Source organism: Lissotriton vulgaris, chromosome 1_1, assembly GCF_964263255.1.
Source record: "Lissotriton vulgaris chromosome 1_1, aLisVul1.2, whole genome shotgun sequence".
In the NCBI taxonomy this organism is placed as follows: domain Eukaryota; kingdom Metazoa; phylum Chordata; class Amphibia; order Caudata; family Salamandridae; genus Lissotriton; species Lissotriton vulgaris.
In genome coordinates, this window is record NC_141685.1 from 956,413,778 (window position 1) to 956,557,956 (window position 144,179).

Consider the following 144,179-nt stretch of genomic DNA (forward strand, 5'->3'; position numbering starts at 1 on the left):
AGTGTATCATGTATTAGTGACCTTGCCTCCTCAATAATGAAGCTGTGAGGCTGGTCACACCCGGGGCATCCACAGCCTGCATTTATGGTGTTTTAAACATGCAGTGCAGGAGGTCCACTCCTGCGTAGCCTGCATTTTTCTTTAAACTGGGTGCCCCGGTAGCAGGCAGGGCACCCACAACATATGCCAAAGTACAGGACGCTGGGGAGGACCATGGACCCTGTAGCTCCTCCGACTCCCCTCCCAGTAGCCGTCCTGGGTGTGGCTGCAGCCGGCCCTGTTGTTTTGCTTCAGCCCAGCCAGAGGAGATTTTTTCTCTGTTTCCGCTGAGCAGCAGCAAAGCTGTTTTCTCTTCCTGCACTGTCCCGGCAGGGAATAAGTCAGTGTCCTTGGTGATGGGGTTCCCCAGGACACTGGCCCACTTTGGCCCCAGGGGATGGGGTTACTAGGCCACTCCTATGGCTCGGGGAGATTGGCTGCACTCCTCCTCCCCTAAATAAGTACATTGGCCCTGGGGGATGGGGTCCCAGAGACCTTTCCATGGCTCGGGGAGAAGGGGTTCAACCCTGCTTTCCCAAAATCAATATATTGGGCTAAGGGGATGGGGTCATTTAATGGTTCTGGGGGGGGGCATGACTCTCCCACAAATAAGCAGTTTGTCCCCTGAAGTTGGGTCCCTGGGGCCTTCTAATGGCTAGGTAGGAAGGCAGCGCAACCCCTCCCTAAATATTAAGCTTGCGCCAACCCTCCAGGCACTGGCCCACCCCAGGGGGCTTAAAATTTAAAAGGGAGGGAGACTCCCTTTTTTTAGGTCGAGGTACTATCCGGTTCGGCAGAACCGGAAGTAGCGAGATCTTTTGTTTCTTAGAGGGGCTCTTTATCCCGCCTCTAATTTTGGCTCTCTCCCATTGGCTGGCTTCCTAAATGGAGGCCAGCCATTGGAGGAGAGAGCCATCACTCCAAATAGGCTCCGTCCTTTTCGGATTTGGAGGTGTGTTCGGTGTTCTTCTTTCCACTTTTTAGGCACGCCTACTTTTGAACACCGAACACGCCCCCAAATCCGAAAAAATCTCGGAGCTTGTGTCCGCCATTTTGTTGATCGAGCAGATCGAGCAGCGTCGACATGAGGTAAGTCTCTGTTCCTGCCCCCTGTTTGTGCTGTTGTTTCTTGCCTTTAAATTCGGGGGCAGCCTTGTTTGTTTGTTGTTGTTTTGAATTCGGGGGCAGCCTTGTTTGTTGTTATGGAGGACAGAATTCTTGATTAAACAATACTTTGCTTCAGATTCTTGTTTCGAATACGCTGTTCTGTGCACTTCGTGTTACTGGGGCACCGGCAGATAACTAGGCCCTGCAAGGGGTTAACCACCAGCAGTGATTTCACCAGGGGCGGACCTTCGGGTCTGTGATGTGCGCACTAGATCCCACACTGAACAGTACCTTGATTCGTGGTTGCCGCGGACAATGCGGGGCACAGCTGTGGACCGGGTCGAGTCTCAGCAGGGCGCCTTAGGTGGGTCCGGCTCGTGGCGGCGTGTGACGCTGGAGCGGGGCCTCGAGGGGCTCTGCGGGTTGTCCGGGGCGCTGTAGATGTCCGGGCGTAGGCGTCCCTTCGACGCGAAGCTTGGGGGCGGAAGACTCCGGAAAATGCCACTCAGAGCGGCCCGTACTCGGCATACAGGGCAGCTCCTCTGACGGTGGCGCAGCCTCGGGGGTGTCTTCTGGTGCGGTGCGGGTCAACGCAGTGTACCGGCGTTGAGGCCCTGGCCGGGTACCGGAGTGAGCAGGCAAGAAGGGAAGCGGCGCAGCGGCACCCAGCAGCGGGTACAACTTGTACCAGTAGGTCAGCTGGTGCGGCGCGACCTCAGCAGCAGAGTACGGTGCGGAGCAAACGCTCAAGGGCACGCACCGTACAATTGAGTCACTCGGGTCCCGGGGGTTCGGGGCGGCTGATAGGCAGGCGGTGCAATTTTGGCCTCGCAGATGGGTGGAAGCAGGGTGCGGGGCGGCCCCTGGAGACACGGTGTGGCAGCGGCTGGGATCAGCGGCCACAGCACTTTAAGGCGGACAATCTTCACGGGGTGCACTCAAATGACGGCCTTCAGCGTGGCCAGAACTCAGTAAGCCCAGCAGCTTTGGTCGAAGGAGGGGAAAGAGCCCAATGGTCCTGGCCTGCTCAAACAAAAGAAACGCAGTATAAAGATAGGAGCTCTGCCTAGTCTTGCATTCTGCCCCGCTGTCCGTGTGTGTTTCCCGCCCCCCTCTCGCTCTCCGTGGCTTTTTCCCGCCCCCTCCCGCTGATGAGGTCGCCGCTCTCGCTGTCCTCTTGCCTCCCCGGTGATCTTGGAAGCGGGCATCGGGGGGCAAAATTCCTCCTTTGAAAAAAACTCCCGAATCCTAGGGGCACATATCGTGTGCTGTGCTGACTGCAGCTGGGCGCCCTGCTGGTGTCACTGCGAGGCTCAACACCAAATTGACTGGGCACCCGCAGGGGCGGTCGGTCCAGCCAGAAATGCCCCTAACCAGCCCTGCAAGCTGCTGCTCAGGTAACGCCGGCTCCAGCGGACGTCTGGAGGTTACATTGGAGGCCGGGAGCGTGAGTAGACTGCGGCCATAGGAGGATCCGGCCTGGAGGCACTGATTCAGCCTGATGAGGTGAGTGTGTGGCTGGTCGGGATGAGCGGAAGCCTGTGTGTGTTGCTGCCATCTCGTTAAATATTCCCCGCTTTCTTCACTTTAATCAATTTTGGGTGCGTTGTTGTGGATGGCGTGGGAACTAAATGGCACACGTCTGGGCGTTCATTCGAGAATGAAGCTTACAACCACGGGGTTAAAACTCAATGCCCTCTAGCAATAATGCAGTGCCAGCGGTGTTCAAATTATACCGCATGCTATACAAATGTGAATCCTGACAATGGAGCTGTTCCTAAGAAACTGGGCTCCGCCGTTTGTCAGTAATGGAGAGTGACAGCGAGGGGTGCCTGAGAAGGATTAGACTTGACTGCAACTCAAATTATAGGTGTCACCATAAAGGATGCTATACCAGTAGTGTTGCGTAACTTGTGAAGGGGCACGAGTCTGCTTCACTCATTTTGAGAAATGTGACCCTGCCACTTTACTAGGCGCGTGCTTTTCAATGCTAAATTAGCAGGGGAGAAGCACACACACACACGTCTTATCTTTGCTCTGTTTTAAATCGTAGCTGAATTTGCACGTGCGCCTCCGTTTAATTTGTAATTCAATAGCCAAGTAATCGATATATGCGGATTAGTTTGTTCATATACCATTTATATGGAGTATCTGTGTTGTTTTGTTAGTCGTTTTCATATTCGCTCAAACAAACTAGGAGCTCAGAGGGAATACAGAAAGGGTCGCCCTCCACTCACAGTCGACAATGCAAAATAAGACCCAATCCAATGGCGTACGCATATATCAGTGACTCGAGGGGGGTCAAGAAAGTCCTACTCCCCACTACTCTCTTATCCACATTATAAGGAGGTAATGCACTGTATTCTGCCCATATTTAAAAGACCTGTTCTCCTGGGCACCACCACAGAACATCCACTTAAAGTGAACCAAACTATAATAGGTCACACAAGTCCACACCAAACATTGGACCTAACTCTTAATAGAGGAAAAAATGTGCGAGAAGCAAATGACCCCTCACGGAAACACCGCCATCGGGGTAACTGGTATGCAATTTCCAGACAGGCCCCTGTCTCATCATCGGTGGTCACTTGCTTCTCAAAGGAAAATAAGAGGAAAGGAAAGAAGTGTCCAAAACAAACAACATATAAAGTGACAAAAAGTGAAGTGCAGACAAATCTGCTGGTGACAAACACACAAAAAGATAACTGAGTGCCTAAAAACACACACACAGCACACCAGTCCCTTAACCAATTTTATTTATAGGGCGGTGATTGTGTGCTGTTGATAATTAAAAAGGCTGGTAGCTAATCATGCATACCATTACCTACTGCCAGTGCCGACATGTTTCACTGCTATATTGCGTGGAGCAGTTTCATCAGGGCTGCACTCAAGTGCTGCCACTTCACTTTTTTGGACACTAGTTCTGTACCATGCTGCCAAGAGAGAACAGGTAAGAAAGCAAAATTTAAAAACATGTAGACCTCAGGGTGGCCAGAAAACGCACTTAGGGGATAATAAGTGTGGTAATGTGTGGAATATTACCCGGAAGCAGCCAAGCAATGCATACCCGCCGCTCCGGTATCAACAAGGTCACTGGGTACTTCTAACGTAAGTGTGACCCTTGTTCCTTGATAACAATGTTATATCTGCAGAAAGAGGAAAATACATGAGCTTGTAAACTGTATTGTATAGGGCGCTATTCTGCTGACTTTCAAAGTGCCCAATCGTACAATCTGTTTGATTCAAATGTACCCTGTATAGAGCACACAGTGACATGCTCACTCAGCGCCGCCATCGCCAAGAAATTCCGGGAGTGCTGCCCCCTCGCAAGGTCAACAAACGTTGCGCTATTGCACATATCACAATACTGCACACCTTTCTTCTGTCCCCTCCGATTGCTAGATAGTAAAACAAAAGAGGTACTGCCCCCCTCGCACAGATCGATCGTGCCAGGCTTTGCTTTAAAATTGTAACACTACGCGGAGACTATGGCCACAGCATTGAGCATTCTCCACTTAACGCATAGAAATAAAAATCAATTCGGTACTTCCCTGGCGAGTGACCCACGAGCACCTCCTCACCGTGACAGGCCCGGAAGACGCCTTTCCTCAGCCGTGCCGGTAGCCTGTCCATGGAGCATTCAAATGTGAGGCACCGGCGAGGCCACGCCCATAGCGTAGCAACGCGTGATCACGCCATCGGGCGCGGCGGCCATCTTAGCCTGGTCAAAGGAACGACTATTCCGGTATGACTAGAGGCGTTTTAACATACTTGTCCCCCACATTGGTCCCAAGGTGCCATACTGCTGAGACTATACCAACAAAGGGTCATAGGTGATTAAATTAAAGTTTGCAAAAGGTGGAAAAAAGGTTGGAAAAAACGGGCAATGAGCTGTAAGTTACCGGCAATGGAAAACCAGGCATTCAGAGGAAACACAAACATGACTCTTGTGTGCCACATGGACAGAAAGCATTATGCCATGTCAGAACATAAAAGTAAAGGGGCATATACTACTGCCACTAAGAAGTCTGAATACTTATGCCTAGCTATAGCTAGAGATGTAACGCCCTCACATAGCCAGGGTGATATAGGTTAATGTGGCAACCTGGCAGCTGGTTCAGGGATTAAAGGGGTTCCCTATGAAGACTTCAAACGGCATGCTATTTGTGTTTTTCAAGATGAGAGACTCTAATGGAGCAGAATGACAATCACAGTTTAATCCTGTTCCATTCTATGATCTCGTTGAGCCCAGTCCTGTCCGTTTTCTCATTATAAATCCAGTGTGCTTCCTTGGCTAATAGGATCTCATCAATATTCTGAGGGGAGCCCTTGATCTTCTCAAGCACTGTCCACTGGAAAGTATGTTTCTCAGTAGAACAGTGTTGGACCAGCTTAGTTGTCAATTTGCCCGCTCTGATAGTGCTCAGATGTTCCTGTATACGCACTTTAATCTTTCGGGAAGTGAGTCCTATATAGTGTAACCCACACTGGCACGTTAACCTGTATACAGCTTGTGTGGAGTTGCAGTTGCTAAACTGATTTTGAAACCACTCCTTACCCGATGTGAGAGTCACACTTTTGCTCTTCTTAGTAAGTGGACATACCGAGCATGTTCCACATGGAAAATGGCCATTGGGTATGGTGGAATTATGATCGATTTGTGCTAAGGGGGCCTTTGAATGTACAAGTTTATCTTTCAAGTTAGTCGCCCTCTTGAAAGCAAATCTCGGAGGTGGCATGCGGAAGTCGCTGTTGGACAGAATTGACCAATGCTAAGCATTGGTCAATTCTGTCCAACAGCGACTTCCGCATGCCACCTCCGAGATTTGCTTTCAAGAGGGCGACTAACTTGAAAGATAAACTTGTACTCCACACAAGTTGTATACAGGTTAACGTGCCAGTGTGGGTTACACTATATAGGACTCACTTCCCGAAAAGATTAAAGTGCGTATATAGGAACATCTGAGCACTATCAGAGCGGGCAAATTGACAACTAAGCTGGTCCAACACTGTTCTACTGAGAAACATACTTTCCAGTGGACAGTGCTTGAGAAGATCAAGGGCTCCCCTCAGAATATTGATGAGATCCTATTAGCCAAGGAAGCACGCTGGATTTATAATGAGAAAACGGACAGGACTGGGCTCAACGAGATCATAGAATGGAACAGGATTAAACTGTGATTGTCATTCTGCTCCATTAGAGTCTCTCATCTTGAAAAACACAAATAGTATGCCGTTTGAAGTCTTCATAGGGAACCCCTTTAATCCCTGAACCAGCTGCCAGGTTGCCACATTAACCTATATCACCCTGGCTATGTGAGGGCGTTACATCTCTAGCTATAGCTAGGCATAAGTATTCAGACTTCTTAGTGGCAGTAGTATATGCCCCTTTACTTTTATGTTCTGACATGGCATAATGCTTTCTGTCCATGTGGCACACAAGAGTCATGTTTGTGTTTCCTCTGAATGCCTGGTTTTCCATTGCCGGTAACTTACAGCTCATTGCCCGTTTTTTCCAACCTTTTTTCCACCTTTTGCAAACTTTAATTTAATCACCTATGACCCTTTGTTGGTATAGTCTCAGCAGTATGGCACCTTGGGACCAATGTGGGGGACAAGTATGTTAAAACGCCTCTAGTCATACCGGAATAGTCGTTCCTTTGACCAGGCTAAGATGGCCGCCGCGCCCGATGGCGTGATCACGTGTTCCTACGCTATGGGCGTGGCCTCGCCGGTGCCTTACATTTGAATGCTCCATGGACAGGCTACCGGCACGGCTGAGGAAAGGCGTCTTCCGGGCCTGTCACGGTGAGGAGGTGCTCGTGGGTCACTCGCCAGGGAAGTACCGAATTGATTTTTATTTCTATGCGTTAAGTGGAGAATGCTCAATGCTGTGGCCATAGTCTCCGCGTAGTGTTACAATTTTAAAGCAAAGTCTAGCACGATCGATCTGTGCGAGGGGGGCAGTACCTCTTTTGTTTTACTATCTAGCAATCGGAGGGGACAGAAGAAAGGTGTGCAGTATTGTGATATGTGCAATAGCGCAACGTTTGTTGACCTTGCGAGGGGGCAGCACTCCTGGAATTTCTTGACGATGGCGGCGCTGAGTGGGCATGTCACTGTGTGCTCTATACAGGGTACATTTGAATCAAACAGATTGTACGATTGGGCACTTTGAAAGTCAGCAGAATAGCGCCCTATACAATACAGATTACAAGCTCATGTATTTTCCTCTTTCTGCAGATATAACATTGTTATCAAGGAACAAGGGTCACACTTACGTTAGAAGTACCCAGTGACCTTGTTGATACCGGAGCGGCGTGTATGCATTGCTTTGCTGCTTCCGGGTAATATTCCACACATTACCACACTTATTATCCCCTAAGTGCGTTTTCTGGCCACCCTGAGGTCTACATGTTTTTAAATTTTGCTTTCCTACCTGTTCTCTCTTGGCAGCACGGTACAGAACTAGTGTCCAAAAAAGTGAAGTGGCAGCACTTGAGTGCAGCCCTGATGAAACTGCTCAACGCAATATAGCAGTGAAACATGTCGGCACTGGCAGTAGGTAATGGTATGCATGATTAGCTACCAGCCTTTTTAATTATCAACAGCACACAATCACCGCCCTATAAATAAAATTGGTTAAGGGACTGGTGTGCTGTGTGTGTGTTTTTAGGCACTCAGTTATCTTTTTGTGTGTTTGTCACCAGCAGATTTGTCTGCACTTCACTTTTTGTCACTTTATATGTTGTTTGTTTTGGACACTTCTTTCCTTTCCTCTTATTTTCCTTTGAGAAGCAAGTGACCACCGATGATGAGACAGGGGCCTGTCTGGAAATTGCATACCAGTTACCCCGATGGTGGTGTTTCCGTGAGGGGTCATTTGCTTCTCGCACATTTTTTCCTCTATTAAGAGTTAGGTCCAATGTTTGGTGTGGACTTGTGTGACCTATTATAGTTTGGTTCACTTTAAGTGGATGTTCTGTGGTGGTGCCCAGGAGAACAGGTCTTTTAAATATGGGCAGAATACAGTGCATTACCTCCTTATAATGTGGATAAGAGAGTAGTGGGGAGTAGGACTTTCTTGACCCCCCTCGAGTCACTGATATATGCGTACGCCATTGGATTGGGTCTTATTTTGCATTGTAGTCGTTTTCATATGCCTTTGCTTTAAGGACGGTGGTTGTCTGTCACTGTGCTTGCAATCTTGCCCCCTGTTCCGGTGTGCTTGCATTCCTGCCCCCTGTTCCGGTGTGCTTGCATCCCGTCCCCCTGTTTGTGCTCGCTTTTTCTTGCCTCTGCCCCCTTTTTGTGCCTGTTCCCTTGATGTGCTTGCTTTCCTGCCCCCTGTTCCCTCGTTGTGCTTGCTGCACCCTGTTACGTTGTGCTTGCTGCCCCCTGTTACGTTGTGCTTGCATTCCTGCCCCCTGTTCCGGTGTTCTTGCATTCCTGCCCCCTGTTCCGGTGTGCTTGCCTTCCTGCCCCTGGTGTGCTTGCATTCCTGCCCCCTGTTCCGGTGTACTTACATTCCTGCCCCCTGTGCCTCTGCCCCCTGTTTGTGCCTGTTCCCTTGATGTGCCTGCTTTCCTGCCCCCTGTTTCCTCGTTGTGCTTGCTGCCCCCTGTTCCGGTGTGCTTGCATTCCTGCCCCCTGTTGTGAGAGCTGTGTGGGCTGTGAGAGCTGTGTGAGCTGTGAGGGCTGTGTGGGCTGTGAGGGCTGTGTGGGCTGTGAGGGCTGTGTGGGCTGTGAGAGCTGCGTGGGCTGTGAGAGCTGTGAGAGTCCACATTTGGTGCAACTTAAAAGTGACCTGTCAGTATTTGGGAAGGGCTTTCCGTTGCGTGGAGACAAACGTTGCTGCCTTTGTAGTATATCTTGATCCTTTTAAGATAGAAACAATTTTTTGTCAAAAAACTTCAGATTATGTATCAGATGATGGAATACATGGCAAATGCAGCTCATCTATAAATATGGACAATAGCTGCAGCAGCACAATCTCTTAATTTCATTGGCCCCTGGCCCTATCATTAGTGCAGCAGGTGCAGTGAGAACAGGGCACTCTGTTAAGAGGGACATACTGCATCTTAATAATGGCTTTATTTTACTACTCAACTGGGAGGTAGTAAGTTTGTATGTGAGCCCTTTGCACCCTTGAAACACCACTAGTGGCATGCACCATATTCTATAGGGGAGAAGGTGTTGGTGTGCTTTCAGGATAGGTGATGTGGGGGCTATCTATTCCTGTTGAATAAGGGTTGGACAGCATCCCTGTCCTTTTTTGTCTACTTATATTCACATTAGCATTTATCTTAGCTAAACGTTGGCTGGTGACATTTGAAAATAGTAGGGCTAAAAGTTGGGTATGACTTTTATGTAGCAAGTGAACTGAGCAAGCTTAATTTACAAATGTTGAATCTGGGTGGGGGGTCCTCCTCCTTAGCAAAAACTGAAAAATGATTGGCAAATGGCGCATTTTATAGCAAAAGATTTAATGAGAAAGCAAGATTTATAAAGCAGTGGGAAGCTACAGTCTTGCAATATTAAACACGCAAAAAACTGGCCTTTATCTTTCTGCATTAATATGTTCAATAGTTACTTTAATGTTCAATTTGTACTACCTCACTCTCTATCTCACTACATCACAACTTCACTCTTTCTCTCTAACTCACTACCTCACTCACTCTCTATCTCACTACCTCACTCGATCTCTTTCTATCACACTAACTCACTTTCTCTCTTTCACTACCTCACTCGCTCTCTCACTACCTCACAACATCACTCTCTGTTTATATCTCACTACTTCACAACATCCCTCTCCCTCACTACCTCACTCTTTCACTTCCTCACTCTCTCTCTCACTACCTCACTCTCTCTCAATTTCAATACCTCTCTCTCTCTCTCTCTCTCTCTATCTCACTACCTCACTCTCTCTCTGCTAATGCAATAGGTCTCACATATGCAAACAATTCAGCTATTGCCAATAGAAATGACAATGCCATTTATTTAGGGATTAAAAAAAATGCAAAAATTATGAGCAATGCCAATAGCTCTACCTATAATATTGCTGAGACCATTGCATTGTAAATGCTTGTGTTTTAATGTATTTGCGGTACAGTTAAAACATTTGTGTTTTCCCCCACCAGGCCAACGGGTCTTCGGTATCCCTACCTGGCACCCCCTATATGTTTTTCAGTTTTGCTGCAACATCTTTCTTAATATTTTGGCTGCCAATCAGGTCCTAAATAAACATACATTTTGATCTTAATTTCTAAAAAACTACTGATTCTACTTACACCAAATCACAAAAAGCAACCTTTCTGGATTAAGATCTCGCTTTTTGCCAAATTTGGTTTACTTTCATTCAGCTGTTATTACTATCGAAAAGTGTATGGGGAAAACACACTTTGAGACCTCCCTTTTCCTTGGCCCCCACTTGAGAGATCACCCCAAAGCTTTCCCGGAAGGAGCTGAGATGGATAAGACTTTTTTTGTTAAAGTTTCATGAAGATTCATGAAATGGTGCCAAACTTACAAGCAAACCAAAAAATCTATTTCCTATGGAAACGTGGCCCTAATTATAACTACCCAGTGGCAATTGCCAATGGATAATATATAATGTTTTCAACAAAGGAAAAAAAGACCAGCACTACAAGCTTATCAGATTGCCACAGTGTTTAACACTGTGTCCATTTTGACACACATTGTTATTTCACCTTGCTCACGACATTGTCAGTTGGCCATGTTCACTTCTTAAAACCAGTTTGTGGTAATCAATAGCTGAAAAAAAATACTTATCACAGCACAAAATACAAGGGCTCTATGAACAGCATTAATCTATTCATAATAGTTTTCATTTGTATATAATCACATATAAAAATTACTAGGCCCATTTGGACTATCACATAATTAGCATTGACATGTCCTTTGATTTCAATAATAATTAATAATGCGGAGAGACTTCCCTAGTTAAGAAGCATTATTTGCATTACATCAAAAACAAAAGATTTCTTCTCTGAAGCCATATTTAAGTCTTTCACCATTTCTGTCGACATCGATTCTATCATCATAATCTTTTGCAATTATATATAGTCATGCATACACACCCTTCATGCCACAATGGGCTGTCAAGTTCAGATATTCACTCAGTCATAAACAGTAAAGAAAGACTTTTAGAAATTGTAAACAATTTTATGGTTTACATGCTTTTAAACTAACACATGAATTCTCATTTCGGCCATATTTAAGTCAAAGTCTAAAGTTTTACAATAGTTCATGCCCCACTTGGTGAATATAAAGAATTACATTTTATTGCTATGCTTTTCTCACGTCATTCCATGGCATACCGCATGCTCAGACGAGGCAACAAATCACTCATTCCATTTATAAAAAAAATGCGTAGACATCTACAACATAATTAAAAAATAAAGTTAACATGTGCCAATTCCTAATTAAATACATTAAACTCCAGACAATTGAAAAGGAAATTCATAACTGCACTGCTGATTCCCCTCTATAACATTTAACCCGGTGGGTATAGATGGTTCCAAATCTATAGTGTATTCTGACACTCTCAATAATGTTTCCCTCTCTCTTCCTCTAATGCCATTGGGAACCAGCTCCATCTCAAAAAACAACAGAGCTTCTCATTAGTCTCATGTTTTTGAGTGAAGGGACGAGTAACAGGATATGCTCTATCGTTATTACAAATTGCCTGCAGGTGCTCTAACAGCTTTTTACTGGAAATAATTGTAGACCCTCATACATGCAACATTTTAGAAGAGATTTAAAAAAAATCGAGGGAACGTATTTTCCCCATTGATCTATATTGAACCAGAGGCAATTGCAGGCAGGAGACAGCCAAAATAAAGCCACTGTTTTGCTTCAAAAACCAGTAGTCTCCCGTCTGAATCTGGTGCATTGGCGTGTATGGAACATATGTATCTCATTGGGTAGGACATTCTGTTGTATACCACATTTGCATATTCCTTTCTGCTTGGCTAACCAAGTAACTTGCAATATATCTCTAGGTAAATAACTATATATAAAATAGTCCCTGAGGGAGCAGGACCATTTATTCTTCACCTGTCAAGAGTCTTGGCCCCTGCCCATACTTAACAATGGTAATAAATAGCATACTACACTCTGCTCCTCTACATATATATACCATTTAGGTCATGGCAGTTAAATAAATGTCACCCAATAACATGTTATGTGGAGGCACTTTACTAATAAACACATATCTATACACTTATTCCTATATCCCAAGGGCAAATGTAAATTTATTACCAAATTCCAGCAAAATTAACATGAGACAAATAATTTTTTACTGCCTCACAGATTGCACTATGCAACATTTACTTCACACATGAAAGCAGCACTCTTTTCATAAGGTCTCTGCGATGTGATTGTACCTTACAAATGAACCCCTATATTTTTGTTTTGGTTAAATATCTCTTTTTAAACAAATACACATGAAATACAGTGTATTATTCTATTGGATGTATGTCACTACAACGCATACTTTTACAACGCATACCATTACAACGAAGCTTTTACAATGCAACATCCATTACAACGTATTCCATTACAAAGCATGCACTTACAACGCATTCCATTACAATGCATACTACATAAAACTACCATTACAACGCATTCCATTACAACGCATACCATTACAACGCATACCATTACATAGCATATATGGTAAGTATTGGATAGTGTAGGGGTAACATTTACTATTCTAACTCCAGGGGGTGCAACAGTAGGGTAAGTGTTGGATAGTGTAGGGGTAAAAATGACTATTCTAACTCCAGGGGGTGCAACAGTAGGGTAAGTGTTGCATAGTGTAAGGGTACTATGCGTTGTAATGGTATGCGTTGTAATGACATGCGTTGTAGTGGTATGCGTTGTAGTGTCATGCGTTGCGTTGTAATGGCATGCGTTGTAATGGATGTTGCGTTGTAAAAGTTTCATTGTAATGGCAGTGTGTTGTAAAAGTTGCGTTGTAAAGGTTGCTTCCCATTCTATTTATTACCATAGCTGAGGGAGGCGAGGGATATCAAGACCCACTCGAGGCTTCGCCTCCTGTCATTGGTGAAACACAGGCACCCGAAGCCCCCGCTTTGCGGGGGGTCCCCAAGCTCCAGGGGACCTCTCAGCACAGTACTCTGGCCAGAGAGCTCCTGATTGAGTCCGGAGGGGGGCCCTCTACGTACCTTGCAGGGGGGCGCCCCAAGTTTTTTTACGCCAGTGCCTCTTGTGAGTCTTGGGCCACACATTCAACAATGTAATAAATAGCATATTACAGTCTGTATATCTGCCCAGGCGCGCAAGGCCCATAGGGCTAAAAGGGCTTAAGCCCCCCAATCCCCACCTTGTGTGTCAAAGGCATTTTCATTGAGCAACAGCATGCATTGATCGCACAAATTTGCAGGTTTTGGGAAAGCCTGTCCTGTTGTTATACTTTTTCATCATGTTTGAATATACTTCTTGTTTTTCATCATATTTGAATATACTTATTATCTGTCATTTATAGAGTTCAGCTGACAAAGGGATTCCACAAAATGCATTGGGAACACGGCCTTGGACACACAACAATGATTATATTATTGTAATGTAATGCAATGTGAAGATTGTAACATGACCATTACATGAGACATATAAAAAATATTGAGGCTCTATTGTTTTCTTATATGCTATGATTTAGGATAATTTTTGTGTACTAAAAAAATGAAAGAAATTTCAACAAATCACAATTGAGAACTGGTAATAAGAAATTGACTTTATTTGTTGAACCTTAGGGGCATGAGTTGTGCACCTTGAAGTGTGTGACAAGGGTTGCGCACACAATCTTGGAATTTGTTATCCTGACAGGAGCGAGTCAGGTTTCAAGGTAGCACACAACAGAAATATATTGTTTACATATAGATTAATGTGATCAAACAGAATACGCAGGTGTGTAGGCCATATCCATTGATAGATGTAACAGATACAGCTGTTCTCAATTTGGCCTTTCCACCCGGGTACTCTGTCCATACGCTCAATCGCTCCTCTAGAGGCGGGGGTATAGCGCTCGCTGTTAAATCTTGCTACCCTTGCGACTGGAGAGTTCAAAAAATTGCGGGCTGCGAAAGCGCCTTGTTCAAGGTTTCTGTCACACCCCATTTTACCTTTTCAGGTTTGTTAATTTATCGTCCCCCGGGCAGCGACGTGGCATTTAGGGAGGCCCTCCCTGATGCCATTAGTTCGCTGGCAGTAGGTTGTGCCAATTTTTCTATCCTAGGAGACTTGAATCTCCATTTTGACACCTTGGCTCTGCCTGCAGTGAGCGGCATCGTGGCTAATCTTGAGGCTCTTCAACTGCTTCAATTGGTCTCGTATCCCACCCATGTAGGTGGACATATTCTGGACCCCTTCTTTTCAAACCTAGCAGAGGTAAGGGTTGCTTCCCCTCTCCCCATGTCCTGGACGGACCACTCGCTGGTGACAATTCAGTGTCCATTGTATGAGTCTCCTTTTAAGTCCACTTCGCGTGTTTTTCTCAGACGTCGTTGGAATAAATTAAAACTGGAAGACCTCCATCGTCTTCTTTCCGAGGACCCTTTGGGCCCGGTGGAGAATGTGGAATCTGGGTACGACCGTTTTTGCGAATGGGTTACCAGAGCCCTTGACTCTTATTCCAATGACCTCGAGCAAGTGCGGATCGCGGGACCCTAGTCCTTGGTACGATAGTTCTCTGCGTGCGTTGAAAAGCTCCTGTAGACGCGCAGAGAGAGACTGGCGGAAAACCTACGACATCAGTAAAAAAGCCATGTATTTGGCTACCGTCAAATCTTATCATCGTGCTGTTTGCAGAGCTCGGGCAGCGTTTTATGCTCTCGAATTTCGCAACAGCACGAACCCATCAAAAACTATTTTTAAAGCTCTCAAGGACCTTATGGCTAAAAAGGCCTCTGCGGATACCATTGGTTCCAACGCACAGTGCGAAACGGTGGCGGCCTTTTTTCTGGAGAAGGTTCATACTATCTATAGAGCATTTCCTACGGCTACGCCCACTGGTGAAGGTCTGCATAGCCTTCCTAGGCAGGTTGTTTTAGACTCTCTCCCCTGCCTTACACCGGAAACTTTTAAGACACTGGCCCTTCAAGTTAAGTCGGGGTCGCCGGTAGATCCGTTAAAGCCAGCAGTGTTTAGAGATCTGGCACCCTCTAATCTTCTGCCAGTTTGCGACCTGATTAACATTTCGCTTTCATCTGGTCAGGTACCTCTGAAGTGGAAACAGGCAGTAGTAATGCCCATACTGAAGAAGCCATCTCTCGATACCAGCAAACCGGAGAACTATCGGCCGATATCGCTCCTCCCGTGGCCGGCTAAAGTCGCGGAGGCGCATGTTAACATCGCCCTCACAGACCATCTCTCGTGCACTAACATTCTGGATGATACGCAGAATGGATTCCGAGCTGGCCACAGCACGGAGACAGCCCTCTTATTCATGGTGGAGCATCTTCGGACGGTGCTTGATGCGGGTCAAACGGCGGCGCTTGTTTTATTAGATCTGAGCGCCGCCTTTGACACCGTCTCGCACGGGATCCTTCTGCAGCGCCTCGAGGATGCGGGCGTGAATGGCGTCGCTCTTCAGTGGTTCCGCTCGTTCCTGGCTGACCGTTCTTTCTGCGTGGCTGTTCCGCCCCATCAGTCCAAATCTCATCCCCTGACTCTTGGGGTCCCGCAGGGATCCTCGCTGAGCCCCACGTTGTTCAACCTTTACGTGAGGCCGCTGGCTGAGGTCGTAAAGCAGTGGGGTATGACCATGGTGTCATACGCTGACGACACTCAGCTAGCGGTCATGATCAGCGGGGATTCTGGGGTGGAGGCCCCAAGATTCCGGGATGGACTAAGGGCGGTGGCCAGTTGGATGACGTCCAACTGTCCCCAACTTAACGCTAAAAAGACAGAAATTATGGTCTTCGGCAAACAAGCGGAACTTTGGGGCGATGCATGGTGGCCCTCAGAGCTGGGTCCCACCCCTACTCCGGTTTCGGAGATAAAAAACTTAGGGGTGTGGTTGGACCCCACCCTTAGCTTTGTATGCCACACCAAACATATTGCGGCCTGCTGCTTTGGCATCCTGCGCAACTTGAGACCTGCACTTAAATTCTTCGATGCCTCGACCAGACAGCTCGTGGTACAGGCGACGGTGATGTCTCGGCTCGATTATGCCAGCTCCCTTTTAATAGGGATAAATCAGGCCGAACTCACCTGTCTCCAACGCGTGCAAAATGCAGCTGCCAGAGCAGTTGTAGGCTTACCTAGGTTTTGTTCTATCTCCAACACCTTGCGCTCTCTTCATTGGTTACCAATTAGGCAGAGGATCCATTTCAAAGTGCTTTGTATATCCTACAAGATCCTTAAAGGTTCCCCTGCCCAGATTCTTCAGAACCTTCTGTCTCCTTATATTCCAGGTCGCTCTCTACGTTCATCAGACCGCGAACTGGCAGTAGTTCCACGTTTTAAACATAGTCGGGCTGGGGGATGCTCTTTTCGTGTACGTGCTGCTGCCCTGTGGAATGCGTTACCATTCGAAATTCGGACCCTTGCTGATCTGCTCTCATTTTGCAGGGCTGTTAAGACTTTTCTGTTCCCTTAGTCTTTTCCCTTTTATATGTCCATTTTTCTAGTTGTGTTATGTGGCCTCCTTGTCAGGCGCCGGGACGCTCCTTTGCTGGAGCAGCTGTGCGCATAATAAATGCTCGTAACATAACATAACATAACATTCTTTTTCTGCTGACATCGTTGTGTGCCTTGCCTACCACCCACTGCCTAAGGCCTAGGTAAGTCAACCCTCTAGCAGGGTGCACTAGCTGTCAGGTGAGGGCACAGTGGCATGAGCCCTGTGCCCCTACAGTGTTTGTATCTAAGTTCATTCTCAGATACTGTATGTAAGTGTTTTAAAACCACAAAGAGTATATGGTCTGGGAGTTGGTCATTACGAACTCCATAGCTCTATAATTGCTTTACTAAAAACTGGTAAGTTTGGTAGCAAACCTCTCAGCACATTAAACCCACATTGATGCCAGTTTAGGATTTAATGTAAAATGCACTCAGAGGGGATCTTAGAGATGCTGCCTAAAAATTGACCAGCCCTGTTGCGGTTCCTGAATACCTGCCCGCCATTTGCCACCACCATACAAGTTGCTGGGCCCCTGGGTAGAGACCCTCTGCTTTCTCTGTCCAGAAACAAAGCCCATCCTAGGCAGATGTGTCATGCCGCCTCGCCCAGGATGGGGAAGCTTTAATCGCCTGCCGCCTTTTGGAGCTGTCCCTGCCTTTTGCTTTCCCCAGCAACTGGCTCCCACCAGTTCGGCCCCCACTTTGGGCAGGAGAATCGGCGGGAAAACCAAGCTAGGAAGAGAGCTGTTCCCACATTTGCCAACTCCACCCCTCAGGTGGGGAGGTAAGGTGAAGCACACATTTCAGACCCCTCCATCTTCAAGATGAGGGGACCCAGACAGTCAGGCAGAGGCTCATGCCCCCCTCCCACTGGAGGGGGGGTATGCCCACCCCAAGGGAGTGACCCATTGGTCTTGACCTGCACACCCCTTTAAACGTCCCTAAATCTAGTATTAGGGGCACCCTGAACCTTGCCTTCTCAGATTTGAGAAAAGAAGGACCGAAGAGCTGTGCTAACCCAGGAAGAAGAGGACATCTACTGCTTTGGCCCTAGATCTACCAGCCTGTCCCAGCCCCGACCTGCCTACAGCGACAAATCGTGTGTAGCCAGCAGCCCCCTGAGCCCAGAGGACCGGCTCTGCTCTCCCCTTACAGACTCAGTCTCCTGTGAGTACTGTATTTGCTCAAAAAAGACTCTAAGACCAGAATCCAGAATCAGGTGATTACACGATTCTGCACTACTCTGCACTGGATGCCCACGGCCCGAGTTTGAGTGTCCCAACACCAAAAGGTCTTCCCAGCGATCCTGACCTGTAATCTGGTGAACACTGACCTCCCTCAAGCTTCAAGAAGCTGCCCGTAGCCTCAGCCTGAAGGGTCTCCCTGACCACTACCGGAGCTGGTAAGAATACCCAACCCCAGAAGACACCCCTGCACTGAGCGACCACCTGCCCTGGGTGGCCCAAACAATGGTGTCCAGGCAACCACCAAGATCCCAGCTTACCTCTTCAGCCAGTGGTCACCTTCAGGAAGCCTCCCTGACCGAGCCTGCAGCAATGTCACTGAACTGAAGGTTTCCCTTGAAAAGCACAGGGTCCACGATGTCTTTTTGGCACCTTGCACCAGGCCACCTCAGTGCCATGGTGGTGCAGCTCCTGTGCTGATTGTTGGCCCCTGCAGTGCTGACCTTAACCTAAGGAGCTTTGCTCCCGCACCTGATTTGCCTGCTCGTAAGCTGTCCCTAACCGAAGGCCCCCTTTGCCCCATTGGCTCACATTGGGCCCCTGCACGCTGCACCTAGCCGCCCGATGCCATTGGTGGTGCAACTCAAGTGCCCATCTAGACCTTCGGCAACCTTGATCCTAACCCCCAAACTCCCACTCTTAAGTTGTGGACTTGCCTGAGAAACCGCTAACACTTTTTCTCCCTTAGGAACCCATGTTATTAGATTTTGGGTCTAAAATGTTCAAAGTGTTGAACTGATGTTTGTATGGAGTAAAGAGAACTACACTGCAAAGTATAAAGTCTTACTTACAGTGTATTGTGAGAACCTTAGGTGTGGTATCTAGGCATACCACCTCCAGTTCTCAAAGTAAACCAAAAGTAACTAAAAAGTATTCTGAAAGCAATTACTGTGTAATTCAAACTGCTTTTTAGGTCGAGGGACCTATAAGCTGCGCAAAGCGCAGCTTCCGGTCCGGAGATTTAATGTTACTTAGTAGGGCTTTAGAACCTGCCTCCCTGCCCTGTCTCTCCTCCATTGGCTGGCTTCCTAAACAGAGGCCAGCCATTGGAGGAGAGAGCCGTCCCTCCAAAGAAGCTCCATCTTTTTCGGATTCGGGGGCGTGATATTTTGCGTTCTTTAGCCCTGTGACGTCGTCTGTCACTCAGAGCGCAAAAAACACGCCCCCGAATCTGAAAATGGCGGCGCTTTTCTTTAGGCCATTTCACAACGACCGCCGCCCCAAGAAGTCGCTGAGTCCTCGCCCCTGCTGCTGCATTACTGCAACAGAGCTCGCAATGGCCGGGGAAAACCAGAAAAGGCGCAAATCGGCTGACATTATGCCCCCACGGATCTACAAGAGGCCCCGTCATGCCGCAGGACCCTGCCGCCGCCTCTTCTACCCAGCGCACAACGCGCTGCAGATGTCTCGTTGGGCAGCGTAGGGCACCCTGGGACCCAGCCTCCTCCACCTAGCAGTCTCTGTGTGCCCAAGAGTACACATCGCGCCGTCTCGTTTTCTGTGGGCAGACAGGCGTTTAGAAGCCTGACCGTAGCACACAGCCCTGGATGCTCGGTCCGATTCCGGATCTCCATGGACTCCGACCCTCGCTTCCCCGGACCTGCGCGTCCTTCAGCCTCAGGAGCACACATTGCGCTGCAGCAGTCTCGTTGGGCAGCGTAGGGCACCCTGGCACCCAGCCTCCTCCACCTAGCAGTCTCTGTGTGCCCAGGAGCACACTTCACGCCGTCCCGCTCTCTGTGGGCAGCGCAGGGCACCCAGCCACCTCCACCTGCCAGTCTCTATGAGCCCAGGAGCTCACATCGCGCTGCGGCAGTCTCGTTGGGCAGCGTAGGGCACCCTGGCACCCAGCCTCCTCCACCTAGCAGTCTCTGTGTGCCCAAGAGTACACATTGCGCCGTCTCATTTTCTGTGGGCAGACAGGCGTTTAGAAGCTTGACCGTAGCACACAGCGCTGGATGCTCGGTCCGATTCCAGATCTCCATGGACTCCGACCCTCGCTGCCCCGGACCTGCGCATCCTTCAGCCTCAGAGGGACCCCCGCGGGCAGCTGTGCTGCGGGATGTGAGGAGGGGGGGAGCCGTGAGTATCAACAGTGTTAGGTCCTGAGATGTCCCACTGCATGTGTGTGTCTGTATTTACATGTACCTGTGCTACACGGGTATGCTGAATGTGTGCGCGTGGTTGTACCAGTCTCTGCATGTTTGCCAGTATCTGTGCCCATACGTGCGTGTAACAGCGCATCTGCGTGTGCACTTGTGTGTGCAGCTGCGCCAGTCCATCCATAAGTGTGCCCCTGTGCGCGTGCCTGCGGCGTGGTGTGCCAGTATCTGTGCCCATGCCTCCGTGCCTGTCTGCTGTGAGAACACTCCTGTAGCTGTGTGCCTGCGCGTGCTCGTCTGAGTGTGCATGTCTGTTTGTGTGTGAATATTTGTGTCTTCATGTACGTCAGCATGCTGGAAGGTACGGGGGCGACGGGGGCCACAGGGAGGGCGGGGGAATAATGAAGTGAGAGTGGACAGCGGGTCCGTTTAGCATTACGGGTATTCTAGAATGTTATTTAAACATAATGTACTGAGTTTGATCTGTCTTAAATGGGCAACCATAGTAAATCCATACGTCACTGTTTGTTCTTAAAACGAAATGCAAGCCGGGGCCAGTATGGGAAGCAAGTGTTAAAGGGGGTGGTCAAGACTTGTTTCATCCGGTGCTCAGCTTTGGTCTGATACGTTGCATGTCCTGAAACCTGGACCACATGCATTTAAATCATATTGTTTATGTTGCCTGTGCGCCAGTGAAATAATACAGACCAGGTGTAACACTACAGACACCAGCCAAGGGCTACTTTGAAAATATATATGGGCATGTTACATTTACAATGCATCCCGTAAATTAAAAGAACATTCTCTAGTCATTGTTTTAAACGTGGTCATATGTATAACTATACATGTGGAACAATCAGATTTGGGAAGTTACCGATAATGTAATCTAGAATATGTTTCAACTGTTCCTAACTTCTTGTGTAGCAGTCTGCATCACATGGTAGCCGTATTGTCCTTGCCAGAGGAGTCAGTTGAGCCCGCCTTGCCAAACTGGTTAACCAGATGAGCCAGCAGCCTGTGAGTGGAAACACAGATCCAGTCATGGAAAGGAGCTGGAAAATTGACATTCGTGTCAGATTGTTCGAAAGTGATGCTTACTTGGCGGATTCTACGCTGAGATAAATCGAGGCTGGCCTTGAGACCTGCAGTTGGAGCTGCTATGATCAAAGCTGCTGACCGTGCTTTCAGCTACTGATGAAGAAGCTCAGGAATTTCGGTAAAATGGCTCAAACACGTTTGCTGCATGGAAAACATTTTTAATGTAGAGAGTGGATGTTCCACAAACTTCAGCACTGCCTCCAGGAAAAAAACATCTGCTGTAGCAGCTCGGGTGTGGATCCATCTCCTGGGTCTCTTTCTGGGAACAATGCTACTACCGCCCCTTCTGGGAAAGGGACGGGTTGGAGGGTGCTTTTGGTTAGGTGACCTGGGAGTGGTAAGACTGCGCTCATCACGGAGTTGTTGTGGCCTAGCTCACCAGCTGGCTTCCATTTCTGCAGGGCCCAAGACTCTGATACACTGTGCCTTGGAGGCTTCATTTGAGGACTGGTAGCTGTGGTCAGCAAAAGCGGGCTCATGTCTGGTTATGAGGAGAAGCTAAAAGACCCAGCCGTTCAAAGTCTCCTGCAACCTGGGGAATGTGAAAGGAATGCATCAGAGGCATTTAAAAGGTGCAGTATGGCTTTCCTGTTATAATAGTGCAAGATTTGCCTTGCATGCAGCGTTCAACCTTTTAACCTGAAAGCTTTTTTGCCATTACCTACTAATATGGATGAATACAGGTGTTTCAGCGCTCTCAATTATTGGTCTGTTCAAGTGTCTTTCATATTTCACTTTGCCCGCCTCATCGTACCCATGTTGCAGTGGGTCAGTACATTTCACCCATTTGCTCTCTTGCACTGCGAGTGGCAGCATTTTGCTTGCTCACATGGCAGAGCTCCCTTAAAGTAGTGCACTTCAGGTCACTCCTTTTTTTAATGTTATGCTATATGCAAAATTAAGTCCCAATGTTTGCTATACAGTTAAATGCATAAACAAAATAAAATGTTGCTTGCTTGCCAAGGCCAGACCATTAGACATCGCCAATGCAGGTTTTCTTATCCAGTTTCTACATAATTAAATAGGCTAAATTGGCTGCCAAGACATCTTAATGGCTTAAGTCGTATGTAATTGGTTTGGATGGTGATTTTATGAAACATTTCCCATGATGTATGTCGTAATGCATAGCCGTGGGTGAATATAACTATTTACACTATTAATATGTGTGTGTGGCTCTGTGTGTCTGTGTGGGGCTCGGTGTGGATAGCTTTTTTTGTAGGTGGCTCTATGTGTGATTAACTTTTTTTGTAGGTGGCTCTATGTGTGGGTGGCTCTGTCTGTGTGAGGGTGGCTCTGTGTAGGAGGCTCTATGTGAATGACTCTGTGTGAATGATTGTGTGAATGACTGTGTGAATGACTGTGTGGGTGGCTCTGTGTGGGTGGCTTTGTGTGTGTGGCTCTGTGTGGGTGTAAATGCAATAGGTCCTGCATTTGCGAGTGATTAAGCTATTGGCATTGTAAATGACAATGCCATTTATTTAACGATTAAGCTATTGGCAATGTAAATGACAATGCCATTTATTTATGATTTAAAACAAATAAATAAAAATAATGAGCAATGCCAATTGTTCTACCTTTAATAATGCTGAGACCATTGCATTGTAAATGCGTGTTAAAGTGATACAACCCTGTAACAACTGCAAATCCATCCTCAATTGCATTTCTGGGTAAAGGTTTACCAATTTATAGTATGTTTTACCTACCTGTACCAATAACTGCTTGGTTCTACAAACAAAACTCCAGTTTACCTTTTTATACTTACCCAGTTGGTTTGGATTCAGTCTGTGATAGTGTGTATCAGTCTTGATTGAGTGAATACAATAAATGCTTAAACACACCCTCTGGATAAGCACATCTGCTCGCCCACACTACCACAAAGCGAGCTGTTATTACTTACCTAATTTAGCCTCTGCTATACGTCTGGGGATTCCCTGGACTCTGTGCGCACTATACCTTACTTTAGTATAGTATATACAGAGTCACCTTCCTACATCTTTGTTTAGTCAAAGATTCTTAGAGAATGGTGATCCTGTCTGGCAAGGTGTTGGGCATCTTTAAGATACTTTAAGACATTTATCTGTAAGGGACCTGAGGTGCACTGCTGGAGAGTGGTAATGAGGGAATTTATGAAGAAGAAAGTTATGCGGAGGAGAGCGCCCAAAAAGACTGTCGTAACCGCCGCCTCCATTGTTCGAGCCAACCCTGGATGGGAGTCCTGGCCCCCTCTAAAGTTCGGGTCTAGTTGCACCCCTGTATCTGCCTCTATACCATATATCCGATACAAATAGTTTAAAACTCAATATACGTTATCAAACACACTCACGTTTAATATAGCCTTATAGCCCGCCCTAGAAGGCTATACCGGCTATTAAAGGCCCTCTCTAGCGTTAAAGGCCCCGAGTTGAAGGCGAGGGCCTTTAACAAGGGAGAGGGACTTTAATAGCGGTATAGCCCATCTACGAAGGGCTATAAGGCTATTAGAACATTCTGTCACTAGAGGGCAGAATGTTCTAACAAAAAGAACAAAGCCTTTTGGGAGCGTGAGGGGATTGGAATCCCCTCAGGCTCCCGGAAGCCTTTGTTCACAGCCAGAGCTGTCAACAAAGAAACATTGGAATGTTGGAGCTCTAGGCTTATACCAGCCATTATAAGCCCAGAGCACTCCATTGTTTTCAATGGAGCTCCCAACATTCCAATGTTCTAATTGATTTTAGAATGAATGGAAATACATTTCTCAGTGTGTACACAAGATTATGGGAGCAATACTGACACGTGGGTTGAATGGGGAACAGTAAGAAAGGAAGTGTAGTGACTTCGTTCAGCAGCCCCGTTCTGTACATTTCTCATCTCGTCTTGCTGCAGGGTTGTGTACAGGCTATAATTAGCTTCATCCACGCTGTGTAAACGATTAACCAACTCCGGGATATTTACGATGATGTAACGCAATGTCACGTCAGTACATTTTTCATTCTGCCTGTTGCACTCGCGTGCCGTATTAATTCATGCATTTTCAATTTTTTAACTGTTTTGGGGAATAGAGGCGGAAGTGCTCGTACTTTCTGCACTTCCACCTAGCACCTGCCTTAATCTGGTTTTATTTGCCAATATTTCACTGCACTCTCCCCAGACGTCATTTCCTCTGCCCTTGTTTCCCGGTGCATATTTCCCCTCTCTAATAAATCTGAGCTGCTCTTCCTGCTCTGGCATTCCGTTATTCCCTAAATATTGTAGCATGTATGATGCGCACCTGTACACCGGTGAGCGCAATCCCGGGCTGTCCACCAGGAACATATCACAACATTTAGAGTATTTGTAAACGGTAATTATGTGTTTATAAATAAATAATAATGAAAATATCACAGTGCACAACGCGGATTCTGTGGCGTAGGATATTTCCTTTCTGTCCACGTCCTGCTTTCAATCGTGGGAACCCTCCCCCCGTCTCAACCTCCGAATCCACACAAACAGCTGCGCGGCGGAATAATACCACATGCAGTGGCACTCTGGTCTTTATTTAAATATTTTATGAAAAATCCACATCTTTCATATTGGATCCTAATCTATAGTGGCGCCAAGGACCTCCATTGTCAATTGTGTGTGTTTTTTATCTGCAGACAGTGACGCATTTTTTACAGTGTTGGGATGGAAAATGTCTACAGGCTGGCACTGAAGAGTTGGCACCCCGCCCTACAAGTTCCAGAGCGAGTCAGATGGGTTGGGGATTTTTGACCACAGGGCACACAGCAATATGATGTGTGCGCTGAAGGCACAGTGTTACACTGATTCCGACCTGGAGTTGGGCTCTGGGGCTGAAGGGGCACACTGTGTGTGCCCTCGACTGACTGAAAATCGCCAGCTCACCAGGCTGTGGAAGACTGGCAGCAGTGGCAGAGCAGAAGCACACAAAGGGCAGGACGGGGATTTTGTATGTCCTCTTCCAGGGAGAGTGGCCTTCTAGCAGGCCTTTAAATGGGCCGGGTCTCACCGGTGCTGAGCAGCGGCAGTTTTCTTAAGGGGGCCTTGAAACGGGTCTCTATCGGGCTCTGTTTTGTGCCCTGGCACAGGCGGTCAGTTTTTTTCCCCGGACCGCAGTGACAACAGGCACATCATGTGTGCCCTGCTCACACACACTGCTCACTTCTCACTAGTGGAGAAGTTACATCATGCCAGGTGAGCGTTGTAGGGAAGGGGAATCCTTTAAAGAGAGTATTTTTCTCTGGATTTCCCTTCTCTTTTTGAAACTCGAGAGCAGCATCATTGTCGTGGCATCACCAGGGCTTTAAGTGGAAGCTTTTTCAATATTATATACAAGCCATAGTTGCTGCCTATTTATCTTATGCAACTAACAACCATTGACAAAGCCTATAGTACTGACTTGTAGGTATGATGTTACTTGTTGTATCATATATCTGGCTGCAATGACAGAAACAGCAAAATACAAGTCGAGCGGCACACTATGCTTAGCACAGATTTTTAGCTTACGTGTTTTCAAGCCACGCCCCTAATTACATTGGCCACGCCCCTTTCAGAGATCCCACCCACAGTTTTTTCATCCCACTTAAGCCCTGCCTACTAGACTGATTCTCTTATTTTTTAAACTGTTCTGTGAGTCTTCCTAGGATCCTCAGTCCTTCCATGTGGGACATGGGTGATGCATAAGTGCGTATGTTTGGAGGATGTGCTTGGAGTGTGGGTGCGCCACTTGATTCTTTGGCAACCTAGGAATCCATTTTGATTTCTTGCACCATAGTAATACATAACATTGAGGTTACAGAGAGCCCAGACAACAATGTGAATTTCAGGGCTTCCTTGAAATATTCCTGAGGTACCGCGTGGCAGACTCTAGGGTGTGCAGGGTAGGAGATAGTAGGTCCCTTTGTAGAGTAAGGAAAATCATCCCCTATTACTTATCCAATCGTCCTTGAGATGCTATGCACAACAGTTTGAGGGGTAGTTAAGTAGGGAGGTGTCTCACTCTATTGTGCCTTAGTTCTTGGTCTCCCAGCTCCACCCCACTTTCCTGCTGAGAGTAGAGGACAAAGACTGTGGATTGATCAGTCGAGGAGGAATACTAAAACATCAGGAAATGCCCAAAACTAGTCCTAGAACTGGACATGTAAAGTCTTTGTCTTCAAAATGAGCATAAGTATAGGGCTAAACCCCCTAGTCATTGTACCAAGGAAAACCTGAACCCAGCCGCGGGCCGTGCAGGTAAGAGTGGTTTGGCCGAGTTGCGGAGGGGATTCGACAGATGACCACAAGGGAAAATTAAATAAATTTCCCCTCATTTTCGTTTGTCGAAATCCCCACCAAACCGACCCCATTGCTCTTACCTGCATGGGCCGTGGCTGCTTGAACCTGAAGAATTTTGCAACCTGCTAGTCAGAGCTGCATTGAGACCCCTTTGAGGGAAGTAGCTGACTGCTCCTGCGTACCTTGCACAAAGAAAAAGTTCCTTGGAAAAGGAGGACTGAGAGGAACTGGGACAGGAAGAACTAAAGCAACCTGCTGCGGCCAATGTAAGGATTTGTACCTCTAGGCCTTGAGATGAGGCCTTAAGACTGTGGCGCTTTTGTGACATGCTGAAAAGCCTAAGTGGCTGTATTCATAATTTTTAGGAACCCTTGGGGACATCGAGCTCAGCCTTTGCAATCAGAACCTTTTTGCCCCCAGAGTTCATCAGCTTTACCTTACTATTGACCCAAAGACTGAGCAGCACCAAGTATGCAGCACTTGACCCTCAGGGTAGTGAAGCCGAGCAGTCCAAGGTTTAATCAGGGATTTGGTGTGGGGGTAAAGTCTCAGCATTCAATAGAATACCTAATACCAATCAATAAATAAACATCCAGCCAGTAATTTTACAGAGAAAAGAAAAAAAGTAATTTAAAACATAATGCTGTCCAACATCGTATCATCATTAGGTCCTTCAATTCTACACTTACACCTCCTAACTAATAATTATGATGACTTGGGAGACTGTGTAGGTTGCTCCCGAAGGCAGGTATCAAGTTTGAGCTCAGTGCAAAGCACCCATATGCCCTTCTAGAGGAGTTTGTGTGCATTGTTTGCAGAAATGACCCCTTTCCAGAAGTTGTTGAATTCTTAATCACCAAAGTGAGTGGTTCCCTCTTTCTCTCAGTGTTGCACTTGCTAAGTACCTTTTTCTTCTTCTCTGTTGGTTTGGGCGGGCTAGGCCTGCAGTTTCCGACTAACAGTGGGGACGGTGGTGCTCTGTGTAGTTTGCATCCATGCACAAACCTCAGAGCGGGGATTACCTTGACATTGTGTTTGTTGTGGCCTGCATTGAGAACGCTTTTGCCCGCCCAGTCAAGTGACAATGAGATACTCTAATACTGGGGTTGAGGATACCGCACTGAGGTTGCGCTACTCATGGTCCAGTGGATCTCTTCTCCGTAAGATCTTCCTCAGGCCCACACACACACGCTCACCAATCAGACAAACTAGGAGCCCAATTAACCCCTTCCACACTCATGACGAGCTGGGCTCGTCATGGTGTAGCCTCCTCAAACACTGATGACGAGCCCAGCTCGTCATAAAACAATGTAAAACAACAATTTGCAGCACAGATGGGGAAAACGCATAGCAGCCATGGAGTTAAGGGGCAGCGATTACATTGAGTCACTTATTGATGTATCCTTCTATTGGTGGGGAGGAAGGGGAGGGGGTTACTTCCTCTGGCAGTCAGGTAGGATCACCAAATGTGGTCATAATGTTAGCGCCTTGCACTTCTAGATGCTCAGCTTCTTTAGGAAAAAAGTCCACAGAGCATGCAGTTGATTTTTTGAGTGCCTTGCAGTCACAGGCACTCCACCTTCAGTGTACACTGCAGGGATCATTGAGTCTCCCAGATCACACCTTCTGCATGAGCAATGCATGTCTCCCTGGATCACAGCAGCAGCTACAGGGTGTTCTCCCATATCTCCTTCCCTGTCCCCTCTTCTAAGTAGTGTCTTCTTTTTGCAAGACTATTGACCCCCGCCCTCCCCTTGAGATGTCAATCAGTTCCTTCCTTCAAGGCAGGACCCAAGACAGCTTCTAATGTCAGGCTTGTATAGCTTTCCAGTTTCTGGACCCAAACCTGGCACAGGGGAGTTGGCTTTCAGCACCCGGCCAGGGGCCCAGATCAGTTTCCCGATTGCCACTGGTTCTGGAACTCGGATTCTGGTAGAGAACTCGTAGTACCCTGGCTGGAAGTTTATGTTCCATCTTTATACTATAGTTATAAGGTTTTTCTTGTACCTCTCTAGCTGGTCCAGACACAGTATTTGTCTTCAGGTATTAGCAGGAAGGTGGGTGGAGTTGGGAGTCTTATGTCAAAGGGGACACAAAACAAGGGAGAGGCTTCCTCACTTAATGACTCTGTTAACTTCAGGTTGGGGGTAGCCCTTCCAAGAAACAATGGCACAGGAATGGATGGGGGACCTCCCTATGCTTCAGAAGGAATCCCTGGCTCCTCTCGTCTACACCCTAGAGTCTGCCCCACTACAAATGATGCCAAGAATGTCCTGGAGGAGCTCCTCAGCAATTAACGCTGCTGTAAATATCCACCTTAGGTACCAGTGGAATTTAAGCAAATCAGAATGGATTCTTGTGTAGCCACACACACAACCACCACACACACAAGTTAAACATACACAAGCTGTACACATGTCCCAGATGGCTACAAGGATCTGGTAGAAATTAACAAAGGAGGGAGGTAGAGTAAAGAGGTAGGATTCTTACTCCACAGGCATAGATACATAAACAAGGGGAATCCTACTTACAGTGACTGGGAGGAGTGTTACCCACAAGGGTGTGGGAGCACTTAGTGTTTTGTAAAATACCCCTCACACACCAAAAGGCCCATTGGTGTCATGCTTCATCATAGGGGTCTTCGCACCCCTCTAACGGGATGCGGCGTGCTGCGACCTACGACTACGCGGGAGCACTGATAGTAATGACTATGTGTGGTGCGTGTGGTGTAAGTGATAGGGATATTTATGTGACTGGTGGGATTTAGTGAAGGGTTAAAAAGTACCTGGCTCGTGGGTGTATAGGAAAAAACTTTATTCACAACCCCAGGCTGGTACTACTAAAAGAAGTGAAGTCCGAGGTTGTTATCTGTCGTGTATATGGACAGTACCTCATGTGTGCGTCGACATGTTTTGGAGCATGTGCTATTTCTTCAGGACGGGGGCACAACTTCCCACCTTACTCACGTTTCACTACCTTGTTTTGTGTAAATAACAAAAAGTGAAACATTATTTTAAGTGTTTTAAAAATTATAGGCTATAGTGTGCCTACAGCGTTTTTTTGGCTCAGGATACATGCATTTGCATGACCTGAAAAAAGAGGAAAAGAAAAATGGATATGGTTACCCTAGTTATGGGTAGCTCAAACAGGTGCAGTCACCTGGAACAGACCATTTGCGCAATTGGCCCTGTGAAAGAAAACAACTGACAAGACATTCAACATAGAGAACACACATATTGTTTTTAAAAAAAAGAAGTATTGGTCATACTCATTGGATGTAGCTTGCTTGCTTCATGAGCACTCTAGAACGTCTGGGGGTTGATTGCTATTTGTGCAATCTAAATGGATAAACAGATTGGGTTTTAAAAACCTGTTTTACTTACTTTGTCAGAAGGAATGCTTCTTTTTGCCAACCCTATACTCACAAACTCGGGATGAGTTGTCCTCCGTACTGCCCCACACGCTGCTCCGCTGGAATGATTGTGGTACCGATGGGGTGGGTGGCTCGATCTCCAGGGGCCCCCTCTGGCACTGTGCACAGGTAGCCCTGAGAGCTCCTGACTGGGTCCGCAGCTTGGGGTCCCCTCCATGCCTTTGGCATGGGGTCCCCTCAAGTTTTGTTACGCCACTGTCTCACACCATTGGGAGCAATGCAGGAAGTGGCATGGGGTCCTGTTCTCCGAACATTAAAACACAGGTACAGTGCAAGAGTGTGGAATTGCGGTGAGGGCTGTGACCTTTGGGACAATTCACTTGCCAACAAGAACGTAGCCAAAATTAACTTTGGGAGGGGCAGACCAGATCAGGAGATCCATTATCCTTATCATTTCCCCATAGGAGGGCAGTGTTCCCTGGCTTGTACTTACTGTATTTTTGTACAATTCGCTGCCATTGGATCCAACCTAAGGCATCTAATATTGGTTGCCTCCTCACAAAGGGATTAGTCCATTGATATCTGTTGACTGTACCTCTGCCCTCTGATGTTTTAGGTTAGTATTGCATTTTATTTGGAAGGTAAATGACTTTTTCTTGCGTAAAAGCAATGACTCAACAATGATTTATTGACTACTATTAGAACAATGGAATGTTGGGAGCTCCATTGAAAACAATGGAGTGCTCTGGGCTTATAATGGCTGGTGTAAGCCTGGAGCTCCAACATTCCAATGTTTCTTTGTTCACAGCTCTGGCTGTGAACAAAGGCTTCAGGGAACCTGAGGGGATTCCAATCCCCTCACGCTCCCAAAAGGCTTTGTTTTTTTGTTAGAACATTCTGTCCTCTAGTGACAGAATGTTCTAATAGCCTTATAGCCCTTCGTAGATGGGCTATACCGCTATTAAAGTCCCTCTCCCTTGTTAACATCTTTGTTAAAGGGAAGTTATGTTTTTTTTAGCCACATCATAAGAATAACAACTTCATTTCAAGGGAAGTCATCTTTGTGGGCCCAAATGTAAAAATATTGGGAATTTGCATGTTTCTCCTCAGTATCTTACACAATGACACAAATAACATCACACATATTATCATTACTGAAATGAAAGGTTAAGTAAAATATCACATCACTTCTAGCACCATCGGTGACACCGCAAAAGTCCTCAAACCTTTGGGTCCAAGGCATGCCATTCAGCTGTGCCCTGCATACTTTGGATGAAAGGCCTGGCTTCCCACTGGGCCCTGCATTGTATGACAACATCAAAGGACTCCACTGTGCGCAGATTTCCACATTGCAGAGCAGTTCTTCCTTCAATGCCTAGTGGCTTGAGTGGCAGTAATGCCTGGATGTCTGTGGGCGGGACGCCATGTGCAACACTCAGCATTATTTCCCCAGAGCCAGCTCTGCAGACCTTAGTCAGTGCCCAGAAGGTTTCAGCCTGTCTCTACTGTCAGCACCAACTCCCTTCCAGCCGACTGGGTGAAACCTTTGCCTTTAAAAACTCAGACCTCCTTTCAAATAATTAATGTAAAACAGGCTGCTCTTCAGCTTCCAGTTAGCAAACGTGTTAAAGAGCGATCATTTGTGCCATCTTTGCCATTGTAAGGAATCGGATCATTATTTGGGGGTGGCTGACTACCCATGCCTAAGAATATTTACAACCCTTGTCGGGGTGAACCTTCAAAGTCACTAAATTAATCTGTGCTCGACCCTTCTGGTAGACATGGCACAGAGCAGACAGGCTTCACTTAACCCGTTCGCTATGGGTGTCGGGCAACGGCCGTTGCAAGCACTACCTCCATAGTGCTGCGCACGTCCGTAGACCGACGCGGCCTGCCCGCTCAATGGAACGCTCTGCACTGGCGCGGAACATTCGAAGCAGCAAACGGGTTAAGGCAATTTGTAAAAAGTATTTATGTAGCGTCAAAACAGCAATAAAGCCAAAATGCAAAATAATAAAATCCAAAACTGAATTAGAACAATAGAGTTAAATGTAATAAACAAAATTAAACTTAAATGACATAAATTCATAAAGGGCAACCAGAGATATGAGTTTTTAAGGTTTTAAGAAAAAGTAGCGCCAAAAAGCACAGTGCCTTTGATAGTCAAAGGTCGAAGTAGACCGGGACCTAGGTATATTTGAGGCTGACTGCAATAGAGTGCTGGTTGAATACACTAACCAGGTTTGTCCTGGTCAAAGATTTTACTTTTCAACGTCATTTACATCCAATTATTAATATTTAAAACTGAGGTTTTTACTTGTCGAAAAGGTTTATTTTGACAGGTCGAATTGCGGTTTTTACACTGCTACAGTCAAGCTACAGAAGTAGGTATCAAGCCATGTTCGTACTACTGCTGTAGCGGATGGTACAGTAGGTGCTGCGGTTCTTTAGTGGCATTTAACATCCAGGCCCTGGATACACTTTGTACCATATACTAAAGACTTATAGGTAAGTTAAATATATCAGTTAGGAATATGCCAATTTGAACAGGCTTTAAGAGGAAGCACAGGCACTTTACTATTGGCTATCAGGAGTAAAGTGTAAAGAGTTTGAAAACCAGCAAAAAGATAAGGTACAACTATCAGCGAAAAATCCAGGGAAACCAAGCCGAAAAGGAGGATTTCCCACAGTCATCATATGTGCAGTCCTGGGAAATATCTGGGAATGTTTTGTTCTGTAGCAAACTGTCTAAAATCTGAATCGTTTTTAGGTTTGCTTCTCCTACATGTTGGGAGCCAAGAGTACATGTCATGATTGGGCAGAAGTTGGGAGCTCCCTCAAAAAAGTGCTTGCCCTCCACCAGCTGTGATCATTTAGTTTATTTATCCATTTGGCTTAGCTTGAACTTTCAGAAGCACAAACATGACATGGTAATGCTGTAAAAGTGCCTTAGATAACTATATAGTTTATAGTGTTTGTCTTTCTCTGACAGCAACAGATATGGGAGGAAGGAAGTTGTTAACTGCATGGATATTTAGGTCTGGCTAGACAGTGCAAGTGTCCCCTGATCTTTTTACCTACACCAATAATATTATCCAGTTCTTTGTTTCCACACAAATACATATTCATATCCATGCTATTTACTTGTAATGCTTCACATTACCATATAACATTACTGTAAAGCCAGACCTATAGGCACTGCCAATGCTTATTTAATTTCATAAGACTGAAATACATAGGAAGGCAGATAAGAACTTACAAGGCATGTTGTGTTAAGGATGGTAAGCAAATGCACAAAATACAGTGTGAGATAAATATAAGGTAACTGGCACAGTGACTGCACATGTCAGAGAATAGGAATACCATGCACAGTTCTCATAGTGAACTTACAAAAACGTAAACAAAAATACAATAAGTAGGCATGGACTCTTCGTGAATGGTGAGTATCAAGGTCATCAATCATAAGTGTCATATAGTTGTCAAATGTTATATGCAGTTATTTTCCCTGTTATGATATACATTGAGACAGGTTAGCCTACTGAAGGGCAGATAGAGGGAAACATCAGGTCCTACTGTTCTAATGAACTGTAGGTAAGAATCCACCGTATTCCATAATTGTTCTGGGCATGGGATCTTTCTTGGTTATTGTTTAAAGTGTTATCTGCCCCTCATGTGAGGCAGACCCAGAACTCCAAGTATGGATTGAGAGTTGTTTGGAATTTTTCCTTTTCAACTGAATGGATTTTGCACCCATGGCCATCATCAGGTTGAAAAGTAGGCGGTCCTCTTGGCTTGGTTGCAAGAATAGCCGCTAAAGGCAAGCAAACAGAAGTCAGGTTCCCGATCTGTACTCAGAACTTTCTTAACATATGTTTTCAGTAATTTCATTTCATTACAAAAAATGTTATAGCAAGCCATTATTTTGTTGAAGATCACCCATCTCACCTAGGCAATTCCAACAAACATTACAGTTTATGAATCTTGGTTGATGCCATTTCATAACTGTCCAGAGAGCTCTGTGGACAGTCCAGAACCAGCATTGCTATAGGGACAGAAACATGTTTGCTTGAAGGAAGGTCTGCGTTCTGCCATTTTGTTTCCCAGTTATAGCTGGACATTTGAGCAATTATATGGACTCTTAACATCTGGTTTGTGTTTTAAAGTTGGTTTTGATGAGTTAGAGGTTGGTAATTTGAAAGTCTTAGCTACAGAATGACCCTTGCTAAGGACTTTCTCTCCTAAGGCAGGGAGATCTGGTTCATGAAAATCTCCACACAAATAGTGTATTGCTTTTAGCTTAAGGAATTTCTAGCAATCAAGTATTTAGAAGGTGTTTATATTCAGCTTGGCAAACAGAAGATGATACATTTAGATCCTAGTTCATTTACCTTTGGTAATTCCTTTTAGTGCCCAGTCCTCACATTATAAAGTTTTTCCTTCCATTTTCAACCTTTGGCTATACCATATTGAAGCAGCAATTCATTACCCATGAATGCCATTATTGTCCTACTAAAAATAATGACAGCATGGTCAACCTTAACATTCTTTATTGTGATGGGTAAACAAGTGGAGGGGCATTCTAAATTGTATTCGATTTTAAGCTGGCCTGGATTTTTGTAATGGCATTAGCTTAAGTAAACCAAGGAATACCTTGTCTAACCAGGAAGATTGTCTGATGTCAACGGAAGTCAGGTAGATTAAGTCTGCCCAGATTTTTAGGAAATCTTAAGTAAGAATTTCTCCTTTTTGGATTTCCGTAAGAATTTGAGATGAGTTTGTCCCATATTCAGTGGCCCAGAGGATATTCAAGCTCTTGACTCTCAATGGAAGCGATGGCAAGCAGTCGTCACAGGCAGCTCAGGGAGTCTCTGAGAGGTGCTTCAAGTTTAGAGCTCAACAATGATGCCGCAGCACAATAATGAACTATCTATCTCAGTCTTTTACTGTGGAACAGAATAGTATTTTATCACACACATTAAAAAGAAAATACTACACATGAAATACTAACAGGAACAACTAAAGAAACTGGTACTAGGGCTATTTATTGTGCCTTGGGTTGGGATTTATTTATTTATAAAGTTTTATATAGCGCGAACAAGATCCCGAAGGATATCAGAGCATAGCGCGCGAACAAGATCCCGAAGGATATCAGAGCGCTTTACAAAAGGATGGAAGGACAAATGCAATATCGACATCAAGTAAGAATACAAAACAGGAATAATCACATAATTGCAGGACAACTGGTTTAAGGAGAGTAATACAATAAACAGGTACATAGCGGGCTATAAAGGAGGGCACACAATGAGGTAAAGAAGATCAGCATCAAATGATGGTACAATGGTTGTATACCGTGTAAAAACATATATGCTGCCCACCCTTCCGTTTTCCCTCATGACCCTCCCCTGTCATGCCTGTGCAGGTACTCCCTAGGATTAGAGTTTCCATGCAGCACAAATCAAGGCTCAGATGTAGATTATAAGTTTCAGTGTAAGCAGCAGTTCAGTGCAATCTTCTTTAACGTCTTACCAATTGCAGGTCTCCTTGTTCAAATAGCGGCCAATGGGGAACTGGCAATACATCTTCACTCACTCCCACTTCTCACCGGACATGTATTCTTCATGGAAGCAACCTCTGTCAGTCCAGAAAGGCTGCGGTCAGAGACAACAGTGGGGGCCGCTGTCTCAGGCCCTCTATCACAAACGCAGGTATTTGGTGTTAAAGGGCCCCGCCAAGCAGGGCAGGTCTGCCTGCTTTCACTCCACGTCTGGTTCACATGGTAAAATGTTGCAGGTGGGCCACACCATCTCAAAGTGAGGGCTTACTTCTTGATCATGGTGGCAAGGACTGCTGCGGCCACACTTCTGGGTGATGGCAGATAGGCCTGGTGCAGGTCAATTTCTTGTCAAAGCGGCATAGTCCTATGTAGTCCTACTCATTTGCCACAGTCACACTTTGTGGGACAGCAGCAAGGCCGGCTACAGAGACACGACTCAGACCTGGACCCGCAATACCAAAGCGACATCGTCCATCATTCCAGGAACTCAGAGATTACTCTCCTCCATCTTCCTTCTTCTGGCAACCCTTAGGCAACACCGGGATATTGAGGCTTTTCGCTCTTCCTGGACATTCACACTTTCTGCATGGTCGTCAGGCGCTTTAACTCTCTCAGCACAACATTCTAACTTTTAGGCATTTCTGGTAAGAGGAATAGCTTCTTCTAGCAAGGCAACACTCTGGTGATGTCTCCTCACCCCTGGGTAGCTAGCTATCAAGCACACACCAGCTCCGGTTGCACAGAAAAACTCTGAGTCCTCTCCAGAAAACTTCCTTCTTGGTCAAAGAGAACTTGGAACTGGAACAATAAGTGGGTCAAAGGCTCCCACTTTTATACAGCGAGAGGAAACAGGAGATCTGGATCCACTGTCTGAACTTTCCGAACTAGTATGGCATAGTTCTTCCTTCACATATCCTATACAGGTTGCTTACAAGACACAGCCTTTATGTAGAGTGATGCTTCTCAAAGCAGAGTAATCCCCAGCCTGGAGCACCTAAGCAGAGGCACAAAGATGTTTGAGCTTTATTCACCTGCTATCTTCAGCCACACTAAGCAGTAATTAGAGGAAACACAAACGGCTGGACGCACCTAATGGGTCCCTTTCATCCTGAACAACAGAGGCTGCCGTCTGACCCTTCACCCCACTATCTACCAAAGGAAAGTGCTACAGGAAGACTAGACAGAAGCTCCTCTCAGCAAAAAGGCCTCATGGAATATGTTAAGGAGCCATGTCTCCTTCCATCCCACTTCAGTGCTTTGATCTTCTTTCTCCAGTTTCAGAAATGTTAGCAATACACTTCTTTTTGAAAAACAATCTCACCTCCATCTTATGCACAAGAACAGGCCAGGGCTATCGAAAGTGGATCCAGCACAACTCCATTACTCTACATCACTGCATGTACCATATAGTCTACATACACATACATGCACAACCATACACTTGAGTGCTAGGATCTGGGTTCTCACAGAAACTGAACTTCACACGAGTGAGCCAGTAGGTCTCCACTCTAGTGACACACATAAAAAAGGTCTGATCTCAACTATTGATTCACAGAACACGACTCACTGCTGCCACCACCCCTGCATATTAAACTCATGAGATGTATAGTGCTCCACTATCAGCAAAATTAGGGTGCACTGATCACAAGGCAGGTCCAGGACTTCACTTACTTCAAGGGACAGGCCGAAGCCTTTGTGCACACTCTAGATTAATGTGAGGGCAATACCTAAGACCAGGATACCCGATTCTCGCAATCGAGCACTCGGGAAAACATGACTGCGCCATGCTGGTGACATTCCCATCCCAATAGGGCACATCCAATAGATGAAGCACAGAGAAAAGAGAGCTGCAGTGAAAAGGAATGCAGGAGTTGTGAGATTAAGCAGCAGAGTGCAGATGTTTCTTAAGGAGTAGGTTCTTTAAGAGTAATTTAAAGGAATGAGCATTCTTGACATGAAGAGGGAGGGTTTTTCAGATTCTGGGACAAATTGATGAAGAAAGTCTATGACGTTTGGTCTTCTTAAAGTGGGTGATGGCGAGTGATGTTTTGCCTTTGCAATGGGATATGCATGTGCCTTCTGGTATAGTTTCTGAGATCCCTTCTGTATCAATGTGAGTTAAAATGTCAAAATATGAAGATGGTAATGCTGTAGTGAGTGTTTTATGATGTTACGTAATTTGCCTTTCTTTGCCAAATAATTTATTTAACCGTGCTAGATAATTTGGTACTCCATTACTGCATAAATGATGTGGGCCTGGCTATTGGATATGATAAAGATTTTTTAAGTCTATCCTAGAGGCAGCTTTATGTGTATTTTGTTTGTTTCATAATTTCCCCAAAAACATAATAAATATACGTACATATGATATGCACATACGTGACAGTGATTTTTTTTCTCTCTGCTCCACAGTAAGCAGTGAAAGAGCATCGACCATGCCTGAACCAGCCAAGTCCGCGCCGGCTCCCAAGAGGGGCTCCAAGACAGCGCTCTCCAAGCCGCCCAAGAAGGACGGGAAGAAGCGCAAGAGGAGCAGGAAGGAGAGCTATGCCATCTAACACAAGAGACTGTGACTCCTTCCCCCTTGCTGAACTTTTACCTTCTCATCCCTTCCTGGACTATGCCTGACCTCAAGAGGACTTCTAGATCTCTTTTTGACCATGGCCTCCCTCCCCCACCCGCCCGCACTACTCTGACATTCCCTGAGGACACATGACCTCTTTCTTGACTGCGGAGTGCGAGGATTATGTCCGACGCCCAGTGCAGCTGCTCTGTTCAGCTAATGAGGAGATCGGACTTGGTTCACCCCCTGACCATCCCCTCTTCAACCGGACCGTGGGCATAGTTTTTCTCCCCTTCTCCCTCTCTCGCCCACCCTCCCTCTCTACTGATCTCTCCTCTCCTGTTATTGTCTCATATATTTTGATGTTACGTAAATTGTTATTATTGTTGTAACTTTGCTGACCTTATGTAAAGCGCTCTGATACCTACGGGTCTAGCCAGCGCTATATAAAACTCTTTAAATAACAGTGGCTTTTAGTCAGCCCTCTTCATCCATAGGCCTGTTCAACTATCATTCTCATTTTGCCTTCACCCATCACAACATACAGCAGAAGACACTGAGCCAGCCCGCTTTATCCTTTCAGATGTCTTGCACTGCGAATGATGGCATTTTGCCTGATCGCGCGCACACGGTCATCTGAAAAGGGGTACACTTCACAGCCAGGGCTGGTGCGCATGAGTGCTGTCACTCCTTTATTTTTAGGTCTGGCTTGACACCACATCTGTCACCTCACTTTGTGTGATAAACCTAAACAAGAGCTTTCAGGAGTTCTACAGAGAGGGACTTTGGATCCACCGGCATGTTGGTGACCAGGAGGACATGTTTTAGTTGGGCAGGAGATGTGTGCATCTGTGTGACTACACGATTGCAGCGCCCCTGGTGGTTGTGAAGAGGTAGAATAGCATTTAAGTGGCCTTTAACACCTCCATCACCTTTTTGTGTCTGTGAGGCTTTCTAATCCGCAGGAGAACAAGAGTCTTACTCCACAAAAGGCAACATGTAAATACTTGAAAAGGAACTCTACATTGAAAGGAACCTTAGTTGTTCATAACCCGCGTTACACAGTGAGCAGGGCGATTTGCCACACTCCTGACCATGTGGGGTAGCAGGATGATGTGATAGAGTTGATCTGGTGGTCCATTTTGAGTTCGGAGTCTAGGATGATTCCGAGGTTGCGTGTGTGATCTGTGGGGTAGAGAGGATTCTTGAGGGCGGGGGGCCACCAGGTGCCGTTCTAGGTGTCGGGGTGTGGGACCATGATGAGCACCTCGTTTTGTCCGTGATGAGTTGTAGGCAGCTGTTCTTCATCCACCTAGTGACTGCTTCCATTCCTTCTTGAAAGATGTGTTTGGAGATGTGGGGTTCGTTGGATATTGAGAGGATGGGTTGGGTGTCATCTGCTTACAATACAATGTTGAGTCAGTGTGATCTGACGATGAATGCAAGCAGGGCCATGTGGACATTGAACAGGGTGTGGCTGAGGGAGGATCCTTGGGGGACTCAGCAGGTGGTCGGTGTGGGTTTCGGGAGGAAAGGAGGGAGTCTGATCCGCTGAGTTCTGCCGGAGAGGAATGAGCAGATCCAGTCGAGGGCCTTGTTCCAGATTCCTGCTTTGTGGAGTCTGTGCTAGGGTACGGTGTGAGACTATGTCGAAGGCAGCGAAGGGGTCCAGGAGGATGAGGGCCACAGTCTCTCCTCTGTCGGAGAGGGAGTGGATGTCATCTGTCGCAGCAAGAAGGGCAGTTTTGGTGCTGTGGTTCTTCCTGAGACCAGGAGGTTCTTTCTCCTCATCTGCTGCTGAGATCATGCTCTGACCTTTTATAAACAAGAGGCATGTGAACTTGCCTAGAAGCCCGTCCATTTGGACCCACCCCACAAACACTAGCAGTATGCAACTTCTTCCCGCCCTTTTCCCAGAATGATGGACAGCTTACTCAAAGGACACCGGTGCCTCTCCGACGCGGTGGCAAAGTTAGACACACAAGGTCACTGGAGACGATTCTGGCCATTTACGCAGCATGTGTACCCATAGAGGCGCTTTGTGATAGTCCTGTTCTGCCATTGCTTTGCTTCCATCTATGACAGCATAAAGCATGGGGCAGTGGCTGAGCCCACTTCATTGCTCTCTGTAGAACTGTGGTTTTCTTGGTTACATGTGTACATCCTCCAAATGAATGCTCTTCAGTGCTAGGGTGGTTGGATTTGGTCTGTTGTTCTCTAATTAATTAATTAATTAATTAATTACTTTATTTATTTAGTGTTCTATAGAGCGCGAACCAGACCCGTGAGGGTATCAGAGCTCTTTACGGTAGTATCAGGTGGGATACAGAACAAAGGGGGGAGGAGAGCCCAGGGATAGGGAAACAAATAGAAACAGTACATGGTAAAAGAAACAGTCATAATATCCAACTACTGTAAGGGATAGGAGCAAAAACGATGCAATAAACTAGAAAAGCAGTCTCATCACCCTGAAGGATTGTCAGAAGTGCAGGGTGGGTAACATAGGGGGAGGCAGCCAAGGAATAGTGCAGTGAACGATAGGTAAAGTCAGGTTGAGGGGGTGATTGTAGCGTGAGCTTTAGGAGAGGAATTTGACAATTAGGAAAGTTATGGTCTCCTTTTGGAAGTGATCTAGAGACGGTATTCTTTTAATGGCGGGTGGGAGTGAGTTTCATATTCTTGGGGTGGCCCCAAAGCAAGCCTGATTGTATGTTCTTTTTTTCTTGAAGCGTGCAGGTTGGAGCAAAAGGGCTCTGGCGGACCGGGAGTTTCTGAGTCCTCCGGATAACACAAGTTTCTGTGCGAGAAAAGCACGAGACTTTGAATAGAGAGCCTCGTGGGTGATGCAAGCCAGTTTGAATTGGATTCTGGCCTCAAGAGGAAGACAGTTCAGAGCTTTAAGGTGGGGCGAGATGTGGTCGAACTTCTTAGAGCCAGTTAGAAGTCTGGCGGCGCCGTTGAGGCAGGCTTTCAAGGGTGCCAGAGAGATCTTGGGTAGGCCTGCGAGGGCGGAGCAACCATATTCTAGTAGAGAGATGACTAAGGCCTGGATAGCTGATTTTAGATCAGGGGGGTCGAGGAAAAGTTTGAAGTTTCGTAGGTAGTTCAGGTGAAATCTGGCGGTTTTGGCCATCGCGTTGATATGGCCCGCATGTTCAGGTTGCCGTCTAAGGTAATTCCCAGGAATTCAGCAGAGTCCACAATTCTGTTTCAAATCAGCCACACACATTTTTAATGTAAGAATGCTCTTGATTCTTCTAAGCAACATGTTTTCTTTTTTCTACTTTTAATATTTTATTTGATGTTACATTTTCTTGTTGAATGTATGTGTGTCTTTTTAAGGATGAATAAGTGGGTGAATACAAGAATGAGTCAATGGGATGATGAATGGCTACAGCAATGCATAGATTAGTGGTAGAGTGCATGTGTGATGCTTGCTGGATACATGCACTTTAATGTATAAGTCAGACCTATTGACATTGCCAATACTTGTTTAGATGTTTACCCTATTTTTTGCAGACAGTGTTTGTTTACGCATAAAAACCTGGGAACCATGGCAGGGGCAGATATACTGGATTTGTGAATGCTTTCTTAAATCTCGATTATTTGCATGCTATGCACAAATGGTCAGTAGACTTTCTGCCACCAAACTTCATCGTTGTGCTTTACATTTTCAGCTAGTTTTACAAATGGCTGCTCTTCAGTGCCACCTTTTGGTACAGTCTGTATTTAACATCTAGCGCCATATATGTATAATTCAAAATTTCCAACAAAAGAAACGATTAGCAATCGGACAGCATTTAAAAACACAGATTACGCTCTTGGGGCGAGGTGTATTAACATTAGGAATACTGATTTCCTAAGTGTGATTTTCTCCGAATTGTAATTAGGAAATCAGTATTCCTAATGTTTGAAACTCTTTTTAGATTAGTTAGCGATTCCTCGTTGGTCGCAAATAGGCCTACCTCATGCATAATAATGAGGTAGGTCGCAATTTGCGAACCAGTAGACCTTACAACCATCCGAGGGATTGTGGCCTGCTGAGGTCAGCAGGCCACCATGTCTGTAATTGCTTTTTAATAAAGCAATATTTTTTAAAATGCAGCCCATTTTCCTTAAAGACAAACTAGATGGGGACGTGGCCAAGATGGCGACCTGAGAGGACGCAACCACACGGAGCTCCTCGTCCCAATCCCCCATAGCCAGAGCCTGCCGCGCAGAAAATACCCCCATTGAGGCGGAAACGGCGTGCCGCAGCAAGCGGACCCCCTGCAGCAACCTTTGGCCGCGTTCGAGAGCACCGGCGGCCAGGGTGAGCCTCCCTGGCCGAAGATCGATTCCGTCCCAGGCCCGGAGCGGGAAAGCGGCGGCGGGCCGGCCGGCCGGCGGAGACGTGCCACAGGCCCCAGCCGCGACTTGCCATACGCCTTGCAGCGGCAGAAGAGCACCCCAGGGCGAATCGGCCCCAGTGGATCAGAGGCGACGGACAGGCCTTGGCGGACCCGCGCCGGCTCAAGAGGGCCTCCGGCGCGGTGGACGGTGGAAGAGGCGAGGCGCACTACGCGAGGCCCAGGCTTGGGCCTTCCTGCCGGAGCCAGAGTGTCCCGTAACTTAGGTGAGGAGTGGGCGGCCAAGGCTCGGGGAGCCGGGTCTCGGGGGGCAGGTGATCGAGCCCCCGGCGCAGGACTGGACTACCCCCGCTGAGCAGAGGGGCGGGAGGCCGATTCCTATTGCAGGCCTCGCAGCAGGGCCGCGGATTGTGCTGCCAGACTCCGGGGACAGCTAGCAACCACGCGGTGATCGGACACGGGAGCCCAGTGCTCACCCAGGGACAGCACCTACCACATTGCAGGCCCACTGCACGGCAGCACAGGCGCGCCCCCCCACCCAGCATCACATCGAGAGGCCCACACAGGCGGGCAAATGAGGGACGACCACCCAGGCGAGCGGAGAACATGGAGGCCACGCCATTGGGGACCTGCCTTCTGGCCTAAGGAGCGCCCGGTGAGCAGACGGAGGCCTGCCACAGTAGAGCATCCAACACCCGCCAACGGACCTACACGCTGGGAATCATAGGCCTTGCCACGAGGCCACATTAGTGAGCCGGGTGGGAGCGGAGACGAGTCTTGGATCCATCGTTGGAGCCGGTGAGGGACTCTACGACCGCGGGGGGTGCCGCCTGAGGCGGGGAAAAAGGGTCATGTCCTCTACAAACCGCAGGGGAGGGCGCACCATCCCCGAAACGCTGGCGAAGGGTGCTCCCAAGGGGGACAAGAGCCCGGATAAACAACTGCCGTCGAGCCAGCCTAAAGACAGAGAACGAGACGAGGGGGAAGCACCGGCCACAAAATCATTTATGGAGGCTCTGTTCGCATCTCTCAGAGAGGACATTCAAACCCTCAGGCACGACATGGCGGGAGGCTACAAGGAGCTACGCCAGGATGTGGATGACATAGGCGAGAGAGTGGCTGCAGTTGAAACCTCGGACCAAGCTAGAGGTGCGGAGGTGGAACCGTTGCAGCAGGAAATCCTCAGACTACACGATCAACAAACAGACCTCCTGGCCCACGCGGAGGACCTGGAGAACCGTTCCAGGCGAAACAATATTCGGGTACGGAACGTGCCGCTTAAAGCGGAAGGGGGTGACGTCACAGCCTACCTGCAGGATCTGTTCCAAGAAGTCCTAGGAGAGAGTGAGGACTTTGAGATCCGAATCGATAGGGCCCACAGGGTGGGCCTGGCACGCAAATCGCCTGCCCCCCCCCAGATATCCTGGCCTTCCTGCCCGACTACCCCCTCAAAGAACGCATCTTGAAAGCAGCACATCAGAAACAACCCCTCCGCTTCAAGGAGCAACCGATAGAACTTTTTTAAGACCTCTCCACGATCACTCTACAGAAGAGGCGGGCGTTCAAGGTAGCAACCACTTTCCTACGGGACAAGGGAGTCCCATACTCTTGGGGGCACCCCTTCAGACTGGTCTTCAAATGGAATGGGGCACTCCACCAACTCCGGTCCTTGAGGGACACGTGCGCTGTCCTAGGCATACCTATGGAGGAGGGGCCATCAGAAGATGGCTCCGAACTACGGCCCTCTCAGTCACGCTCACCGTGGTCACAGACGGACGGCTGGCAGACAGTGGGTAGGCGTCGCACACCCAAGAAAGGGTTCAAGCCGGACCCGGCGACAGTGGCAAGCGAGCACGCAGCAGCGATACAGAAGGTCACCACAGACACAACCGCCGGACCATGAGAGGACTCGAGCAAGGGGGCTGATCGTCACATAGCACTTTTGCCGCGGGGAGGCGGGACAGGGGGCTCCAGGTCCGCCACAGCCACGCTTTCCCATTCTCAGAGAATACACCACAGACCTAGACTGTTGTCGATTAGGCCTTGGACAATGTTCACATGTTGGGGTTTTCAGGTTGGGGTTCGGGGGGGCGGGGAGGGGTGGGAGGGTTTAGGAATAGGGGCTCGGTGTGTTCGATTCCATCAGGCGACAGGCAATGACAGGAGAGGCGGCTTGGGGCTAGGTCAAGGGCAGACAGGACAAACACGGTCTTATGGCTGATGAATTCATCCGGGTCCTGTCCCTTAACGTAAAGGGGCTCAATAACCCAGTCAAAAGGAGGGCGGTCCTCTCATTCCTCGAGCACTCTGGGGCTGAAATCTGTTTGTTACAGGAGACACATCTACTAGCGAAAGACTGGCATCGCATGAAAGCCAGGGCCTTCCCCCATCAATTTTACTCCGCTACCACAGAGAAAAAGGCAGGGGTGGCCATCTTGATAGCCAGACACTTCAAAGGACGGGTGGGGAGCAATGTGGCGGAAATCAAAGGTAGACTTTTGGCACACACTGTTCACATAGGTACCCTGTCGTTCACGGTCGGCTCTATTTATGCACCCAACACCAAGCAAGAGGCCTTCCTTAAGGGGCGTTATCAGACGCACTGGCAGGGGACACGAGGCATGTCTTGGTAGGGGGGGACATAAATTTGGTTATGGATAACGAGGTGGACAGATCTGGGAGGAGATTTGGGGACTCGGGGGCGACAGGGAAGAAATGGCTGATTGATGGAGGATTGGTGGACATATGGCGAGAGACACACCGCACCGCCCCGGGATACACTTTTTATTCATACGTGCACCGCACGTACGCCAGGATAGACCACTTTTTGGGCTCCACAGACCTGACTCCTATGATACGGGACATAGACATCACAACCTTCAACTGACAGTCCCGCGTGCGCCTTCACGCAGAGGTAGATGGCGGCTCAGAGAAAGCCTGCTCTCCCGCAAAGGGGTGGTACAGCAGCTATCCCACAGCATCACCGGCTACTTGGGTCAAAATGACACAGGGGAGGTGGTCCAGTCGACGGTGAGGGGGGCGCTCAAGGCGGTTCTTCGGGGTGAAATCATGGCGATCGCAGCAGCGGATAATAAAGAGCGGAGGGAGAGGCGGCGAGAGCTGGAGGAACAGGTGCTAGAGCTGGAGAGGGTTCACTGCCGGACGGGCGCCCCCCGGATCTGGCGCAAACTGAAGGCGGCCAGGGCACAATTGGCGAGCCTGGATCTGGACAGGGCGGAATATGCGGCCCTCCGCCTCCGCCACACGTATTACGTGGGTGGGGACAAGACCGGCCGCCTGCTGGCTAGCAAGCTTAAAGCAAAAACTGTCCGCTCCAAGATTCCCATCATCCATGAGGACGGAGGAGACGCGGTCCAGGACGACGACCGCATAGCGGAGGCATTTAGAGACTTCTATGCACAGCTCTATGCGGCGGACCCGGCCCTGGAAGATGAGGCGGGGAAGGCCTATCTAGAGACCATGGAAGTCACCGCTATCAACGAGGCGGGCGCCCTTGCGTTAGATGCCCCTATACGCCTGGAGGAGGTTGTATCAGCCATCGCCAGACTCAAACCTCTAAAAGCCCCGGGCCCAGATGGCTTCTCGGCAGGCTTCTACAAGACATTTTGACCTCTTCTGGGGCCGGTCCTCACGAAATGATTCAACTCCTTTGGGGGCCCGGGCTCGATCCCACAAGAGATGCTGGAGGCGGAGGTTATAGTCCTGCCGAAGGCAGGCAAAGACCCGTCTCTATGTGCAGCATACAGGCCGATATCGCTCCTCAATCTTGATCTAAAGTTATTTACGGGCATCCTAGCCTCGCGCCTAGGCCCATGCTTGCCAGGCATAATAGAACCAAACCAGGCGGGCTTTGTGCCCACCCGACAGAGCGCGGACAACACTAAACGCCTATTGCATGTTATAGAAAAAGCTAATTTCAATGCCTCGGATGCGGCATTGCTTTCGGTCGACGCCGAGAAGGCATTCGACAGGGTCGACTGGAGATATCTGGACAACACGCTTGTGAAGTTCGGCGTGGGCACCCGATTCAAAGCCTGGGTGGCCGGTTGTTACGCGTCACCCCGGGCGACGATCAAAGTCAACGGGGTCAGCTCCAAGCCGTTCGACATTCGAAGGGGCACTCGGCAGGGCTGCCCGCTCTTGCCGTTACTGTTCGCCCTGTACATCGAGCCGTTTGCCCAACGGGTTCGCGACAACAAAGATATCACAGGAGTTAGGTTCGGGGGGAAGAGCAGACCCTAAGTCTATACGCGGACGACATACTTATCGCGGTGGACGGCCCCCGGGTCTCGATACCAGCCTTCCTGTCAGAAATGAATACATTCGGGGAGGTGTCGGGCTTCAAAATGAACATACAGAAATCCGTTGTCCCTCCCCTGGGAAGCAACACCTGTCCTACTAACAGGGAGACACTGCACATTGAGGGGCTAGCAGTTCGAACCACAATACAGTACCTGGGGATTGAACTGACACCCGCGACAGCCCAGACAGTCGAACTAAATTACACTAAGCTCTTGTCGGGCATTCAAAGTGACATCTCGAGATGGAAACAACCGCTCTCGTGGCTGGGCCGCTTAGCGGCCGTCAAGATGTCCCTCTTGCCAAAAATTCTGTACCTGTTTCAGACTATCCCAGTCACTCCCACAGTGGGGATGCTGAAGAAGTTGCAGGACACCCTGCAACAATACGTCTGGGCTAGCAAACGCCCCAGGCTGCGGCGCGATCTGGTCACGCGGGTGACGGCGGAAGGGGGACTAGGTGTGCCAGACTTACGGCGCTATTTTCAGGCGACACAGCTAAGATATCTCCTAGAGTGGTCCCGGCCCCTTTCTGAAAAGCACTGGTTATTCCAGGACAGGGCTATGGCAGGCTTGCCTCTCTGGAAAGTCCCCTTCCTGGCGCGACCGGACAGACCGGCCTATCTTAAGAAATCACCTATCACTAGGACGCTTCTCCAGGTGTGGGATGCGACTGCAGTCCCTAGGGGCCTAACGTCCTTTCCATCTCCTATGACACCCCTGTTGGACAACCCGGCGTTCCCTCCGGGGATGCCCCTGGGCTTTTTCTCCCAGTGGAGGCAGTCTGAATGCCGCTCCGCGAGTCATTTATTCGATACACAGGGCTTCTTGGCGTGGGACACGGTGACAGCGGATTATGCACTTGATAAGCCGCACCGCTTCCAGTACTTTTAACTCAGGCACTGGCTCACACACAAGGACGTCGCACCCGTGGCTAGCCGTCCCCTCACCCCGTACGAGCGCTGGATTATGACTAAAAAGTCGGACTCACGGTCAATCACCGAACTGTATAAAATGCTATCCCCGCCACCACCCACAACGAGATCTGCCGGGCAGAAGCGTTGGGAGAGGGAACTGGGACGCACACTCTCTGACAAAGAATGGCAAGACATATATTATGGGGCCCACCACACGGCTAGGAACACGGCCAGCAAAGAGACAGCGGTGAAGGTTGCCTATTACTGGCTTCTGACTCCGGAACACCTGCACCAGGGGAACCCGAGTAGAGACCCCAAATGCTGGAGGGGTTGTGGGCACACAGGGACTATGCTACACCTGCTCTGGGAATGTGTGGAGGTGCAGGAATACTGGGAGGAGGTGCTTAAAGATGTGGACACCTACTTCGAGACTGAAATCCCCCGCTTCCCGGCCTATGCGATCCTAGGGCTCCCCAACAGACTCATGTTCCCACTCAAATCACTAAGGGGGAAACAGATGGGACTGGCATTAGGAGCGGCAACCCAACACATCCTATCATTATAGGGCACGTCAAGAAAACCCACATACACGGGGTGGCTACACAGATTGTGGTACATTATGGGAATGGAGCGGATACAAGCTTCGCTCACGCAGACGTCCAACACCTTCAGAGAAATATGGCAGCCATTCCTTTCCCTGCTTTCCCAATAATTCACGGAGCTTACCTGCCCCAGATACCTTAGGGTTCTGAAGTTGGCTGAAGAATTTCATGGCACGACGGCCAAAGCTGAACGCAAGGTCTAGACTGAGTCCTACTAGCCACCTCTAGGAGCACACCGAAACACACCGAGAGGGGAAGGGTGGGGGAGGGTAAGTAGGGGTCTGGGGTTGGGGACTGTTGGGGAGTGGGGGGGTTATGGGGAGGTTGGTGTATAAGAGTTCTAGCATGCATTGCTAGGTTTGGTTCCCGCCATACGAGCTGACATGGACACATGGCATCCCTCCCATAAGCTACTGGTTACGGGAGACGGGCGACACCCTTGGTGCACGCACCCGAGCACTGCTCACTTTGTCCGAATGCTGTAATGTTTTGCACTGCTGAACTCAATAAAATAAATTTGATTAAAAAAAAAAAGACAAACTAGATGTGTTTAAAAAGAAAAAAATTAAACTTACTTTCATTTTTTAAGAGCAGGCAGCGGTCCGTGGGACTACTGCCTGCTCTTAAAAAATATTTGTTTTCCATTCTCAATGGGGACGGGACTTCTTCCCATTTGCAAATTGGTTACCACATCCTTCAAGGAGTCGGTAAAATATGAATGTATCTGATAGAGTCATCTAGCCGCAGATTCCTTACCTTTGAACTTTCAGGCATCAGACTGGATTCGGAAAAATTTTCTTAGGAGTATCCCTGCTCACCGGTAGATGGCGTCGGTTGACTCCTCCTGATTTCGTCAGCGTTGTTTATCATCATCATGACGTCCTCATCGTCAATATAACAGCCACTCTAGCACACTGACGTTAGTTCTTTTCGTCCCCCACCAGTAAGCTCAGAGCCATCGAAAAGAGTTACCCCCGGTCATTTTTGACAGACTTTTTTTTTACTCCTTTTGGTATTCTAGGGCTATCTAACAAGAAGAGCTCAGTGTTTAGCCGTGCGGGGCCTGTTACCACTCCATGTCGGTCACAGACCCCATCTGGAATGTCTCTAGTGACTGGAATGCAACAACGACACAAAGTAATGCTCCGATTGCCGGGCCATGGCGCAGAAAGCTTTGAGGTTGCGTTCCCTAAAGCTAATCGTGGCCTGATGCCTCAGAGGTCACCCAGTAGATCTTGATCCTGGTCCCGGTCGAGAGGAAGGTCCACACACTGCTTCAGAGGTTCAAAGACTTCTTCCTCCAAGTCGTTGCGGTCAGGTTAGAGGCACCACAAAAAGCACAAGAAGTGGAAGCGTGCTTCGACTTCGCCCCATCTGTCGTGTGACGAGAAGGGGGAACATCAGCGTTTGAGGCACTGACCTGCGGAGAGGGTGCCTGGGTCGGCTCCGAGTTTCCCTCGCTTTCTGGGGCAGAAGTGACCTGCGGCCAACTTAAAGAGTTCTGTGAAGCCGTGTGCACCATATTTGTGCAGCCTGACCCTACGGGCGTGCCCTCAGGCCCACGCAGGCTCGGATGAAGGAGTCTACGGTGGCAGTCAAGACTAACGTCTCGGAACCCTTGCTGTTTTTCAGTGAGGCCTTGACGGATGTTCTTCTGGGCACCTGGTACAAGCCCGGCACAGGAGCTCCTGTGAACAGAACGATTGCCCGCCATCATCAACCCAGCTTTCCTAACCTCCCACCCCACAAAGCTTGGTGGTTCAAGCTTCCACTTCCCATGGAGCGTTCCCTGCCGTGCACCTGGACAGGCTATCTAAAACAATGGAAAGCTTTGGGAAAAAATTGTTCTCTTCTGCCAGTCTAACATTGCGGTCGGTGAACATTGCATGCCTTTTGGGCGGTGATTCCCATTTGATATGGCACAAGGTTGCACAGGTGCTGCCCAGACTCTCGGAGGAGGACCAGGTTCTGCTCTCCCAAGCTATTTCCGATGGGAGAGATGAGGCAAGGTTTGCCATCCGCTGTGGCTTGGACACAAAAGACTCACTAGGCAGAGTGGTTTCCGCAACAGTGGCCGTACTTTGCCATGACTGGCTGAGGACGATTTTTTTTTTCAGGGGATGTCCAGGCTAATCTTATGGGTATGCCCTTTGATGGCTCCCGTCTCTTCGGAGACAGAACAGATGCAGCGCTTGAGCGTTTTAAGGACTCACGGGCTACAACCAAGTCCTTTGGGTTCACCACAACATCCCGGCCTGTGTCTGCTTTTCGCTCCTTTTGTGGCTACGGAAGGGGCTAATAACCGCGCCTACCCTATTCCAGCTAGAGGGCTCTGCAAGTTCAGCAATAACTGCGGGGCTGTGGACGTGGTTCACACCGACCCCAAGGGTTGGGAGGCCAGAAGTTGAGCCAAGCCACAATCCCCTCCTCCACCGCAAAACCCTCCTAGTCCGATCCCCCATGAGCATTCACATCCAGTTGATGGCAGAATACACCATTATCTTCACCACTGGTGCTACATCACCTCAGACAGGTGGGTGGCTACTCCCTCCCCTTTGGGACTACCTCTCCATTCATGCCTCCAGTTAACAATCGTCTGACAGAGGATCACCTTGCCCTACTCTACTAGGATGTCAAAACTCTCTTGGCCAAGGGAGCTATAGAGAGGGTTCACAGGCCAGAAATAGACTGTGGCTGTTATTCCCGCAATTTTCTGGTTCCAAGGAAGGACGGAGGCCTTTGTACTATCTTTGACCTCAGAGCCCTCTACTACTTCCTCAACAAAGAGAAGTTCAAGATGCTCACCATTGCTTAGGGCCTGTCTGCCCTGGACCCAGGAGACTGGTTTGTAGCGCTGGACTTGTAGGAAACCTGTTTTCATATTCCCGCCCTGCCTGCCCATCATCCCTACCTGCAGTTTATGGTGTGCCACGAGCACTTTCAGTTTGCCTCGCTGCCCTTCGGTCTCACCAGTGCCCCTCGGATGTTCACCAAGGTGATGGCGTAGTCGCAACCCATCTGCCGAGATCAGGGGTTCCAGTCTTCCCCTATCTTGACGACTGGTTGTTGAAGGTGGGCTCATCCTAAGCAGTTGTCTCCCACTCTAGACATGGCGAACCTGCTGCCCTTGCTGGGGTTCACTATCAACATGCGAAGTTACACCTGACTCCCTCTCTGACGCTCCATTTTGTAAGTGCGGTTCTGGACATGGTGCAGTTTCAGGCCTATCCTCCCAAACGGCTAGTCCAGGATATTCAGGCTATGATACCTATGTTTCAGCCTCTATCCTGGATTTCGGTGAGAATGACTCTGAGGCTATTGGGCCTTATGGCCTCCTGCACGCTGCTAGTGCACCATGCCAGTTGGCACAAGCGGGCTCTGCAGTGGGACCCGAAGTTCCTCAGCATCGGGGAAATCTCACAAACCTGGTTAAGATATCTGAGGGTACTGCAAAAGACCTGCAATGGAGGCTAACAAACCCAGCAGACCCCTCTCTCTTCCCCACCCAGATCCCACAGTAGCAATGGATGTGTCTCTTCTGGGATGGGGCGGTCATCTGGGGGAGGTGGGGATCAGAGGACTCTGGTCTTCGGTGGAAGCCAGGCTCCATATCAACCTGTTGGAACTTTTTGTGATCCGATTAGCACTGAAATCTGCATCCTTACATAGAGATTGAGCGGCGACAGCGAATAGCTTTTGACCTTCCTCTCGAAGTCTACAAAGGTATCCTGGCACCCAGGCATCCCTTCTCAAAATTGGTATATGCTTGCTGAAGGAACACATTTTGTAAATATTGTACAGAAAGTTTTATAGACCCCTTATCTGCTTTTCTGTCAGATGTTCTCCTGTTTATCCTTTCGTTGGCCTAGCAGGGCTCTGCTCTGGCCACTCTGAAGGGCTGAAACAACAATTGGTGGCAATGGGTCAGAGATAACTCAAGCTATCTAAAAAAAACTTACATTTATATTAGGATACAATCCAAGAATCCCAGGTATTCATGGTGAAAAATTGTGTTCCCATCAGATACCCATCCTGTACCGCCCTACATCATTTGGGATCCTTCACCCGAAGGAAGTGGAAACATGTCCACTATGGATTAGGTAGATTGTAGCCTAATCTTGTGGGAGGATACAGAGATGTGATGAAGGAAGAGTGGTATCAGGGGGTAAACTGACTAGCAGTCCAAAGAAATGTGCTATGTGCAAAAAATAAGTGAATAAGTTAATATTGGGTTGCAGGAATGGAAGAAGAACTTTAATAGGATCCTACCCACAGCCAAAGTTAAAAAACAGTGCAAAGTAGTGTAACAAATAACTACTTAGATGTAACCGAGGTCGACATGTTTCTGCAGTATAGTAGGGTCAAGGGATCCCTTTCTGCTTCTTCAGGACCTTTACAAAAAATGCTACTGCTGATGTGCAAGACGTAGTGATTTATAGTATAAAATCATATCACCTGAAATCGCCCATGGAGGTAATCCAGATGGTCAGGGTATAGTGTTAGACAAACAAACACGCAAAAAAACATACAGTTAATGACGATAGCTTGTGAGGAAGAACGAATATCTCGTGAGAAATTTATAATGCCAAATAGTACTGGTCGATAGTTGCTAAATAATCAACTTAATCATCCTTGATGTAGAAACCTACCGCAATGAGTGCTTACGGCAACTCAATGATACAAGGTCCTATAAGAAACTCAAAGAAGATCCCACTGAAAGACTAACAAACATAATAGGACATATTGTCGAAGAAGCCCTTGCAGAAGGATGGCTCACTCCTAAAGAGGGACAATACCTCCGCACATCCAATCCTGTCACTCCCTATTTTTACCAACTACCGAAAATACACAAGGCCCAACGTCCACCACCGGGGCGTCCCATAATATCTGGGATAGGTTCACTTCTGGAACCTCTGTCGACTTTTGTCGATGTTTTTCTACAACCGATGGTACAGGAAATGCCGACATTTCTGAAGGACACTAAAGACGTCCTAAGACTTCTACCCGACATAGAATATGACACTACGACTGACATTCTGGTGTCATTCGATGTCGAAAGTTTGTACACATCAATACCACAGACTGAGACATTACAAGTGATAGAGGAGTTACTACTTGCAAGAGATCTGAACTCTATAACCCCAGTCAGGCTCATTATGACACTGGCGACACTGGCTATGACAGAAAACTTTTTTGCCTTTGAGGACTCCCTGTATTTGCAGATTAGCGGGACTAGTATGGGCAGCGTTTTTGCCCCTAGTCTCGCTAATCTGTACGTGCACCAATTCGAACAGGAGCACGTGCTCGCAGACACCAACCCCCATCTCAGGTGTCTGCGAGCCTGGAAACGCTACATTGACAATATTTTCGTCGTGTGGCGTGGAGGTGAGATCCAACTAAAGGAGTTCCATGAGTGGCTAAACCAGAGGAATCGCTTCCTAAAATTCACCATGGAATACGACACCTGTTGATTGGCCTTTTTGGACTTATTGATTCATGGCACACCTAACGGCCTTGTTTCGGAGCTCTATCGGAAACCAATGGCCCGTAATTCATTGCTCAATTATCATAGCTGCCATCCCAAATCCCTACGGGATAATTTGCCTTACGGCCAATTTTTGCGTATTCAAAGAAACTGCACTACTAGACTTTCATTTGAAACACATGCAAAGAGCCTGGCACGAGATTTACTAGATAAAGACTATCCTAAAAAACTGGTACATCAGTCTAAAAAACGAGCGGCGAATAATAACAGAGCCAGCCTACTGGAAATATTGCCTCCCAAAGAGAAAGGTGAACGCATGACATGTCTCACAACGTTTGGCACGTTGTCTAATCAAATTTCCAAAATCGTCAAAAAACACTGGGGTATCTTGAATACTGGAAAGGACACACTACCTGTACCCCTTTTTGCGTTTAAAAGGGGACAAAATTTAAAGGACAAATTGGTCCACACAAGACCTAAAATGGACATTCCAAGAGCCATAGGCACCCTTTGGGAGATGCCTGCAGTCACCGGTCACCATCCGTGTGGACAGTGTGCAGCATGCCCCCAAACCTCTAAATCTACTATGATCAATATCGAAACAGAATGACCATGGGAACAACGTAGGTTTACGAACTGTAATAGTTCGAACCTAATTTATCTGATCAACTGCCCATGTGAGAAAAGGTATGTGGGTATGACCACTAGGAAAATAAAGATAAGAATATCGGAGCATAAGAGCTCGATACGTTGTAGCAAGCAGGCTACGAGATTGACGAACCATTTCCTAGCAGCCCACCATTCTCCAACTGATCTAAACTGGACAGTGTTAGAACAACCAGTGATACCCAAACACATCTCTGACATCAGCACCTTTCTACACAGAAGAGAACAAAAGTGGGTATATAAATTACAAACCGACAAAACGGGTTTGAATGAAGACATCCCGTGGATGTCGTTATAATTCGCCCATTGAATGGGTGTCCCTAGTCTATGCACAACAGTGTTTAACGTGACCCAGCATTTAAGATTACCTATGAAAAGCTGCAAGTGATTGTTGGATTCTGTACATTTGTACTGAGTATGCTTTTTCTAGCCCCCCCAAAAAATTTATGAGTCATTACAATAGATACTCAGCGGGCAGAACATCCCTCCTAAGGGCTTCCTATTTCAGTCACTGCGGCGTCAATAACATACACATAAAACTACCACGTAGTGTAGTTCCACACAATTGCAGTGCGAAGCTCCTGGTGATTGCATCACAGCTTGGTGTTATATGCAGGGCACTGTGGATTCCATACTCTCAATGCTTTGTATTACTGGATTTTTTTTTAAAAACTTGTATTTTCAAAAAAATTCCTAACCAGAGAGCTAGTTAGCTATTGCGGATAATCCCGTCTCCATAGACTAAGATCTGAGGTTGGCAAAAAGATTCTGCAGTGTTTACTTTAGACATGGCGGTATTGAACACACAGGGAAACTCCCAACAGCATTGCAGCGCGAAATATGTATAATTACACGATCGGACTGCAGCTAGCTGTTGAGCCTTAAAGACTAATGTAATTTCTTTACATTATCAGACTAAGTATTTGCGCTAGTCTTCCTCCACAAATAATACTGTTGAAACAAGATAGACTCACGGACAGAAATATCGAAGTGTTTCTTCCATTTCTGTTGTGAGATCTAGAGTATAGAGACAGACTACAGTTCCCAGCAGCCTAGCGTTATTTTAGCGCGAAGAACTTGCGGTCACATGATCTATACCGCAGTTCGCCAATAGAGTTTAAAAGTATGCTTCCTGTCCGTCCTGGTACCTCCCACATGACAGCCTAGACGAATGTCAGGAGTACCGACGGACAGGTAAGCGCATTTAGAGGAGACGGGATAAACTCCACGTCCCTAGTCAGGTGTGCTCACAGTGCTCACTCGGCAGGCACTGCAGTTTTAACTGACTTGCATTAACATGGCGGCAGCATTCCGTCAGTGCGGATGCGATGTCCAGGGCCTCCTTTGAACCAGGCAACGCTCCGTTTGGTCTACAAACAATCTGGGCTTCATATTTAACTTTTCTCACGGCCAACTCTCGAAACGCATGTGTTTCAGAATATCAGCATAACGAAGGTGTATGTAACGCTAACAGCATTTTTGTAATGGTACTTTATAAAATAGCCGACAAATATAACCTTCCTTATTTTGTAAATAGCGCAATGTAGGCGCTGATGATTGTTGCAGAATATCATGGCATATCTTACAGATATGAATGATCCTGCTGAGACAGGGCGTGTCTAGCAAAAAGCTCCTTAGCTCTTCCTCGTTCTATAGTGTTTCTTCTTCTCTCTTTTCAATAGAGCGATGCTTCATTTCTACCTGAGCTGTAGCCGGGTGAGGTGGAGAGTTTATTCCCCATATCGTGGGTGAGTGGGTACAGTGTTATCCTTTTCACATCATCATATTGATTTGAATGATTAAGTTGATTATTTAGCAACTATCGACCAGTACTATTTGGCATTATAAATTTCTCACGAGATATTCGTTCTTCCTCACAAGCTATCGTCATTAACTGTATGTTTTTTTGTGTGTTTGTTTGTCTAACACGATACCCTGACCATCTGGATTACCTCCATGGGCGATTTCAGGTGATATGATTTTATACTATAAATCACTACGTCTTGCACATCAGCAGTAGCATTTTTTGTAAAGGTCCTGAAGAAGCAGAAAGGGATCCCTTGACCCTACTATACTGCAGAAACATGTCAACCTCGGTTACATCTAAGTAGTTATTTGTTACACTACTTTGCACTGTTTTTTAACTTTGGGTGTGGGTAGGATCCTATTAAAGTTCTTCTTCCATTCCTGCAACCCAATATTAACTTATTCACTTATTTTTTGCACATAGCACATTTCTTTGCACTGCTAGTCAGTTTACCCCCTGATACTACTCTTCCTTCATCACATCTCTGTATCCTCCCACAAGATTAGGCTACAATCTACCTAATCCATAGTGGACATGTTTCCACTTCCTTCGGGTGAAGGATCCCAAATGATGTAGGGCGGTACAGGATGGGTATCTGATGGGAACACAATTTTTCACCATGAATACCTGGGATTCCTGGATTGTATCCTAATATAAATGTACGTTTTTTTTAGATAGCTTGAGTTATCTCTGACCCATTGCCACTAATTGTTGTTTCACTATATCTAGGGATCGTAGCAATGCCAGGTCAATAAATATTTCCCTTACACACCCCCCTTTTATTGTTTAACGCACTCTGAAGGGCTACCTTTCAGCCCTCTCAGCTTTTCTTCGGCTGCCGGATCAGTGTATACTTTTTAACTCCCCTCTTGTGCAGAGATTTTTGAAGGGGTTAACCCCTTGTTTCCCCCTTTTCCCCCTTTTCCTTTTATGATGCCACAGTGGGACCTTAGTTTGGTCCATATCTGCTTGATGTGTGCACTGTTTGAGCCGCTTCACACCTGCCCTCTACTGTTGCTCGCTATCAAAACATCTTTTTTGGTGGCAATTCCCTCTGCCTGGAGTCACAGCCTCTTTATCTGATCATCCGGACAAGCTGTTACTCTGGACTAGGGCATCTTTTCTGCCTAAGGTGGTACGCCCTTCCATCTGGGACAGTCTGTTACTCTACCCACTTTCTATGCACCTCCGCACCCTTCTAAAGAAGAGGATAGTCTCCACCGGCTGGACCCAAAAAGAGCGTTATCATTCTACCTTGATCGCACCAAAAAGTTTGGGGTGGATGACCAACTCTTTATAGGATACATGGGGGAAAAGAAGGGACATGCTGTTCAAAAGAGGACCATTTTACTGTAGGTTATCCTCTGTAACAAAATATGTTACACCTTGGCAAAGAAACAGCCTCCTGAAGGCCTAAGGGCCCATTCCACTAGGGTGATAGCAGCCACCACGGCACTCCAGCGATATCTGCCAGGCCGCCACGTGGGCATCTCTGCATATGTTCGCCAGACACTATTGCCTGGATTCTCAAGTTCCCAGGGAGGGCCTGTTTGGCCACTTTGTCTTACAGGATTTCTCAGTTTGAAACCTTTCCGCAGTCCCACTTCTGGAGAAGGCATTGCCTGGGTATCTGTACAAAGGTAAGGAATCTGTGGATATATGTCTATATCAGATGGACAAGTTACTTACCTTTGCAAACGCCTTATCTGGTAGATACATGATCTAGCCTCAGATTCCTTACTGACCCACCCACCCTCCCCACACTGCGGATTTGTTTTTAGTGGCAGGACTGTTCCCTTTTAGGACCCTAGTTATCTTTTTAACACACCATGGTCAGTTACTTCATGGCTCTGCGCTTCTGGCGTGGAAAGTCATGAAAAGTACTGACGTCAGCGCGCCAGAGTGGAGATTATATTGACAACGCGGACATCACAGCGACAACGAACACAATGCCGACTATTTCATGCCGAGTCGACTGACGCCATCTACCTGCACGGTGGAGTGCTGCTAAGTCTGATGCCTGCCAGTTTAAAGGTAAGGAATTTGCTGCAAGATCATGTCGCTACCAAATAAGGCGTTACCAAAGGTAAGCACTTGTCCTTTGCAACCGTACTAAGGTTGCATAAAATTCATACATCCCATTCAGATTCAGTATTTGGAAGGGATAACCTAGATATGCCCCTTCCAAATAACAAATCAGAAACACAAATTGCAATTCAGTAACGTGTTATCAAACCAGAATTTGTGTTTTGTACATATGCAAAAACATTTTTGCGGTTCAAAACGACCCGATCGGCCGTTTCCGATTGCAAAAATGCATAGTACATATGGCCCATGGTTCCTTTCATGGAGAAGCCAGGCCTGAGTAGACTTTGTGGCCAAAGCCCCTCCACTTCTGCAGACCTACAGATGTGGACACCCCAACCAAATAGGTCATCAGAACACTATGACTCCAGTCAAGGCATACCCCAGAACCATCAGGAGCGCCCATGTTCTGAAACAAGCATTGGCACAGCCAGTAGACCTCGCAAATGCAAAAGCTTTTTGGCTTTGCAATGTCTTTCACCCATGTCACGCTGCTGTAAAACATGGCTAAAAGACATTGGCAAAGCCAATAGCTTTCGCACCTTTTGGGTTTGCCGATGCTTGTTAAAATTACTCTGAAGTGTATTCGGTGTGGGAGTGGATAGTCCACGTGGAGTCTGCACCAGCCGTGCCCTGTGCGTTCCCTGCTCTGAACCTTTAGTCCCGGGCACTGCTTACATTTCACGTGCTGTACCCAACCTCTTGGCAGGAACAGGTGTTGCAGCTTTCCTGCACTGAGGATACTTGAATGCGTGTGCCACTTTGTGGCCCTAGCAGTTGTCAGACGCCAAAAAGAAACAGGAACTTGGAGTGAACTAACAGAACGCTAACCAAACATCGTTTTCTTTTTTAATTTCTGTAATTTTTTATTGTATATAAAATGTGTGCGTTTTCTTGTTAACACTGCTTTACTGAAAATAGTTTTGATTTCATAGAGTTAAAAAGTTGTGTACGCATTCTGGAAACAGTGCACAAAAACTGTGTGACTGACTAGACTAAGCAAAACTGACTGATAGGAAAAAAATTCGACTGACATGCTATACCATTAAACTGCAATGCTTCATGGTTAAACTGTGTAAAACAAGGGCAGATTGGAAGAACGCCTGTTTTTACAGGACTTACAGCTGTAACAGTTTATTATTGAGCGATTGCAAGAGAGAGAAAAAAAAGAATAAACAGAGTGAAAGATAGAGCAATCAAGGTCAGACTGGAAGAGCGAGGTGGAATTAGGAATGAGAATGAGGTAGGCATGAAGTAGAGGTGCATTGTGCCGGTGAAGGAGGAGTGCAACGTGAGCGGTAATTATGAAGAGAGCTGATTTGAGAGAGGGGTAAAACAGTTGTTGTAACAGGGATGTCTGAGATCTCAAATGTTCCGGATGCTTGTGTGCATAATTTATCCAGGTCATAGTGCCAATATTGGCAACACACCCCATCCGCAAATACAGCAATCTATATAAATAAAAATGTTGTTGTTGTTGAATATCTTTATTCGGTAAAATTTGTTCACCATAAAAGAATACATATACACAATAAATAACAATTCCCCCGCTAAAAACAGTGATAAAATATAACAGCATAATTAATATAGACCTAGGACGAAGCATACTCAACAGTCACTAAATAAAGTAAAGGAGCCTTCAGTTACATGCAGTCAATCAATTGGTAACCTAGAATGCAACTTCAGTAACCGTGAGCGCGTCAGCCATGCACTACTCAAAAATGTTGCCACCCCGCATATCATGGCAATGGATGTTGAGTCAGTAAAGAGTACACGTAAAGCCAGACTATGACACCTCAACCCCAACTCCCTACATACAGGTTTCAGCCAGATCTTCCGGGCCACTTTGTAGGCGGGACAGGCAAAAAATAGGTGGGCCACAGACTCCTTAGGTGCTGCGCAGCCAGGGCACGAACGCAAGGGGGCACCAGAATTGGACCACCTCGTGGTAAATTCATGCACAGGGAGGGTCCCGTACCTTAGTTTTAAATATAGCGCTCTGTCTAAGGGTTTGGTTATCAGATCAAGAAAGGGTTCCAGCTTTCTCACCCATTTGAACTCTAAAAACCAATCAGTGAGTGAACCCCCAACCATACCACGTAATGCCTCGCCCTGTACCCAATCCCAGTATAGCTTCTTGATCACTAGCTTGGGTGGCGGCATTTGTGACTCCCATGCATCTCTCAGTCCCAGTTGGAGAACCAAGTCTCTCACATTGTTCAACCATCCAATCTTATTGCCAGTGTCAAGCAGTAATAGGTCATCCAACCCTTCAGCATATTTAACAAGCTCCTTAGTCCTTCTTAAGCGGACCCAGAAGAGCAATGGGCGCAGCCTCACTAGGTCCTTAAGGGCTCGTCTACCCAAGTCTAGTCGCAAGGGGATCAGCGGGGTAGAGGCGGGAAGAGCCACCACCTCCCTCAAGAACTTATTTTCTGCTAAGGAAAGTTCCGAAACATTTTCGAACCCCCAGAGCTCAGAGCCATATAATGCCGCCGGGAGTATCTGGCCCTCATAAATGGCCATGGCCGGGGATTATCGCTCATGCAGTTATAATTCAATCATTGAAACAGGACTACAAGTACAGGAATGCCAAACGAAAATGCAATGTGTGAGAGAATTGCAGAATCTTTTGAGGAAGTGGTGGTGCTCTGCTATACTTACAGGGTGAGGGTGACTGAATGAAAGCATTGCTGAACTAAAATGGCTGGTGAGGTATCGCTCTGAGCTAGAGCGAGGTGGGTAAAAGGCACTTTTGTATCCCACAGAAAGGTATCTGGTGGGGGAGCAGGATGCTGGCTCAATTACCAACAGAGGTGAGGACGGGCCGGACTGGTTGTTGCGGGCACCAGGTGTTTCCCCGGTGGGCCGCCAGTGTGGGGGACGGTTTTGGGCTCCTGGGGGGCGTTCTTGTTACCGGGGGTCAGCAATATCGGCCCCCTGTAACAAAATAAGCCAAAATCTGCCCTTGTAAACGGTTCTCCTGCACCCTCCCTCTTTCCAAGGGGGCCGGACGAACAGTTTGCCAGGGCCGGTATCATTTCCCAGTCCAGCCCTGTCAGTGAGAGGCAGCACTAAAGCTTAGAGGTGAGAGAGGTCTGCCACAATAAGCAGCAGAGAGGTAAGTGAAGAAAGAGACAGTGCTACAACTCTGAAGGTGAAGTGCAACCTACTGCTGTGCCTCAGAGAGGGGAAACTGTGCTTTAACAAAACAAAAAACAACCTCAATTACAGCACGAGCAGCAGGGAGACAACGGGGGCAGCAACATCAGAAAGTGGTGGGTGAGAGGGGTATAAATAAACATGGACTAAAAGTGTGTGTGTGGGAGGTGGGAGTCCCTGAATCACAGTGCGAGCAGCAGAGAGACACTAATTAAAGAAGGATAAATCTGTGCCTGGATCATGCACCAGAGAGGAAATAGGAAGTGACGCCTGGCCTGGGCTGTCCAATTAGGAGGCAGCAAAGAAGAAGTGACAATGAATGATAGGAAATATGCGGGCTTCAAGCCCTTCTTATAAACAATTGTGTCTTGCAGACAAGAGTGCATGACCCAGGCACTCCCAACTCTTAAAAGGATAGCAAACTCTTTTCAAATACAGGTTAAATAGCACAACGTTTGCTATCAGTTCAGTTCAGTTCAATGAACTTTATTCGGTTAAAAACAAATAACCATAAAAGTAGCAGACATAAAACAAATTACAATGATTACAATAATTACAATAATTACATCTCATAATTGTGAGTACAGTGAGGTAGATCAATAGGAAATCTAAGCTGTTTCAGTTATCATTTGTTTCCTTAGTTTAAAAACACTTTTTAAATAGTTTAAAACCACAGTAACAGTTAAAACCGTATCCATTTTCTGGACTTCTAAAAAAGCTGGGCGGCATCTGGTTAAATTCATTTCTTTTAAGAAAGGGACAATAATTTTTCTACGGGAGGCACTATAAAATCTGCAGAAGAAAAGGATATGGATATCTGATTGTTGTGACATACCATCACACAAACAAGTGGGCAATATATGATTCCATGAGTTCATGCTTGGAAAAGACACTAATCTAAAAAATATACAAAATCTAAAACGAGTTAAAAGAAAGCGATCATAGTTTGTCATGGGCAGGGATAAATATGGCTGTACAGAATTAGTCTCACAAAGAGTAAGAAGGTGGGAGTGTACTGAAAGTTTCAAAATTTCGACTCTCTTCCTCTTACCCACAAGATGGTCCAGGCAAATGGTTTTTAGTGTACTCCTAGAAATGCTATCCATTGAAGATGGGTCCGAATAATAGGAATAGTATCCAATCTCGGTCAGGAAACACTTTACATATCCCAGCCATTCTGCTCTGTCCACGTGGTCCAAACTGAGGGTGTCCTGTAACAGGGCCCGATTCATAACGCATTCATTTGTAGTCCATACCCTATGCCACAGTAGGATAGGTTGAATTTTGATAATGTCCGTTATGTAAGGTTGGGCAATTTCAGCGTGACAGTTAAATGTGGCAGCACACTGTGGAACTGCAAGGACTCCCCTCAAAAAATTATTCTCTACCACCTGGATTTGATCTACATTTGCGTACCCCCACAAACCTGAGCCATACATAGCCACAGACAAGCATGTTGCTTTATATATTGTTAGCATTTCTTTTATCGGCTTCCTGCCCAGTTTTCTGACAAAATTCTTTAGGGCCATGATCGTTTTCATAAATAAAAGGGTTCTAGCCTTAATTGTGCTTGTCCAAGAACCTGACTCATGGAATAAAATGCCCAAATAGGAAAAGGTTGGGGTGTTATCCAGTGGCACATTGTTTAAAAACATCCGCTTCATCGGTTTACCTGATTTTGGACCACAGTTCATTGTAAAAGTCTTACTACAGTTTACTAGTAAATCTAGGTTCAGCATGAATTTCTCAAAACTAACTACTAGTTTTTGCAGAGCCCGAGGAGTGCGTGCCATAAGCACGGCATCATCCGCATACATGAGGCAGGGATTGCCCTCCTCCCCACCCTGGGCATATCCCTGCACTCCTGCAGCAGGTGATGCTCGAGCCCATTGATGTAAAGGAGAAATAAAAAAGGTGCCAATACGCAACCTTGCCGCACTCCGCAGCCCACACTGAATTGTCTGGAGCATTCGCCCCCCCTACTGTAGCGAACAGAAGCTGTGGCTCCACTGTAGAGTTCCCTCAGGAAACAGATGATGTTATTGTCCACTCCCAAACCTTTCATTATTGCCCACAATTTAGAGTGTGATACGCAGTCGAACGCTGATGAAAGGTCCACAAAAGTAAAATACAAGCGTTCCGATTTTATCCTTATATATTTGTGCTGCAGTAGCATTAAATTTAGGCCTTGCTCTGAGGTAATATAAATTTCATGATCGATTGTGTCCCCTATCTTAGACCCCACCGACTCCATGTACTAGCTTGAAGTGCATGTAACTTCCCTCCCGTGCTAGCTATGAAGACGCAAATACATTTGCGTCCAACGTTAACATGTTCTCTTTCCGATCCGCCATGAACGGATTGGATATTCAGTTCCTAAATATGCTATGCCAACGTCTTTTTGTGGTATACCTTACACGTTTTTCAGCTCTAGCGAAGTAGGCCTGAATTCTGCCATCGAGCCTCTTTCCTGCCTTCTGACTCCGAAAACCTCAGCCCAGGCTGCCTCTGTGCCAGTGACCCTTGCCTTACTTCTGGCGCGGCTAACGGTGCTCGGTTCAGCCCGTTGCCTGCCAAGACTGCATTCAACCTTCGAATTATCTGCTCCACTCCTTGAAAATACATTCCTGTCTAGTAGATTCACGTCAACATCCTTCCAGCTGCAGAGCAAAGGGTTAGGCCTTACTGTCTCTATGCAAGTAATTCATGGCCCTGTTTCCATGGTAGGCCCATGCCCTCCCCTCGCTCCCCTCGCGTCTCATGCAGACACGTAGACGCGTAGACGTTCATACACGCACTCATAACCAGTATAGAATAGCCTTTTGTCCGAGAGACCTTTTCCCTCCAGATAATGCAGTTCCCTAAATATGAGATATTAGATACGATTTGGGATTAGGTTGGTCTGACATCCAGACATCCGTCTACACTTGTAGGGCTAAATGTCAAGTCCCCCTTCACCCCTCGAGTTACACGTACATTACACGTCATACCGCTGCGCGCGCATCTCTGCCATGTAATTTTGCTGACACTGCCGGATTCATTTATGGATCCACCTATTTGTGACATCATGTTCAATGACGTTCTTGTTCACGCCTTCATGCACGCCTATTGTAACGCCTTTTGTATTACGTACACGTATTCTTATCTCTCTTCTCAGCTGTTACGCCTCCTGCATATGCTTTTACTGTAATGCATTGACTATATATATGAATGTCTGTCAATTATGTATTGTCGCATACTTGCATATTCGCATATTACCATTGACTCTGTCAGTCTGTCCCTTCCCGAACCTATGTGGTGACGGAATGGTATGCCACCTTGGCTCGAGCCAATATGCTAATCACCCAATTCCTTTTATAGGAATAAAACCCTTTTGAGAAACCTCAAATATCACGGATTTTGCCTCTTATTTATTATGAGTTATTCTTATTGATTATAGAAATTAAGCACCGGTAAATTAATTATTTACGACAATTTGGCGCCCGAACAGGGACCCCTCCCCCATCTCACGCGCCGGTGGTGCGTTGCAGGCCTGGCCCCCTTGCCACAGCCGGACGGACAACTACGCGTACCCGCAGGATTTCCTGTATCTCCCTCAGGCCAGCGGAGGTGACTGAGGCTGCGATCGACACCCAGACGAGGCGGTGAGAAGTGCGGAGGATCCTGACCAGAGCCTAGCTGAGAGAGCAAGATCCGAGGTATACGGAGGCCCACCAGGTTCCGACGTTCCGAAGTATCAGCATCACGAGTCGAGTCCGAATCCAGTCCGAATCCAGTCCAGGGTTTCCGAGGCCTTCCGTTTCCGTGCTTCCCGGTGAGTATCGTTGCTGGGGACGCATATAGACGTGCGCAATAGTTTGTGCCGGTCAAGACAGGTGTGGGTACACAGACCTGGTCTGCACTGTTTTAGACAGTGTATCTGTACTGTTTAGCAGTATATCCAGTCTGCACTGTTGAGCAGTGTATCTAGTATTATGCAGTTAGCAAGTTACCTTCTAATCGTCATCATTCATGTTAAAATGTTTTAATATGTCTCAAAATGTCGTGGTATGAGTGATTGTTCGATCGTAATTATTGTGATTATTGTGTTCAGTGGGTTCATATCTGAGTAAGAACCAAGTAGCCAGATTTCAAGATGCCGTTGTTCTCCAAATTAAGACAGATAAAAACTAGAAAAGGGGTATTAGAAGAAGCTGTTCCCATTCCACCTAGGGACACTCCAGGGTACTTTATGTACCACAAACATGGCCTAGATGCCGTTTTATTCCTCGACTTATGGGTGGACTACACTAAAGAATTATCCGAGAATCAGAGATGGCCTGCTGCTGGGACATGGGATGCAGATTGCATCATGAGGGTAGAGGAAGCATTGTGGAAAAAGAAAGCCAGGCAGTCACAGAAGGATGCCATTGAATTATGGCGTAAAGAATCACATAGGCGTACAGAAAAAGCACTTAGAAAAGAAGAGAAAAGGAGGGAGGATCCAGAGAAAGCCCAGGAAAACGTATTAGTTGAGGAAGGTACTCGAGTAAAATTAGAACAGGTAGACAGACAGCGAAACACACTCATGAACGGCATGTACCCCCTCTTGACTGAGGGTTTGCCTAAAGCCACCCCGGAGGTACCAAAAGAATTACCACCCCCACTGCTCCCGACTAAAATACACCAGAGAACAGCAAAGGACATTTTCCTTTCGTCCTATCTAGATGATGTGGCTCCCGCATATGTAAATACCGCACCGCCACACACACCTCCTCCTGCCGACCAAGATGGTCAGCCCCTTCCTCCCCGACAAGCCACTCCTCCTCCTGTTCCTCCTGGTCTTCCAGCTGTCCTTCCACCTATTCCTGGGCCTGCTCCCTCCACTTTTCACTCAACGTACCCCTTCGGAGCTGGCGCCTCAGGAGGCGCGTCCGGAGGAGCGACAGGTTACCAGACCCCGCCATCGGCCCATCGGCTGACCTATAGAGACCTAGCACAGCAACGTACACCTAGAACAGGCGATATTACACTACATGGAGATCGTCTTGCAGACTGTAGATATGATCCAGTGCCTGGTAAAAAGAATGACGAAAGAATGTTGCTCGCATCAGTACGTTTACGACGAGTTACGAACTTCTTATTAACCCTACCTGGAATGGTAGATCATCTAGATCGAATATATCAGTTCGTACAGACAGGAGTAGGGCCTGAAAGTATTAAGGAGGCCATGGCCTATCAGAAAGTGGATACGAAAGCCAAGATATTACGGTTTCTTATAAACTGTTTCATAAGGGAAGTGGATAGGCCGGGTATGAACCCGGAAGACGTGAAAGCACTCCACCGGTGGGGCCAGAATATCGCAGATGGGAATCACGATAAAGAGGCCTGTGTAGAAAATATGTACCGAAGAATAAGAAATACAATAATAAAGATGCATGAGAAAAGACAGCCACCACCGGAAATAGATTCAGATAAAGTCGAATCCTCAGAGGAGGAGGACGAGCCAGAACAGACCCCAGAGCAGACACAATTACCAGTTAGAGAAACAATAGCATATGTAGGTAAGGGAAGACCCTTCAATAATTCAATGCGCCCAGTGCGTCCAGAAAGTAAAAGAATATTCCAAGAAGCCATGTGCAATCCAAGAACTCCTGAACACTTATTCCAAGCTACTGATAACAGACTTCGAGAACGAATGGGGTACCATGTACTCGATTCTATGGATGAACAAGAATTAGCCAGGTCAGCCGTGCAATGGGCTGACAATTCTGAGAAATATGGTGATGATGCGTTAGCGCATACGTTTCTGAACCTGACACCGAGTGAACAGCGTTTAGCTGGTACATACATGATACAACACCTGCTCTTATTGTATAGAAGCCAACATTCTGATCCAGGCCCCTTGCCTGATATATTAATAGAACTACTCATGAACAAATGGAGAGGTCTAGGTACCGATCTAATTAAAGTAATTCTAGAACACCGACACAGATATAGCGCCTTCCTATGTCCACAGACCGACGCAGCACATGTCATGGGAAGAAAAATGTATTACATGGACGGACAAAATCCGTTGCGAGAAGTGCACCCAGTACAGAACGCAGACAATACCTTTAGACGTGTGTTTGTGTACACCCCCATAACTAAAATAGAACTATTGGAAATGAAAAAATTGGTACCTAGTCATGACAAAGATCCCGCAGGTTTCCACCGTGAAATAAAAGACATGATACTAATGGGTGACTATACTTATCCCGATATTATGAAAATATTGAAAGTGTTACTACCTCCCGGTATATACGAGAAACTCAAAGAAAAAGAGTGGGAGGTGGGGGACACAAAGATTGATTGGGCTGCATTAGAAAACGAAGAAAGTACTAGAATTCCGGGCCAAGGGCTCGGGGATAAAGTTAAAGCATTACCAGGATTGTTAGTACAGGTGTTGCCACGTTTATTAAGTACTAAAAAGGAAGATTGGGGTGCCATTTCAGCTTGTAAACAGAAAACCGATGAAGATACCAGTGATTTCTATACCAGATTTGAAAAATGTTTTGGCATTAATAGCGGTCTGAAAGCAAGTAGCGAGTCATATCCACATCTTTTTGTAACGAAATTAGTCGAGAATTCACTGCCCCAGGTTAAGAATAGAGTATTGAAAGTCGAAAGTACTTGGCAAGCTAACACCCCTTCACAAATGTTACAAATGTTACAGTACCACCAGAATAGAATTAGAGAAGAACAAGAACATGAACAAAGACGTATGAAAGACACGAAAATGAAAATGTTAGTTGCCCAGTCAGTTCCCGCCGAAGGACATAAAAAGGGTGGGACCCAGCCTAGTAATACGACAGCTCCTGTTAAAGGGACATGTAACTACTGCAAACAGCCAGGTCATTATGTAAACGATTGTGCCGTTCTGAAACACAATATCTCCACGGGTAAGACCAAGGAGAGACCACGCGTACCTAGACAAGATCAGGTCCAGCAACAAGTACCACAGAATATACAACATATTCCGCCTATGCCAGCCTCATCACAAACCGTGGCAGTCCCACAGCAACAGCCTATAACTGCAACACAGAACGCAACACAACAGATGTACCAGTACGCACAGAACGACTACCCTGATTATCAACGATACACATGAAACAGCCTAGAGAGGGAATTTGGCTTGCCCCTTATTGAAGTTCCCGTAGATCAAGAGGGTCCTTATGTACACAGTCAAGTGCTAGGAAAAGACAGAAAGTTTTTGATTGATACAGGGGCAAGCAGGACCACAATCAGTCACAATGAGGTTCCAGGGGCACCCCTCTCAGGCTCACAGAATGTCTCCCTTGGATTTTCAGGAAAACCTATTATTAATGAAGTATCACAGCCACTCCCCCTTGCAGTTGGTCCTCTGACACGGACTACAGATTTATTACTCACAAAATCATGCCCAGAAAACTTATTAGGAATAAAGACACTGAAAGCTCTAGGAGCTATAATATGCTGTTCTCCGGAAGGAGTACGCTTATTTTTGCGAGATTTTAAAGGCCATTATGTATTAAGAGATATGGATCCCCGGTTACAGAATGTACCTGCACACTTGTGGGCACAAGGCCCCACTGATGTAGGTTGTATGCACATTACACCATATCGAGTCACACTCAAAGCAGGAGTGGTACTACCACGAATTCGACAATACAGGTTACCTCCAGATGCTGTAGTGGCTTTGCTGAAAATTATTGACGAGTTCATTGCACAAGGAGTGGTTGTGGAAACCGACTCCAATGTATGTAATTCTCCTATCATACCAGTTCTTAAACGTACTGATCCAAATGCACCACCTGTTTATCGATTAGTTATTGATTTACGCGAATTGAATAAATGCATTGTACCACAGTATCCCGTGGTCCCGGATATCTCTTCATTACTGACAGCTATTGATTCAGAAGCGACGTTCTTTACTGTAATTGATCTCAAGAACGCCTTCTTCAGTGTCCCAATTGATCCAGAAAGCCAATACTTGTTCGGATTCAGTTTAAATGGACGATCTTTCAAATTTGCACGCGCACCTCAAGGATTCACAGAAAGCCCCAGCATCTATAGTCAAGCACTGAAAAGACAACTAGACAGTATTCACATGCCAGCTAACACTGCCCTACTCCAGTATGTCGATGATCTGCTGATCACCGCACGGAGCGAACCCGAATCTGAAAATGCATCACTGACAGTTCTGAATTTCCTGGCCGACAAGGGGCACAAGGTGTCCCCTTCGAAGCTACAATTCTGTGTTCAGCAAGTTGTGTACCTGGGTCACTTGCTGTCCAAAGTGGGGAGACAGCTCACTCCTGACCGCATTCAGTTAATCGTAAACATGGCACCACCAAAGACACAAAAGGAGGTGCGGGCTTTCATAGGCCTCACCTCGTACTGTAGACAATGGATTCCCCAATATGCATTTCTAGCTAAGCCACTCATCCAGTTGACAACCCAGGAGGCAGCGACATCGACTGTCCTCCCTTGGACTCAGGAACATACACAAGCTTTTGACAACTTAAAGAAAGCCTTATGCCAAGCACCTGTTTTAGCAACACCATGTTACAATAAACCTTTTACACTTTTTGTCACAGAACGTGAAGGTACTGCCTTGTCGGTCCTCACCCAGGAACAAGCAGGTTCACACAAACCGTGTGCTTACTTCTCTAGCACATTAGATCCGGTGGCTCAGGCTTTACCTGCGTGTTTGAAATCAGTTGCAGCGACAGCTTTAGCAATCAGACAGAGCGATGCCATAGTATTAGGGCATCAATTGACAGTACAAGTTCCACATTCCGTGGAAGTTCTTTTAAATCGCACACAGACCCAACACTTGACCATAGCAAGACTGACAGGTTATGAATTGACATTGTTTCAACCACACATAGAAATCAGACGCTGCAGCACAATAAATCCCGCCACATTGTTGCCATTAAACGGAGTAGATCCATTGGCACATGATTGCATTGAAGTTATTACTATTACAACGAAACCCAGACAGGACTTGACAGATGTCCCATTATCAGATCCGGACCTGACACTTTATGTGGATGGTTCATGTATGAGAACAGGTACAGGAGAATTAGTGGCAGCCTACGCAGTCACTACAGATACCGAAGTTATAGAAACAAATTGTATTGACACCCTGTCAGCTCAAGCCGCAGAGCTCATCGCTCTGACACAAGCATGTATTCAAGCCAAGAATAAGAGAGTCAACATATACACTGATTCACGTTATGCATTCGGAGTCGTTCACGATTTTGGAGTCCTCTGGCGAGAGAGAGGTTACTTAACTTCTCACGGTGCCAACATCCAACACGGTCCTCTCATTCAAGGTTTATTAGATGCAATACATCTACCTACTGCAATCTCTATCATGAAATGTAAAGCACACACAAAGGTTACCGACACGATCTCCCAGGGTAACGACCTGGCAGACCGAACAGCTAAGCAAACGGCTCAGAATAAAATGCATGCAACTGACTTGACAAAGACAATAGTTCCGACACCATCACACTGCATGACAGTCAGGGATCCCGCCCATGATGTAATTGACATACAGACACATGCCACACCAGACGAAATCCAGAAGTGGACTGAACTAGGAGGGATCCAAACAGATCAGGGATGGATGACGAAGGGAAAATCTACATGGTTTCTCCCCGACTCTATGGTTCAGGTCATTATTAACACGATACATAGTCCAGCACACCTAGGAGAAAAGGCAATGCTAGATAGCATTCAACACATATGGTACAACAAGAACTTACGAGCAGCAGCCAAACAGAAAGTGCGTACTTGCATGATTTGTTGTCAGTTTAATCCAGGTAAAAGCATCCCTGTAGAGCAAGGTGGATTTCAGCCTCCCGATCACCCTTTTGAAGTCCTCCAGATGGATTACATCCAGATGGACCGCTGCCGAGGTTTCAAGTATGTCCTCGTAGTTGTATGTGCACTGTCCCGATGGACAGAAGCATACCCAGTCCCAGATTATACTGCTCCAACAACAGCCAAGCAACTGGTTCGCGAGTTCTTCCCGCGGTACGGTTTGCCCCGTATCGTGTACTCAGATAACGGTCAGCCATTCTCATCCGAGCTTGTGAAACACATTACACTCTTGTTAGGCTATCAGTGGAAGTTCCACTGTGTCCGGCATCCCGAGGCAGCAGGTCTCGTGGAGCGTCATAATCAGACCCTAAAAATCCGGCTTTCCAAAATCTGTAGAGAGAAGGGCGTTGACTGGATAGTTGCTTTGCCGGTAGCCCTCTTCTATATGAGGATGGTTGTCCATTCTCGAACCGGGCTATCCCCGTATGAGGTGGTCTTTGGTAGGCCTCCGAATATGTGGGGGACGCCTATTCCGCGAAAAATTACAGATGTTGACTGTATTATGCTGACAGATTACCTTGCCTCCTTGATGTCTGCACTACAATCTTGTCGTTCACAGGTAGCTGCAGCCTTTCCCGACAACACCGATGTGAAGCCCCACGAGGTGGTCCCGGGGGATTACGTCTTCATCCGCAACTTTGATCGGAGAAGTCCGTTGGAGCCCCGCTGGCAAACTCCGAAATTGGTTCTTCTAACAACGAGGACAGCCGTCAAAGTAGAGGGCAGGAAGGGGTGGCTGCATTCCAGCCACGTGAAGAAGTTCCACGGACTCCCTTCGGACTTGGACTCTAAGCCCTGCCCTCCTACACAAACTGACTCGAAGCTCCCTTTGGTTGAGAAAACAGCCTCTGAAAACTATAGACTAAAATTACGATCTAGCAAGTCAGACAGTTTAATTGTTTAAGTCCTCCCCTAGGTGAATCGGTTAAATTAGTTTCTGACATGTATCCCCTAGATCGAGACAGAGAGAGAGATAGACAGAGAATACTGAAGAAACGTGCATATTGTAAATCACTTCGTAGTCACTGTATAGTGACATTGTTGATCATGTTTTTTCTAAGTCTTCTGATTATTGCTACAAGTATCTTGCTGCACATTTACTACCCTATTTTCAAGCATGTACAATCTGCTTATAACGTCACTGCCGAACATTCTTTTAGTGAATTACCTCCACACGAGCTCTCCTACAGACTTGCGCTGCGCAACAACACATTCATTAGTATGTTACATCACTCTCATCAGACTAACAATGCTACAAACTGTTGGATATGTGGCCGCCTCCCTCCCTACCAGAAATACAAGGGAGTTCTGCCTCTTTTTCCGTACCCATTCACTCACAATGGCTCCTGTGGGGCATGGTTTAGATTGATTAATTCCTTAGATTCTGACATTACTGTTTACGATGGGAATTGGGTTTGGGGAAACCTGAACTCAGTTCTACTTAAAGTCTGTTACCCTGACAAGAAAGGACTTCCCACTAGAACAGGAACTGATCTAGAAAATGAAGTATATGGATTAGGTAATTACACAATCAACCTCATGATTCTTACTGTTGAATCCGAAACTGCACCAGTATTGCCTGCTATGTCAGTGTTACCAGTCAAAGGTGAATTATGTATCAGGAAAAATGGTTCCATACACTTAGGTCATAGTAAATGTACTACTGTAATCGAATTCAGTGATCAAGGCAAGTCCACGTTTAGAGCTACACGTCATTCCTACTTTGTTTGCGGTCATATTGCATACATACGTTTGCCTCCAGATTGGGATGGTACCTGTTACATTGCATTCCTTCTGCCACCTGTTTTCCTAGCCCCTCCTGACTATCACAGAAACACCAATCTAGTAAACAATAGACTCCGAAGAGACCTCCCGATTGTCGACTACACTGAAACGGCATGGGAGCAATACACAGATTTCAATAAATGTTTCTTCCCCTACTTAGGTGCTGTTTTTAACAGTAAACTGATACGCAAATTAACTAGAACCCTTGAAGCAGTAGTGAACGAAACTACCTCAGCTTTAGGTAACTTGACAGAGGAGCAGTCCGCTATGCGGGTTGTTGTTCTTCAAAATCGTCTCGTTATTGACGTCATCCTAGCTGATAGGGGTGGAGCTTGTAAGGTCATCGGGTCAAGTTGCTGTGTTTTCATTCCAGAAAACGCGCCAACGGTATATAAAGCTATAACACGTCTCCATAAAATTGCAAGTCTGATACATCAGAATCCAGGCACCTGGACTTGGTCCGGTTGGTTCTGGACAACGTTAACCGCTTGGGGATGGAAGATCCTATCCTTCCTAGGTATTGGCCTTCTCATAGTATTCAGTTGCTGCCTGTGTTTACAATGTGGGCCGGCGATTTGCGGCTTGTGCGCCACATCATGTATTCCGCATTCAAATTCCCATTCAAAACGTCAAAAGAAGAAAGAAGAGCAAATGATGTTACATGAACAGATTGATCGATTCATGCAGATCGATATATCATGAAGGGTCCGTAGGGGACAAGGAGGGAATGAGGTAATATAAATTTCATGATCGATTGTGTCCCCTATCTTAGACCCCACCGACTCCATGTACTAGCTTGAAGTGCATGTAACTTCCCTCCCGTGCTAGCTATGAAGACGCAAATACATTTGCGTCCAACGTTAACATGTTCTCTTTCCGATCCGCCATGAACGGATTGGATATTCAGTTCCTAAATATGCTATGCCAACGTCTTTTTGTGGTATACCTTACACGTTTTTCAGCTCTAGCGAAGTAGGCCTGAATTCTGCCATCGAGCCTCTTTCCTGCCTTCTGACTCCGAAAACCTCAGCCCAGGCTGCCTCTGTGCCAGTGACCCTTGCCTTACTTCTGGCGCGGCTAACGGTGCTCGGTTCAGCCCGTTGCCTGCCAAGACTGCATTCAACCTTCGAATTATCTGCTCCACTCCTTGAAAATACATTCCTGTCTAGTAGATTCACGTCAACATCCTTCCAGCTGCAGAGCAAAGGGTTAGGCCTTACTGTCTCTATGCAAGTAATTCATGGCCCTGTTTCCATGGTAGGCCCATGCCCTCCCCTCGCTCCCCTCGCGTCTCATGCAGACACGTAGACGCGTAGACGTTCATACACGCACTCATAACCAGTATAGAATAGCCTTTTGTCCGAGAGACCTTTTCCCTCCAGATAATGCAGTTCCCTAAATATGAGATATTAGATACGATTTGGGATTAGGTTGGTCTGACATCCAGACATCCGTCTACACTTGTAGGGCTAAATGTCAAGTCCCCCTTCACCCCTCGAGTTACACGTACATTACACGTCATACCGCTGCGCGCGCATCTCTGCCATGTAATTTTGCTGACACTGCCGGATTCATTTATGGATCCACCTATTTGTGACATCATGTTCAATGACGTTCTTGTTCACGCCTTCATGCACGCCTATTGTAACGCCTTTTGTATTACGTACACGTATTCTTATCTCTCTTCTCAGCTGTTACGCCTCCTGCATATGCTTTTACTGTAATGCATTGACTATATATATGAATGTCTGTCAATTATGTATTGTCGCATACTTGCATATTCGCATATTACCATTGACTCTGTCAGTCTGTCCCTTCCCGAACCTATGTGGTGACGGAATGGTATGCCACCTTGGCTCGAGCCAATATGCTAATCACCCAATTCCTTTTATAGGAATAAAACCCTTTTGAGAAACCTCAAATATCACGGATTTTGCCTCTTATTTATTATGAGTTATTCTTATTGATTATAGAAATTAAGCACCGGTAAATTAATTATTTACGACAGCTCGATTGTGCCAATCCCTTTTTGAAAACCAAATTGCAAATCACTCATGATTTCATTTTCCTCAGCCCAGCTTTGGAGTCTTGCCAACACAATACGTCCCAGAATTTTTATTGATGAGTCAAGAAGGGAGATTGGTCTGTAACAGGCACAACTGTTTCTGTCCCCCTTCTTGTAGATCGGGACGATGACAGAAGTAAACCAGGATTCTTTCAGGCCCCTTGAGAGAGCTGCATTAAAAAGTTGCACCAACATTGGTCCCCAGATTTCAGTATTGACTTTAAATAGGTCTGCAGGAATCCCATCAGGCCCAGCAGCCTTACCGCCTTTGGTGGATCTCAAGGCAAGAAGTACCTCCTCGAGTGTTACAACCAAGTTATAACTTTGTTGTAAATCCAAACTAATATGAGGACCTCCACTATGGATATCTTCCTGTGCCTTATAAAGATTGGAGAAATGATCTACCCATTTATCCTCATTTATTGCGATCTCGATTCGCGCTGTGTGGGTTTCGTATGGGAGAGGAGTATTAATTACTTTCCAAAATACGGCGGGATCTTTAGTTTTTGAGGCCTCGCAGAGGGAATCTATTACCTCCTTATTTAGCGCAGTTTTCCTTACTTTCAGGGCCTGGTTATATGCGGACCTGCATGCTCTTATTTCACCTATATCCCTGGGGCATCTGTGTACTGCCTGTTTTAGATTTTTCAACGCCCTGGTGCATGCATTATCAAACCAACTCTTGGGTCCCTTACCTCTACGTTTTGCCTCCACCCTTAGACTATTTTTTATGTTTGTGGCTATTATACTAAAGTGCTCAATTATTTGATCATTATTGGAGTTATCACCCAGACAGATCCTAAAACTATTTGAGCACGCCTCCCAGAGTTTCTTAAAAAAGGTTGCGGGGATTACTTTGCTCCAATTAAGTGTGTACCCATTTTGTCTCCCAAGGACAACATCAACCGCTGTCTCAACTAGAGGCGCGGCCGTGGATGGGTCTGGGAACAAATCTACTACCTTAAGGCATTGTGGAAGATGGTCACTTATGGGCAGTTGGATATTTGTAACCCCCAACACTCTATGATTGAGATTACTGGAGGAGATAATAAAGTCAATTGTTGACGCTAAGCCTCTACCAACAAAGGTCGGGGCGAAGGGTGTGGGTTTTAGGGCTGATTCGTTAGCAAACCCTAGATCAAACATGAATAATAATTCGTTAAGCAGGTCCCCCATCAGAGTATGATCGAAATGGGTCAGATACGTATCTCTCTCTGTCATTAGGCCACATAGGCCCTGACTCCCTTTAGTACATAGTGAACAATTAAAATCCCCCCCCCATAAAATTACCAATTCTCTATTATTTTTATCTACCTCTAACTGAACTTCCTCCTTGAGCTGCTTCATCACAACCACAGTTTCTTCCCTCGGGACATTATTGTAGAAGTTAATAATCAACACCCCGGTTCCTTTAAAATTCCTTAGAGTTATAAGCTGAAAATAACTAGAATATAAGTGGCAGTGAGCTTGTTTGATTTTAAGTTGGTTTGAACGTAGTCAAACCACCCTTTGCTCTACCAAAATGACCTCCAACAGCTGGGGTAAAGAAGGTTCTATAACCATTTACATGGATTGAGTCCTGAGTCCATGTTTCTTGCAAGGCCACTATATCCTGGCCATTTATTACAGACTCCCAGGCTGGGTTAGTGATTTTTTGCCTCAACCCTGCTATATTCCAAAACAACAGTGCACATGGGTCACTCTTTGCCTGTATCGGGCCATCTCCTATCTGTTCCCCACTCCCATTTTTAACAGCTGCGATAGATTGCTTCTGCTCCAGAATATCACTGTCGCATGGTGTCAATCTATCGGAGGTGAAGGTCTTATGTAAAGTGGGCAATTCTTGAGATAGCTCGCTGGAGGCCTCAATAATATTAGGTAGAACCCCATCCTTAGTAAGAGCGTGAAAAACTGGGGGAGAGGAATTTTTCCCAGCCCGATTTTCTTGGGATATCTGAGCTTGCTGTCAATCTACCCCCTCCAGACCAGAGAAAATCTGGAAGCGATTTTGGGTTGGTAGATTATACATGTATGGGAGAAATTCTCTGTTATTCCATGGTCTACCTTGAGTGGGGTTAGGCTCCAGATATAGTGGATATTGATTATTAGGAGGGGGGTATTGATGGTCTTGTAACTGATATCTGGGATAAAAGACCTCCGGCCTCTGCATGTAAATATGGGGGTCCTGGGCGTTTACATAAGCAAAACTACCCAACAATGGTGGTGGCCCCCTTGGACCAGCCCTATCCCATGATCTCTCATTTCCGAACCCCCGTTGTTGATGGGTTGGCATCTTAAATAGCTGCCTGTCCCGGCCCCGTTTATTAAAGCCTTTTGATGGTGCATAGGGATAGAAATAGGATAGAAGATGTGTGGAGATGGCATCGCTGCTACTGGCATCGAACCAATCTCCAATATGCCTCACGGCCCTATGATCCTTAAAGTTGATGATTATAACATCACCCCTTCTATCCTACGGTCTGACTCCCACCCAATTGGCACGCCTTACACTTATAATTTCACCATTGATGGATGCAGGTAACGGTCTGTTGTCTCGGAGCCAGAAGGTAACCTTGTTCCGTAAAGCTGCATGATCTTCCCATTTACCTGCAGGAAGTTCTGGGACCCCTGCCATTACAATAACATAAGGGGCAGAGTCTGGGGGTAAGTCTATCATACGACTCGTCTTTTCTGGGACAATAGTCGGAAGATTCCCATTTCTCGACTTAGTCGTTAATAGGTCCTTACTACCACCTTGGTTTTGAGGTCCCCCAGATTTAGGTGTTTGCTCCTTAGTTACTCGGGCCGCCAGCTGGGTTATAGGCAATTGTGATGTGGGAGTTAATAGCGTGATCGTGGGGCTACCAGATCTTACCCTCTCTTGCACTGGTTTCTTTTTTAGCACAGATGTTGGTGCTATAGTTGCTGGTATTATAGGTGCTGATGTTAGGGGAGAAGCTATTACTTTAGATTTTGCAGGTGGGTTGGTTTTTGCTATAGAATTCATCTTAACTTTTCCTGAGCCCTTTATCAGGTCAAGTAAAAGGAGGGAATTCTGTTCGACCTTTTTCTCTATTTTATCTAAATGTGAGCACATCATGTTGGTCTTATCCAGAAGTGGTTGCATCACACCCCGGATAAGTTCTACAATCTTGGCCATCATGGCCTCTTCACTTAATAAGGTTTGACCAGTTTGTAACTGTGGGGAATGTACTGCCCCTTTCCTTATCTTCTGTGCTCGAGTACATAGTGGCTCACCCCCCCTTTTTTACTGTTTCTCATAGCAAGGGGAGAAGTAGAGGACCTAAAAGATGACTCAATAGGAAGTTTTGGGGAACCTGATAACCTAACACTATCATTCCCTATAGGTGGATCCAATAATGATGAGCTAGTTGGTGTACTAGACAAAAGATGTTTGCTCATTGTAATGGGATCAACAGGAAGGCTATCAATGTTGTCTGTAATCCCTGATTGTGACAAATCAATAAGCATCACAGAGTCTCTAAGGCGAGTCGGCGAAGTTGCATCCCCTATTCCCCCTAAGTTGGAAGACCTCAACTCTGAGAATAGAGGTACAGTTCCAGACTCACTCCCCCCTCCTTGTGTAGTTTTGTGGCTTGCTTTCCTTTGCTTCCCCCTTCGTCTCACTCGGGCTTTCTTGAATCTTCTAGGGGATTCTTTTGTTGCAGGCTCATTTATTTCTTTTGAAGATTTGCCCAACCCTATGGGGGCTTGGACACGAGACACTTCATCATGCTGCCCGCATGGACCATAGCTATTACAGTAGTTACTTTACCTGCGGGGACCGGATGTTCCTTTACCACAGATGTATCGGAAGCAGTAACTGGGGGCTCAGGTGTAATAGTAATTGTAGGCGAGTGTTCCAGTCCCAGAGACGCCCTTCTGTTGCTATTAATTAGCGCAACCTTTTTGATAAGAAAATTGTCCATAGTAACCAATTTAGTGGTCATAGTGGGGGATAGTTCCAGGCTCAAGTAATACAAGAAGTAATTATATAAATGTTGGATTCTCACTCACGTGTTTTAAAGCTGCTCGAACAAACAATGAGCGATGATGGACAAAAGGGGTGTGGCCCCGGCCCGGCTCCTCGGTCCCCGGAGGGCCACAGAGGGCCCGCCCTTTGCCCGGGCTTCGCCCCGGCTGTCCCGCTCGCGTCCCGCGACGCGGGGGTTCTCGGAGCTTTATTCCTCCGTTGGCGCTCTCTGGGCGCGACCCGCGTCACTCAGCACGCGCCGCCGCGAGGCCTGCCGGGAGTTGTAGTCTCCCGGAGCGGCGCCGCGGAGTCCGTTGCCCTTTGACTCTTGGCGGTGGCGGCGGTGTTTCCAGTGTCCTTCACTGCCCTCGTGTGACTCTCGGCGGTGGCGGCGGTAGTCTCAATGTCTCCCCCGCTCCGCCGGAGTTCTCGGAGCTTTATTCCTCCGTTGGCGCTCTCTGGGCGCGACCCGCGTCACTCAGCACGCGCCGCCGCGAGGCCTGCCGGGAGTTGTAGTCTCCCGGAGCGGCGGCGCGGAGTCCGTTGCCCTTTGACTCTTGGCGGTGGCGGCGGTGTTTCCAGTGTCCTTCACTGCCCTCGTGTGACTCTCGGCGGTGGCGGCGGTAGTCTCAATGTCTCCCCCGCTCCGCCGGGGTTCTCGGAGCTTTATTCCTCCGTTGGCGCTCTCTGGGCGCGACCCGCGTCACTCAGCACGCGCCGCCGCGAGGCCTGCCGGGAGTTGTAGTCTCCCGGAGCGGCGGCGCGGAGTCCGTTGCCCTTTGACTCTTGGCGGTGGCGGCGGTGTTTCCAGTGTCCTTCACTGCCCTCGTGTGACTCTCGGCGGTGGCGGCGGTAGTCCCAATGTTTGCTATCTTGGTGAGCCTTGATTGGGTAGTGCTGTGGCCCAGGTCCTGGCCAGACCTGAACTCAGCAGCTGCAAGGGTGCAACTGCATCGGTGGTATGATGCTAACCTCAACAAGCATTGCCAAAGCCAACAGATCTCACGTTTAAAAATACAGAACAGAGGAGCTTTGCGCGCAACCAAGATGACCGCGTGAGCACAGGGCTCCCGAGACCCTCGCCACCTCCCACATCTATCCTGACTTTTATCCTGACTACAATGACGGGTTATTGAAAACGCAACCCAGCTGATCTAATAGCTGTTTTCAGAAATCGATTTTGACTCCGGGAACCGCAACTACGATACTCTGAACTTTTGTGGCCTGCTCCATGGAACTGCCCGGGGCTCGAGTCACTGTGGTGTCCAGGTGGTAGTTGAACAGCAACGGCCTACGGGGTCCTGCTCACGACCTTACAGTTAACTTTCGGTTTCGTTTTTGGTCCCTCTGCCTCCTCCTATTTCAGCACCGCTCTAGTAGCCCGGGAACCTGACCCTGCAACTTCTCCGTGTGCCAACTGCAGAGTGTTCCTGGTCGCGGGATATCCTGTTGGGACTCGCATTTGGGGATCCCGGTAGGTGAATCGTGAGGAGTCATTTTTACCAGGTCTCAAAGGCCCCTCTTGGGCGCAGCATCCAATATGGAGGGCAAGCCTGATAGCGAGAAACGAAAGACTAAGACCATTCACCGGGGAGGCACTATTCAATCGAACATTATGGATCGCTATACCCATCCTAAAGGGTCCCCCGGTGGTGCGAGTAGGTCTCTGGAAGATGCAGGTGACGCCTCAGCTGCGGTGAATGATTTGACCCTGCATGATGTCATGGGCGCCATTGCTAGTATGAAGACCTCCATTGGCCAACAATATGAGGCTCTGGCTCTAAAGCTTGACACTGTGGCAAGTGATGTCAACCTGATCAGGACAGACCTATCAAAAACTAACGAAAAGGTAAAATCCTTAGATTTGAAGACCTCCAGCCTTACGACCGATGTGTCCGATTTACAGACGGAGGTTCGCAACCTACGATCCTCCAATGATCTCTTTGCTCGCCGGCTGGAGGATTTTGAAAGTCGGGCTAGACACAATAACGTGCGTATCATTGGGATCCCTGAAAAATCTGAAGAGTTAACTGCGGATCTCCTCGTGGAGGATCTCATCTTAAACCATCTCGCCCCCAAAGGCCTGAGCAACTTCTTTGCAGTGGAATGTGCACACAGAGTGCCGGTGGGAAGCCGAAACTGGGTGCCCCGCCGCGGCCTATAATCGCCAGAATTTTCAACTTCAGAGATAGAGACGCTATCCTGCAGGCATCGCGAGTGGGCGGCCCCACGTAGTTTGAAAACACTACGGTGAGCTTCTACCCTGACTTCACCCAGTTCGTTCAGAAACAAAGGATGGGGTTCCAGGGGGTGAAGCGGCGACTGAGAGACATGGGTATGAAATACGCGATGCTTTTTCCAACTCGGCTACGTGTTGAACACAATGATCGGACGTTCTTCTTTGACCGCCCTGAGAGCGTGAGTGACTGGCTTGATACGTTGCCTACGCAGCGTGATCGCTCGGAACATTCTGGAGGAGCTGAAGGAGCTGAAGGTGGCCCGTCGGAACAAGAATGAGAAGTGGTAGCTGGTTTCCGGACAGTGTACAGAACTGGCAGCTGTGGTTTGATGACTTTTGTATCTGCGATACTTATGGTGTTATACCCAGAGGTGGCGAGGGGGGTGGGACTCTTCCTCCTCCGGGTTTCTTTTTGTAGACTAGTTTAATATTAGGGCGACAGGCACACTGCAAGTTGGGGTGGCTCTTGAGTCTATCGCAGGGGTGCAGGGTGGAGGGGTGTGTTTCCGGGTTTTGTTGGCTGGGTGGAGGGGGAGGTTTGGGTCTGTTTCATTTTGTTTCAAGGCAACGCATTATCTTACATCTTGATCTGGGTGTTGTGTTCGCTATGGGGTGGATTCTGCACTTGCTTCTGGGATGGGGGGTAGGGGGTTGAAGTTATTGTGCTGGAATGTCAATGGGCTGGGGGATAGGATAAAACGTGGGGTTGTGCTGCAACTATTGAGATGCCTCTCCCCTGACGTAGTTTTACTGCAAGAGATATTTTTTTTTTTTAGAAAAAAAAAGAAATAAAAAATACAGAACAGCCCAGTAGCAAATGGCAGCTGCTAGGCCCTCCCAAAAAATATATTAAGAAAATATTTAAAAGACCACATGGGTGGGGTATGAGTAAGTGAAGGGTTGATGAGGGAAGCAACATGAATGGGATGGGGGAGGAATGGAGGTGCACAAAAGTGTTCTTTGGAGTAACAAGGTTTCCAGATGCAAACGCAGCTGCCGGGCCTGCCAAAAAAATCAAATGAAAGGGGTGAAGGGGAAGCAACATGTGGTGGGGTAATGGAGAAGAGGTGAAGCAGCACATTAGAGAGCAAGAAAACACATGCACTTTCATGGATTGCCTAATGGAAAAAAGTAGGTCTCTGAATGTGAACAACAGAAGGATAGAAGTCAGCCAGTCAAAAGAAGGGTAAAGAAGACATTCTCTAGGGGAGGGATAAACGCTAGACAATGAAGACAAGCCATTGAATAAGATGCAAGCACATGAGAGTGACAGTGGAGCCAATCCATAGTAAGCAGTCAACCGAATACCACTGTAGATTTTTAGTACTGTTCACAAGGGACTTTCAGAAGGCCAGACATAAAACTGCCTGGCCATGCCCTCACCTGTACATCCTATTATTCTAAAGCAGCCCTGTTTTTTGTTTGAGAATTCATGGCTGTGGCCTTTGTAAATAGGGGCCATATCCAAGACCTCCACCGTCTCAGACAATTTCACTTTCAGTTGTGCCAGGCAGTGGTGTGTGGAAAAAACCTGTATTCTGCTTCCACTGGTTTGGGCAGAGTATGTCGTAGGTGGAGAAAAGATAAATGATTGTTTTTAAATATTGACCCATTGGTTCTCCGCTTTAGTTAAATGTAATCTATGAGTGTTGACCTACTGTTTTTATCTTCAGTTGGCATTGAATTCCACTGTCGGTGCTGCACCTACTCCCCAAACACCCGCAGAGGCAGATATCCAATTAACCCCCCTCCTCCTCCCAGAACCCCCCTTCTCTTCCCAGATCTTGAACGTCTTAAAATAAAATGCCCATGGTCTGGGAGATGGAACTGCTCCCTGCCATGAAAGTGTGTTGCTTGCAATCTTCTAGCTCTGCGGCTTCGAGTTTACTTGTGTTATTCATTAACTGAAATGTTTTCTTATGCATCAGCATGCTATTGATGGAGCAAGGTTTTACACATAAAGTGACTTGCTTGTACTCAACCCTCTTGTGATAACATTAATGTACTAATTAACATGTTTTTGTCTTATTAATATTGCATTACACGACATAATAGGTATCTAAGGGAAGCTTGTCAATGTGCTTTTACTAATAAAAATCCGCTTGCACTAAAATGGCTGCTGCTACGCGGGATTTTCTACAGTGCATGCGTCTGTCATGCCCACGTGATATGCTTGGAGGGAAAACTTCTGCTTCTGCGCAATAGAAATAAGATGGCCGTTATGTGTCCCAAGGTGCAACAAGCTTGCACCGCTGCCTTGCTAAGCTGTATGTTTCGCATAATCTCTAACGCAATAGTATAAAATAAAATAATGGGAGTAGAATAGAAAGAAGTAGCATACAGTGTATTCATTTATTCTGTGTCTCTAAAACTGTTCTTTTCTATTTTTACATGATAAACTGAATGGGCCTAAAATGCTTTGCTGAACTCCATCTTTGGAGAAACCGCGACTGCAGTTACAGAAGCTGTAGCCTTGAATCATGGCCAAGACGGACATGGAAGGCGGACAAGAATGAACTTCTTGCCTTGACATAGAAAGCTGAATTGATAAAATTGTTTATTAAAATAAAAACATTTGAACATTTTATTACCGGGAGGAATAACAAGAACAAGGGTTGATAAAGTTATGGGAGGGGATGTCATGAATACATGATTGACAAGTTGCCTCTAGAAAAATATGGTGTGATGACTACTCCTCGTTCTTGTCCAATAAAATTGTGATATTTACACATTTAAAACATTTGGGGGTGGTACACTGACCTGAAAAATAGTATAACTAGGGTAGGCTTAGCTAGCTAGATTGTCCGACTTGTCCGAATAGCTGACCTGTCACTGACCCAACACAGTCAATCGGTGATCGGGAGCAGAGTTGCTGGCGGAGCACTCTGTCAGAAGATTCGATAACCCAATCGGGGTTCTGGGAAGGAGATCGATGACCCAATCGGGGTTCGACTGTTAGCTGCAGAAAGGGTTTACAAAGCTGGCCTTTTGAACTTTAACTGTGGTGCTGGTTTAGCCTGTGGTGGTCCTATCCTGATCCAATGTGGTCCATAACCTGTCCTGAGTCTGGCTTGCACCTGTTCTTTTCTGCTGGCATCTGTACTTTGGGATACTATTTCTTTAACTCAGCCTATGACCAGGCTTGGTCATCACACCGGAATAGGTAACTATTAAGTGTGGGTTTGTCATTTTACTGTTTTCCCTTTTTCTTTTTACCACTCTCTGTTTAAATGCTTAGTGACATTTTCTCTCCAAATCATTTGAAATGCTTATGTTCTCAAATTCTGCAGTAGTCCTAACAGAATAAGACATTAATTTGAGTTTCATGTTTTATGAGTTTTCAAAGAATTACATAGATTCAGATTTTAAACCTTTGTGGTTATTTATGAAATGCTAAATGGTATTATTGCTACCTATTTTCTCTCTAACTCCCTTGATTCTTTAGGACTATAGGTATCGGTGACTTGGATTGGTAAGATAAATGGTAAAAATCCAAATGGTAAAAACCCCAATTGATTTTGAGAGTATGTTTACCTGTTTAATGTATATATAGATATATGGGCCCAGGTGAGTATGTTGAGCAGGTAAGCCTGCGCTCTATCAGTTATTTTGGTAGCAGAGGCAAGGTTAGGGATTAGTGTAGATAGGTAGTTAGTAAATATTGATTATTGATTGATTATTAGTTATTGATTTTATGCATTAACCAAAACTGTTTTTATGTTTTGTCTGGAAACCCCGGGGGCAGAATAACAGGTGGTAATAGAAGCCATTCTGTAGTGAGGTCACTTGTTCGAGGAAGCAAGTGCATGGTTAGGTAAAACCGTAAGCACTGTTTTAGTGACTTTTCTGTAAAAATGAGTGAATAATTGATAGCAAAGAGTTCGCTAGTAAAACTTTAGTGTGATATCACCTAGAAAGGGTTGTGTCGTGTATTCCTCGTAATAACGACAGACTACTTCTTTATGTATCTAAGAGCTTTATTCAGCAGGTGCTCTCAGGTCCCCGTCCCTACTCTAACTGACTAGCCCATCCCCTGGATCCTCCTCTTCCCCCAGCCCACTAACTCCGCCCACCCAGCTACTAGAACGTTTACAATACCACATCTCCCCCTTTCTTGACAAAACGGAATAACAAGTTAATTCACAGTCGTTTAGGCCGATGAAAAGCTCGTCCGGGCCGTTGGGAGCCTCCTCCACCGGCAATCTCATTCTCAGCCTGGGTGTCCGTATGAATAGGGTTAATGTTCAGAACAGAACTCTCACTGCATTCACCATTGGATGGCTTAACTGTTGTAGCAAGGGCGTCTCTCAGGACTGGGGCACACTCGAGTGCATGCGACATGCTGTTGGGGATTCTCTGACCGGCAGGTGCTGTGGTCACTAGGGCACCCTTCTGACATGTGGTAGTCAAAGGATCGTCCCAGAATCGACAGTCTGCCTCCGCTGATTGTTCTTGCTTTATCACCACAGGGTAATCTGTTTCTGGTTGTTGCTCTTGCTTTATCACCACAGTGTCCCCTGCCGGGAGGAGTGTCTCATCTTCCGGCGGTGATCGACACGCAATTTAATTTCTTCAGTCTTGGCCTTCTGGGCAGTGCTGACTTCGGAAACACAGCCAGTCGTTGACACATGTCTCAGTGCGCCTTCCCTTGTGGACATTCTTGTCGGGAGGGGTCGACTCAACATCAATGTTGCTGGGCACTTGCCCGTGGTGACATGGGGAGTGTTTCGGTAGACTCTCACTACTTCATCAAGGGTCACCTGAAAGTCCTTCCGGTTCAGATCGGTTTGTTGAAACGTTTTCCAAAGGATAGCCATGAGCCGATCACTAGTGCCATTACCTGGTGGCCACAGCGAGGTGATCTTTTGATGGTGAATGTTGAGCTGCTTTGTAAAATCCTCGAACTCTGAACTAGTGAATGGGAAACCATTTTCTGTTTTCAGCCCTTTGGGAGCACCTCATGCATCAAAGACTTCAACAAGCATCGCTATAATGTTGAGCACACTCAGGGAGGGGACAAGCTGAGCAACTGGGAATCTGGAAAGTTCGTCCATCACCAGGAGGACATACTGGCCCGAAGGTAACGGGCCATGAAAGTCTATAACTAGTTCTTGCCACACTTCTTGAGGTAGTCCAGTCTTTGGCAGAGTCTGGTGTGGACCTCCAGCGTTGACTACTTTGCATTGATGGCAATCCTGCAGCGCTAGTTCAACCATGTGATCGAGTGAGGGAAACCAGACCCATTCTCTCACAGTTCTCTTGGTGGCCCCCACACCACGATGACTGGTGTGCGCTAAATTGATGATTCTCTGACGTAATTTACTGGGAATGATAATCCTTTGGTTCCTTAACAGAAGCCCATCAGGGGTGACAGACAATTCCCTCCGAATGTTTTGGAACACTTGCAGTTCCTGCCGAAGTTGTGGATCATTCTCCCCTTCTTTCTTAACGTCTCTCCACCGGTTGTTTAGTAGACAGTATATGATTTTGTTGAAAACAGCATCATCTCTGGTGGCTTGCCGAACATCCTCCAGGGGAACTGCCGGTGACTTGACTTGATCTGCCACACGATGATAGCATTCTACCACTGCTGCTAAATCAGTGGCAGGAGATGAAAGCAGAGAGCATGGCACATGATCACCAATGTCGGCTGACTCCCGGGGTTGAAGGGTAGTTGCATAAAAGTCATCGGCCATAGCCACCTTGTCACTGGCACCCTTTGTTGTAGCCTCCGACAGAATGTGCCGAGAGAACTTGAGGGTGGAACATTGAAACTCACATTTCTCTTTGTTTAGCGTTAAGATAGCTTCCACCAGAGCGTGACATACTCTATCCAGTGCCTTGTCATGTTCTTGTGTGCTGGACCCATATACTAGAATGCTATCTTTGTGGTTCAGAGTATTGTGTATATGCTGAATGACTTTGCCAATTGCTTCTTGCAGTATTTCTGCTGCTGCAGGGATGTTTTCACTCAATCGTTTGTAACGGAATAGTCCTATGTGTGTGACAAAAGTTGTGATGTATCGCGACTTGTCGTGTAGTGTTAGCTGGGAATACCCACGGTTGAGGTCAAGTCTGGAAAACACTTTAGCATTATTTAGTGTCCATCTCATGTCACTCAGATGGGGCCCTACAGGGCGCTCCTCGCCAAGGGCCATGCCGGGCGCTCTCATATCCACACACAGGTGTACTCTTGTGGGCGTCCCTTGTCTGGGGTCGATAAGAACTGGTAACATCCAGGGGACAGGACCACATGCTCGCTCAATTATGTCATCTTTCAATAGTTCTTGTATCTCCTTTTCGACAGCTTGTTGGAGATGCCCGGGCACCCTTCGGGGTTGTTGAGCCACAGGGCGGATTTGTTCATCTATGTGAAGTTTAATCTGAACCTGGTTCATCCTTCCCAGACTCAAGAATAGCTTTGGGAATTGGTGCACTATGCCTGGGTCCTCACCGCCTCTATACAGAATTTCTACCAGCCGAAGGCGCTCAGCAGTAGGCAGGCTGAGGAGACAGTCCGCCTCTGGACCCTCGATAACATGAATGACAGCTGGTATTGACATTGCTTTGTATTGAAGTGTCGTAGAAAACTTTCCAAGACAGTGAAGCGGCTCTTTGGCCACCCAAGTGTACACCCGGACGTAAGCGGGGCTTAACTGCGGTGATGCTTTCATTTTTTTGTATTCATTCACTGATATATAGTTTAATGACGCTCCGCGATCTAACACAAATTTGGCGGCGTGACTCCCTACCCAGATGTCAAGGCGGGGATACTTCTTTAACTGATCTCGGTCGGTCACCATGCTCACGTATTCATCCGTGTATTCAGGTTCTCTGGATCCTGACCGGGACTCTCGTGACGACGGTCTGCGTGTCCACTGAGATCGTCTCGACTCCCTGCTGGAGTTTGATGATCCGGACAAGGATTTGGTGCGATCTTGCACTGCTCGCGCATGATGACGCCAAGTGCCCGGCCGGGACGCTCGTGCGGCGTCACCTTCCTGTTCACGTCGGTGATCTCCACACTTAGCTTCAAAATGATTCTGGCATTCACACTTCCGACACTGCTGGCCCATCGCCGGGCAGGCGTCTGTATGTGGAAAGTCATAGCCACATCTATAGCATTTCTTGGCACGATCCACCCTTTGATCATGCCAACTGATTTCATGATGCCAGTGTCTGGCTGGTTGGTGCCGCGAGGATGGCCTGGTTCTTCTGGGCCTTTCACTGGAACGCCGGCGGGATCGGACATTCTGAACCCGGTTGGCCTGTTCTCTTTTTCCTACACGCCCGGACTCCATTTTCTTGGCGTGCTCCTCGGCCTGATCGTGCACTCTTGTCATCTCTTCGATTTCGTCAAGATTGTGACTTTTCTTTAGCAGCTTCCGTCTAAGTGCTTCAGACTGACACCCGTCAATGATTTGAAGTCGTATGGCATCTTCAGTGGAAAATGTGTCAAAGTCGCAGTATCAGGATGGCCCATGAAGTCGTGTTATGTACGTGCTCATCAGCTCTTCCGGGTCCTGACGAGCCTGGTGAAACATATATCTCTCATAATCAACATTACGCTTGTGCAGGAACTTTTTGTTTAGGGCCTCACGAACCTTGGCATACGTCCTGGTTTCAGCCGCGGGCAGTTCTTTTATCACTTTGCTAATGTCTTTTCCAACTAAATTACGCAATGCAATCAACTGATCTTCATCCACCATCACCTTGGACCCTTTGATGTAGTCCTCGAAGTCTTCAACCCACTCCTGCCACCGTGGACCCATGCTTCCACCAGCTATCAGAGTCAATGGTCTGGGGGCCTCAGGTGGGTCATGCCCACCAGGATTGGCTTGGCTTCTCTTTGTGGTGAGTTGTGCGTTGACATGATGAATGATTTGTCTAATGTTCCTGTTTCCTGTAACACTCTATCTCTCTTGACCACGTGTGGTCATTTGGATTGTCTTGTGCTTGTTCAAGAACTCTGTCGCTGCCTCTGGGCAGTTGTGTGATTCACTTTTCACAGTTTCAAGTGATGCCCTTATTCACGCTGAGCAATCATCTCATTTTATTCATGTTTTTATCAGTTCATTACCGTGTGGCTTGGAATGTCTCGGGCTTGTCTTCATGCAACAGGGTCACCTCATTCATGTGACTCGTTGGTACACTGTACTCGTGACACTTTATGTCTGCAATTCTATGCAACACTACGAACACTCGTGTCCTTCTTTGTCTTGCCTCTCGGGGTGATGCGCTCTTGGTACAGTCCGTTATTCGATCATTACTGTGCTCAAATTTCTTTAACTGAATGGCGCGCACTGATGCCTGACTCCAAGATGGCCGCTTCACTATTGACCAGGGAGGTCTTTCCCGTCTTGCCTGACTTCAAAATGGCCGCTCGACTGACAGTTTTCACTCTGCGATGTCCGACGACATGCACTCTTCACTCGCACGATGCGTTGCAACAGGGACTCACCGGTCGCCACCTCACTGCTGGCACAACGATTTCTCCAATCGTCTGTTTGTCTCTCGCCGGCCACTCCGCTTCACCAGGTACGCTTGGGCCGCAATTCAAACTTCGGTTTTCCCGCGCATGCCACTTCGCACGCTTTTGGGGTGAGGTTCTCTTGTGGCGGGCTATCTCATCTGTTCAGTACTTTTCCACGCATTCATCCTGATCTCACACTTCTTACGATTTCGTGGCACAGTGGTACTGGGTGACTTCAGAGCTTGTCAGTAGGCCTCACACCATGCCGGGCCTCTTAGCTTCTCACCGCTTCAGGCGCGGACCGGCGCCAAATTCAAAACTTCACCAATGCTCGACTGCGCTTCTTCGCTGGGGGCTCTATGCGATCTCCCGATCACGGAACAGATAAGAACTGCTGGCCTCTCTTCTCTGGGCGGCAATTCTTCTTGGGGCACTTGCGTTGCAGCAGCAACTTCCTTCCCAATTTCTAGGAACGGGACCGAATGTCATTTGCGGGTTCAGGGACAGCAAGCTGTGCATCCCACCCTCGTAGCCAGTTGTCGTGTCTTCCTCGTAATAACGACAGACTACTTCTTTATGTATCTAAGAGCTTTATTCAACAGGTGCTCTCAGGTCCCCGTCCCTACTCTAACTGACTAGCCCATCCCCTGGATCCTCCTCTTCCCCCAGCCCACTAACTCCGCCCACCCAGCTACTAGAACGTTTACAATACCACAGGTTGCACTGGAGAAGTAGCAGGTTCTTCTGAGCTTGATTGACAGCAAAGGGGTTCGTTGGTGAAACTTTGGCCTTGCATAACCTAGAAAGGGAGTAACAGGTTCTCTGATGCTTGTGTGAAAGGTAGACGGAAGAGATCTACTTGTAGTGTATGAAAAGTAAATGGAAGAGAGTTACTCGCAGTGAATATAAATCATTCTTTTCTTTTGAATTAGTTACTCGGACACCGTGGCGAACGTTTTTACGTTGTTAATTAATAAAAATGAGCATTTAAAGGGAATCGAAATAAACTCTCGTATTACCTTGCAAAGGAGGGAGTCAGTTGCGGAGCTGCGCTGACATCACTCAGGGCCGCTCTGGTATTGGTTAATACAGCGGGTGTGTAGCTGAGGTAATTTTGTAAAAGAGGGGTGAGTACAGGAGCGCAAGAGCTCGTCTCACAGGAAAAAGCCGCGCAACCATTGGTTGGAAATTGTTTGTATTCTAATCATTGATTGGTCATTGAAAATAAGAAACGTTTTGATATTGGAGGTTTTTCGTAAACAAACTGAGTGTTATTACGAAGTAAAGCGGCATAAAATATATGTGGCATTTAGATCCAGGACTCATAGGAAATCGACCAGATAGAAAATATCTAGGTTTTGCGAAAGAACAGCTGATAAGAGGAAGACCGTATATCATGTACGGAGATAAAAGAAAAATGTTGTTTGCCAAGAAAGTAAAAAATGTCTTTAAATAGGATAAGTCAATAAAAACCAGAGAAGGGATTATTATTCCACCACCGAACACGCCCGCATCATACATGATGGTCGAAAGGGGCTACCATACTTGTATATGGTTAGAAAATTGGATAGAATAGAGAAAATATGATGGAATTTTGGCTTTTCCAGAAAATGGTACCTTTAATGGTAGAGTTTTGTATAATTTAAGAACACGCATGAATGAATTAGATCCAAGACCTAGATTACCCAATATGAGGCATTGGAGGAATGGGAAATAGAGGCTTTTGAACGAGACAGACTCAGAAGTGATTAAAGTATTAGTAAATGTTATCCTAAATTTCCTAAAGAAACAAGAGATAAGCAGATGAAATAATGGAGACAGTCTATGCTGGTGGAAGGATTATATCCTCTCCGAGCATTAGAAGAACAAACAGGGACTAAAAGTACTGAGAAAAATAAAAATGTAATGACAAGTGCTGATCCAGAAGATGATTACTTGGAGGATTTATTAATGAAAAATCAGCCACATTATAATGAGGAGCAGAATCAGACAAATGCTAGCACTCCGTTTTTAAAGCCACCTTTAATTCCACAAGTGTTACATGAGGCATCATTAGAAAAAGTGCTGCAGGAAAAGGAACGAGAAGCAATAATTAAGCAAAGGAATGAATTAATTCAGAAAATTACACAGTTAAATGTCAGTCCTGAAGCTTTGACAATTCCAGTAACTATAGGTCCAGTTGTTCCTTTATATGGAGAAAAACAGACTAGTCCCAGGCCTCCTATTCTAACTACACCTGTAGTACAACCAAGGAAAGAAACATTAATAGTGGATGACCAAGCAAGTGAACGTGGGACAGAAATTTCTTTGATGGATTTACCTATAAGAGAACCAGTAAGTAACTCAACTAGGAAAACTATACCTGTAAATACTAGAGAAGTGCAAATAGAAAACTCTTCAGGTACGAGAGGTGCAACTGTAGTTACTCCACAAGAAATTGAAAGATGGTCCAGAGAAATAGAAAAACAAAATCACAGTCAAAGACATTGGATATTTTTAAATTAAGAGTTGAACTAGAAGAAATGATTGCTGGAAATGTGGGATTAGATCGATTAAATGTATTAAATGAAGATGAATTGTTGAGTATCACCTGGAATACAAAAACATTTCATGAAACATTAACGAGTCTGGCAAGTGAAATGGCAATTGAAATTGGTAAATCAAAAGTGTTACAGAAACTATATCAAGCAGAATTTTCTGACAAAGATTTAAAAAATATGAATGTGTCAGGTCGTAAATTACAAATCAAAGAATTGCTAACATTGTTGCAAAAAAGGGGTGACGTAGACAGATGGAAAGCTAGGTGGTTAAAGAAAAAGGAAGAAGCTCAAGCGAAAAGCACTGTATCAGAGTATATGTTGAAAGAAACAGAAAAAGTGGAAAGGTTATGTCCAATGAGAGAAGTACCAGGTGGAGGTAATGTGCATGTTCCTTGGTCCCGACAAGATATATTGTCATTTACAAATGACTTTCCAAAACTCAGAGAGAAACCTGTAGATTGGTACAGACAGGTCAAAGGTAAAGGTTTCAAAAGTGCTATTAAAGGATCTAGATGGATTATTCGACATTGTTGTTCCTGTCGATTTATGGACAGAATGTAAAATTGCAGGAAACTGGCCAAATGATGAGTATCCTAGAGACCCGAAAACAGGAGCACCATCAGATGAGGAGATGAGAAAGTATAATCAGGTTATACTGTTTTTGAAAGGGAAAGTACCACCAAAAGAGACAGATTGGACTAGAATAGACAGAACTACCCAGAAGAAGGATGAATCTGTGCATGCATATTATGAACATCTTTTACAGGTTTTTAAACAGTATAGCGGTTTAGAAAATATTGACACCAAAAATATGACGCATTTTATCTATCGGTTTGTGTCTGGATTAAGACCAGAAATTTCGCAATGGATTAAAAATAATAAAATCTGTTGGCAGGCCAAACCTGTAGATGAAATACAGAAATATGCAAAATATTGTGAGGATGAATTGGGCAATAAACGAAAGAATTTGAAAGAAAAAGTAATGTGGGCACAGGTAAAATTAGTAGAACAACAAGAACAACAATTGAAAAATATGCAGACTCAAGGAGATGGAAATGGTAATAAACCTAGAGTTAAATTTAATCGAGAAGAAGCTAAGAAAATATGTCCTTGTCATAGGTGTGGCAAGTTGGGGCATTGGAAGAATTGGAGTTCAAGGCTGTGCTAAATAATAATAATAATTTTAATCCACAGACGCAGAATGAAGTATCAAATAAGTAGCAAAAACAGGTAATACAAAATCAGTTACCAGTAGCGCCTATGCCAAACCCTGGGAGTCAACCAGCATACAGTATAGATACCACCAGTTGGGAAGGAAGTGGTAAAAAAGACACACTGACACCCCAATTTCTTTTGAGCGACTCATACTTTGATGAAGACAGTTTCTGACTGTGCCTGAGGGGGGAGGACGAGGAGAGTGTACTTGGCGCATCCTTGCAAGTAGATCAGTCAGGTCCATACATTGAGGGAAAGATTGAAGGAAATTATGTTACTTTCCTGTTGGATACTGGCGCTACCCGTTCTACTATAAGAACAGCAGACATTCCAAACCTACCCTCTCTGGAGAAGCAATCCAAGTAGTGGGCATTTCTAATAAACAAATTAGTACCCCAGTACAAAACCAATAGAAGTCAAAATAGGCAATTTTAAAGAAATGTATAAATTTGTCGTATGTGACTCTAGTCCTGTAAATCTGTTAGGTAGGGACTTGCTAAGAAAAATGAATTGCACTATCTTTTGGACACCAAATGGTGTTGAAATTCAAACTCCAGATGAAGACGGAATTTATAAAATCATGTTAGCAAAACAAGAAACAACTGAAAAACCAGTTTACTATTGAAGACTTGCCAAAAGAATTACAGAATACAGTAGATCCTATAGTATGGGATTTCACAGGAAAAGATGTAGGATTAATGGCAAACGTTGACCCAGTAAAAGTGACAGTAAAAGAAGGTGCAGTTTATCCAAATATTCGTCAGTACAAAATGAGCCCAGAAATAAAAGCAGGAGTCGCACTAGAAATAAAACGTCTAGTGGAAGCAGGAATTTTGCAGGAAATAATTAGCAGTCCATGTAATTCACCCGTAATTGGCATCAAGAAACCAAGCGGAAAATACAGGGTCATACAGGACCTCCGCAAAATTAATAAAATTGTTGTCCCATGTTGTCCAGTTCTCCAGTTGTCCATTCTGAGAGAATCAGAATAATTCAAAACATGAATCTACCTCAAACACAGAAATAAATCAGAATGTTTCTTGGAGTTGTAGGTTATTGTAGGCAATGGATTGTTGGATTTGCAGTTTTAGCAAAACGATTGATACAAATGACAAGAAAAAGAGCAAAGGACCCAGTAGAATGGGATGATGAAAGCATGTCATCTTTCCTAAATTTACGAGATTGTCTGTGTTCAGCTTCAGCATTGGGAATGCCTGACTATACAAAAGATTTTGCGTTATTTTGCAATACACGAGACAATTGTGCACTTCCAGTTTTGACTTAGACTCATGGTCTGATGAGACGCCCTGATGCATATTTTTCCTCTACTCTGGATCCAGTGGCAGCAGCATTGCCAGGATGTCTGAAAGCAGTAGCAGCAACTTGTGCGAGTCTTGAGCAAAGTGAGTCTATTATTATGGGACATCCAGTAACGGTGTATGTTCCACATGCAGTTGTGATTTTATTGACAAGGACAAAAACTCAGGGGCATATTATCAAGAAAGGAGATATAATTATCGCCGCTTTATCGGCAGAAAACTGCCGATAAAGCGGCGATAATGGGCTTGATAATATGTTCTATGGAATTCCAATTGAAGCCTATGTTAGATGTCCTTCACATTTAACATGGGCTTCGATTGGAATTCCATAGAGCATATTATCAAGCCCATTATCGCCGCTTTATCAGCAGTTTTCTGCCGATAAAGCAGCGATAATTTTATCTCCTATCTTGATAATATGCCCCTCAGTACCTAACACCTAGCCGGCTGACTAAGTATGAACGGATTCTTGTAAGTGCAGAAAATGTGACAATTGCTAGGTGTAATATCAATCAATCAATCAATCAAAATTTCTTTATTCAGCATTTTACAGGAACACCATAAAAGAACAGTTTTAAATAACAATAGTGTACATTTTAAAAAAGAATACAAAGACTATTCCTATTACAATTCATTGAGCCCCCGTCCAACCCCACATGTTACTCATATTTTTGGCGGGGCTTCCTTCAACTGATCCCTCTTGTCTCTCTTAATTTGACTGCTAACCTTAAAAAACTTGTTATATAAAGTAGGGTCAAGGGGTCTTAGGCCATTTGAAAATATAAAAGGGCCGCCTTAGGGTGCCTAAATTTGGTTTGTTTCAGCAGACTAACTACAAAACGGCACCTGGGCAATGAAAAAAAGGGGCATAATAGTACAAAATGAAGTGTATCCTGCGGAGATCGTTGATCGCAGCCGCAGGGACCATTGGACTCAACTGAACTAGTAAAACCTACCGGATCAGCCAGTAGATGATGTAAAAGGTTGAGCCTAAAATGTGTGATTAAAAATCTGTCCTGGGCATTATGTATGAGGACAAGGTAAGGTTCAATTCTTTCACAGGTCCTCACTAAGCCGTGAGCTTTGACTGACTGTTTGCCCCATTCCCTATCTTATCTAGATGAAGCTTTATAGTTCGAAAACATCTCCTTCACCCTGTCCTGATCCCGACCTATAATTCCGGTTGGCGTTAAGAAGAGATCCTTACAGCCAATACTTTCAAAGACGACCTTTATATGCTTCATCTATGGGATATGCATTCCCCTGTCCCTACCCAGGCAGTCCAAGATTATATGCCTGGTCAGCATGGCCTCTGGATCAACCTAGATCTTTAGCCATGCTAGCAAGGGCCTAACCTGCACCTTGTCCCCTATAAAAGCACCACCCAGTTCTTCATGAGCAATGTAAGAGGGAACGCACTGTGGGACTTTAAGGAGCCTTCTCAAATATTTGTTCTCCTCGGCCTGCAGTTTGTCGGAATCGACGAACCCCCACAGTTCTGCCCCATACACAGCTTTAGAGTAGCAGATTGAGTTGTATAACTTCATCATTTGTTCCGGGGAATACAGTCCTAGTCTGCGGACAAAATTCATAATTGCCTCTGTGCTAGACACTAACTTATTGCATCGCTCCTCGATTAATGCTTTAAAATTTAAACCCCTATCAAATAAAATTCCCAGGTACGAGACGTACTGCACCTTCTCTAGGCTGTGTTCGCCTATTCTATAATAAAAAAAAATCCTTGATTTAGTCCCTGTCTCCATAACGTATGGCTTGGTCAGGTTGGCAGACCGATCTAAATTATTCATAAAGTCCACTAAACCATCTATCAGTCACTGTAGTCCCAGTGGAGTGCGTGCCAACAAGACCGCATCATCTGCATTAAGCAGGACAGGGATTGCTCTTCTGCCTACTCTAGGTTAATCCATATTTAAGTTTCCTAGGGCTTGTTCTAGGCCATTTATATATAGGGAAAACAAATACGGAGCCAAAATACACCCCTGTCGTACACCGCTGGTGCAAATAAAAGACTCAGTGCTTCCGCCCTCTAGAATGTACCTAGCTTTGGCCGAGGTGTTCCAATGTAGGGCTCTCAAAATCTTAATGAGATCTTGGTGCACCCCTAAGTTACTCATTAGAACCCACAGCTTCTCCCTGTTGACACAGTCAAATGCTGTGGTATGGTCCATAAAAGCTAGATAGACTGCTTCATTATTGGCAATGGTGTATTTGGCCACCAGTAAATATAGATTTAAGCATTGATCTGATGTTGATCTTTTAGCCCTAAATCTGCACTGGACGTCAGTGATGATATGTTGTTCTTCAGCCCAGTTCATCAGGCGATTTAAAACAACACGTCCCAGCACTTTGGCAGTTACATCTATTAGGGAGATAGGGCAATAGCACTGGGGATTGACTCTATTCCCCTTTTTAAAAATGGGGACTATTATGGCAGTTGACCATGAGCGGGTGCACCCCGTAGCTATAGCAGCATTTATTACTCTTGTTAAGATTGGCGCCCAAAGGACCATCTTACTTAACAAAACCTCTGGGGGATCCCATCCGGTCCTGGTGCCTTATTTCTAGTGAGACCCAGGATACCAGCTGTAATCTCTTCCAGGGTGAATTCTAGTGCGACATTTCACCGCCCAATCCACTCCTCGATATCCTTTGCTTCACTATTCCCCCGATTATAGAGCCTTCTAAAATCCTCCATCCACTGTTCGGGCAGAACGTTGGATCCTATCTGCGGGGAATTTAGATCTTGAAAACAGGGTTTATTAACTATCTTCCAAAAGGTGGTCATATCTTTCCTTTCGGCAGCTCCTCTCAGGTCCTCCCAGGTTTGGGTTTGGAGTGCATTCTTCCTGAGCTTTACTGCCTGCTTATAAATTAACCTATATTGCATAACCCTGTATGTGTCCCTTGGGTTAAGTCTTAGGGCTGCTCTTAGATTCCTCTGTGCAAGGGAGCACCCGCTATCAAACCATCTGGGATCATTTTTAGGCTTGCCCTGTCCTGTCATCTGCAAGAGACCATCTATCAGACGGCCTATTTCCTCAAATGCCTCTGCCAAGGGTGGTCCTTCCACTGCTAGGTCTAAACAATCCTCTAGAAACTGTTTCCCCTCTTTTGCAAAGAACATATAGAAGCTTTCATCATTAATCCTTGACCATTTCAGGCGCCTGCCCTGATCCGAAGCCTTCTCTAAGTATCTCCCAGCCCCCCTCCTTGTGACCCTACTTGGATTTATCTCTGCTACCGACAGTATTAGGGGGTTGTGGTCGCTAAAACTGCTCAACTCTATTGAGAATCCCAATAGCCACTTCTTAAGCGATTGGGACACTAGTATAAAATCAATATAGGAGCTACAGCCCCTTCCTTTAAAGGTAGGGTTAACCAACTTATTCGGCTCAATGGCCAATAGATCCATCGAATGTTCAAGCATGTGACCTTTCATCGCCCTACTCAGGTCCCTGCCCTCCAGCGTGTGCTCGAAGTGTGGTCCCTCCTCCAAACTGCATGAGGTCCAGTCTTCTTTGATGGGTAACAAATTTGGGCACAGATGACAATTAAAGTCCCCCGCTATTAAAAGCATGGGTATCATTGTACCCTGCTTCTGCTCCATCAACAAACTAAGTCTTTCGTCAAGCTCTCTCGCTCTGGATCCTCCCGCATTATAGAAGTTGACCAAAATTATATTGAGGCCCCTATTTTTAAACCGAAGGCCTATCATTTAATCTGAATTCCATTTTAGATCAGCCCAAATCCCTTCCAAACACAGGTCTACGAATATTAAAAGACCACCCCTCGCTCTTCCGGCCATGGACTTACTTGCCGGAACCCCAAACGATTTATGCCCGGCTAGATGGAAATTTGTGTGGTCTACCTCCCTGGTTTCCTGTACACAGATTATTTTGTATGTATTAATGAATTCCAACCATTCCTGATTTTGGAACTTAGCTGACAGACCTGCTACATTCAAGGATACTAATTAAAAGGAACTCCCTGGAGGGTTTGGGGGGGCAAGTACCTATAATAGGCCTATCACTGCTTTGAGGAACCTCAATCCTATGTGGCCTTGTTTTTGCCAAAGGCAGGCTGGGTCACGTTCGAGGTAACACATCTTGGATGCTCCTCTACCTGCGATTTTAAATTTGGAGAGGCCCCATTTAACACGTTTTCTTGGCCTGATTCCTCTCCCTGTTGTCAGTCCACTTCGCTAAGATGTCTACCCCAGTGAAGTGGAGCATATTTATAGAATAACGGGAGTGCTGGCCCTCCGAACTCCCTCTGGGGGGGGCTACCTGACGACCATGTATGTGTCCTCCCCCTGGTACTGCTGACAGAACCTCGCTCCTCTCCCCGTCAACCCCACCTCTCATCCTAGGTGTAATATTCTGAACCCAGCAACATTATCACCTGAATCGCACTTGCAGAGGTCAAGAATGAAATCAAACATAATTGCATTGATCTTACAGAATACTGTAATAAACCACGCCCAGACATAAGAGAAGAGCCATTAACAAATTCAGAACATGAGCTATTTGTAGATGGTTCATGTATGCGACATGAAGAAGGAGGCTTGAATGCTGCTTATGCCATTTGCACTCTATGGGGTCCAATTGAAGCATCATATTTACCATGAGTAAAATCTGCACAGGTAGCAGAACTAATTGCATTGACAAAAGCTTGCAAATTTGGAAAACATCTCAAAGTAACCATTTTTACTGATAGTCAATATTGCTATGGAGCTGTGCATCATTTTGGCCAACTCTGGATGCAAAGAGAGTTTCTGACTTCATCAGGTACTCCTATAAAAAATGGAAAATTTGTGAAAGATTTGCTAAAAGCAATCCAATTACCAGAAACTGTAGCTGTGGTCAAGTGTGCTGCTCCCCAGTCTGGCACTGACAAAGTGACAGCAGGTAATCGATATGCTGACCAACTAGCTCAATATTGTGCCAAAAATAATATGGCAATAAACACAAACATTGAACCAAAAAGAAACAGCTGCCAACTTATGTTGCTTGAGAGAGTGAAAACGTGGGAAGAAGTGAAAGATTTGCAAAATGATGCAGACCAGGAAGAAAAGGAAGGATGGGAGAAAATAGGATGTCAGAGAAGGGCAGAAGATAGTGTCATTGTTTACCTTGATGGGAGGCCTTTGTTGCCAAACTGTATGCTTGCTCCTATGGCTAGGATGTATAATGGTGATTCTCATCTAGGGCGAGATGCTATGATAAGACTATTCAGACAAACCTGGTTCAATGCAAGGTTTAGGAACATTTCAGAGAGTCTTTGCCATAGGTGCTTGATATGTCAACAAATGAATCCTGGGAAAAGAATTGTGGTTTTGTCAGGAAAGATTAGAAAGGCAGAAGGTCCATTTATTTGACTTCAGATTGATTTCATCCAGTTGCCCCCTTGCAGAGGAATGAAGTACATTCTTGTCATTGTCTGTCTTTTTTCAAAATGGGTGGAAGGTTATCCTACACGTAGGAATGATAGCATCACAGAAGCAAAATTACTACTTAGAGAGCTCATACCACGTTTCGGTTTTCCAGTAACGATTGAATCAGATCGAGGGAGACATTTCAATAATGGAATAATTGGTCTAATCTGTGAAGCATTTAAAATTTAGCAAAAGCTGCACTGTGCATACCGACCAGAGTTTTCTGGAGTGGTAGAACAACTGAATGGCACAATCAAGTCAAGATTGGGAAAGATTTATGAATCAACTCGATTAGAGTCGCTAGATGCTTTACCTCTTGTTCTGATGGGACGCAGAAGCATTCTATACAGAAAAACAGGCTTGAGTCCTCATGAAATACTCATGAGAAGAGCAATGAGACAGGCATGGGTGCCAGGACATAAGTTGATAAATATATCTGATGATTTAGTACTAGAGTATTGCAAGGAACTGGCTGACCAAGTGCGTTCTATCTCTCACCAGGTTGGAGAAGACGCCGTCACCAGGCAAACAACTCCAGCAAACGATCTGATTCCAGGTGACTGGGTTGTAACAAAGGAGCACACACAAGAATCTTGTCTAGCTCCAAGGTGGGGAAAACCAACACAAGTGATATTGGCTACCACTACAGCAGTAAAGTGTAAAGGAGTTCCGAATTGGATCCATGCGAGCCATACAAAAAGAGTGGCTGATCCTGATGAAACTGAAGGTTGTTCAGCTGAGGAGTCTCGAGAAAGTGATTCCGAAATAGTTGATGATGAACAACCGAGCACTAGTTAGTATGAATGGATTCCAGTAATTGACATTCCTATAGATGTTGTGAGAACCAGAAGCCAAACATACTTAGATAGACAGAGTGATAGTGAGGAAGAGTCAGGAAAAGAAGAACGTACTCAGATTACAAAAATCAAAGCCAAAAGTAATTCTGAGGAGGAACAGATGAGGAAAGATCATTATACTCAGACATTCCAAATACCTGTCACAGTTCCAGAGTCTGAGAAGGGACAGATAGGTAAATGGGTGAGAGCTCAGGAAGAAGAAGAGCAAAAGATCGAGATACCTGAGCAGGATCAGTTAGATGTAGATAAATGTAATCAGGAAGAAGAAAACAAACCAAATCAAAGTCAATTGCAGCACATACCTGAACAAGACCAGATTAGTATCCAGGCAGAAGAAATAGAAGAAAGACCTGGACCAAGTCAGATAGAGAGGGATACAGATGACGAAGATACACAAATGGTGCCACAACTGAATGAAAAAAAAGAAACAATTGAAGAAAAACAAAGCATAGTGCCAGCTAAAAGACTCAGAAAAGGAGATAATTGGCCTGGTTTTGTTAAGAAACTAAAATTTTGTCTTAAATCAATAAATGAAGAACCAGAACAAGTAAAAGAAATATCAAGTCAAACTGAGCTTTCCACAGAACAACCACAAAGAAAAAGTCAGAGATTGAAAAGACTCAATAATAAGTTCAGAGGTCCTGAATGGACTTATGTCATCCTTGAAGATCTCGAAAAATTATAACTGAGTGATGATGATGAATTAATGTCTGAATTAATTGATGAACCAACAGACGAAGAAGTAAGATCAACTTGACAATTTCACAGGTTGAAATTCTGTAAAAAAGTCTCAAAGAGGGGCTAAGTCTCCTTAATCGAAAAATTGCTGATCACACTGTTAATGGTAAACCGAGAAGAAATTGCCTAAAAACATGCTGTAGAATATGCACATGTAGTGTAGTAATAATACTCATAGTATGGTTAGGATTGACAGTAGCGGAGTGAGGCGGAGGGTTACAATACCAACAAACCTCAAGTTAATTATTTAAGGAGAGACCATCTACAGGTCGGTGCCTCCCCCAAGACTCAGATGTGAGCTTTGAGGTACCGACGGATAGGTGAGTCTATAGCTGATTCATTGTATGAGAAGCCACAGGAAGCTCAGTATGGATAACACAGCCAGAAAGAATGTTGTTGTTAGAGTCTGCAACTCAGTAGTAGTCCCACTATGAATAGATAATTAACCTCTATGAGGATATATTTGTGTTGGAAGGTAGACCTGGGAGTCAAAGGGGCTGGGCACACATAGTTCAGTTACTAGAGTCTCCTCACATGTTGGTCCTTAGATGTAAGGGGATCTAATGGACAGGAATGTTGGGCACTGGAATAGACTGTGTAATTATGCTCTATGGGTGCTCTACACCTGTTTTACCTCTTATATTTAGGTAGTGCGGGGCCTCGTAGAACCCGAGCAAGGTCCAGGTGAGGTGAGGTCCATTTCCCTACCATGAAGGGAGAGCATAAATACAATATTTTCTTTGAAACTGTTTTTGGTGAAACACATTGTATAGGTGATTGACATAGTAAGTTTATAATGACTATGCATTTTCCTCCATAGAATTCGTATTTCCTATCTGACATGGAGGGTTAATGTTATTGTTTGGTACAGGTTGTATCGTACTCAACCATTTTACATCCTACTTTTTCACTTTGGTGGTGGTGGTGTTTCTTTTGTTTCATCACTACTTAGTGCAACTATTGTAAGAACAGAGGCCCTGACGAATGCCATGGGATAAAATACCCGTTAGGCAGAAACACATTGGCCCATTATTAGACAGATATTTGTTGACTGTCCTTTTTTTGCACTGTTCTATGTTTTTAATTAGGAGGTGTGGTTCGTCCGTAAAATAAAGTTAGAAATAGGAGGACACTCCATCCTATTTTAAAGTCACTATTTTTTCTGTTGCACTGTTTCTCACTTTACCATCAAAGATCAGCTTCATTGTTGGTCTGTTTGTATGGGTGGACCAAATCCTTGACCAGCAACCAATGGTGTGGCGCTTGAAGTCCCAATGATCAGGGGACTAGCCTGATTTGCACCGGGGTTTGGCCATATGATAGGAATGATCATTGAGTCAATTTGATGGTAACCCTTTGCTAATTGTTTTGGATTTGTCAACCATGTATGAATGATCTGTACCGTGTTGGTCTTTCTGTAACGACCCACGGAGGTGGGACACGGTGAACACTGTCCAGAGCCATGTTTCGAGAACAGACTACATTTCCCATGGTCCCCGGGAGAGAGCGACGCGGCTGGCGATGACGTAGCAAGCAGGAAGTTCAAGACGGAGTGAATCCTGCAACGCCTCGCCGTATATTCTGAGCCCGGATTGCTGTACGGTAGGAACCCACGCCCAGGATTGTGGCTGTGTATCCTTTCTGAATTCCTTTGCGTTATATCCTGTGTTCTTGCAAGGTACTGGGGTAGCTTGTTACGCCCAGGGGAAGTTCCTCGTGGTATTTGCGGAGCCTGTCCAGCGGCTTCGTGTTCTGGGACCGGTATTGCTTTTCCTTGGTTGCTGCAGTATTGGGTTAAGCTCCGGTTGGAGTTTACTTTTGTTTACAAGAAGCTACAAACTTGTGCTCTTAGCTTTGACTGATCGTGGTTTGCATTGGCAGAGCCCTTGCTAGTGTTCTTGTTTTGGAGACCTCCGTTTGCAGAGATGCTTATCTGTTGGGGGGTACTTTAATGACACTTCGTTTGTTGGAGGACTACTGGTCACTGGAAACTAATGCTTATAAAGTGTGTTTGCTGGTTCAGGATCAAACCAGTTGACAGTATAGACATTGAGACTTGGGGTGACGTAACCCAGAAGTCTTTCCTTTGAGTGGTGCTACGAAAGCATTTGCCTATTATTTTGCTGTTTATTTATCTTTTTACAACAGGGGTACAATGAGCTTCGCCTGGCTGGCTGTACTACATTCTGCCCTCTGTTGAAGCCTTTATTATTAACAGTATTGGTAGGTACAAGTTCCTAGGGGGAGATATCTATGTGTACTAGTGCTATTGTTAACACTAAGTGTCTTGTGTTCCTAGGATTGTGCTGTTCTTTTCTACCATCAGAAGGCCAGGCAAAGCCCCTCTATCCTACCCTCCAGGTAATTAGGAAGAAGTCGTAGGATGCTTCTGAATTGAGACGCCCTAGACGTCAGGCTATATAGGAATTAGTGAGGGTGTGATTTATTACTTCTTGTTCTCATTTCAGCTTCCCCGCCCTCCAGTTCCTGCCCAGCAGTTCCAGTTATCCCTCGCTTGATCCCCACTGGGAGTCTGTTTAATTCAGACCCAGAGGTTATCGAGAGGTGGAACCCATATTGGCATCGTACCATCCTGAGGACTTTGGGACCTGACAGAATATACGGCCCAAGAATTTAGTCCTCCCGGTGTTACGATACCATGACCACGCTAGAAGACCTAATGTCCGCCTTGGCCATAGTACAAACTGAGTTGCAGGCTTCCAGGGCGGAAACTGCAGCGTTGCAAGTGCAGGTTGATAGGTTGAATAGAAACCCTTTCAATGCAGGCACTCAGTCAGCTTCTTCGGTGGTAGTAGAAGTACCCACACCGATTCCGTTAGCCGCCCCAGAAAGGTTCCATGGGGATAGTGATAAGGTACAGGTCTTTCTCACCCAAGTTCTTTTACATTTTTCATGCAAACCTAAGGTCTTCAACACTAACCATGCAAGGGTAGCCTTTCTTATATCTTATCTGGGTGGGGATGCTGCTCAGTGGGCGGTACCACTAGTCAAGAAAGACGATCCTTTGTTAAGGGATTGGGAGGCCTTTAAGACTGAGTTCGAGAAAACATTCAATCGCAGGTCAGCCACCTTGTCGGCAGATAGGGATCTACTGGGGTTAAGACAAGGAAATAGGGATTTGATAACTTACCTCAATGATTTCCGAAGGCTAATCACTGAAACAGACTGGCCTGAAAGCAAGCGCCTGGCCATCTTTTACAATGGATTGACTGGAGAGATGAAAGACGCCTTGGCCCCAATTGACCCCCAACCCAGTACTTGCGAGGATATGATTAGCCTGGTGCTGCGGCTGGACCATCGTCTCAGTGATAGACGAGGAGACACTAGGCGAAAGGACCGGACCAGGTCTAGTTATGAGTACTCCAGAACCACAGAGGCACCGCCTGCTGCAAAACCTGAGCCCATGGAAATAGGAGCCGTCAGATCCCCTCTATCGGCGGAGGAGAGAGAATATCGAAGACAGAGGGGATTGTGTTTATATTGTGGCAGGAAGGGGCACTTCATACGAGAATGCCCAACAAAGACAAAAGGTAGATATGACAATCGGAAGGTGTCAGTTTTGTCTTCTGAACCGGAGGCGGGAAACGAGAAGGCTTGAAGAGGAGTGAAGGGTGCCCTTCAAGTAGGTTGTATATCCCTTCTTTGGATAGACAAAGCACAAAGGAAGCTATCCATTTCTATGTGGACATAGGAATGGACCTACATGAGAAAAGGACTTGGATCAAAGCAATGTTAGATTCAGGGGCGACTGGATGTTTTATGGACCAGGCTACCGCGAGTAGTCTAGGGTTGGAACTACAAGAAAAAGAAACCCCTGAAACAGTATTTGCTGTTGATGGTCGGAAATTGACTTTCGGACCCATCAGGTTACAAACTAAGGAGCTCTGTGTGACCATGGGTGTAGACCATCAGGAACGTTTGTTCTTCAATATCATTCACGCCCCGCAGTATGGGGTGATTCTAGGACTACCATGGCTTAGAAGACACAACCCAGAAATAGATTGGGAGAATCAGAAGCTACATTTTACGTCGGAATTCTGTCAGAAGAATTGCTTTCCGATGAATCTAAGTCCCGCCATCAGGTTGGCTAGCATCCATCATATAGCCACCGCTGTAGAACGGAATGTGGAGCTCCCGGCTGTATACCATGAGTTGGCAGAGGTCTTTAGCGAATCAAAGGCAGAAACGCTCCCACCCCACCGCCCCTATGATTGCCAAATAGATCTGATTCCTGGGGCTAAAATACCAGCAGGACGGGTGTATGCGTTGACGGAACCTGAGACGCTACATCTCAGGTCATACCTGGATAAACTGTTAGAACTGGGATTCATCAGGGAATCTAGGTCTCCAGCCGCATCTCCGCTATTTTTTATCCCGAAAGCCAACGGGGATCTCCGAGCCTGTGCAGACTACAGGGCATTGAATGCCATAACTGTGAAGAATAAATATCCTCTCCCCCTAATCACGGTATTGTTGGAGCAAGTGAAGGATGCAGTGGTATTTACAAGGCTAGATCTAAAGGGAGCATACCACTTAGTCCGAATGAGGCCCGGGGATGAGTGGAAGACAGCTATAAAGACCCGCTTTGGATTATATGAATATTTAGTGATGCCCTTCGGGTTGTGTAATGCCCCGGCAGCATTTCAATTCTTTTTGGATGACGTTTTAAAGGAGTATTTGGATCGTTTCGTCATAGTCTATATAGATGACATCTTAATTTACTCCTCCACCACCAGTCAACATACGGGTCATGTGAAGGCGGTATTACGCACTTTACTGGATAATCGTTTATACTGTAAGCTCAGTAAGTGCGAGTTCAACGTTACCACGGTGGAGTTCCTAGGGGTCATGCTCACACCTCAGGGTCAGGAGATGTCCGAAAGGAAGATTATGGCGATCAAAGAGTGGCCCACACCCAAATCTGTCAGAGACATCCAGTGCTTCATTGGATTTGCGAATTTCTATCGCAGGTTCATCGAAAACTTCTCTGATATGGCCTGTCCTATGACGAGATTGCTAAAGAAGAAAGTGGCGTTTGTTTGGACAGAGGAAGCACAAAGAAGTTTCGAGGAGCTGAAGAAAGCCTTTGTATCTGCACCGGTACTGATGCATGCAGACCCTAGCAAACCTTTTATAGTGGAAGCTGATGCTTCGGATGTAGCGGTAGGAGCAGTATTATCGCAACGCCATTCTGACACGGGCCAGCTGCATCCAGTGGCATATTTATCACGTACGTTAAATCCAGCTGAAAGAAACTACGTGATCGCAGAGAAGGAACTATTGGCGATACGAACAGCCTTCCTGGAATGGAGGCATCATCTCATGGGGGCAAGACATGCGGTAACTGTTTATACGGATCACCGCAACTTACAGTACATGGCTGCAGCTCGTCATTTGACACCTAGACAGATGCGATGGATGATGCATTTTGCCGAATACGATTTCATCGTGACCTATAGACCGGGAAAGGATAATAGAAAGGCTGATGCATTATCGAGACAACATAACAAAATAGACTCTGCAGAGCGAAAGGAGGAAGCCATCATCAACCCGGAGCAGGTTATAGGGGTCACCTGTACTCAGATGTTTCTACGAAGTGTAATGAACAATGTACAGAAGGAGGAATGGAAGAAATGGTTACAATCACATAAAGAGTGGATAATGGTGCAGGGTCTCCCCATGCGAAAGAAACAGTTGTTGTTACCTATCCAGGCCCTGCGGAAGCAAGTGTTTCATTGGTGTCACACAGCGCCTTGTGCCGGACATAATGGCATCAGCAAGACACTTGAGAGAATACAAAGACGGTTCTGGTGGCCAAACATCAAAAGAGATGTGACCAATTGGGTGGCAGAGTGTCCGATTTGCAATCAGATGAAAACGCTGCATACAAAACAGTCAGGTTTACTACAGCCGCTCCCCACGCCTGATATCCCATGGGAATGCATCTCTATGGACTTTGTGGTAGGCATGCCGGTAGATCAGGGTTGTACCACCATCCTAGTGGTAGTGGATTATCTGACCAAAATGGCGCATTTCATTTCGTGCAAGAAGGTACCCACTGCTAGTGAGTTAGCACTTCTTATCCTTCAAAACATAGTGAGGTTACATGGGTTGCCTAAAGTGATTGTATCCGACAGGGGTAGTCAGTTTACAGCCAAATTCTGGAAGACTTGGTGTAAAGCTTTATGTATAACATCCAGTACATCCACCAGTTTTCATCCTCAAACCGATGGGCAGACAGAAAGGGCGAATCAAACCTTGAAGCAGTATTTGAGATGCTATGTGGACGTCACTAAGGAAGACTGGGTGGGACGGTTATGGTTAGCCGAAATAGCTTACAACAGTGCTGTTCATGGGTCCACCAAACATGCCCCTTTCTACTGCACATACGGTTTTCATCCCAATTTCACTCCGTTCCATCACCCTGCTTCCGCGTCCCCTGTCCCCGAGGTTCAGGAAAGGGTGCGGGATCTCCAGGGAATCTGGTTGAAAGTCAAGGGGCAATTAGATGTAGCCAAGGCCAGATACAAGACATATGTAGACAAACACAGGCAGATTGGGCCAACTTACAAGAAGGGTGACTTTGTGTGGTTATCCACTAGGAACATAAGATTCAAGAGGTACAGTGTGATTAATCCTAAATACATAGGTCCTTACAAGGTTCTGAAACTGGTGAATCCTGTGGTGGTGAAATTGGCTCTGCCTTCCTCCTTACGTATACATCCAGCATTTCATGTATCCTTAGTCAAACCAGCAGGGGTGGGTAGAACGACCAGACCTTCTTCTGTTGAGATTAATGGTGAGGAGGAGCATGAAGTGAGAGGTATTGTGGATTCCAAAATATATCGCTCTAAACTGTGGTATTTGGTGGCATGGAAGGGGTACGGAAACGATGAGAATTCGTGGGAGCCTGCATCTGGCGTTCATGCTCCCAAGTATGTTCGGATGTTCCACAAACGTTTCCCCCACAAGCCATGTCTCTGTCAGTGTTCTTCGGGGGAGGGATGTACTGTAACGACCCACGGAGGTGGGACACGGTGAACACTGTCCAGAGCCATGTTTCGAGAACAGACTACATTTCCCATGGTCCCCGGGAGAGAGCGACGCGGCTGGCGATGACGTAGCAAGCAGGAAGTTCAAGACGGAGTGAATCCTGCAACGCCTCGCCGTATATTCTGAGCCCGGATTGCTGTACGGTAGGAACCCACGCCCAGGATTGTGGCTGTGTATCCTTTCTGAATTCCTTTGCGTTATATCCTGTGTTCTTGCAAGGTACTGGGGTAGCTTGTTACGCCCAGGGGAAGTTCCTCGTGGTATTTGCGGAGCCTGTCCAGCGGCTTCGTGTTCTGGGACCGGTATTGCTTTTCCTTGGTTGCTGCAGTATTGGGTTAAGCTCCGGTTGGAGTTTACTTTTGTTTACAAGAAGCTACAAACTTGTGCTCTTAGCTTTGACTGATCGTGGTTTGCATTGGCAGAGCCCTTGCTAGTGTTCTTGTTTTGGAGACCTCCGTTTGCAGAGATGCTTATCTGTTGGGGGGTACTTTAATGACACTTCGTTTGTTGGAGGACTACTGGTCACTGGAAACTAATGCTTATAAAGTGTGTTTGCTGGTTCAGGATCAAACCAGTTGACAGTATAGACATTGAGACTTGGGGTGACGTAACCCAGAAGTCTTTCCTTTGAGTGGTGCTACGAAAGCATTTGCCTATTATTTTGCTGTTTATTTATCTTTTTACAACAGGGGTACAATGAGCTTCGCCTGGCTGGCTGTACTACATTCTGCCCTCTGTTGAAGCCTTTATTATTAACAGTATTGGTAGGTACAAGTTCCTAGGGGGAGATATCTATGTGTACTAGTGCTATTGTTAACACTAAGTGTCTTGTGTTCCTAGGATTGTGCTGTTCTTTTCTACCATCAGAAGGCCAGGCAAAGCCCCTCTATCCTACCCTCCAGGTAATTAGGAAGAAGTCGTAGGATGCTTCTGAATTGAGACGCCCTAGACGTCAGGCTATATAGGAATTAGTGAGGGTGTGATTTATTACTTCTTGTTCTCATTTCAGCTTCCCCGCCCTCCAGTTCCTGCCCAGCAGTTCCAGTTATCCCTCGCTTGATCCCCACTGGGAGTCTGTTTAATTCAGACCCAGAGGTTATCGAGAGGTGGAACCCATATTGGCATCGTACCATCCTGAGGACTTTGGGACCTGACACTTTCCTATACATATAGTGTTCACCTTGTTTTGAAATAAGCTGTCTTGATGTGACTTATCCACCCCGAGATTCTGTTAACTCGGATTGACAGTGCAGCCACATAACTAAGCTGGTAGACCCCCCTGTTTTTTGTGTTATACATATGTAAGTAGCTGGGGATAATAATCAGGTAGGGGTCTTTAAATTAAATATCCCTTGGACCCTCTCTAAACGGTTTGGTTGTTGATTAGTGGTAAAACATTACCAAAAGACTTACCACTCAAATACTCATGCATATCTGATGCAAATAATGTTCTGTTTGCTCGAATCCCTGGAGTGGGGGATAGAGTAATTTCAGACATGGAACATAGATTAGGACTAATCTTAGCAGCACATGAAGGGCTCGCCTCTGCACACGCAGGTGTTTCCGCTACAGTATCGTTATTGAAACAGAGATACTGGAGGCCGCGCATGAGGATACAAACCAGAAACTATGTTTTGGAATGGGAAATCTGCTAAAAGATGAAAGTCTCTACAGTGAAACGTTCAGCGCAGATGCCCCTATTGATTTCAGACAAACCATTAGCTTGCGTTTACCTGGACCACTGCGGTCCCTTACAGAGGGAAGGTAACTATAAATGTATCATGGTTGCACTGGATTCGTGCTCAAGATTTATTTGGAAGTGGCCTCAGCGCTCGGCTGACGCTCGAACTGTTATAAAAGATTTGCGAGTCTTTATCGGCACATACGCAGTCGGCACGCTACATTCTGACCAGGGTCCTGCGCTTAGCTCTCGAGCTTACAAGGAGGCCATGGCCAAATTGGGCATTGCATTGCGGTACTCTAGTCCATTCCATCCTGAGGGAAATTCGGTAGGGGAGAGATAAAATGGGACATAAAGCAATCTATAACAGCTAGGGTATTAGGCGTGGGTGATGGGTGGGCCAAACATCTAATAAGTGTCCAACGTAGTCTTAATAATCTGCCAAGAAGTTCTCTAGGGGGAATCACTTCATACGAAATCCTTTTTGGAACAAGAATGATTATATTGGATCTCGATTGTCACACTTCAGTGGTAGAACAAAAATCTTTTGATATCAAAGACCGTTTGGCTGTTTTGCAGGACTTAAATGAAATAAGAAAAAGCCAAAGTAATGTGTTCCTGAAGCCAACGACCACAGAAGAAAAACCATCTGTCCCAGCCAGGCCTGTCTGGATTCCAAAGATTGGGGATCTAGTCAGATAAAAGATCGCAGACAAGAAGGAATTTGGGCCTTCTTACAGACAACCAGTACCTGTCCTAGCCATCCACGGATCAAGAACAGTATTACTGCTGCCCCTTGCTGGCAAAAAGGAAAACAGGTGTGTGTCCATCGACCTGGTAAAACCACGTCATGTGCCCGATCATAAGCAGTAGGCAAAGTGGACTCCAAAGATGTAGCAGATGCCCGAATCTGGCTTCTATCCAAGAGGTTCAAACTGAGAGACTCATCACCATTGAAGAATCTGCAGTGCGAAAAGAAGGACTATGCAACAAAGTCATGGAACTTGTACCTCTTGAGACCCAAATAACAGTTCGTCAGGAGATGCCAGTCTAAAATGAAATAGCATCTGACTATACAAATGTAACAAGTGATCAAATGGTTCCAGCGATTTTAACGAATCCTGATGCAATCCCTACAATTGACAGAACTGCCTATGGCTATTTCATTATCTTTGATACATTTTAAGAGGTTCCCAGCGAACCTGAAACGATGCCAGTAAAAAGAACTTTCAAAGAACAAGCAACAGAACTTTTCATCAACTGGAAAAGACTTATCTGGTTTCACCATAGAATGAACTTTGAATTGCGTTGGGTGTACTTTTTCTTCTACTTTGGTTGACTCTTGTATTTACTTTGGGAATGCTGATAAATGGAAAATATGTTAAAAAGGACACAGCAAGTAAGAACATCAACTTACTCCTCAAGCCACACAAATCATCTCATTGTGAACAAAGAGACTTGTCATCAGTGAACATCACAGCCGCTCCTATACCTGGTGGTATAGCTTTTGACAGAACTGAATATGACATTCTTGGTCCGGCGGAGCTGTTGAAGATTCTACACCAATTCAAGATTTCCTTGAATGACTTTGTTTCATCTAGTACCTTTTCTGATGATTGGGACTTCGAGACTGTTAATAATATGATGTCAGACTTAGAAATGTCTGCAAGTTTACAAATCATGAATACTTAGAAGGTTCATCAGATTATGAACAAATGTATTGTTATACTCACTATGGTCATCATTTCTTGCATAAATCTGCATATCCTAGAAATGTATTAACTTATAACCAATCGGAACATTGTACTACGCCACCAAAGGGTAGCTCAAAAACATTTTATGGCAAATTTCCATACTTTTCAGGTTTTAATGTTTCAAATCCAGAATCATTTTACTTTAAAAATGATAATAGGACAGGGATGAAAAGTATGTTGACAATTACCAAGCAAATTTATTCTGCGGCCTTTTATGCTCAGCTGTCTTCATTAGGTTTCGATTTTTGGAAAGACAACATTGAGACAAAAACTGTCTGGGGCACAAAAGACAGGCAGGTGCAGGGCTTAGCAGCTTTATTTGGAGCCTGCATCATCCCAGAGCAAATAATGTTTTTGAATGACACTGTCCAACAGACATCTTGTCTTGGGTTAGCCAAGATCAAGGAGTTAAACAAAATGTCCATACCTACACCTACACCTGATAGTAGTAACACTTCAGAGGGGAAGGTCGACGTACATACTATTTTGCATCACAACAGAACAGATCCAGATTGGAAAAAATGGTTTATCTGGCCCACTGACACAAACAACTTTCAAGATAGATTCCTGAATAAAACACAAGGGTTCACATTCACTAGGCCAGATCCAAGATATGTTCAGAGACAGCATCCAGGAATAGTAACAACATACAGTGTAGGGAAACTGTGCCTTGAATGGCTACACAAGTCTACACTAAAGGAAGTAAAACAACATTTATCTTTACTTAAAGATGGCGCTGACTTGAGGGACTTCTTACAAGGACCTACTAAACTGCATCATAAACGTTTTCTATACGCTGGTATCTATGCCATGTATAATGAAGCATGGAAGATTACGCAAGCAGAGACTGCAGAATGAATACGAGACATTGAACGTATTAATTTAGAGAAATCTCTCTCTGTAGTTGACAATGGGTTAACGGCTCTGTCGTCCAGGATATATTCTTTGGACAGCATAGTATCCTCTGCCAGAGACATAATGGAACAGGACTTGGTCATGTTCAACATGGTCAGTCACAATTACGTTCTATAATGCTATCAGACTGGACGTTACAAAACCTTCGTTCAGGCTATGTGCCTTGGCGTTTAATCGATACCACGTCACTGTTTTCAGAATTCAATCTCACTGATAAACAGAGCAACTTGGCACAGAGGGGAGTAGACTATACGGTGCTGAGCATTGAAAAACTGGAAAGATTGCATTTACAGTAGCTGAAAAACCAGCCATTGAATGGATAATACACAGTACAATCACTCTGCCTGTTACAATTTTCGATTTTCAGTATTGCTTAAAACGTGTACCAGCAGGCCTATATGAAAGGTTGGGTAAAGAATACATCAAGACATCCTGGGAATTACCTTACACACACAGATGTTGGAGTGGGGGGTAAAGACGTGTTTCTTAGTGGTAAAATTGTGAAAATGCACTAAGCAGCTCTCTCCTTTGTCAGGGTATAAACTTACACGGGGCATGCGATGGTTCCTCTAACAATTTATCATGTCACCTGCAAGGTTCACCAGCTGCAGTGATTGATCCAATTTTTAGGAACCTTTCTAACGGAAGTTATATCATGTTGAATGATCACAGCTGCTGTGGCATGTTACCAGGTTTAGCCAGCTCGTAACTGTGTCAGCCAGGGTCACTTGCTGTATGCAAGCATTGTTTCCAAAAATCAAGACAGACTGGGAGTCGCCTTTATGGCCTTCCCTGAACATCTCTTCTATACAAATTAATACTTTAAGCAGAATGATAACCATTCTTTTACAGAAAACTGTGCCATTGACCTTGGCCAAAAAGACCTATGATCTGCAAGTCGCAAGGACTTCTGCAGAGATACACACCCTATTAACTACAAACTGCCCTGTACATTTCTCAGAAATTTGAGGTCGCATCTTAAACATGTCTGATACGAGCGGTATTGTACATGTATTTAAGACAATTTTTTCTGGACTGTTAGCACCTTTTGAAGCAGTCCTAGGAATATTTCCAAACTTCGTGCACTATGTGTTTGGCAGATTGCCTCTCATTTTGGGACTTGCTGCAGGGATATTATTTTTGCTCCTACTGCTTTGATATGGCAAGCCAATCCACAGCAGACACCCAGATCACCTTGGAAAATACTCTACTGGCGATGAAGTGTCGTGAGCACATAGTCCAAATTTTGTGATTAACTAATTTAAGAGAATTGAATACCACATGGTTTATGTCATTCAGACCAATCTGGCAAGATTGCATCTTACCTGTTCTACGATGCCTGCTATGTGGAGAAGAATGCGTGTTAGACATCTGTCTCACACTCCCATCAGTCATGCCAACGGATGTTGATACTTTGCTTAGACCAGTGACGGCTCATGCACTGTGTTGTCCCCAGCGGCTACCAATTCTGATAACGGCATTCATTGAGATCTCACAGACGCAAAATGCTAACGTTGAGGTACGAGAGGAAAGCGGCACACAGGTACCCAATTCGAACATTGCTAATGCGACCAACGCTGACGGCGATGCTTCACATCTATGTGCAATTAATCTTCTTAACGAGGTAATCCAACTTTCACCTACAATGGTAGACAAATTCTTTTCAGACTTAGAAGATTTGATGTTTTCTCCAAACAATAACACTGACTTTTGATTTGGCACACAGTGTTCTGAGACACTCTGAATTAGACCTTCATTTTTCAAAACAAGTTTTCTAACTTTGGAACTCCCAAATTTTCTTCTGTGATTAAGAGCCATTTCATAAATGTATTTTCATGATTCATTGGGATAGCATTTTCAAATGTCATCTATATGCTTTGAATGAAACATTGCTTTAAATGCGTACAGCACATATGCATTTCGTGTACAACCAGTACCAATGCATTTTTATGTATTTTTGGGTGGGTTTTTAACATATCATGTATAGATAGATAGATATATATATAAATAGATATAAATAGATAGATAGGTAGATAGGTATAGGCATGCTGTGTTTTTCTATATCTATCTATCTATCTATCTATCTATATATATATATATCCACTTAAAAAACCATAGGTTTCAGGCCTTATATAGTTAGGAATTAGCATTTAACCCCTTCGCTAGGCCGCGATTTTACCGCTGTGCGGTAAACAAAAGAACAGGGCGGGACCGTGACGAACCCCAGCCGTCATCAGCAGACGCCCACCGCGGGGCGTGATGGCTGGGGTTCGTCACCAGCATGGGGGGGGGTTAAAAACCATTGAAATTGCTCCTATATAGTTAGTTGTACTAACTATATTTTGCGCACCCGCAATCCACTGCTGATGATGTCACATATTACATTATTCATGACATGGTCAGTGACATCACTGATGACATCACTGATGACATCTCAAATGACATCACTGATGACATCTCAAATGACATCACTGATGACATCACTGATGACATCATCCAGTGACTGTGTTTCTGTAAAGTTTAAATATGTTTTACATATGGAAGAATGAGTGGATGTATAAGTGTCTGGATGAAGGATTTAGTAGGTGCGTGACTGACTGTATGAGTGAGTGATTAAATGTGTCTTACTAAATGCATGGGTTAGTGACTAAACTGTCTGAATGTGTGCATCAGTATGTCTGTTGTTGTGTAAGCTGCTGCATGTGTTGATCAGTAGCTATATGAGTGGCTATATGGGTTATTGATTGGTTGCCCAAGTATTTGAATGGGAGACTGAGTATGTGTGTGGGTGGCTGGGAGGTGTGTGACTCTGTGCATAGATGTGTGAGCAGTTGATTCACTAGGTGTATGAGTTCAAGAGTGCATGTGGAAACAGCTATATGGACGGTTGACTGTGTGCATGGGTGTGTTGGTGAGTGAATGGATATCTCAATGCTACATGTCCAAGTAAGTACATATGTAAAACACAGTGCATGTGAGAGCTGGCATATATAAATTACTATACATGAGAGCCAGTGAATGTGCGAGTGGCTGTATGGATCATTGTGTACTTGTATCAGTGATTGTATAAGAGAGTAAGTATGTGTTAGTATATGTTTGAATACGTAAGGTGTTGTGTGTATAACTGTATAGTTGAGGAAATGGAAGTGTGATTGATTCTTTGCATGACTGACTAGGTGTGTGAGTAACTCCATGGATGAGTGGCAGTGTGTGAGTGTCTGTATAGGTGTATGAGTGCATATGATAGTGTTGTATTAATGAGTGACCGTATGTATGAGTGATTCTATGGGTGAATGAGTGAATGTGTGTGTAGACCTAGGAATCAGTGAGTGCTTATGTAGTAACTGGTATTGGTGTGTCAATGGTTTCAAGAATGGTAGTCTGCATTTAACACTGGGTGTATCAAAGGTTATATTAGAGTGTGAGGAGGTGCATCGTATGAATGATATCATCATTGATGTGATCAGTGATGTCAAATGAGATGTCATCAGTGATGTCATCAGTGATGTCATTTGAGATGTCATCAGTGATGTGTAATTCCATTGGTGTAATTCCATTCAGCCGTTCGGGCTGTAGCCGTGTCTAAAGGTCCCTATGGAAATTAACATGGGGGAAACACGTTTTGGGACCCCCTTTTGGCCCCCGCTTGACGAATCCCCCCGAAACTTTCAGGGAAGGAGCGGAGCGGAGCTGGCCAAAATTCTGGAAAATTACACGCAGATTCCTCAATCGGCGCCAAAGGTATTCCCAATAGAATGTTGAGCGCATATAGATATATAATTTGCTCAATTCAATTTTCTCAACAACTACTGGAGGGATTTTCACCAAATAAAGAAAAGGCACTACTGCATACCTGTCCCTACCATTTTGCCCAGTTTGGTGTAATTCCGTTCAGCCGTTCGGGCTGTAGCGGTGTCTAAAGGTCCCATAGAAAATGCCATTTGAAAACTTTCAAATTCAATTTTCTCAAGAACTACTGGAGGGATTTTCACCAAACATAGCAAATGCACATCTGCATACCAGGCCCTACCATTTTGCCAAGTTTGGTGTAATTCCATTCAGCCGTTTCTAAAGGTCCCTATGGAAATTAACATGGGGAAAACACGTTTTGGGACCCCCCTTTTTTCTCGGCCCCCGCTTGACGAATCCCCCCGAAACTTTCAGGGAAGGAGCGGAACGTAGATGAGCAAATTTGCAACCTCTTGTGTCTCGATCCTACCGAGACACAAGATGGCGGCCGCTCCGGACTGTTTGGAATGTTGACAGACACCCGAGAGCCAATCAGCTTTCCGCTCGCGAACTCGCGTAGCGCGCTGGAGCGCGCCCCGGTGCGCCTACCGGGGCGCGCTTATGGATATATATATTTTTTTGAACCTAAATTACTCAAAATCCACTGGAGCACATATCTTGAAACATAGCAAAGGCACATCGGGCTACCAGTCCCTACAATTTTGCCAAGTTTGGTGGAAATCCATTCAGCCGTTCGGGCTAAAAGTGAGTCCAACCGCCCTATGGAAATTAACATGGGGAAAACACGTTTTGGGACCCCCCTTTTATCTCGGCCCCGCTTGACGAATCCCCCACAAACTTTCAGAGCGCAGCGAGGAAAATTACAGGCAGATTCCTCGACCGGCGCCAAAGTTATTCCCAATAGAATGTTGCGGATTTCCTATGGAAAACAATCCTAACTATAACTACCTACTGGCGACCGCCAGTAGGTAATATATATATATATATATACTGAGCATGGATGAGCTGAAATATCTTAAGAATAACCATCCAGTCATGCCAGTCCTATACCTAATCCCGAAGATCCACAAAAATCCGAACAAGCCCCCGGGAAGACCGATAATTGCAGCGTGCGGGGGCTTATTAGAGAAGACAACTATATATGTGGACTCTTTCTTGCAGGAATTTGTTCAGGAGTTACCATCGTATGTGCAAGATTCCAATGATTTTGTAAGAAAGATACAGGATATAGAGTGGGGTATGGATCTGTGGCTCATCACATTAGACGTCACGTCTTTATATACGAGTATTAATCATCAAGACGGACTCAGAGCCATAGAATTCTACCTAGGACTGAGACCTATTATCATGGCTGACCACAACCGCATGTTACTGTCAATGATCTCATTTTGTTTACACCATAATTTTTTCATGTTCAACAATAGATATTACCAGCAGGTCAGGGGTGTGGCTATGGGGGCCTGTTTCTCTCCCAGTTATGCCTGTCTTCATATGGGCTACTGGGAGAGGCAGGTTCTCCATGGCACGCACGCTGACATTTCCAGACAATCTATTGTTAGGTGGTATCGTTATATAGACGATGTGTTCCTAGTCTGGAAGGGCACTCGCCAGGAGGCTGAACACTTTGTTGACCTCATCAACAAGAATGATTACAATCTGCACTTTACCTATAACATCAGCAGGGATCAGGTGCACTTTCTAGACATGACAGTTACACCAGGAGCAACAAGTCTAGAAACGAGGCTGTACCGCAAGGAGACGGCAGGCAACACGATCCTCCATGCCAGCAGCCATCATCCTGCTCACCTCATACGCAGCATTCCGTACGGAGAAATGCTGCGTATAAGACGGTTGAGCAGCACAGAAGCTCAGTGCCAACTGGCTCAGCAAGCCAGTAGGTCCAGATTCCTGGCTAGGGGGTATCAGGCTGCAACAGTGGACAAAGCCATAGCCAAAGCTAATGCTATCCCACGTAGCCAGGCCCTTGAGCCTAAGGTCCATAAAAAGTCCACCACCACTAATGATCAACCAGTCAGATTGATTTGGGCCTTTAACAGGCAACAGGCCGCGCTGGGGAAAATAATTTCCAAACATTGGAATCTAGTGAAATGTGACCCAGTGATAGGGGATAGAATACCTAGTACCCCATCCATCACATACAGGCGAGCGTATTCTATGCAGAATGCCCTAGTTAAATCTAGCCCAGAAGTTCTGACCAGCAAAAATTGGTTAGGGAAAAGTAAGGGCTTCAGGAAGTGTTCATCCTGCAAGGCTTGCCAGCATGGATTGAACAAAACAGAATATGCTATCCCATTCACTTCTGAGGCACGTAAGATAAAACAACAGCTTACGTGTAAGAGTGAATATGTGGTGTATGTGCTGGAGTGTCCGTGTGCCCTCCGTTATGTTGGCAGCACCAAATTGCAGGTGCACAAGAGGATACTCCAGCACATTAGGGCCATCAATACCAGTGATCCATCATATCCGGTGGCCCGTCACTTCAAGGAACACCATAACAATGATAGTTCCCTGTTGCGCTACTACGCTATTGACTGTGTTGGTCCTCTTAGGAGAGGAGGAGACAGGGACGGGGCCCTGAGAAAGTTGGAAACCAGGTATATACTGCAAATGGACTGTCGAGCTCCGGGGGGATTGAATTCCACCGAAGATTTTTACACGTGTTTATGACAATATTATACTGCCGTGTACTGTCATTAGCTTCCCCTGTTGAGTAGTCTGATGCTTCTGAATAGAAAATATTGGTGTACTTGTCTGTCTTCTAATTGAGATTAGTGTTGTCAACACTGTACAGATCAGAGGGTTGGATGGTTCTTAAGTGGTGTGCAGCCTAGGCTTAGGTTGCACAAAGATGTACTAAGAGCTTCTTTCACTTTTATAAGAACCAATCAGCGAGCTTTATTGAGAAAGAGTAGGAGAAAACAATGTCACAGAGTCACAAAAAATCTTGAAAATCATCACATAAAAAAAGTGCACATGTTTATCTTCTTTTTACTCACTATTCACAAAGGTACATCCGGTTCTAGGTATTGGTCCATTCAGGCAATTTATGAGCATAGTGGATGGGAGCGGGGCAGAGGCTGCGATGGTTTCCCCTCTCTTTTTTTGGGGGGGGTCAACATCTCCTCTGCCCGTGAACTTTCCAGCTCAGTGTATGTGTAAACAAATCTGTGCATTAACAATGGGATGCTGCGATCTGGGTATTAGAGCGAAAACATTTACGCTATAATATTATTATTCTCGTGTACTATAGATCTCATCCCGAATGAACGGTGTTGTGCTCATCTGTATATTTATTTACAATGCACTGTACAGTCATGGTTTTAACATATATATTTATATATTTATGATATATGATTCATTAATTTATATATTTTTGCATATACTAGCTCATTAATTGGGTGTTATACATGACTTTTTGTACAGAGTATATATTGTATATAGTATATATATATTAAGTATGATCTTCATGAGGCACATTGCACTTTGCACATCGTTATTGGTTTGCACAATTGGATTTATCCAGTGACCTTTGTTTACACTGTGTATATATATGTAATTGCATTTTGCACTTTATTGATACAGTGGCCACCGTTACAACATGGCGTTAATCTAGGGATTATCCCGAGATGTGTTTAAATTCACAGTCTGTTGTCTGTATCTATGAGTATGTGCATCATGTGACCATGTACCTACCAATTGGAATGTATTCCCACTTAGCACTAGCACTTTAAAAATTGCCTTTTTCCCAGCGTGCGTCATGTTATCAAGGCCTCTGTGTAGGCCGAAACGTCATGCTGTGTGCCGCTTCCTCGAGGGTACAATAAAGAAAAGATTGCTCACTGCACCTGAGGTCTCCTTCCTTCTTCCTGCGCAGCGGTTCCAGCATTGGGCTCCGGGCGAGAGGTAGCTGGGATTGTTTCATATATATATATATATATATATATTCACAGAAAAAACCATAGGTTTTACACACGTTATAGTTAGGAAGTAGCATTTAAAAAACCTATGAAATTCACTGAAAAAAACATAGGTTTGACACATGTTATAGTTAGCTGGAAATTTTACTGACATAAAACCAATGAAATTCCACGTTATAGTTAGTTGGACTCACTATAACTTGCGCGTGCAATGCACTGCTGATGACGTCACATATTACATCACTCATGACATGGTCAGTGACATCACTGATGACACCATCCTTGTGACACAGTGACAGACCTCCTTTTACTGTAATGTAATCCTTGAAACACATATTCAAAAATAGAAACTGAAATTTAAAAAAAAATGCAGATACCCATATCAGTTACAACAAGTAATTCAGTGATTCCACCATCTATATACACATCCACTCATACATATACTCACTCATCATATGAAATGATACACCTATACATCCTGTTACACACCGACAATCATCGAAAAGTTACTCACAGACATACTCACACGTGCAAATAAACTATTGAACATCCATTTATTTGAATATAGAGTTATACACACACTTCCACCTTACTTCTATTGAAAATTACACATATTTATTCTCTTAAACAATCACTTATAGAAACACATACTTATTTAAACAGGAACTCTTTCAATCTCTTACTCTCACATATACTCACTTATATACATCAATATTCACATATACTAGATTAAAACATATGTCGTTACTGATAAAGACACTAGTGAGACAGTCATTCACTCACTAACAAACACATATACACACTCATCCACCCATACAGTCCTGCACATATGCTGTCTTCAAAACACATACAAACAGAGAGTCAGTCACTCATGCATCTATGTGCTAAGTAATACCCCCACCAAACCATATAGACACTCATACTGATACTAAGAGAAACATCTTATAACCCATATACATACGCATGTAGCTACTTACCAACACATGTAGCCACTTATACACAAAGTGAAACACTAATATATATATTTAAATATTTAAACATTACTCACTAATATTTATTTTTCAGAAAGACACATATTCACTGGATGGTGTCATCAGTGATGTCATGAGTGATGTCACTGACCATGTCATGAGTGATGTAATATGTGACGTCATCAGCAGTGCATTGCACGCGCAAGTTATAGTGAGTCCAACTAACTATAACGTGGAATTTCATTGGTTTTATGTCAGTAAAATTTCCAGCTAACTATAACATGTGTCAAACCTATGGTTTTTTCAGTGAATTTCATAGGTTTTTTAAATGCTACTTCCTAACTATAACGTGTGTAAAACCTATGTTTTTTTCTGTGAATTTCATTGGTTTTTAAAATGCTAATTCAGAAAAATGTCGTGTATGCAACCTATACTTTTGGCAATAAAGTTCTGGCAATATTTTTTTCGAAAACAAGCCGTTTTCTTCACTGTTCAAGTTCCATAGAGACTCCTTGTAAAGCAATACAGAATTCGAAAGTCTGTACCTTGTCTTTTTTTAAACACATTAAAATTTGTCTGTAAATAAAAATAGCCTTACTAAACTTTCGTGCGCGACCCGGTGTGCGCACTCTCGGCAACAGTTGTCAATAAAATGGATATCGCATTTCCAGGCTTTCGTGCGCGACCGAGTGCGCGCACAGGCCTATATATTTCGTAAAAACGTTGCGATTTGAACTTATTGAAATTCTTCATACACCCCTCAAAGAACTTATAGTACGTCAAAGAGACTGTACCTAGACTTCTTTTTTATTCTTATGAAACTTTTCAGTAAATGGAGCCGAATGTCTTTTTAAACTTTCGTGCGTTACCGGATGTACACACCTTGGTATTTTTTTTAGAAATATAAAACGTTTCATACTTTAACAATTGTGCGCTTAAATCCAGCTCAGAAGATATACAAAATCATGATGGTAGTTGGTTCAACCCTGACCGTTTATTAGAGGTAGATCGTCCGACTCCACCGGAAGACACCCCTAATAAAAAGGACATATATATAAAATGCGGACTAGCCGCTGTATCGTGCTAGCAAACTATAACATATAAATCGTTAGAAAAAACAAAAGGAATCGAGCAAAATCAGTAGGCCACTGATGAGATCTTTTTTTGACCTCGCTAAAATAGAACAATTAGGAACAACCCCTCATGAGAAATATGAAACTAGTGAGAGAAACCGAGCTCGACGCCATGATGGCTGCAAGACAGCTCGGCTCCGCCGTCCACCCCACCCAAAATAACGACAAATATTATAAAGATACACAACACACCAGCAAAGTAACAGGGTAAAACGTTTTATTAAATAACTATTTACATGGCAGCCTACTGCAACATGAAAACAACACTTTCAATTGTTTCTTAATAGTTTCAATTCTGGAATTTACACGCAGCACTCCACCCACTTCCCTCACTATCTTTTCTACTCTCAAGAGACAACAACGTCCTACATCTTTTGGAAGACTTTGGTGAAATGGCTACCGTATCTCATTCATCTTCCGAATCTGACCAAAATGATCGACTACCTTTAATAAGAAAAAATAAATCTTTCATCTGGCAATTTTTCACTTATCCTGAAGATCAAAAGAAAGTGAATGCACCAAAAGTAACCTGCACGATATGTGACTTGGTTCTCTTAAGAAGAAATCCAGCAAAAAAATATTTCTTTTCCATACATACCATGGTGCGGCATGTCAAACAAGTGCACCCTCTGCAATTTGCAGCGGCAACGACAAGAGCCCTGGCCACGCTATTACCATTAGAGGTGGCCAGCACATCTTCTGATCGACGACCTGTATCTCCATGCAGTGCAGAGATGGACTTCAGATATTTAACTATATATGGTCTATAACCTATGGTTTTTTCAGTGTTTTTCTTTGTTTTTTAATAGCAAATATCAAAAGCTTTTTTGTGGAAAATGACTACAATTAGGTATACATAAGCGGCGTTCATTTATGTTCACCACAGCCATTGTTAAAAGTAAAGTGAAAGTCGCGAAACAGTGGCCACGCCATCTAGTCCCTTTTAGGCCCCATCATGCACGTAAGTAACAGCCATTTTCTGTGTCATGGCCTCTCTGCCCACTGCCAATAGCCTATGATTGTTCAAAATTGGTTCTCTTTGGGTCATTCTCTGTTCACAAATAAGCATAAAGTCGCAATACTCTATTTAGTTTTTGCAGATAGTGAAGGATAGGTAGTGCACACTTTTGTCCCCTTTGTAACCCGTCATGCCTATCTCTGCCCCGTTTGTTGCTAGTTGGTTCAACCCGGACCGTTTATTAGAGGTAGATCGTCCGACTCCACCGGAGGACCCCCCTAATAAAAAGGACATATATATATAAAATGCGGACTATCCGCTGTATCGTGCTAGCAAACTATAACATATAAATCGTTAGAAAAAACATGAATCTAGAGAGAGGAACCGAGCTCGACGCCATGATGGCTGCAAGACAGCTCGGCTCCGCCACCCACCCCGCCCAAAATAACGACAAACACTATGCAAATATTATAAATATATACAACACACCAGCAAAGTAACAGGATTAAACGTTGTATTAAATAACTATTTACATGGAACCTACTGCAACATGAAAACAACACTTCTAATTGCTTCTTAGTAGTTTCAATTCTGAAATTGAACACCCAGTACATCCAGAGGTCATGTCCGACAAGTTGTGTGGGGGGATACCTTGCTAATGCCGCCACCCCCACCACCTTCTGTAGGAAGGACTCTGGATATCCCTGCCTTGCACAAATGTCATAAGTTCTGGATGTTGAGAGCCATACTTCAGGGTCCGACAAGTTGTGTGGGGGGATGCCTTGCTAATGCCGCCACCCCCACCACCTTCTGTAGGAAGGACTCTGGATATACTTGGTCCCTGAGAGGCTTCGATGTCCCTGCCTTGCACAAATGTCATAAGTTCTGAATGTTGAGTGCCATACTTCAGGGTCCAAGAATCGCGGACTCGGAGGGGGCGCTTGGCTCCTGCCCCCTCCCCAAGTCTTGTTCCCCTGGTATGGCCTGAGATCGCCCACGACATAGGCGGCCGGCTCCCGGGGTCAGGCGGAACTTCTTGCCTTTTGATGCCTCTTCCATTCTGGACCTTGTCCCACAATCTGTTTGACCTGAAGACACGTCCTGCGGTGCCCTGGTCCAACCATCACATTTACACCGTCTCACCCGCCACCCGGCTGAATTCCACCCACTCTTCCGATACAGCGACAGGCGGCTGCCACGGAGCTCAGGAAATGGCGGTCGGCTCCACAGACTTGGGCCTGGCCTGCAAGGATGGCTCTGGGCAACCCTGGAACTCGGACGCTTGACTGCTAGGGCATGAGCCCCATTCCCAAAAGCGTCCCGTCAGCCTTGAAGATTCTACAAGAGTCACCGAGGCCCCCGACTCCTGCAGACTTCCGGTGGGGAGCGACTGCCATGACTGCTCGCGGAATAGCCACGACGTAGCCACGAGGTGCTCTCATGCTGACGCCAGCTTCAGTCTGAAACATCCAGAAACACTGTAGACTACCAATTCGATCAGTTCCGGTGGAGCCCCAACGGCGTATCGCGTTCTTGCGTAATCCGTCATATGACGCGCCGCGTTAGCGCACCCGGAAGTGCTCCGGTGCGCGAGGCGCGAAGCGCAGCTTCCCGGAAGCAATGCGGAGCGCGTAACGTAAGCAATTACATTTCAGTTGGTTCTCCCTCACAATATTTTCAATGTCACATAAAACTCACCCATCACCCACTGCCATCTCTGGCTGTTTCCATGGTAACACCTCATTCTGCACCTGGCTGAAGGCACAGGTCAAAAGTTCATATCTCAACGTTCTACAGCAAAGTAACAACACTGTTTTCCCTCCAGAAACACCTGCCAATCCACAGCTCTGTTACATGTCTTTTTTTATCACACCCAATAGTACTTTTCGTTTAACATAAACATTAACATCCAACGTACTGTTCAATCTCCACTTCTTACAATCAACCCATCATTTTTATTTTTTAAACCACACCCAGCCTCTTCCTTTTTCTTTATTTAGAATTTCAACTTCTAACTATCATTCCACTTCCAGAACCGATCGGAGGACGACTACAAATCCCTTGAAAATGAAGGTCTGGCTAATAGGACACAGTTATATTCACTGGAGTGAAAAATATGCAGTAAGCAGACGAATTTGCAACCTCAGCTTACCAAATGTACACATAACATGGATTTCCAAAAGAGGATTGAAATGTCACCAATTGATTCCATTGGTGAAAACTTTTATGCATCTCCCAGAACCAGACCTTATAATTGTGCACTGTGGTGGAAACGATCTAGGCACAATCACTGGGGTAGGTCTGGAAATGCTTCTAAAAGACACCTTTCGACAATTGATGACACTTTTTCCTCGATCTGCCTTGGTATATTCCAATATATGCCAAAGACAGAAATGGAATTGGTCCAATCACCATTGTGCACAATTTGAGAAAGCAAGGAGACATGTAAATAAATCTGTTTCTGCGTTCCTCAGAGATTATAGCATGGGTTCTATTTACCACAACAACTTGCGATACCACATGCAAGACGTCTATAGGAGAGACGGTGTTCATTTCACGAATGAGGGAAACAGAATCTTCCTCTGCAACATCAGGCTCTGCATCGGTACTTACTTATAAATGCAGAAAACACTCAATTAACACAATGGCTCTTTTCAGAGCCACCTTATATCTAAGCACTCAAACTTCTGATTTATCTCCATTTTCACACTCTTGTAAAAAGGTGTGCGCGACCGAGTGCGCGCACCACGCAACTTAAAAAAAAAATATATATATATATATTTTCGCCTTTAAGGGCCTTACTGCACACCCTGAGAAAACCTACGCAGCAAAACAATCTCTACCTTCTCCCCTTTCCATATTCCAACGCTTTGAAATCAACAATATATTTACTCGCAATGACAAAATGGCGGTCAACACTTCCTGATTTCCTTCGAATCGAACGTTAACAGACGTCACGCAGCAAAATTCCGCTCGCGCGCGCAGCCGCTTGGGTGCGCGCACGTGTGCGCGCCTATAGATATATAATTGACTTTAACTTTAATTTTCTCAACAACTACTGAACGGATTTACACCATTCCAAAAAAAGCGTAATCTGCGAACAAGACTCTACAGTTTTGGCAAATTTCTTATAAATTCATTCACCCGTTCGAACTGTAGCCGAGTCTAAAGGTCCTATGGAAAATAACATTGAGAAAACACGTTTTGGGACCCCCTTATATCTCAGCCCCCACTTGACCAATCCCCCCCAAACTTTCAGGGAAGGAGTGCAGCGAACCTAGCCATCTTCTTTGAGAAATTCGCAAAGACTCATCCACCAGGGCCAAAGTTATTCCAAATAGAATGTTGAGGATTTCCTATGGAAATCAATCCTAACTATAACTACCTACTGGCGACCGCCAGTAGGTAATATATATATATATATATATATATATATATATATATATATATTACCTACTGGCGGTCGCCAGTAGGTAGTTATAGTTATAGCTAGGACCTAGTTTACATAGGGAATCCACAACATTCTATTTGGAATAACTTTGGCGTCGGTGGAGGAATCTTCGTGAATTTCTCCAAGAAAATGGCCTGCTCGGTTCCGCTCCTTCCCTGAAAGGTTGGGGGTGATTCGTCAAGTGGGGGCCGAGTTAAAAGGGGTCCCAAAATGTGTTTTCCCCATGCAATTTTCCATAGGGACCTTTAGCCCGGGCTACAGCCCGAACGGCTGACCGGAATTACACCAAATTTGGCAGAGAGGTAGAGTTTGGTTTGCAGATTGTGCTTTTTGTTAAATGGTGTAAATCCATTCAGTAGTTCCTTAGAAAATTACAAGTAAAATCATAGCGATATCTAAAGACGGAGTACAGCACGCGTAAGGAAATCCGTACAATTATGAGCACGAGCTGCATGCTGATTGGCTGTCAACTGTGCATGAACACTCCAAACCAGGAAGTGTTGGCAGCCATCTTGTTCGTCGCTAGAAGCGACTAAGAAGAAAACAGTAAAACAAAGTAGAGAAATAAGGAAAGGGGGCAGGGTAGACAAATCCTGACCCTCTAGGCTTGCTCAGGGGGTGTTATGATAACGTCCTCAGGATCGGTTTGTTGAATAGTATGCCCACCTCTAGATCAAATCAACGCCTGAATAGCCGTAATGGCACAGAGCATTGAGAGGATCAAGCGAGGGGAAAAGTAAGGGACAGATCAGGGAAGGAAAGGAAGGGGACAGCAGGGAGGGAGATCTGTAAGACATAAATAGAGCAAATGTATAAGATACTGTTTGCACCAGAACTAAGATTACATTTACAACCACCGTATAAGAGATATACCTGGAAAGGAAAATATAACTCTTGGAGATGTGCAGAGGTATCTGGCAGCTTAGAATTGTTGCAGTGTAACTATAGCAAATACAAAAAGCATAGAACATATATAAGACAATTGTCCATTCCTTCCTGAGGCTCGCTATACCATGTCACATAGATATGAGAACCTACCTGAGTATCCCTCTATAAGTACCTCACAGGGAATGAGTGTAAACCATACACCTCCAGAACCCCTGTTAAGTAGAAGGGTAAATACAATAGTTAACACCTGAATCACAATGTTTATGCACGCTGCCACCTCTTAATTATAACATTCAGTTCAAAGAAACAAACACTGGAATCCCACTGGAACTCTCGTTCACTCAGATAATTCTCCTTATCTGGTTTAAGTAACTAATCCAAAGTGTATATCCAACAAGAAACCACACAGGTTTATGCGCTCCCAGTACACCAGTAAACTATAGCAGGGACAACTCCGTTGGCCGAAAACGCCAACCGAGCCAAATCCACTGTAAACAAGTCTCAACCCAATCCACGGTAACAGCCGTTATCGAGCAGCTCAAAATATACGAAGACTCAGGAAACTCAGCGATCCCGCTGAGAAGCGTTGTGGTGCTAGGCACCCTTACCCCACCAGGCACACCGTGTACTCTGAATCACCGAAGTCCAAAACTCTAAAGGAATTCCCGACACAGACCTCAGCCGCCGGCTTCCTTTAATGTCTTCTCGTGCGATTGCGGTGAACGCGAAGGATCACGGGAACGGTAGTTTCAGCCCAGGGCATGCCGGGAATCGTAGTTCGTTCTGATCGCGATCCTGACAGTACATCCCCCCTTTCAACAGAGGAGCTCACGGACCAGGCTTAGAGGGGCATCTCCTATGGAAGGCAGAGACCAAAGCCGGGGCATGAATCCCCAGAGCAGGTTCCCACGAGTTTTCCTCGGGCCCATACCCCTTCCATGACACCAGATACCACAATCTACTCCTCCGATACTTGGAATCCAAAATTCTTCTGACCTCATACTCCAGTTCTCCCTGTACCATCAGAGGAGGTGGACGATGCTTGCCCCTCGAGTGTGAAGGTTTCAACAATGAAACCTGAAACACCGGATGAATGCGTAAATGGGAAGGGAGTTTCAGCTTCACCGCCACCGGGTTCATGCGTTTCAACACAGTAGGGTTGAAAACACTGTGTTTCCCGAAGTGCAGGTTCCTCGTGGATAACCACAACTCATCACCCTTACAGTACAACGGACCTTGTCTCCGATGCTTATCAGCAGCAGCCTTGTACCTGAGTTTCACCGCCTGCAACTGTTCCTGTGCTTTGGACAACGTGTCTTTGATGTGTTCCACTCTTTGAGCCACCGCCGGAAGGAGAGAATCAGCTTTCGGGTGCACAAAGGGTGTCTGCCATACTAACAGTAAAAAGGTGTATTCTTGGTAGAACTGTGTGTGGCGTTGTTGTAAGCCACTTCAGCCAACCATAAGTAGTCCACCCAGTTCTCCTTACTGTTATCCACATAGCACCTCAAATACTGCTTAAGGGTCTGATTCAACCGCTCAGTTTGGCCGTCTGTTTGCGGGTGAAAACTCGTGGAAAGGGCCGTGTCAATATGTAATGAAGAACACCATTTCCTCCAAAACTGGGCAGTAAACTGCGAGCCTCAGTCCGAGACTATAACACTCGGCAATCCATGTAACCGCACCACGTTGACCATGAGAAGAATCGCCAATTGACCTGCCGAAGGGACCTGCCGAAGGCACCTGCTTGCAGGCCACAAAATGCCCCATCTTAGACAGGTAGTCGACCACCACCTTTATTGCCCTACATCCCCGGTCAGCAGGAAGACCCACAATGAAGTCCACCGATATCCGATCCCAAGGGATCGAGGGAGTAGGGAGTGGCTGCAGCAAGCCCTGCGGCCGTGAGTGGTCTGATTTCATTCTTGCACATTGCGCACAGGCGGACACCCATCGCCCAACATCAGGTCTCACCGAAGGCCACCAGAACTGCTGCAGTACCCGCTCCAGGGTTTTGGCACACCCCAGGTGACCCGCACACGGCGACTCATGGCCAACGTAGGCACCAACAACCTGTTACGAAACATCGGCAGGCCCTCATGCACCTTCCATTCCGGGTGTCTACCAAGCCATGTCCTCCAAACGAAGGAGTCAACCCCCTTCTTGACATCCCTCAGGAATGTATCAGGCTGCATAGCACATACCACTCTGTCTGGCTCCACAATACTAGCTTTTTCCCTCTCCTCACACGGGGTGACCGACGACTGGTGAGTGAGAGCGTCCGCCTTCCGATTGTCCGCCCCTGGGCGGAACGTGATGATAAAATTGAAGCCAGAGAAAAACATCATCCACCTGAGCTGTCTAGGCGTGAGATGACGTGCAGCAGACATGAACTGTAAGTTTCTATGGTCAGAGTAGACCGTCACCACATGGCGGGCTCCCATGAGGAAATGCCGCCATTCCTGAAACGAGTCCCTAATGGCCAGCAGCTCTTTCTCGGCAATGTGATAATTCCTCTCAGTTTACGTGACATATATGCCACAGGGTGTAGCTGACCCGTATCCGCATGGCGTTGAGACAGGATTACCCCAATCGCCACATCCGAGGCATCCGCCTCCACAAGATAAGGCCTATCAGGATCCGGATGGGCCAACACCGGGGCCGACACAAAAGCGTCTTTAAGAGCAGTAAAAGCAGCTTGAGCGTCATCAGACCATACAAAGGTGCTCGCTTTCCTCAACAGCTGTGTAATAGGCGCCACCAACCGGGAAAACTGATTGATGAAACGCCTATAAAAATTGGCAAATCCGATGAAACATTGTACATCACAAACAGTACATGGAGCAGGCCAATCCCGCACAGCTGCCACCATCCGTTCCGCCATCTCTTGGCCATCAGGACTCAGCATCACCCCCAAAAATTCGACTGTACGAACATGAAAGTCACATTTACTGAGTTTGCAGTAAAGATTGTTGGCCTGCAAAATGGTAAGCACGTCAGCCACATGCTGACTGTGCATATCCTCCGAGTCTGAGTACACCAGGATATCGTCTATGTAGACGATCACATATCTGTCTAAGATGTCACGAAAAACGTAATTGAGAAAGAATTGAAAAGCCGCTGGGGCATTACAGAGTCCGAAGGGCATCACTCTGTACTCGAATAGCCCGTATCGAGTCTTAAATGCGGTCTTCCATTCATCCCCGCTACGCATGCAGACCAAATGGTATGCCCCTTTCAGATCAAGTTTCGTGAACACAGTAGCTCTTTTCACCTGCTCCAACAAAACACTGATCAAAGGTAGAGGATACCTGTTCTTTACAGTAATGGCATTCAGTGCCCTAAAGTCCCCACATGCGCGTAGCTCGCCATTTGCCTTAGGAATGAAGAAAAGTGGCGAGGCCGCCGGAGATTTAGACGGACGTATAAAACCCAGCCCCAACAGTTTGTCCAAGTACTCACGAAGGTGTAAGTTCTCCGGCTCAGTAAGGGCGTAGATCCGCCCACATGGGATCGCAGCTCCTGGGACCAGATCGATCTGGCAGCCGTACTGCCTATGAGGAGGGAGCTCCTCAGCCTGTACCTCATTGAACACCTTGCAAAAGGATCGATACACGGCAGGAAGTTGAACACTTTTTTCTGCGGCCGTGGCAATACATGACCCACCAGACAAGGCTTGGGCAGGTTTCATAGCCCCCACATGACAATGTTTCATGCAATAGTCTGAACCCATATGAACTGTTCGGGTGTCCCAATTAATACTAGGGGTGTGTTTCTCCAGCCAAGGTAAACCAAAAATCAAACCATATTGCGGAGCCTTAATCACGCTAAATGTAAGAAACTCTGAGTGTGTGTTTCCTAGTAACACCTCAATTTCTTCTGTGTCATAGCTTATAGGACCCATACTGAGCTTCCTCCCATCCACCGCATACACTTCTTCAGGCCTCTCTTTCTGTACTAGAGTTATTCCCAAGCGTTGGGCCTCCTGTATATCAATGAACATACCCGTTGCCCCTGAGTCAACCATGGCTGACGTGACTACAGATTCACCGGCAAGCAGTAATACAATGGAGACAAACAGATGATTTGTTACGCTATTTCGTGCGCCACATAATGAAGGGACATATATAGGACTCCAAGAAACCCCCTCCTGTTTCCCAGAGTCAATCAGTTTTCCGTTACCTTGTCTGCATCAGTGGAAGCCACTCGGTTACTTCGAAAACAATTTGTTTTGGGCTTCACCGGGCATTCCCTCACATAGTGGCCCTTTTTACCACAATACAAACAAAGGCCTTGTTTGCGCCTTGATTGTCTCTCAGCAGGTGTCAAAGCTGTTCTCACCGCCCCTATCTCCATAGGCTCAGAAGTGGAGGCCGGACTACCTTCCTTGGCGACATGTGTCTCAACCACTGGTTTCCTACGGTTCTCACCTTTCCTTTCACCCAGTCTATGATCTAACCGCAGGGCCAAATTAATCAAACCTTCACAGGTAGCGGGTTGAGGATCGATTTGTGCTATGACATCCTTAAGTTCATCACTTGATGAAACAAAGAAGCCTGTTTATTCTCGGGCCAGGTGGTTTCTGCCACTAAACGCCTGAAGGCGTTCAAATATACAACCAGATAATTTTTACCCTGTCGTAAACCCAACAATTCCCTATCTGCTGTGTAGGAATCAGCCCTTCTATCAAACGCTCGAAGGAATTCAGTTTGAAAGGCTTCCCAATCGTGCAATAAAGGATTATTGCGATGAACCAACGGGACAGCCCATTGAGCAGCGTTGCCTGCTAAATACGAGATCAGAAAGGACATTTTTGCCTGAGTGGTAGGGAATGCTTTAGGTTTACAGGACAAATGTAGAGCCACCTGAGTGAGGAACACCTGAACCTTGTCTGAATCCCCGTGGAAACGTTCTGGAGACGCTAATGGAATAGACACAGGCATCTCTAGTACCACTGGCTGCGGCGGAGGAGCAGCCCCCGCATCAAATGGATTGCGCTGAATGCCATCCAAACGGGCCCTCAGGTCCGCAGTCTCCAACCGAGACGCAGATAGTTCCAACTGTAAGCTACCCAGAGCCTCTATCACATCTTCCAATGTGGCCATACTTGCACAACCCGACCAGGAGGACTAATATTTGTAGGTCGGGAATGCTGTTATGATAACGTCCTCAGGATCGGTTTGTTGAATAGTATGCCCACCTCTAGATCAAATCAACGCCTGAATAGCCGTAATGGCACAGAGCATTGAGAGGATCAAGCGAGGGGAAAAGTAAGGAACAGATCAGGGAAGGAAAGGAAGGGGACAGCAGGGAGGGAGATCTGTAAGACATAAACAGAGCATATGTATAAGATACTGTTTGCACCATAACTAAGATTACATTTACAACCACCGTATAAGAGATATACCTGGAAAGGAAAATATAACTCTTGGAGATGTGCAGAGGTATCTGGCAGCTTAGAATTGTTGCAGTGTAACTATAGCAAATACAACAAGCATTAGAAATGCAATCGGGCTCGGATTTATTTGAGTTGGAGCTAATGGCATTGTAAATAGTAATGTATTTTTGCTAAGTGTTATGGAGTGTGTTAATGTGGTGTTTAGTGGAATTATGTGTGCTAGATTGTAATTGTAGCAATGGTGGCATGCTGTGTTTTTACATGAATATGTTTAAAACTAAAGTGTACCATACTGAGATTGTTACACATCCACAATTAAGTATTGTAGCAATCGATGCATGTACTGATGGCCGTGACTGCCTGTAGAAATTGTGCACTGATGGCTGGTGGTGAGCAGTAGCATTGGTGGTGGTGGTGGTACTGCTGGCCGTAGTACTGGTAGTGGTGGTACTGGTGGTGGTAGTACTGGTGGTGGTAGTGGTATTGGTAGTGGTAGTACTGGTAGTGGTAGTACTGGTGGTCGTGGTACTGGAAGTACTGGTGGTGGTGGTAGTGGTAGTACTGGTGCCTGTAGTACTGGTGGTGGTACTGGTAGTGGTAGTACTGGTGTTGGTGGTGGTACTGGTAGTACTGGTGGTGGTAGTACTTGTGATGGTGGTACTGGTGGTAGTGGTACTGTTAGTACTGGTAATGGTAGTACTGGTAGTGGTGTTGCTGGTGGTGGTGGTACTGGTAGTGGTAGTACTGGTGGTGGTGTTACTGGTAGTACTGGTGGTGGTACTGGTAGTGCTAGTAGTGGTAGTACTGGAGGTGGTGGTACTGGTAATGGTAGTACTGGTGGTGGTAGTACTGGTGGTGGTACTGGTAGTGGTAGTACTGCTGGTGGTGGTAATGGTAGTGGTAGTACTGGTGGTGGTACCGGTAGTGGTAGTGCTAGTGGTGGTGGTACTGCTGGCCGTAGTACTGGTAGTGGCAGTACTGGTGGTGGTGGTACTGGTGGTGGTAGTACTGGTGGTGGTAGTGGTACTGGTAGTGGTAGTACTGGTAATGGTAGTACTGGTGGTCGTGGCACTGGTAGTACTGGTGGTGGTGGTAGTGGTAGTACTCGTGGCTGTAGTACTGGTAGTACTGGTGGTGGTGGTGGTACTGGTAGTAAAGGTGGTGGTGGTACTGGTGGTGGTGGTAGTGGTACTGGTAGTACTGGTTGTGGTAGTACTGGTGGTACTGGTAGTACTGGTGGTGGTGGTAGTACTGGTGGTGGTGGTAGTGGTAGTACTGGTGGCTGAAGTAGTGGTAGTACTCGTGGTGGTAGTACTGGTAGTACTGATGGTGGTAGTACTGGTAGTACTGGTGGTGGTGGTGGTACTGTTAGTGGTAGTACTGGTGGTGGTGGTACTGGTAGTGGTAGTACTGGTGGTGGTGTTACTGGTAGTGGTGGTACTGGTGGTGGTGTTACTGGTAGTACTGGTGGTGGTGGTACTCGTAGTGGTAGTAGTGGCAGTACTGGAGGTTGTGGTACTGGTAGTGGTAGTACTGGTGGTGGTAGTGCTGGTAGTGGTGGTACTGGTGGTGGTACTGGTAGTGGTAGTATTGGTGGTGGTGGTACTGGTAGTGGTAGTACTGGTGGTGGTACCGGTAGTGGTAGTGCTACTGGTGGTGGTACTGCTGCCCGTAGTACTGGTAGTGGTAGTACTGGTGGTGGTGGTACTGCTGGTGGTAGTACTGGTGGTGGTAGTGGTACTGGTATTGGTATTGGTATTGGTAGTACTGGTAGTGGTAGTACTGGTGGTCGTGGTACTGGTAGTACTGGTTGTGGTGGTAGTGGTAGTACTGGTGGCTGTAGTACTGGTAGTACTGGTGATGGTGGTGGTACTGGTAGTGGTAGTACTGGTGGTGGTGGTACTGGTAGTACTGGTAGTGGTAGTACTGGTGGTGGTGGTACTGGTGGTGGTGGTACTGGTAGTGATAGTACTGGTGGTGGTAGTACTGGTAGTACTGATGGTGGTAGTACTGGTAGTACTGGTGGTGGTAGTGGTAGTGGTAGTACTGGTAGTGGTAGTACTGGTAGTGGTAGTACTGGTGGTAGTGGTACTGGTAGTACTGGTGGTGGTGGTAGTACTGTTGGTGGTGGTATTGGTAGTACTGGTGGCTGTAGTAGTGGTAGTACTGGTGGCTGTAGTAGTGGTAGTACTGGTGGTGGTAGTACTGGTAGTACTGATGGTGGTACTACTGGTAGTACTGGTGGTGGCGGTGGTACTGGTAGTGGTAGTACTGGTGGTGGTGGTAGTACTGGTGGTGGTAGTACTGGTAGTGGTAGTACTGGTAGTACTGGTGGTGGTGGTACTGGTGGTGGTAGTACTGGTGGTGGTAGTACTGGTAGTACTGGTGGTGGTGGTACTGGTGGTGGTAGTACTGGTGGTGGTAGTACTGGTGGTGGTAGTGGTAGTACTGGTGGTCGTGGTACTGGTAGTACTGGTGGTGGTGGTAGTGGTAGTACTGGTGCCTGTAGTACTGGTGGTGGTGGTGGTACTGGTAGTGGTAGTACTGTTGGTGGTGGTACTGGTAGTACTGGTGGTGGTAGTACTGGTAGTACTGATGGTGGTAGTGCTGGTGGTGGTACTGGCGGTGGTAGTACTGGTGGTGGTACTGGTAGTGGTAGTACTGGTGGTGGTAGTACTGGTGGTGGTAGTACTGGTAGTGGTGGTACTGGTAGTGGTAGTACTGGTAGTGGTGGTACTGGTGGTGGTGGTACTTGTGGTGGTAGTACTGGTGGTGGTACTGGTAGTGGTAGTGCTACTGGTGGTGGTACTGCTGCCCGTAGTACTGGTAGTGGTAGTACTGGTGGTGGTAGTACTGGTGGTGGTAGTACTGGTGGTGGTGGTACTGCTGGTGGTAGTACTGGTGGTGGTAGTGGTGGTACTGGTATTGGTGGTAGTGGTAGTACTGGTGGTCATGGTACTGGTAGTACTGGTTGTGGTGGTAGTGGTAGTACTGGTGGCTGTAGTACAGGTAGTACTGGTGATGGTGGTGGTACTGGTAGTGGTAGTACTGGTGATGGTGGTACTGGTAGTACTGGTAGTGGTAGTACTGGTGGTGGTGGTACTGGTGGTGGTAGTACTGGTGGTGGTGGTACTGGTAGTGATAGTACTGGTGGTGGTGGTAGTGGTAGTACTGGTGGCTAAAGTAGTGGTAGTACTGGTGGTGGTAGTACTGGTAGTACTGATGGTGGTAGTACTGGTAGTACTGGTGGTGGTAGCGGTACTGGTAGTACTGGTAGTGGTAGTACTGGTAGTGGTAGTACTGGTAGTACTGGTGGTGGTGGTAGTACTGTTGGTGGTGGTATTGGTAGTACTGGTGGCTGTAGTAGTGGTAGTACTGGTGGCTGTAGTAGTGGTAGTACTGGTGGTGGTAGTACTGGTAGTACTGATGGTGGTACTACTGGTAGTACTGGTGGTACTGGTAGTGGTAGTACTGGTGGTGGTGGTACAGGTAGTGGTAGTACTGGTGGTGGTAGTACTGGTAGTACTGATGGTGGTGGTACTGATGGTAGTGGTACTGGTGGTGGTAGAACTGGTGGTGGTAGTTATACTGGTAGTACTGATGGTGGTAGTACTGGTAGTACTGGTGGTGGTAGTACTGGTGGTGGTAGTGGTACTGTTAGTGGTAGTACTGGTAGTGGTAGTACTGGTGGTCGTGGTACTGGTAGTACTGGTGGTGGTGGTAGTGGTAGTACTGGTGCCTGTAGTAGTGGTGGAACTGGTAGTGGTAGTACTGTTGGTGGTGGTATTGGTAGTGGTAGTACTGGTGATGGTAGTACTGGTAGTACTGATGGTGTTAGTACTGGTAGTACTGCTGGTGGTGGTACTGGTGGTGGTAGTGGTACTGGTAGTGGTAGTACTGGTAGTGGTAGTACTGGTGGTCGTGGTACTAGTAGTACTGGTGGTGGTGGTAGAGGTAGTACTGGTGGCTGTAGTACTGGTAGTACTGGTGGTGGTGGTGGTACTGGTAGTGGTAGTACTGGTTGTCTGTGAACACGGCGTGCCAGGAAGAACTCAGGCTCTTAAACTCACAGTTCTCTTCCACATATTTACTGTAAAATGGAAAGGTTAGCCAACATTAATCTTTTTAGGGTGCAGCAGGTCTGGGGATGCGGTTCACAAACTTGTAACTAAACCAGTGTGGCTGTGATCGTTAACCACGTACAATCTAATCAATTACGGAAAGTAATCCGTTGCCAGGCTCCTATAAATTATGGCAAGTAAACAAAGAAAACTGTTATGGAATCCGCAAGAGTGGTGCACGTTAAGGTCAGCCCATCCACATCTGGGGGAGGGATTAATGCGGGCAGTTTAGTGTTTATAATGCTTATTATGTCATGAAGCAGTTAAACATTTGAAATATATTCTCACGTTGTTTAGTCTAAAGAGTCGTACCCTCCCGCCCACAGGAAATGCGTCTGTGAATTGTTTTTAACGTGCCCGTAATTCTTCATACTCTCCCTTCGCAAGTGCTTTCTTTCCTGCCATAAAATATTGCTTCATTTCCATGAGAATTATAGCGCATAACATCTATGAAAGCTGTTCATTACTATCCCTCTATGGCGAGTACAGACATCTTGTGGTTTGTCACTGAAGGCAGCAAGGGTACTGCAAACTGTTTTTATAACAAAAAGTTTAACAAGCGTACAAAACTGAACTGAGTGCAAGTACAATCTAAACACGTGTATCTCACCAACTCGCTCCTAGCTCTGATGCCGCCTTTACGATACGCAAGTTCTTTCACCTTCTATCTTCCCCTTAGATTGTGTGTGCATAGTCTAACTGCGTCACCATTCACTTGTCAAACGTGGACCAGTCCCTCTGGCCGTCCTCGTGACACACTGCGCACACTTCATTCACCAGGCATTCTATGAGGTGTGGTTCAGGATGAAAAGCTGGGAGTTCCCGAATGTGCACTTAACACTGCCGTTTTTCAAGCCGTTAAGCTAAAGCCGGCTGGAAAAAAAACTATACTCGTCGAGAGTGGTACTTGCTTTGCACCGAATCCCTGCAGTAGCCCCTATCTGCCACAACGTGTCACGAGATTAATATTCTAACTAAAATAGCTACTGGAAACAACAAAATTAGCCCTGACAATGTTCTAGGCACTCGGACTCTTATCATAATTAGTGTAACAAGGCTGCTAATAAAAGAGCAATGATAAATCACATTAAAGTTCAATACAATAGACGTCCACATTTCTCAGCCCCAAAAACGCTGCAGACGAACGCGCGCCCTATACATGCAATGCAGAATGGTGAACGCACTCCCACCATCTGGATTGCATTACAAGGACACTCTGACAGCTCCTAATTAAAATGAATGGTGTGCAAAGCACGTAACCGCACACAATATGCCAAAAATGGCCGACTAACATTACATATGCCCTATCACATGAAGACTACTAAAAAAACAGCACCGCGCCGACCAATCACTATTCAGATAATAAAATAGCGCACTGAAAATGCACGAGCAAAGAAAAATTTATCCGGCACGAAGGAGAAACTCGCTACAATACGGCTCGCAGATCCTCCCCACTTCGTGGTGACGTCGCCGAGCCCGTAAAAAGCATAGAACAGATATAAGACAATTGTCCATTCCTTCCTGAGGCTCGCTATACCATGTCACATAATATGAGAACCTACCTAAGTATCCCTCTATAAGTACCTCACAGGGAATGAGTGTAAACCATACACCTCCAGAACCCCTGTTAAGTAGAAGGGTAAATACAATAGTTAACACCTGAATCACAATGTTTATGCACGCTGCCACCTCTTAATTATAACATTCAGTTCAAAGAAAACAAACACTGGAATCCCACTGGAACTCTAGTTCACTCAGATAATTCTCCTTATCTGGTTTAAGTAACTAATCCAAAGTGTATATCCAACAAGAAACCACACGGGTTTATGCGCTCCCAGTACATCAGTAAACTATAGCAGGGACTACTCCGTTGGCCGAAAACGCCAACCGAGCCAAATCCACTGTAAACAAGTCTCAACCCAATCCACTGTAACAGCCGTTACTGAGCAGCTCAAAATATACGAAGACTCAGGAAACTCAGTGATCCCGCTGAGAAGCGTTGTGGTGCTAGGCACCCTTACCCCACCAGGCACAACGTGTACTCTGAATCACCGAAGTCCAAAACTCTAAAGGAATTCCCGACACCGACCTCAGCCGCCGGCTTCTTTTAACTTCTTCTCGTGCGATCGCGGTGAATGCGAAGGATCACGGGAACGGTAGTTTCAGCCCAGGGCGTGCTGGGAATCGTAGTTCGTTCTGATCGTGATCCTGACAGGGGGGTTGTACATGGATCGTGAGGGTCAATCTTTATTTTTTTTTATTATAAAAAATCGGGGGGTACGCGTATGGTATACGTACGCGGTGGAAAAGGGAAATAAAAAAATCAAAGTCCGTTTTATTCATTAGGTCTCGGGGGGCAAATTCCGGGGGCAATTTTTAGAGCTATATTTCTATGACAGTATGTAAAACTTTCTGTTTTTTCCCCTGCATCAGTTGTACTCTCTACGCATGCGCAGCCTTGTTTGCAAGTGCAATTTTATTTTCTTTTTCTTCAAGTTCGCCAAGCAAACCTCTCCTGATTTTAGGTATTACGTTTGCCGCTTTCCTTTCCTGAGTCGTGTGTGTCATCCGGTGCTATACTTTTGTAATATATTAATAAACATATTGTAAGTATATTTATTTGAAATGTAGTGTCGATGCGCCACACGTTGATTACATACTCCGTCCAACCGCCATTTTAGTAGTTTTCGTCCGTTATTTTTATTATACCTGTTACTTTCATTTTACCCTGCGCATATTTTCTCTGTGATCGATGAGATTTCCTGCCACAGACACCACAGTGTTTGTCCTTGACCTCCGATCTTATCAGACTTGGTCACACGTATACCTAGCAACTAATTTGATGGACATAAGCCACAGCCATTACAACGCGTGTTCGTCAACAAAAAAACATTATTAAGATTATGCGTTTATCATGCGTGGTAAATGCATACTAGTTGTAAAAACATGTGTGGTAAAGCGATATGCGTGCTAATGATTTTGTGGTGACGATCACACGTGCTTATGTACCGGGTCTGGGCGTGGTGGAGTCTAGGGCACCAGGCGGAGGGCCACGCAGCTCCACTCATACAATATGGAAGTAATATAGGATTTTTAAAACTTAAAACAAAATTATTTCATAATTATCTTAGATTAAGTCTTCTGTTAGTATGTTCATTAAGTACATGAATATATGTTTTTAAACAATTGAAAACATTCTCGTCTTTTTTGTACGAGGCGCCGTACATGACGTCACACGGAAGCTTTGATGCGACGCGTAACGTCAAAGCGTATTCGTAGCGTATTCTGAAAATGATTAGCAGTACAAACTATGGTGCGATCACTCTCTCACTGTCAAATCAGAGCACAGGGCGTGCTATGAGAATGCTTAGAAGTGGTCACTCATTGGAGATCCAATTCAGGTGTGTGGCTTATCCACAGTATCATAACGTTATTTTTTAACCTGTTTAAGTTTGAGGTTTGCATGAAATACTATGCTATAGGCAGATATGGATGTTTAGGCAGCGCATATCTCCATGAAGCTTGGTTATTACCATTTACATATAGGTGTCTGAGGGAGGGAAAATAAGTCTATGTGAATGGCGAGGATTGCACAATAGCTCCTTAATTTGTAGACACATACAATTGCATAGCTCTTGTAAACAAGATGCACCTAATTTGGACTGAGTTTTGAAAGGTAGTTCGACACGTGCTATCATATCAACGCTCAGTTTACTGGAAACGGGAGTTATTTACTTTGAAATAATGGAGATTGTTGTACAATGTTAGCAGGTATCGCTTACATGATTACTGTAACTGAGCGTGTGGTTTGACTAAAAAAAAGTTGTGTTAACTCCTCTGCATGGGAAGCTGGATGTTTACATCTGGCTGTCGATTTCGACCTTGAAAGCAGAGTCAACCAAATGAGTCGTATAAGAGCGCTATTGTCTCAAAAAGAGGTTGCTCTTATATCTGCTACAGAAACATTTGTCCTTCATGTAACAAACACCCGCACAGAAGTGCATGCTTTATAAAATACAGATGTGCTCTTGAATTTTGGGTAGTTAATTTAGAGTATCTTTAATGTGTCCTTGACTATGGGGTTACCTTACTTTTTTAAAGTTAGAAGCAGTGGCTTTGTGACTTTTGTAGAAACTATATTTGGTGTCTTTTCGGGATTTTTTCATTCGATTTTTTCCAGCATCTTTGGTGGATTGCGCTTAATACTCGCATTAGTTGCCGGTGTGCTTTTATTAATATGTTTACATAAATATGGATGCACATCCTGCAGCAGACGACAATATGTCCCGGCTGTTGATGGTTTGCAACCGAATGCTTAGTTATTACGGAGCGCTGCCTCTGGTTACATTGAGTGCAGTTTATGGATTATCGTTTCGATTTTCCTTTTTCACATGCATTCAACCTGTGTTCCATTGCCTGAGCTGCGATTTTGACTGGGCCCTGGATTTGTGTCTCTGCAGTACGGAGTCTCCCAACGCGGTTTATGACCAGCTGATGAGCCCCTTATTGGTTCATGACGTGGTCTGTTCTGGCGGCGGGATTATTGCCTTAGCAGCGATACATGGAATAATGGGACTTTGGAATGTTTTTGCAGCGGCGCTCGAGTTCTTGGCACGCAGTTACATTGAAGATGACCCGAGTTTTCCTCCGATGGTGATAGAGGCTCCGGTCGTTGAGGAACATGTATGTTCATTCCCACTATTGAATTGGATGGCTGAAATGTTTTCAGATGAGACCAAGGACTTCCTGTTGGCGGCTGTTGCTACATACTGTGCTTACACGCTGTTGAATTAAGACTCTTTGATTTTTATAAGTATTCTTTATTATTTAGCTACTGCTTTCTATTAAAGAGCGAATAACTTTTTTTGGGAAATGTGAACTTGACTCTGCTTTTTAGGCTTGGACTCTGCGTTCCTAATTCGCTCACGTTTATATCACATGCTTTGATCAAGGAAGGGTGCTGTGGGGCTGAACCTTGCACTCACACCCTGTTAAGTTAGCATGGGTTTATTAGAAGCTTACACGCTATTTTTTCTTTCCTGCCCTGCTTTGCACACGACATGTACTTGTGATATTGTTTAGAGAAGGCTGAGTATTTTGCTTTATATGAGAATAATTTGGTATGCTAGATTTGTAAACTGCATAGCTAGTTTTGTATGTATAGTGAGAGCATGGAACATCAAGGTTTTCTTGAATACTGTGTCTGTTATTCAGAATGATCCTCGCACGTTCGAGCCATAACACATATGCATCTGTGGCCACCTCTGATACTGGCGCGTTTCATAATGCATTGTGGAGGCAAAGTTACACACAGTTGGAGAACATTCGTATCTTGACAGTTTGTGGATCACTGAATGTGATTCACTACTGCTGAGTACCAGAGGTATGGGTCTGCCCATGTAATCCTATGAGACTTTCTGTACTTATAAACTAATTTGCTAGGTAGGGAGGGTGAAATGTAGGTATATTTTAAATTTGTTTACCTTTAGCATTATAGGATGCTTTTTCCGTTTGTATTTCATGAAATAGTAACAATGCTGACAACCTTGTTTCTGATAATATGTTTGGTTGTATTATCTAAGGTACTGTGCATGAGATTATGGCGTTAGAAATAAACATTTCAAAGTTGCATGTGTCTTTATTTGCATCTTGTTTTGGACTGGTGTAAGACTATAATGAAAGAGTGCTCTTGTTATCCACTTTACTTCATGAAATCTAAGTCGCATGTTCTGGGTTGACTAGTCATTGGTGTTTTTGGTCTAGGGCGAAGAACCAATGAGTCACTGATTGCTAGTCTGGTAGGGGGTTTGTGTAGTAAGGTGGGTTTTGGTACACTGTAATTCAATGAGGTCCTAAGTCTTTATGCACAGTTCTGTGTATGAGCAGAATTCCTGAAACAGTAGTTACAACAAAAAGGCTCGATAAAGGGCTTGCACTTTGAATATGAATATAAAATAGAAGAATAGTTGATAATCACAGCTAAGGAATGTAGCAATTAGATGTGTGTATGTGTGGATGATGTGTAGATTGAGTGGAAGATGATAAACGTGAAAAATAAGAAAGGGTGGAGAGACGCAAACTACCCACTGTATTGTCAGTGAAGTGGATCTTTGGATTTCCAGGTCATTACACAGATAAGGTGTTGGATTCCGCAGTGGGAGCAAGAGAAACTAGTACCACATCTA